We start from the raw sequence: 144179 nt of genomic DNA, 5'->3' as shown, positions 1-144179 counted from the left end.
GCCAGATGATACTCGGATTTCGGCTGGTAAAACAGCATCTTGGCCAAAAGTGAGTTGGTACGGTGAGAATCCTGTGGCTGTATTTCTGGTATTCCTTTGTGCCCATAAAGCCTGAGACAATAACAAATGCCACTTTCTTGGGTTCCCCTCAACCATCTTCTTGATAATCCCAATGATGATCTTATTTGCTGCTTCCGCTTGTCCATTAGCTTGGGGATAATAAGGTGACGAATGATGTAATCGGACACCAAATTCTGCCAAGAAAGTAGAGAACTTTTCCCCTGTGAAAACTAGGCCCTGGTCGGTTGTTATAGACTGAGGAATACCATATCTATAAATGATTTGGTTCAAAACGAAATCTATCACTTCTTTCTGATCCACATTTTTCAAAGCAATTGCTTCTACCCATTTGGTAAAGTAGTCAATCGCGACCAATATGAAACAATGATGTTTCGATGAAGCAGGATGTATTTTACCAATAATATCCATAGCCCATGATTTAAAAGGCCATGGTTTTGCCAAGAATTGCAATTCGGTTACTGGCAAATGGTTTAAATTTCCATGTCTCTGACATTCCTGACACCCTTTGGCAAATTGTATGCAATCTTCGAAAATCTTTGGCCAGAAAAAACCCAAACGATGAATGGCCCATCTCATATTCAGACCTGCCCGATGAGCTCCACATATCCCACCATGTACTTCTGTCATTACCTCTAGAGCTTCTTTAGACCCCAAGCATTTCAAAAGTAAACCTTCAAATGATCTCTTATACAAAATTCCATTTATCAATTGAAAACGTAAAGCCTTCAATCGTGTCGCAATTGAAACACTCGCACCTGGATTCTGTAAATACCTGATAAGCTCTGTTCTCCAATCGGGCACTGTTTCACTGGCATCTCTGTGTCCGACTGTACCTACGCCGTCGGGCTCATGCCCGACAGTAACTACGCAGTCGGGCTCCTGTCCGACAGCAACTATGCAGTCGGGCTCCTGTCCGACAGCAACTACGCAGTCGGGCTCCTGTCCGACAGTCTCCTGCCCGACCATAACTTCGCAATCGGGCTCCTGTCCGACAATCTCCTGCCCGACCGTAACTTCGCATATTGGGTCTGTCTTTCCTTCTATGCCCGACTTGACCTCCGACCACATACCCTCCAGAATTCCTTTACAGGCCCTTTGAGCCAATTCATCAGCACGTTGGTTTTCTTTCCTCGGAACGAACTCAATTATTACTTCTGAGATTCTTGTCAGTAACCGACCCACAATATCCCTGTATCTGCGAAGATGAGGGTAATTGCAAACATATTGATTGTTTACCTGGTTGATTACTAGTTGAGAATCCCCTCTTATGATTACAGACTGGACCTTCCTGGCTATTAAAGCCTCCAAACCCAAAATTAAAGCTTCATACTCTGCCGAATTATGGGTCATGGCTTCCAATCGTAGTTGTAAGTTGATCTTTTGACCGTCAGGTCCTTGCAAAAAGACCCCTGCCCCTGATTTGTTTCCAGAGGTAGAACCATCAAAGAACATCAACCATGTTCTGGTACTTATATAAGGTACACATCCGACCTGTAGATTATTCAAATATGATGAACAACCAAGTGGTCGGACGCTATCACAAAGAGAATACCCGACTTGTGAAAATTCTGCTAAGAAGTCGGCTACTGCTTGTCCCTTGATTGCCCTCAAAGGGGAATGTTGAAGATCAAAAGGAGCCAATTTGATGGCCCACTTCATGAGTCTGCCCTTCATAGTAGGTCTCTGCAAAATCAATTTGATGAGATCCACCTTTGATATAACCTCAATTTTTCTGGGCAGCAAATAATGCTCGAGTTTAGTGCAGGCGAAGACCAATGAATAACACATTTTTTCAGGCATAGTGTAATTCAGTTCTGGTCCTGTAAGGGTTTTACTGAGATAGTAGATTGCCCTTCCTTCCCGTCATCACCATCCTGAGCCAATAAACAGCTAATCACTTCATATGTATTTGCCAAATAAAGTTTGAGCGGCCGACCTTGTTTAGGAGGCATCAAGACTGGAGGGTGAACCAATGCCTGCTTGATAGCATCTAAAGCCGTCTGTTGATCTGGACCCCATTCAAAAGCATTTTTCCCAGCTTTCAACAATTTAGTAATGGGTCTGACCTTGCCAGCAGCATTAGAAATGAAACGCCTTAAATAGTTCACCTTACCCAAAAGACTTTGGATTTCTTTAACCGTCTTGGGTGGCCGACTGTCAAGAATGGCTTTAGCCTTATTGGCATCGATTTCAATCCCTCTCTCATGAACTAAAAATCCTAAAAAACTCCCGGCTGATATTCCAAAAGCACATTTGGTTGGATTCATCTTCAACTTGTACTTCTTCATTCTTTCGAATGCCTCTTCAAGATTTCTCAAATGTTCGTCAAAACTGGAAGATTTAACAATAACATCATCAATATAAACTTCCATAGATTTGCCAATTAAATCATGAAAGATTGAATTCATGGCTCTTTGGTAAGTTGCCCCTGCATTCTTTAACCCGAATGGCATGACTGTCCATTCATAAATACCTAAAGCCCCTGGGCACCTAAATGCTGTCTTAGGAATGTCTTCTTCGGCCAGAAAAATTTGGTTATAACCCGCATAACCATCCATCAAACTAAGGATTTTATGCCCTGCTGCTGCATCTATCAACATGTCGGCCATAGGCATCACATATTCGTCCTTAGGAGTAGCTAGATTCAAATCCCTGAAATCGATGCATATCCTTATCTTACCATTTTTCTTGACCACTGGCACAATGTTAGCCAGCCACTCCGCATAACGGCAAGGCTGAATGAAACCCACTTTGAGAAGTTTTTGGATTTCTTCCTTGATTTGAGGCATCAGATCCGGGCTCATTCGCCTTGGGGGTTGTTTGTAAGGCTTGCAACCTTCCTTAATAGGCAATCGATGCTCTATTAGACTTCTTTTCAACCCAGGCATTTCTGAATAATCCCATGCTAAACAATCAATGTTGTTTCTAATAACTTTGAGCATCATTGTCTGTTGCTCTTTAGACAAATAACCACTTAGCCTGATCACTTTTGAAACCAATTCGGTTCCTAAATTAAACTCCAATAATGGGTCTTGTGATGAAGCTGTTGGTTCTGTTTTCTCCAATAAATCAGGCCAACGAAATTGTTCATCTTCTTGGAGGTGAACCTCAAGAATCTCTTTACTATTTTCTGCTTTATGTAATAACTGCTTTAAATAGAACGTATTAATAAGAGAACTACATACTTCTAAACTTGTATCATCCATAGCAAACAAATTATATGGGAACGGGTGTGGCTTTATTATGAGCCATACAATAAAGGTGTTCTTTTAATAGAACATCGAGTTCTGGCCAGTGACTTTATAACCCTTGTTTGGGTATTCCCTGGCCATATACAACTGAGACATCGGAGCCAAATGACTGGAATAAAACACTGACTCTTCAACTTGTTCTGATACATCGAATGGGTTGTCATTCGCTTCCATTTTGAAGACCTGATTTCCTTCCCAGAACATTAATTGTTGGTGCAGGGTTGATGGCACACATTGAGAGGCGTGAATCCAGTCTCGTCCCAGCAAGAGAGAGTATGTAGTATCTGCGTCCACAATAAAGAAAACAGTGGAGATCTTCTTTGGTCCGACTTCAATTGTGGCAACCATCATGCCTTCAGGCTTAGTCGGCTGCCCTGTAAAACTTGTCATTTCGAATTCCACAGGAGACAGATCATGAATTCCTTTCCCTAGCTTCTTGAGAGTCTTCAATGGCATAACTTTAAAGACTGCCCCATTATCCACAAAAACCTTTGTGATTGGTTTCCCGCAAATGTGAGCATTAACATACAGAGGTTTCAAATGGGAGATCGCACCCTCTGGAATAGGAGGAAACACAATCGAAGGTGCCTCCGGCTGAGGCTCGGAATCTGAAGTCTTTGCCCACTCTGTTTCCTCTAATTCGTCATCTGCCAAGAATGCCCATAAAGGTTCGTCCATATTGTCATCTACCAGACTCGCCCACATCGGTTCATCTTTCATCTGATTAATCTCTGTCATTCGACAGGGGATTCGTGGCCCTAGACGAGATTTAACAGATCTCGAATTTTCCTCTGTAGTTACAACTTCTTCCTTTGTCTTATTCCGAGACTGAACCGTCAAAGATTCTATACGGAATTCTTCAAGAGATGGATTGATGTTGATCCGTTCACAATGTTGGCATCGAAAACCTCTAATTATTTCATCTGCCATTCCTTTACCTTTCCCCTGTCCCGACACACTTCTTTTGGTATAGTCGGAAGCGCCTAATCCATCGTTCGGTTGCTTTCCTGAACAGACCCGACTGGACCGACTTTTTGGAGACTGAATGGCTGCTCCCCGCTCGTTGGTCGTTTGTTCTGTAAAGACTCTAATGGACTGATCTCCTGCCGAGTGGTCGGCTGCTTTTTGTTCGTCGGTTCGTTGTTTTACTGAAGGAACTTGTTTCCCGTACTTTGCAGCATACCTGCGTTTGGCATTGCGAATCTGTGTACGATTCATACCTGGGAAACGAGGATCTATATCAACGGGTAAAGGCTTTTTATTTCGAGCCCAATTGTTCCCGACTGAACCTGTTTTTCTGGTCGGGTGGTCACGCACTAAAACCCTTTCTTTCACCTCCACATTAAAAGAACCGTCTGGACGGTCCCATTTTTCAGCGACTGGCCTTTCAACAACTTTGAGTCGTTCTTCCGGTCGGCCACTGTTTGGCTGACTTCCTTTTTTTGTTCCGGGGCTTGCCTGAGTTCGTTCCCCTGTATGTCCATCTTTGGCCGAACTTTTCCCTGTTTCCGAACTTGGTTGGATGTCAACCATTGCCGTTGTTACTTTCGGAAACGGTTGCTGGTCTACACCTAGAGTGATGTATTTAAACCGACCTGTCTTGATGGCTTTTTGAATTTCCTTCCTGAAATGAGTACACTGACTTGTGTTATGTGTGAAAGAATTATGCCACTTACAATATGGTCTCCCTTTGATTTCTTCTTTAGTGGCCAATCTTTGCCCCTTTGGAATACGGATCTGCCCATCAGCCAGTAGGATATCAAAGATTTCATCAGCTTTCGAACTATCAAACGTCGGTTGCTCCTTTCCTTCAAATCCTGGTACTGGCTTCAATTTAGGGCATACATAAGGTTTTCCAGAAAGGATCTTGGCTGCCATCTCTTCTGACTGATTAAAATCAAAATCACATGTTTCTGTTCCCATACTCGCCATATGTTGGCCTCTATTACGCCTGTTATGCTGATCTTCCTCTCTAAACAAAGACTCTAAACGTCCTGCCTTGGATGCAAGACTTGCCAAATCCTCAACATCCAGGGCAGTGAGCGCCTTTCTTAAGCGAGTATGCATATTCCGGACCACTAAATTGGTCATCTCTTTCTCACTGATTACCGTAGGACATCGTCCCTTCATCAATCGCACCCTTTCTATAAACTGTGAAGCAGTTTCTTCTGGATACTGTTTCAATTCAAGTAAATCAGTTAAAGAAACAGTTGGTAAAGGATTGAAGAATCTGGCATGAAATGCCATCTCCAGTCCTTCCCACGTCTGAATTTGTCCAGGAGGCAGACTTGCAAACCACGAAAACGCTGTTCTAGTAAGAGATAAACCAAACAGCTGCAACTTATAAAAAGGGTTATTGCCAACTTCTCCTAATTGTGCTGTGAACCGACCAACATGTTCTATGGTGGAAGATCCGTCCTCCCCTGAGAATGCATGAAAATCGGGTGGTCGATAATTCCTTGGGAGAGGGTGTTCATTAATGATCCTTTCTGGGAAAGGTCTCTGATATGCAGGGCGGTTAGCCATCTGAGGAGTTAATCCATACTGATCCCTTAATATATGTGCAATCTCATCAGGATCTACATGAAAGCGTTGATGATCAGGAACATGGAACGGATCCTGCACAGGAATATGAATAGGATCATGTATATATCCTTCAGGCCTGTCCTCCCTTGTATTGTTCGGTTGCGGATTGGTAACCCTTGGTCCCAGTGGAACAGTGTTGGGAAAAGTCAGAGGAGATTTTCCCCTATCCATTCGGTTGGGATTTGTGGCACTTGGGAATGTACTATCCACGAATGATGGCCCTGCGAAATTTGCCTGTGGTCTGGACGGTGATACTCCTGGTGGAGTTTGAGTGGGTTGAAGACTAACCCTTGACAGTGCTTGATCTATCATGTTCTGCATCAGACTCTGTTGCTCACGCAACATGTTCGTTTGTTGCTCACGCAACATATTCTGCATAACCAAAGTGTGCTGGTTGTTCATTTGTTGAACATAAGACCACCAATCAGTTGGTGGTTGTGGGATTTCCCCGGCATTTGGCACAATAGGTGGTGGAACGGATTCTCCCACCGGTGCCGAAGATGATTGAGGTTGTGAACCTGCCATATGGACCCTTCCGATGATACGGCCGGATCTTAGACGTATGAAATTATCGCCGGAATTGGAATGAGCAATTTTGTCTTGCTCCCACTGTGGTCGCCAATTTGTTGATGTAATTTTTCAACAAAAATAAAGTAAAGTTCAAAGATATAGAAAATATCCTTAAACTTGATTAATTAGTGCCTGAGATTAGGAATCTCTAAACACTGTATGGTACAGAAAATAAACTGGAAAATAAAAGACTGAAATTTAAAGTGGTGATCCCCAAATCTGACTTTGCTTTGTTGAAGTTGATTGAAGATGCCTTGTCAAATGATGATCCAAATCCTTAAATATTCTCTGGGGAACTGTACTGAAAACCGTCGCCCGAACGGTTACAACGTCTCCTTCCCAACCGTCTTCCAATCCTTCTCCTGCTGACACGTATCCTCAGCAGACCAAAATTATCCCTATATTCCACTCTTTGAGCCGACCATAGACCTTCCGCCCTTTTGGCCCGACTGCCAATCTACAACCGCATTGGTCCGACTGCCAATCCTCCCGACTTGCAAACCATCTGACTTATTTGGAGTAGCTACAGACATCCCGACTAACAAACCATCCGATTTGTTGGTCCTGCCGCAGAGTTCCGACTTGAGAACTTCCCGTCCTGAAGGCCTCCCGACCTACGGATTTCCCGTCCTGAGGGCCTCCCGACCTGCGGACTTCCCGTCCTGATGACTTTTCGTCTTGAGGACCTCCCGACCTGAAGACCTTCCGACCTGAGGTCTTTCCGTCTTGAGGACCTACCGACCTAAAGTCCTTCCGTCCTGATGACTTTCCGTCTTGAGGACCTCCCGACCTGAAGACCTTCCGACCTGAGGTCTTTCCGTCTTGAGGACCTACCGACCTGAGGTCCTTCCGTCCTGATGACTTTCCGTCTTGAGGACCTCCCGACCTGAAGACCTTCCGACCTGAGGTCTTTCCGTCTTGAGGACCTACCGACCTGAGGTCCTTCCGTCCTGATGACTTTCCGTCTTGAGGACCTCCCGACCTGAAGACCTTCCGACCTGAGGTCTTTCCGTCTTGAGGACCTACCGACCTGAAGACCTTCCGACCTGAGGTCTTTCCGTCTTGAGGACCTACCGACCTGAGGTCCTTCCGTCCTGAGGACTTTCCTTAGAAATAAACCTATTTTCCTTGAGCTAGTTCAATCAACTCTATTGCCAGGCCCATTCTTCTTTTTACCTTGGGCTTTTAACCTAATTCTAAATTTCGTACGTAACAATTATATTATATGCTTGTTACTTTTATATTATTTACATAATGCTTAATATTTTATATAAAAACTATTTCCTCTAAAAACAAAATACAAAACAAACAAATCCTATACTTTTGCCATAAATATCATAAAAAATACTTTCTTTTTTCTTGCTTAGTCATATGTATTCATTTAATATACTAATATACTTCATCAAGAAGAAATGATCTTTTGATTTGGACAAATTATTTTAGGTATTTTTTGGTTTTAAAATAATAATTAAAATATATTATTAAAAAATTCTAATATTTATTCAAACATTTTTAAAACTATAAGTTTTTTTAGTTAGTATTTTTAAATGGAAGAATTTTCCACAAATATTATTAAAAAATACAATATACACACATTAACACAATAAATATAATAATATATATTTTTAAAAATTCATTAAACATAAATTATTATTTTTTATATTACAAGCACAATTTTGTTTATATCTAATACAAAAAAATATTTACATCTAAAAATACAAAATAAATATATAATATATTTCAATAAAATATATACAATAGAAATATTATTTTATAAAGAATGAAATTTTATATAACATATAAAATTTTATATAACATAAATAAATAAATAAATATTATTTATCTATTTAAATTAACATAAATTAATTTTATAAATGATAAAAAAATTTTAAATATGAGTAATATTTTTTTTTAGTAATCTTACATGATTAGGGATGTCAACTGGGCAGGTTCGGGATGGATTCTGTAGGCTCCGGGACCCGCTCCACCCCGCTTCCACCCGGTCCCAGGACCCGCCCCGCCCCGCCCCGAATCCAACCCGAGAAACCCGTTTTTTTTTTTTAAAAATATATAATAATAAATATTTTTTAAACAAACGAATACTAAAACAAATAGCATTAAAAGCATAAAAAAATCTAAAAACAATCAAATATTGATCCATAAAAATAAGATAAAAGTACATAAACACAATACAAATATAAGAATTAAAACATCAAATAGTCAATTCTAATATTTTTCAACATCAAAGTCTTCATCTTCATCTAGCATTGCAGGATGACAATTTTTTGATCCAACAATCGATCCACTAGTACCTAATTAGCGGCCGGTGGTGGTCGGCAGAAGACAAGTAGACGAGGATGAAAGACGGCAGCAGTCGCAAAGCTGAAAAAGAAATTAGAAATTTAGGGTTGGGACAGACAAGTAATTGAGTTTTATGTTTAAAATTATTTAAACATATAAATAATATATTTTTATTATATAAATATACATATATTAGGTATAATAATTTTAAAAAATTACTTGGGACAGACGACTAATTGAATTTTATGTTTAAAATTATTTAAATAAATAAATAATATATTTTTATTATATAAATATACATATAGATTAGTTATAATAATTTTAAAAAATATCCGGATTCGGGTCCGGGTCCGAGTCCAGATTGGAGCGAGTTTTTAATAAAACCCGTAACCCGTCCCATTAAAAGCGGGTTCGGGGCGGATCCGGGGCTAACCCGCCCCATTTGACATCCCTATACATGATAGTATAATAGTTATTATAGGTTATTAAGTTAATTAAATTTATTTATAGTATCTCTTTCTCACCCAATTGGTAATATTTTCTTTTTTAATTATTCCACAAAATTAATTCACTTTTCAAATATAAGCAATAATTCGTAACTAATGATTAAAATTAAAAGTTTAACTATATTTTATTATTAATATTTATAGCTTTTATTGTTTATTTGCTTGTAAATTTGAAAGTTAGCCTAAATTTTCAAATAATAAAAATTAGAATAAACATTTAATATAATATAAATAGATATTTATATAATGTTTAAAATTTTAAACGGTTTCTAAGGTAAACTATAGAATTTATGCAGAGTTTAATTGATTTTGTTTATTGATTTATATGAATTTTGATAGATTTGATTGAATTATTTATTAATTTTACTAAACTTCATTAGATTTTATAAATTTATAAATTAAATATTTTTTTATTAATTTATATAATTTCAAATATATGCAATATACTTGTAAGTATATAAAAAATTTCAAATACTCCTTCCGTTCCGCAGCAAGGTTGCCACTTTCTATTTTTATCTGTCCCATTACAATGTTACCGTTTCCTATTTTAGTAACTTTTATACACATCTAAAATAACAAACACCCTCCTCTTTACATTTTTTTACGGAAATGTCGTTCTACATTTTTACACAAATAACAAAATTAAAACACATTTAATACTCACCCCATTAATTTAACTCCTACCTACCCATCATAAATCTATCCATCCACCATCACTCTCTCACCCACCTTTGTCTCGATTAGGGTTTGTAACCCTCGCCATCCTCTACGCCATTGCTGTCGCCCCTTTCTTTTCGACTCATTTTTCCGGTGATGTCGTTCGCCCCACACTCCCCTGCAGCGGCGGAGGGTCGTTCCCCCCTTGAGAGGGATCCTTTACGCTCTGTGGGTGGGTTTTCGGAGTTGTACGATTCCTCCAAATCGGCCGTCGCCGATGCCTTTTCCGTTTCCGATTTCTCTGGATCTACTACCGCAAACACTAATCCCATGGTGCTCCATGGATTCGCCCTTGATTCTGAGCCGGAGGTTGATTCCAGTGTTGCCCTTGTTCGAGCCAGGCGATCGCTGTTTCAGATACCTTCTTCGTCGACCCAGGGTAGGATTGAAGCGGCTCCATTGAGTTGCTCTTCTACCCGTGGAGTTGTCATCGATATGCTTCGTATATACTGTCCTCTCGGCGTCGAGCCACTGGAGTACCGTGTTGGAGGTTGGTAGATTTCATTTTCTTTCAAACTATGAAGATGTTGCCCTAAAAATTTTGTTTAACGTACCATGAATAAGCTTGTTAATTTTCGTTAATAAACTTATTAATCTTCGTTTGTTGTTGTTTGTAGGCGAAATTGAAAATCATTTGGTCAATTATTTGCTATCCTACATGTTGGATGGTATGATCTCTACAGGTGAGGTAAAAATCGATATACTTGTTGCGAAAAATTGTGGCTTACTTGATTGTCCCTAATTATGTGTGTGTGGAAAATTTGTGTGGCAAGTCATTGTTGGTTTTGGGTATGAATAGCTTGAGATGATGAAAATTTTAAGCCACTTGTGATTTGAATCAGTAGGTGGTTCATTGTTGCATAAAAACGAGTTTTTGGAGACTTATACCTAGTATAAAGTCTTCGCTCGTCCAACGCGAGCACGGTCCCTTATTTGATTCAATACATGTCTTAACAATGTATTGAATTCAGGCATTCAATGATCTATACATTGAGAGAATGCTTTAACGTTGTCCCTTATACTCGATGATGATTTTATAATCTGAGAGCGAAAGTCCCGTATCCCTAAATTACCTCATTGATCAGGACCAAAATTCAAACAAAATGGCCTGAAAAAATTTACTGCTATGCACTCGGTGATGATTTTATAATCTGAGAGTGTCAAAGGTTTATGTACAAAACATAACAATATAACACAACTGTAACTGAATTTAAAGAGATTACATTACAACTACAAAGTGTTGTTTCAATATAGCATTTTGTGAGTTGTAATTAAACTCATATACAAAAAGGAAAATAGTTACAAAAACTTTCCTATGGCTACTAATTACAAAAGATATTAATACTTACAAATGAGGAAATACATCTGTCCTTCAAATCAGTTCCTCGATGGCAGTGATTAGTTCTTCGAAACCTTCTGCTTCATTTGCTTCTATTAATGTATCAATGGATGCCTTGATGAACTCCCGGTCAATCTCTAGGTTTGTGGGAAGTGTATTGTTTCTTATCATCGCAGATTTACCAATATGAGGAATCTTGTAGTTGCTGCCCCCATTGCATGCCATTATTTCCTTAAGACAACCTTGCAAGCTTAGGAAACATTGTTTAAAGTTGTGTCGGATAGTTGGTCAAAAGATCTATGCACTGCCTGTAAAAGTTCATCCACGTTTGATGCTATGGTTGAAACTTGTAGTGGTTGTTGTGCTCGAAACCACCCCAAATCATTTATATTTGTGTCGGGACTATTTGATGGTTGAAAAATAAGATGGATATCAAATCCATCGCTTCTTGCAGCATTCCTAAAGTCCGGATCACTGTCATCAATGTGTGGTTTGGTATTGTCTTGTTGTATTAAAATGCTTTTGCTTGCTTTTGCTGGCCATTTCGCTTTAATCATTGAAAGTAACTGCATATATTTGGAAATGCATTAATGTGGAACTCATACTCATGTATATTCATAAAAGTGTTAATACCTTGTTGATTAGTAGTGCCTTGGTGACTTCCTTTGTGATTGAATCCATTGGCTTCGTTTCCAAGGTGCCAGCAGGTCGGTTTTTGATTTATTTCTGGCTGGAACTTGTCTTGTGAAAGGAAAAATACCTATTTTCCCATAAAAAATGCATTGCCCTTCTTTTCCATATAAGGGTTTGCTCACAGCACAGAGGAACATTACCTTTGTAATAAACCTTTTGCTTTGGCAGACCCTATAAGGATCAAACTCGTTAGGGGTGAGATAATATTTTTTAGTGTTACGAGTAATATAAAACTATTTTTCGTCTATGTGTACAACATTAGACATGCTCTTAAACTTGATGACACTCATATCCTGGCCCACTTTGATATGATTCAGACTGAATCTCAGTCTGCTGATTCTGTTGGTTGCTGTCAATGCTGGTTTTATGGCATTACTGTGGTGTCTGATCAGGCCATTTTTGGTCCACCTTCCGACAGTGGACTTGCTAACATACATTTCATGTGCCACACTACGATAACTGCCACGCTTATTGTACGGAATTTTTTGCATGGCTATGTTGTCGAGAATGTGTTTCTTTTCACGCCCTTTACCTATTTTATGGTTGTTTAAATTGATTGGCATACCTGATTCTTACTGTTGCATGGCTCTTTTCCATATTCTACGTACTACATTGCGTGAAATGCCGAATTTGATTGCTGCTTCATTGATCTTTCCATGTGCGGGCCTTCGATTCTTGCTGTTTTCTAACAAAAATTGCACTATATTGTTGAGTTCCTCGCTCGTTAGATTCTTCATTCTCTTCATTTGAGGTAATGAATATTTTATCTAGCTTCAAATTTATTGCTATTAATGATGCATTTATAGATGTAGTTTGAGAGGGAAATGAAATTGTTAAATGGAGGGATGTTAATATTTCGATACGAGGGAAATTGAAAACTATTTATATTATCTTTTGCAAGTGAAAAATTGTGAGATGAATGTAATTGTTTACTGCACTGTCCGTGCCACTGTATGTTTGTGAAAAAATTGTGTATTTGCATCATTTAAGTGTATTATTGTCTATTTATATTAATTATGTATTAAAAAACCATATATTTTAACATTATGCTTTTTTTGAATTGATTATGTATTAAGTAATGTATATTTTAAAATTAGATTACTGTTTGTATTAACTAATATTAGTTTATTTTTTTATTATTTTATCAATGACTTAAGAGCATTTATGTCTTTTCTCATTATTTTGTACTATCAACCAATATAATACTAAATACAAAAAATAACGTGCCAAAAGTAAATGACAATCTTCCTCTGGGACGGAGGAAATATTTAATAAAAATATTAAAAGTACATTAGTTCTAAAAAATATATATTTATTATTATTCTCATTTTTATTTTATTTTAATAATAATAATATTTGTAAATTTATATTTTTTGTTATAGTATTATTTTGATCGGATTTATTATATTATATATATTCAACTTAATAAATTTTTATTTTGTAACAATCTATTTAATAGTTATTATTATTATTTATATAAATTTTTATACAAAAAAATATATTTATAAATAAAATCACATTAAAATTATAATTTTTATTAATTAAATTTTATAATAAAATAATTAAAAAGGAATAAATATAAATTAACAGTTTCAAATATAATCGGTGATTTTTTTAATATTTTTTCAAATATATAAAACTTTAAGATATTTGTAATTTTTATATTAAACATTTAAATTTTCTTATCTTATTGATATTATTATAATAAAATAATAAATACATATAAAATAATAAATAGTTACTAAAGCTATAAATAAAATAATATGTACTTTTTTACTAATTTTGAGAATCCATTAAAATCTAACCTCATAACAAAAGATTCTATAAAGTTTAATTTGTTAACAATTTTATTTAAGAATCCAACAAAATTCATAGATTTTTAAAGTCTATGGATTGTTGAATACACCAAAATTTTAAAAGACTTTTTAAAATCTGAATTGAATACACCCAAATTTTAAAAGAATTTGAAAAGTCGGATTGAATACACCCAAATTTTAAAAGATTTTTTAAAATCTAGATTGAATACACTCAGATTTTAAGACTCCAATGAAATCCAATAAAATCTATATTGAATACGCTTTAAAATTTGGGTGTATTCAATCCAGATTTTTATAAGTCTTTTAAAATCCGGAGGCATTCAATCAAGACTTTTAAAAGTCCTTTTGACCTGTCGCGCAGTCAAACTGTTTTTCTTTTCTTACTCTCTTCAGTTGGTCTTTTCTTACTCCACTTTTCGACAATCTTTTTTCTTTTCTTACTCTCTTCAGTTGGTCTTTTCTCTAACTGTTTTGTCAACACAGTTCTTCGTATATTCTCATTACCAACTTCACAAGTTTCCTGCACCACATAATTAATAACATTAATTGCATATAACGATTCAGATTCAACAGGACATTTGACAGGATTAAAAATATTGAGATGAAATTCTTCTCCATCAAACTCCAGGCTGAGTGTGCCCCTTTTAACATTTATCTTCGCTCCTGCAGTGCACATAAAAGGTCTTCCTAACAAAAGAGGCGGTAGATTAGAGCAGTGCGCATCATGCATATCCAGAATATAAAAATCAACAGGAAAAATCAATTCATTCACTTGAACTAGTACATCTTCTATCATACCATCAGGATAAGCATTGGTTCGATCAGAAAGTTGAATAATAATTCCTGTTTCTTTTAGAGGCCCTAGATTTAAAGAGTCGTATATTGATCGAGGCATGACATTAATAGCAGCTCCTAGATCTAGCATAGCCTTAGTTATCTCAGTTTTTTGAATCTTACAAAGATAGAAAACATACCTGGATCACCTGTTTTAGGTGGTACCTTTCTTTTGAGAACAACAGAAACATTCTCACCCGCTATAATATGCTCGTCCCCTCGCAATTTCCTTTTGTTAGTGCACAGTTCTTTCAAAAACTTCGCGTACTTGGGGATTTTGTTGATAGCCTCCAGGAGCGGGATATTAAGTTCCATCTTCTTGAAGATTTTCATCATCTCTTTTCGTTTGTTCGCCTTTTGTGGTCTTTTCAACCTCTCAGGAAAAGGAGCTGGTTTAACTTCAGTAGGAGGAACAGAGTTAGAAGGTACCTTTTCGTGAAGTTCGGCCTCTTTTTCAATCTCCATCTCAATCTGATCTTCATTCTGTCCCTTCGAGATAGGAGGTGGACCTTCCAATTCCTTTCCGCTACGAAGGGTTATAGCACTCGTATTCTTTGGATTAGGCCGGGAGGAACATTCAATCATCGTATCACTGCAAATAGTGATGGTGCTGAGATTTGCTAGATTTGGCTCAGGCTGAGCATGCCATTTTCCTCTTTCACGTAGCTATTTCACCTCCTCTGACACTTGATTGATCTGACTTTGTAATTTGTCAATTGTCGATCTCATCTATTGTTGGAATTGCAGGGTACTGGTAGCCATAGACTTCACCAAGTCTTCCAAAGATGGACTGGAGTTGCTTGTGGGTGCTTGGGGCGGCTGTTTCTCATACAAACGAGGTTGTTGCATCTGCTGCATAGCTCCGAATGGTTGATGAGCATTACCCTACTGTGCGTTCCCATAACGCAAATTCGATGATCTCTCCAGCCTGGATTGTAGGTGTTGGAGTATGGATTGTACGCCGGAGGTCTATTCATACCGTAGTTTGCAGCGTTCACATCCACTGCACATTCTTCTTGGTTGAACATGCATCTGTAAAGTGTCATGTACCCGTGCATATTCTGCACGCCCTGACCTGGACACTCGGGTTGGATTTTTCCACGACCATCTTGCGAACAAAGCTCGTCAACTCAGAAAGTTGTTGCTGTATCGACTGGATGGTATAGTCGTTATTGTTTCCGCTCATATGTCCAACATCTCTTGAACCAAATTGCTGCGTGTTTTCAGCCATCCTCGCAATAAGATCCCAAGCTTGTGCCGGCATCTTATTTACTAAAGCTCCACCACTTGCAGCGTCGATGACACGGCCCGGCCGCGTATAATTATAACCAACATAATTTTCTTACCCACAAAGTTCAATAGAACAAATGGGTTAAGAATATGTATAAAAGAAAAGAGAAGGAAGAAGAAAGATAGTGCAGAGAATGTGAATTAGTATGGATGATAACCAACCACGAGAATAAGTCTCGGACCTGAAATCAATCCATAGGTAAAACACAAACAATAGGCTAAATCCCACTGCAAAGGATTGGAAGCCACGAACCGATGGAATCACTCCAAAGACCCGATTTGAGATTCTAAATGCGAGGAAATCACTCCCTAACACTAGAAAATATAAAAGTGAAATTCAATTCAAGATGTAAAAAAAGGTTTCGCATTACAATGATAGGCAATGACCTTATATAGAGGTCCTTGATGAAAATAAAAGGTAAGAAATAATAAAGGAAACAAACCAAATGGTAAGTCTAACTATAAGGAAATAAATAATTAGGAAAGTTTTAGATATGGAATTATACTATATGGAAACTTATAATAAAAGGAAATAAGTTATGATTCCCTTGATATACTTCCATGATTAGTGATTCTCTCCATAAGTGATGATTCCCTTGATATACTTCCATGATTAGTGATTCTCTCCATAAGTGAGGATTCCCTTGATATACTTCCATGATTAGTGATTCCCTCAATAAGTGATGATTCCCTTGATAACCTTCCATGATTAGCGATTCTCTTGATCTTTCAATTGGGATTCTTGCGGGTCCCATTGAAGGAGCGTCAGGTGAGGGCTAAGTGATCTCCAAGCATCATCCTTAAATTGATTCTCTATGAAAAATGGTCTGATCAATGTAGTGACGGATTTTTGAAACTTACAAGCTCGGCTTCGAGTGATGGGTCCCACGGGCATTTGAATGCTTAAAGATTTGACGTCCTCGTCAGTCGATGATGTTCCTGTCCATCAATGACAAACCATCATAAAAGTATTGAATCAATAACTGAGGAGGAATTTGATGTTGTGGACATTTAATGATAAGCTTACTGAATCGCTCCCAATATTCATGAAGCGTTTCACCTGATTGTTGCTTGATGCCACATATCCCCTTCCTCAGAATCGCAGCTCTGGAAGCTGGAAAGTACTTCTCCAAAAATTTCTTTTTCATGTCGTTCCACGTGTCGATGCTTCCAGGTGGGAGATAGTAGAGCCAATCGTTTGCAGCATCTTTGAGCGAGAATGGGCAGGCTCTGAGTTTGATCTGTTCATCAGTAACACCTGGTGGTTTCATGCTGGAGCACACCGCGTCGAACTCTTGCAAGTGTTTGTGAGGTTCTTTACCTGCAAGTCCATGAAAAGAAGGCAATAAATGAATTAATCCATATTTCAGTTCAAAAGCAATAGTGTTATTCAGAGTGGGAAAGTTAATGCATAAGGGCTGCTGCGCCAAGTCGGTAGCAGCCAACTCCCTTAAAGTGCGGGTATCCTCAGCCATGACAGTCTCTTGATCATTTTCAGAGTCACTAGAGCTAGAGATTTTGAGGTGGTTTAAAGATTCTGCCAGCTTCACAACCTGAGCAGCTTTTCGTTGCTTGGCTTTCTTTCGTAGCTTTCACTCAACCTTCTCGATCTCAAGATTAAATATCAGTTCACCTGTACGAGAAGAACGGGGCATAAACAAGAGGATAAATTAAAATAATACAAAAGAGTAAAACAAAGCGCCAATCCCCGGCAACGGCGCCAAAAATTGACCTGTCGTGCAGTCAATCAAATATTTCACCTAATCCGTGATCACAATTTAATGTAATACAGGGGAAGGGATCGTCGCCACATGGATTGTGTGATTCACTCTTTCATATTCTAATGCAATAAATAAAGGGGGGATTTTTCTTTTATTACCTAATGAAAATAAAATAACAAAGCAATTAAATTAAGGGGAAACTGACTATCAAGGGGATGCCTGGCTCAAGGGATGATGCAGTTATGACACTTGTGTTTTATCATTAATTCAATAAAGTTAATTCTTATTAAAGTATCAATAAATTGGTTATAGTTATCAACAAGCTCCGACAACCAATTTTTCCTTACAGTGTAGGTAATTAAGGTATGACCGTTAACTACCCCTAATTAAGCAAATAAACCTAGGTGCGCCCATAAGAATATTGCCTAACCGCATTGTAATCTAGAAAAACCCAATTCAAAACAATTACTACATAGGATGAGCAATTAGATTTGATTGTCTAACCCCCGGGAAAGAACTATTCAACCCGGTTGTCACCTATTCAAGTGCGAATACAATTACGAATATTCTACCTGAATTGACTTTAGATTATCAGACTAATTTAAATATCGGTACCAAAATATTCAATCAATCTAACAATCAAAAACGCTATTCTCAGAATTAGACAAATATTGATAATAAAAAAAAACTTTTATAAAGAAAATCAAGAATCTCCAAAACAAAAGAACCAAAACATTATCACCCCTCAAACCAGAAAAGTATCTACTCCATAATCAAATAACAAAGATTAAAAGAGAAAGATAAAGTCATAGTGGGAGGGGGAAATCTTCTCTGGATTTTAATGGACAATTATAAAAAAATTTTACATGATAAAATTTCTCATGATAAAGAGAAATTTGGATGAATTCTTAAAATTATTATTATTATTGCTATTCTTCTTCTTCTTCTCGTTTCGTTGTTGTTCATAATATATAAGTGATAAAAATATGATAATATTTATTACTATTATTTTAAATATTTAATAAAAAGTAATAATTTAAAAATAAATTATATTAATAATTTATTATCAACTTTTTTTGAAAATAAGTATTATTATATTATAAATATAATATTTGAAAATTACTATTATCATAATAAATATGTATTACTGTTTTTTTTAATTATCGAATACATTGTATTGTCGGTAAAGTTAACTAAATATATATATTTTTTCTTCGTTGAACCGTTAGTTATATTTATTTACTTTTTACTTTTTAATTTTATTTCTTATACAAAATATTAAATGCAGTTTTTTATTTTTGGTGTGATTTTTTTGTAAAATATTTTGAATAAATATTTTTTTGAGATATAAGAAATTATGCATATAATATAAAAATAATCAATGTCTGTGATATATTAATTTTTTAATCTATATATTTATATTTTTACAAAATTTATATACATAAGAATAATAATAACTAATATAAAATAAAATAAATTGAATGATAATATAATCAAAATTATAAAATTAAAAATATAATATTCAAAATACTAGTATTATATATGTTACAATATTTCTATATCATTAATAATTATATATTATTTATTAATATTACCTATATTTTATAAAATATAATAAGATATAATAAATATATTATATTTGTAAAATTTGTGTTTACATAAGTTTATATAATTATATAAATTAATAAAAAAATATTTTACAATTCTACAAAATTTATATAAATCAATAAATAAATCCAATCAAATCTATAAGAATACATCTAAATCAATTAATAAAATCTATCCAACTCTGCGTTGACTATGTAGACTTTCTAAATCCACGTAAATTCATAAATTTTTTAAAATTAAAAAAAATCAATGAAATCCCAAATAAATAGACCCCTAAAAAAAATTATGTTTGATTTGATATTTTATATTTAAAAAATTAGTAAGGCATTTATTTTTTCTATATTAAAAAAAAAATCAAAAATTAATCAAAAATCAAAACTCATATACTAAGCTAAATTGTAAAATTATTTTTCAGTATTTCGGCGTAAAATATTACTCCCCCTCTCTTGGGTAATTTATCATATTTAGATTAGACACATAGTTTTAGGTATTGTGTAATTAATAATTAAAAAGTGTATTAGTAAAAATAATTATGAATTAGTAAAAATAATTATGATTTAATAAAAATAATTTACACAATTCCAGTCTCATATTAAATTTTTACGTTCGGATAATGGTGCCAAATTTAATCTTGCACCCTTTTATATTGAAACTGGCATCATTCATCAACAATCATGTGTTGCAACTTCTAAAAAAATGTTGTTGTTGAACGCAAACATGACAATCTTCTTGTTGTAGCACGTGCCTTGCTTTTCCACAGTTCAGTTCCCCTTAACTTTTGGGGATAGGCTGTTCTCACCGCCACACATCTTATCAACCATTTGCCTAGTCGAGTTGTCAACTATGCCACCCCATATTCTCTTCTCCATCGTGCTCCACCAATATATACCCACATTCGAACATTTAGTTGTCTAGCATATGCTTCCACCATTCCAAGCTATCGAAATAAATTCGACAGCCGTACTTGTGCTTCCGCTTGTGTTTTTGTGGGATAGCCAATAGAAATAAAAGGGTACAAATTATATAACATTGAGGCTAGGTGTTTTTATGTGTCTAGAGATGTCATTTTTCATGAGGATATATTTCATTTTCACAAGCTAATCAGACCTGCCAGTCACACACCGCTCTCTCAGCCTGTCCTCTAAATAATGACACCTTAGATTCACTTCTTCCTATCCATCCAAAAAGCTCTATGGTTCCTAGTCCAGAAATTTCTCTGTTAATCCTTTCCACTACCTCAGTGTCAAACGATCCTTTTCCCTTCGATCCAGACCAAGTGGTGCAGGTTGATCCATTACTTAAACAACAGAATGCGACACATAGTTCTGCTTCCGAATATCCTTTGCATAATTGTGCATCTCCACAAGTTGCTTGCAATACCAGGCCTTCTAGAAATAAACAACTGTTTTCCCATCTCTCAGACTATATTCTTGACCTCCCAACTGCACCATCATCCTTATATAAAGCCACCATTTCCTGTCCCTTGCTCCTACCTGAGCCTAATTCTTTTACGACTGTTGTGGCACATCCGGAATGGATTAAGGCAATGCATTCTAAGTTGAAGGCCCTACATGAGGATCACACTTGGGAGGTAGTTCCATTTCCATATGGTCAATCAACCATCAGGTGCAAATGGGTTTTCAAAACAAAGGTACGGGCTGATGGTTCCCTAGAACGATACAAGGCGCGATTGATGGCGAAATGTTACAATCAACGTGAAGTTTTTGATTATCACGAAACATTCAGTCCTATGGTATGTCATACTACTGCTCGTCTTGTTTTTGCACTTGCTGCGTCTTAGAATTGGTGGCGGGAACAACTGGATGTTCACAACGTCTTTCTCAATGGCGACTTGGATAAAGAAGTGTATATGGAATTGCCCGAGGGGTATCAAATGCTGATTGGAAATACTATAAATTCCCAATATGTTTTCGATTAACTAAAGCATTATATGGACTGAAATAATCTTCACATCAATAGAATGCCAATTCTATTGAGGCATTGATTCGTATTGGGTTCAAGCAGGAGAAGACAGATGCTTCATGCTTCTTGCGTATCTTGGAGGGTGAAATTTTTTGATTATTTTAGTTTATGTTGATGATCTAATTCTTGGTGGTAATTGCAGAAGGAGCATCGATGATACCATCTTCATCATTCAGAAATAATTCAAGTTAAAGCTGCTTGGAAAACCTCGATTGTTTATGGGTGTCGAACTGACCTAGAGTTCAAATGATGTAACCTTATGCCAACAGAAGTATCTCTCCAGCTTACTCAATGGTCATGGATGCATGCAAGGGAATCCTATTCCACTCCTATGGAAGTGCAACATCATCTCAGCAACGACGACTCACTAGAGCTTCCATATGCTGCAACATATCGCAAACTTATTAGAAAGTTGCTCTATCTCACTTTAACAAGAGTTGATGTTACATATGCCGTGCATGTATTATCACAGTTCATGCACAAACTGCGATATGCACATATGATACTTGAAGTGCAACCCGAGTAAAGGATTGTTCTTTCCCACTGAATCTTCTTTGGAGATAGTAGGGTATTCAGATAGTGATCGGGGAGCTTATCGTGAGCCACGCCGATCAGTGACTAGATTTTGCATCTTCTTGGGTCGATACTTAATTAGTTGGAGATCAAAGAAACAATCTGTGGTGGCAAGAAGCTCGACTGAAACAAAGTATCGCGCTTCAGTGACATGTGTATGTGAGGTCGTGTGGATTTAAAAAATATTGTCGTAACTGGGGGTGAAAGGTTCTAGCACACCTCGAATTCTCAGTGATAATCGTGGTGTGATTCAAATCAGTTGGAACCCCACTCATCATGATCGAACTAAGAATTTTGATCTTAATTTGCATTTCGTTCGTGAAAAGGTGCAGGCCAACCTATTTCAAATTAAGTTTTTATTGACAAAGGATCAATTGACTGATGTTCTGACCAAAGGATTATTGAACCATTCTTCCATAATTTGATGTCCAAAATGTGTGTTGAGGATCCCACGTACATTTTGCAGGGGGTGTTAAACACGTGACCAACTCATTACTGGAGGAAAACATCTATTAACAACCTAACCAACTCTGTGTTCCACTACTAATTTGTTATAACTGATTTATTCTTCTGCATCTTACAGTAGCTTCCTGTTCTGTATATAAGTTTTGTATTCTCCATTTGTAGAAATTGAGATCGTTGAACATTATATCCAAAATTCTCTGAAATCCCTCATTCTACACTATTGTTCTGCGCTTGTTCCATTCTTTTATTTTCTGTTTTGGGTGTGTTTATCAACAAAAGTACGCCCCATATTCAAAATTTAAAAAGAACCCATATTCAAAATTTAAAAAAAACAAAGAACAATAAAACATCAGCGTGGCTAAAAGGAATCCAAGCAAAGCATTTATGCAATCTTATCATTTACAAGGTGATATCTACAATAGAAACTACAATTGTAGAACATCTACAACAACATCATAACCCAATCTACACTAAGTAAAATGCAAACATTCCAACTACACTGAATAAAATGCAAAACATTCCAACTACAAATTGTAAGTATGTTGTGTAATTGATTTGTGTACCTTTTTGAATAAATAGCCAAAATAAGGTAGAAGAAAATGAGTTTCAATTAGCCTAAATCGTTTGTGAAAAAACTAACAGAATATCGTACAAAAATAAGGTAAAGATAATGACCTCCAATTAGTTTAAATTGTTCCAATTAGGCTAAATTGTTTCTCATTTTTCCATAATACAGGTGTTACATCCGGTGTTGGTGCAGGTGTTGATGGGAGGGAGTGATTAGATGGCGCAACTCAATCCGTGGAGTGTGGTGGTGCGACAGAAATTTTCTAGTCTGAAAAAATTTATGGTCAAAAATCATAATTGAGAAATTGAACGATGCAACGGCGGTTATTTAAGAAATCCGAGTGGTGATCGTAGAAGTATTGGATGGTGCAGCTGTAGTCTAGAAAATCGAGTTGATTGGTGAGTGAAGGAAAGAAGGTAATAAAAATTGATTAAGAATGATAAATTTATAAATTCACGTGTATATATATATATTAAATTAATGAACTAAATTAATGAATGAATGAAAATAGATCCCACATTCAAAACTATATATATATATATATTAAAACATAGCGTGATTGAACGAAATCTAAGTGTAAATATATATATATATATACATATAATAAATACTATTAACTAATAAAATAATAAAAAAAAAAATCTTTATGGTAAAATTTTTAGTTTAATTTTAATTAATTGATTGAAGGAAATCTAAGTGTAAATATATATATATATATACATATAATAAATATTAACTAATAAAATAATAAAAAAAATAAAAAATACCTTTATGGTGTCCTAATATTATTATAGGATTAGCTAATAAAAATATTAATTATTTTTACCACTAACCACTATTTTATATATTGTATATAATATGTATATAATAGATAATATATATATGTATATATATCAATATGTATATTGTGTGGGTGCGTGTATATTAAATCTATGAATATAAATATATATATATATGGTATATATATGTATGTATGTATGATATGTATATTCATGCGTCTAGAAATGTGATGGTGATTTAGACATTTAATGCTTTTAATGAGATAAAAAGTAAATACGAGATACAATGAGAGAGGGAAATAAATAGAATTTTATGTGTGTCTTATTTCATTCATTCATACTCATATTTATAGTGAATTTAAGATTCAATGAGTGGTAATTAACTTGCCACAATGAATACATATATCACCTGCGTGGATAGTAATAAAATGGATTCACCTAGTGTACACGTAACAATAATGTGTATAACAATCCCCTTTGGATGCTTTTGTAAAAAGAATATGCCTCGTTAAAACCCTCTTAGGAAAAAACATTGTGGGAAAAACCCTAATGAAGGAACAAGAGTGTACCATTCTTGCATTGATTCTCCCTCTGATTTTAGCATTATTTGAGATCCCTGAACCGACGCATTCTAATTTTCTTTACCAATTTTTCAAATATTGCAGCCGGCAGTGCGTTGGTTAATATATATGTCAAATTATTATTTTATCGAATCTGTTGCACATTAATTTCACCATTATGTTGAAGATCATCAGTAAAAAAGAATTTTGGTGAAATATGTTTTGTTCTATCTCATTTGATGTAACCCCCTTTCAATTGGGTTATACAAGCCGTATTATCTTCATTCAATGTAGTTGGAGAAATTTTATCATCAGACATTAACCCGCAATTTTTTAGAATATGTTGAGTCATTGACCTCTACCAAACACATTCTCGACTAGCTTCAAGTATTGCCAATATTTCAACATGATTTGAAGAAGTGACAGTTAAAGTTTGTTTCATCGATCTCCAAGAGATTACAGTTTTCCCACAAGTAAATATATAGCCAGTTTGAGACTTGACTTTATGAGGATCAGATAAATATCCTGCATCGGCAAAACCAATCAATTCATGTCGAAAATCTTTCGAGTAACATACCCCGAGATCAATTGTTCCTTGGAGATTGCGAAAAATGTGCTTAATCTCATTCCAATATCGTCGAGTATGCGATGAGATGATTCTTGCCAATAAATTTTCAGCAAATGATATGTCAGGTCGGGTGCTGTTAGCAAGATACATCAATGCGCCTATAGCACTCATATATGACACTTCTGGGCCAAGTGTTTCTTCATTTTTCTCTTTTGGTCTAAATGGATCCTTTATTAGATCAAGTGCTCTGACGATCATTGGGGTACTTAGCGGATGTGATTTATCCATCAGAAACTGTTTCAGTACCCTTTTGGTATAATTTGATTGTGGATAAAGATTCCACTTTTCAAATGCTCAATTTGCAAACCAAGGAAAAATTTGATTTTCCCAAAATCTTTGATCTCAAACTTTTTTTTTTTTTTTTTCAGATATTCAACAGCTTTCCTAATTTCATTAGGAGTTCCAATTAATTTGAGATTATCGACATATACAACAATGACTACAAATTCTGACCCATTTTTCTTTATGAATACACATGGACATATAGGGTTATTTATGTAACCTTTTTTTGTTAGACTTTCGCTGAGACAATTGTACCACATTCGGCCCAATTGCTTAAGCTCATACAAAGATTTTTGCAATTTGATAAAATATGATTCTTTTGGCTTTGATTTGAATGATTCAGGTATGTTGAACCCTTTTGGGATTTTCATATAGACATCATTGTCCAAGAAACCATAAAGATAGGCAATAACCACATTCATTAATCGCATATCAAGATTTTCGCGTACTGCCAGGCTCACCAAATACCTGAATGTTATTACATTCATGACCGGTGAATATGTTTCTTCAAAATCAATGTCCGATCTCTGGGAAAAACCTTGGGCTACATGTTTTGCTTTATATCTTGTGATGCCATTATTTTCATTTTTGTTTTCTCACAAACACCTACATGTGGCCAACAGGTTTTACATTTATAGGTGTTTGGACTATTGGGCCGAATACTTGTCGTTTATTCAATGAGTCCAATTCAGACTGAATTGCGTCTTTCCATTTTGCCCAATAATCTCTTTGCCGACATTCATCAACTGATTTTGGTTCATAATCCTCGTCAATTTTTATTATATCGAGTGTTAAAGAATATACAAATGCATTATCAACATTTGTTTTCTTTTTGTTCCAATATTTTTAATTAGTGGTATAGTTAATAGAAGTTTCAATAACTTCATCCTCACTTTCATCAGGATTTTTAGTATCAACCTCTTCAGGGGTTGTACTTATTTTTTCAGGTATGCGATCATTTTTGATATCTTCACCAGTATTTACAATTTTCTTCTTTCGTGGATTCTTATCCTTGGAACTCAACGGTCTGCCACGTTTTACACGTGGTAGTATGCTCATTAGCACTCGGAACCTTTCCTTCTGGGATATTTTTATTAGCTGGTGTATTTTCTGCTGTAATATATGATTTCATAACTCTGGCAGGATCATTAAAAGTACCAGGCAATTGATTTACAGTTTTTTGCAAATGCACAATTCTTTGAACTTCAAGTTCATTATATTTCGTACGAGGATCAAATTCAAGTGGTATTTTCCACGAAATTTCTTTTTTCAGTTGATTACTGTCTCCCCTTAATGTCGGGAAATGAGATTCATCAAAGTGACAGTCTGCAAACCTTGCAATAAATAAATCACCAATTGTTGGTTCAAGATATTTTACAATCGAGGGTGATTCATACCTGACATATATACCTAAAATTTTTTTAGGTCCCATTTTTGTGTGTTGGGGTGGTGCAATTGACACATAAATAGTACACCAAAAAATTCGTCGATGAGATTTATTTGGTACTTTTTTAGATACCAATTGTGAGGGGTAATAACATTGATAACTTGTCAGCCTTATTTTTACGAGGGTTGCTGCATGCAATATGGTGTGTCCCAAAGCTGATACGGAAAGCTTAGACCTCATTAACAATGGTCTAGCAATTAATTGAAATCTTTTGATAAGGAATTCAACGAGGCCATTTTGCGTATGTACATGGGGAACATGATGTTCCATAGTAATCCCAATTGACATGCAGTAATCATCAAATGTATGTGATGAATACTCACAGGATTATCTAAACGTATTTTCTTTATAGGGTGATCTAGAAATTATGCTCGCAATTTAATTATTTGTGCAAGTAGTCTAGCAAAAGCTATATTGCGAGTACATAACAAACATACGTGTGACCATCGCGTTGACGCGTCAATTAGTACCATAAAATACTTGAAGGGTCCACACAGTTGATCTATAGGTCCACAAATATCACTCTGAATTCTTTCCAGAAAAGTTGGGGATTCAAATCCTACCTTCGTTGGAGATGACCTGATTATTAACTTCCATTGGGAATAGACAACACAAGCAAATTCATTTGGACTCAAAATATTTTTCTTTTTCAATGAGTGGCCATTTGAATTTTCAACAATTCGCCTTAACATTGCATTGCTAGGATGCCCAAGTCAATCATACCAAGTTTTAAATTCTCTAGTAGCCATTTGGTCTACTAGTTGATATGTTTCAATGACACTGACTTTTGAATAACACAGGCCAGAAGAAAATGATGACAACTTTTCTTTCACAATTCTTTTGCCATTCACAATCTGAGTTATCAAGAGATATTCATTTTCTGTCTCATTCAATGTTTCAATATGATACCTATTTTTTTGAAAATTACTGAAGCTAAGTAAATTCCTTCGAGCTTTGCTCGAGAACAAGACATTTTCAATTGCAAATTTTATCCCTTTAGGGAGAAATACAATAGCTTTCCCTGAGCCTTCGATCATTTTTTATGCACCACTGATAGTAACAGTAGTGGTCTTTCCCATATTGGGAGAAATAACTTTTATTTTTCATAATGTTGTGAGTCGTAGCACTGTCTATAAATCATGTATTATCATCGGCTCCAAAATATTTGGCATCCGTATATTTGCAATAAGGTAAAAAATAGAAAAAGACATATATTAGTAACATAATCAAAATAGATTTATATTATAAGGGGTAATACAAAAAGGGAGGGACAGAAAGCATCAAAATAACAGAAGAGATACAACAATATTTTATCATTTAACATCATCAGCTATGTCAAGCAGATCATCCACATCTAGGTGCGTGATATTTTCATTCATCGCATCATTAAATGTGACATCGGACAACGTGGTTTGTTTCGGCAACAACTTTTCTTTGCCTTTCTTTTGAGGCCTGATACAATTCAGCCAAGTAACTGGTTGTGCGACAAATATAGACCCAATGGCCTTTGATTCCACACCGGGTGCATTCTTCGTCATTGTTTCTGTTTCTACCGGTGTTGAACCTCTGATGAGGTCTGAACGGCCTTTTGTCAATATAACGCCAATTTCGCACATATCGGAGCTTGTTTTGATAATTATTGTGACCGTATGCGTTTGTTCAGCCTCAACTACGATTCTAATTTCGATCACGATTAATTCGTTGATTTCTGACCTGCAGACGACCACGCACCGGATTTTCCGGTTGTATTGCATTTGCCTCTGAAAATGAATTTGTACCTGTCGGCCGAGATTCATAATTTTTTAACCACAATTCATTATTTTGTTCGACCAACAGAAGACGGGTGATCAACTCATAATATTTCTGGAAGCCTCTTTCGCAATATTGCTGCTGCAAAACCATGTTAAAGGCATGCAAACTGAAAAATATTTTCTCCATCATATCAGATTCAAATATATTTTCGTCACAGTGGCGCAACTATGATGTTATTTTAACATGTCAGAATTATATTATTGGATTGTTTTAAAGTCCTGAAGTCGTAGGCTTTGCCATTTGCTTCGTGCCCTTGGCAACGTAGTGAGCCTCATATAATCGTATCTTTCTTTCAATCCCTCCCACAATTCCAATGGAAATTCCAACGTTGCATATATTTTCAATGTCTCATCAATGTAATGACACAAAAAAATTATGGCCTTTGCACGATCTTGGCTCGCGAAATTTTTTTCCCAGATAATGGTATTTTTCGAACCCACTAATGCCAAATGCATTTTAACATCACTGAACCCAGACTATATAATTTTGGCCAGAAATAAGAAGAGAGAAATTCCGGTTGGCAATGCTAAATATAATAAACAGATAAAATATAAAATATTACTTTGTGAAAATTAAAATATATAATCGTGCTGATAACATATTGTAATATTATTATAAAATTAATCAATATAAATATTAATTATTTTTACCGCTACTAGTATTTTATAGTTTGTATATTATTTTTACTGCTACTAGTATTTTATAATTTGTATATAATATATATAATAGATAAAATAGATATTTTATAGTTTGTATATTATTTTTACTGCTACTAGTATTTTATAATTTGTATATAATATATATAATAGATAAAATAGATATATGTATATATCAATATGTATGTTGGGTGGATGCGTCTCTATTAAATAAATGAATATAAGTATATATATGGTATATATATGCATGTATATATGAAAATATGTGTCTAAATATGTGATGGTTATTGAGACACGGGAGGAAATATATATAATTTGATGTGTCTCATTTCATTCATTGGTACCCATATTTATAGTAAATTTGAGATTTAATGAGTGGTAATTAACTTGCCACAATGACTCAGATAGTAATAAAATGCATCCAATGCATCCTATCTAGTATACAAGTAACAATCATGTGTAACATACGGTAAAATTCTTAGTTTAGTTTTAATTAATTGGTGGTGGGTTCTATTCCTTCTACTATCGGCATAAAACCGGACCGGCGGCCAAATTGCAACACCTAGTTGGAGCAAAGAACTTGGACCAATTTTTTTTTTTACTGCAAGAAATCATGTACCCCACCCCTGCCCTCAGCAACTCTGCTCCCTTATTTATTACTCTGGGTAATAGTGAAAAAGTAGACAGATAAGTCACCCTTACTGCCGCTTAATAACCCTCTCCTTCTCCCTCTCGATTATTATATATATAGACATATCAAGGATAGATACAATTATAACATTTTACTAGTAAGTACTAAGCCTCTGCACAAGCCAACCTGAGCTACCTCATTCATATGATAATGTGCGGCGTCTCTCATTGCATACTGCAAAATTGTATTAGTATAATAGTAATAGTGACTTGAGTGAGATGCAGCAGGTTAATTATTCTCCAAGGAGATGATGCATCGGAGGCCCTCCCCTCGCAGCATGTACTCAAACGCCTTGTTAATGTCCGAGAATGAAATTCTGTGTGTGATGAACTTCTCTAGCTCCATCTCCTGAGGACGACATGAGATGATGATGATGATGATCACCATCCAATCAATCCACACAACACAACGTCGTATATAATTAAATTGAGAAGGTTTAAATGGCATATGTTCTGTTCTACGTACCTTGTTCATGTACTTCTCCACAACCCTGGGGATGTCGCTGCGTGGCTTGAAGTTTCCGAAGAAGGTCCCCTTGAGTGTCCTCTCGTTCAGGAGGTTTGTCGGGTGAGTTTTGAAGGCATCGTCTTTGCTTGGAACGCCCACCAGGACTGCCACGCCCCACCCCTGCACACACATTCATACATTCATTATCATTACATTTATTTGGTAAGACAAACTGAAAATTAGTTAACGGAGGATTGATGATGATACATCATGAACACACTCGAAGGCAGATATCATCGCATTTACGTTCCCTGTGCACTCGATGCTACGGTCTGCTCCACCATCCGTCATCTCGGCTATCACCTGAAGATAAAGACAAGAGGAGAATAAAAGAGAAAGAAAGAGAGCACCACATGTCTATATTCAATCATGAATAAACCTCTTGGACAGGCTTGTCGTGATCCTTTGGGTTCACAAATTCAGTCACACCAAATTTCTTCGCTGTTGGAAATTACAGCAACCAATCAACATTTACTAATATGATAATTGCATCCATACTAGTTTATTTATTGAATAGGACGTAATGGTATAGGAAGAACCTTCATTGAAACGATTTGTGTTTAAATCGACACCAATGATCCTTGAAGCCCCTGAAACTCGAGCTCCTTCAGCGGCCTGATCAAAAACACAATGTTACTCAACTGTTTGAGAATATTCAACAATGTGAACTATATATATATATATATATATGTATGTTATGATGAACTCACGGCAAGACCAACAGCGCCCAAACCGAAAACGACGACTGTGGAACCCTTGGTTGGCTTTGCAACATTCACAGTTGCACCAAATCCTTCAGCCAGCAGGGAAAAGCATAGACAGACAAACTCTATGAATAACTAGCAGATCATTAACATACAAGTTCAAAAAATGCAGGGAGGAGCGTACCTGTGGATATTCCACAGCTGAGTACACAAACTATGTCCATCGGCGCCGCGGGATTGATCTTGGCAAGACAACCAACGTGGACGACGGTGTACTCACTGAAGGTTGATGTTCCCAAGAAATGGTGTATCGGTTTTCCATCCTTGGAGAACCTTGTTTGGCCATCACTAAGCATGGATCCTCTCTCGGTGTTGATTCTCAAAAGGTCACACATGTTGCTCTCCTCTGATTTGCAGTGGCGGCACTCCTTGCATTCCCCGGTGAATATGGGAAGAACATGGTCTCCAGGTTGGAGATCAGTCACGCCTTCGCCCACGCTCTCCACGATCCTGAAGAACAGAACAAGCGAACGCAATTGGATATGATTTTCAATTCTTTTCTCAGAGTGAGAGGCAGCAAATTAATGATGATGTTAGCATGAGGATTTTTGTATCAATACCCTGCAGCTTCGTGCCCAAATATGCGAGGAAACAGAGGAGTTTGTCCCTGCATTCCAAATTAGGATCAAACAAATAATTTAGGGTAGAAATCAAATGAATGAACCTCAGAAGTGCAAATTTATGATCATTAGGCTGCAATTTTACACATCTGTACAGTTTCGTAGTTAGGTTTTTGGGAGGGAGCATCTCGATTGGTATACTATATTGTATTATACCTTGGCTTCCCAGAAGTAAACATCGGTGTGGCAAAGGGAGGTGAAGTGAATCTTCACGCGAGCTTCCATTTTCTGCGGCGGCGCCACCTCCACTTCCTCGATAGACAGTGGCTTCCCCGCTTCCCACGCCACCGCGGCTAGAATACAGATATTCAAATAATTCATACATTACTGGAAACAATCTTTATCCCCCAAAACAAAAAATTCTTCAACAAGCAAATAAAACCGCAACTCATATCTATATCGCTTGCAAATATTCACACTTCGGAGTACAATTTTCATAATAAATTTAGAATCAACGATCAAGGAACTCTAACCTTTGCAGCGGATGACCTGACCTTGAGTGCTTGACATTTTTCACTCGATCTTCTCGGTATCAAACAGCCAATCGAAAGTACGCAATTTTCTGTGTCCGGGCAGGCCCCCGTGGAACCACTTTATAGAGTTAGGGTGCGGTGGAAGGACGTAGAAGGTGGATCATGTCGTCAACCGCATGGAAAAGTACGGATAAGCAAAGGACAACGCGAGCTGATGCGCTTACTATAAATGCAAAGGCTGCACGTGTTCGGTTCTTAGCACGTGTGCTTCCACGCGTCGCTAGATAAACGCACTCCACCGACAAATAGCTTCTCGTATTTCTTTTTCTACTTATATACATATATTTTTTTATTTAAAAATAAGGATAACATCCAATAAAATTTATATTTTTTTTAATCATGTTTACAATGTTATATACATAGATATTACAAACTCATTATAATATATATAATAGTAGTGTGGATGTTTTATTGTCATGATTACTAATTATACATTTATTTTATTTTTTTACTATAAATTACATGTACCAATTGAAAAAATTAACAATCAATTCACAATTTTTTTCTTTATCCGCTTGCACTTATTGCATACTTCCACCTTCTATTCAGTTATTTCTCTCTCTATATATATATAATACATTAATATTACATTAATATATATATATATCTATATTTACTAATATATTAGATTATTATATAATACGTTATCAAAAGACTCTTGCATATTTTATTTTATTTTTGATAAGTTTTATTTTTATATTATTTATTTTTGAAACTATAAAAAATTTTGCAAAATTTCTTTTTAAGCCTCTGTCTCTCACTGACAATAATTTTCTGACTTGGTCAATGGATATAGAAATGCATCTGACTTCTATGGGTCTTGTTTATACAATGAGAGTTGTTAACGATCTGAGCCGAGTCGAGCTTAGCCAAATTTTAAGTGTTCGTTAACGTTCGCGAACAAGCCTCGTGTTCATTCGTTAAGCTTTCGAGCTCGTTCGTAGTGTTCGAGCTCGGTTCGTTAAGAATTTTTGTTGTTTGAGCTCGTATTCGTGTTCGGCTCGTTTAGGATCAATTTAGCTCATTCGAGTTTGTTCGAGCTCGTGTGTCTTATTTTTTTTAAATTTATATATAAATTATATAAAAATATTAAAATTATTTTATTTATATATTTTAAATTAATATTTTATTTATTTATAAATTATAATTTTATATGTATATATAATATCTATAATAAATATATTATTTAAACGAACGTTCTTGAACAAAGTTCGGACTCGTTCGTTAACTAAGCGAGTCTGTTTATGTTGTTCGGTTCGACTCGTTAATATTTGCGAACGAGCTTTAACCAAACCGAATCGAGTCGAACTGAGCCGAGTTCACGAACGGCTCGGTTCGTTTAACAGCTTTACATACAATTGGCAGCGAAAATACGGCTACAAGCCAAGATCAGACTAAGGCTATTATTTTCATTCGTCACCATCTGGACATTCCTTTACCGTCCGAATATTTGACGGTGAAAGATCCACTTGATTTGTGGAATGAATTGAGGGAGAGATTTGAGCACTTGAAATATATCACTCTCCCCAAAGCCCGACATGATTGGCTTAACCTGCGATTGCAGGATTTTAAAAGTGTTACAGAGTACAACTCTGCTATCCATGATATTACATCTCAGTTGAAACTCTGCGGAGAAATTGTTACTGAGAATGATAAATTGGAAAAGATTCTCTTTACCTTCCATACTTCTAATGTTGTGTTGCAACAGCAGTATCGTGAGAAAAATTTTCAAAAGTACTCACAACTCATAATATGTCTTTTATTAGTTGAGCAAAATAACGAGTTACTGATGAAAAATCATCAGTCCCGGCCCGCTGGTTCAGTCCGTCCCTGAAGCGAATGTGACATTTTCTGAACGAGGCCGAGGACGTGATAGAGGCCGTGGATGTGGTCGCGGTCGTGAGAGTCAACACGGTCGATATACCCCTTACAATAACCGCAGTTTTGACATTAACAAGAAACAAAGTTAACCCCAATATGGGGATATAGCTGAAAAGGTTAAACAGGGAAAGAGACAAATCGATATTTGTAATCGGTGTGGTATTGAAGGCCATTGGGCCAATACCTACATAACAGTCAAACACGTAGCCGATCTTTATTAAGCCTCACTGCAGAAAAAAAGGGAAGGATGTCGAGATTAATCACATTGATAATGATGACGACCCTGATGATGATCTTTTAGATTATTACACAACGCATCTTGATATAGCAGATTTTTTTCGTAGATTCAACAAACCCCCAATGACAAACATACTATGTCATTTTGCATTATGCCATTTTATATTTTGTAATATTTAAATTATCACATATTACCTTTTTGTAATTTATTTTGTAATATTTATTAATACTACATTTATTTATATTTGAAGGTTAAATGAATGTCAATCAAAAGGATGCAAATATTTGTTTCATTGACAGTGCAACGACAAATACTATATTGAAACACGAAAAAGATTTCTCCCATTTGAAAAGGGAAAAAATGAATGTCAATACAACAAGTGGCAGTGCAAAATTAATTAAACGCTTTGGAGAGGCCAATATATTTTTCTCCACGCGGGGACGAAAATTGTGATACAATATGCATTGTTGGCCACTAAAGCTCGAAGAAATTTACTGAGCTTTCAAGACATTAGGAAAAATGGTTATCACATTGAAACTATGAGTAATACCGATGGTGAATTTTTACTGATCACCAATATCATTGATAAAAAGAATGCATCATTGAGAGATTACCCTCACTCTCTACTGGTTTATATTATGCCAGATTAGGTGTTGTTGAAACACACCTCACGGTAGATCAAAAGACTACCGATTTTCAAATATGGCATGATCACCTTAGGTATCCTGGCAGTATAATGATGAGGCGAATAATTGAGAATTCGTATGGTCATTCATTAAAAGGTCAAAAAGTGTTAAACTCAAATGAGTTAACCTGTGTTGCCTGCACTCAGGGAAAATTGATAATCAAGCCATCGCCAACTAAAGCAGGTATTGAATCACCTACATTTTTGGAAAGAATACACGGGGATATATGTGGATCAATAGACCCACCATGTGGGCCATTTAAATATCTTATGGTGTCTATTGATGTATCTACCAGATGGTCACATGTCTGTTTATTGTCTACTCGCAATATGGCATTTGCGAGATTGCTTGCCCAAATTATTAAATTACGAGCACAATTCCACGATAATCTCATTAAGACTATACGTCTAGATAATGTTGGTGAATATACATCGAATGGATTTGATAATTATTGCATGTCGATTGGAATTAATGTAGAGCACCCAGTTGCTCATGTTCATACACAAAATGGTCTGTCATAATCACTTATTAAAAGATTGCAATTGATTTCTAAATCATTACAGATGAGGTCTATGTTGCCCGCTTCAGCTTAGGGGCATGCAATCTTGCATGCATGAACACTTATAAGAATGAGGCCGACAAGCTGTCATATTTTTCCCCCTATGAAATTAGTATTTGGTCACGAACCAAATATATCTCATCTACGTATGTTTGGTGTGTTGTTTATGTTCCTATTCCACCCCCCAAATGTACAAAAATGGGTCCTCAACATAGATTGAGCATTTATGTCGGAGATGAATTGCCGTAAATTATAAAATATCTTGAACCTATGACGGGTGATTTATTCACTGCAAGATTTGCAGATTCTCATTTTTACGAATCATATTTTTCGACATTAAGGGGAGACATAAGTGAACCAAAAAGGGTTATTAATTGGAAAATCCCACTGAATTTTTGTGATCCTCGTACAAAGCAGTGTGAACTAGAAGTTAAACGCATTATACATTTGTAAAATATTGCAAATCAGTTATCAGATACTTTCAATGACTCGAGCAAAGTCACTCGATCATATATCCAAGTTGCTAATGCTCCGGCTAAATTAATTGTCCCTGATGGACAAATTACATGTACTAATAAATCAGCGACACGCTTGAAGCGTGGTAAACCACTTGGTTCAAAAGACAAACATTCTCGAAAGAAAAGAGGAATTAATGATGATAATCATGAAAATATTAGGAATGACATTGATAAACTTCAATCTAATGAGGAAGTCAACCCTGAAATAATTGCTCCAGAAGAGCACGATCTTGAAGAACATGATGAGATTATTGAAAACTCAATTAACTATGTTACTTCAAGAAAATGTTGAAATCGTAAAGAGGCAATTATCGATAATGCCTTCACATACAATTTAGAACTTGATATAATGGAAGAAAATGAGGATCCAGAGCCAAAATCGGTTCATGAATGTCGGCAAAGAAATGATTGGCCAAAATGGAAAAATGCGATTCAATCAGAGCTTGAATCATTAAATAAAAGAGAGGTCTTCGGACCAATTGTTTAAACACCAGATGGTATAAGACCAATTGGATACAAATGGGTGTTTCTACGAAAAAGAAATGAACATAATGAAATTGTGAGATATAAAGCCCGTCTTGTAGCTCAGGGATTCTCACAAAGACCTGAAGTAGATTTTGATGAAACATACTCTCCATTTGTTGATGGAATAACATTTCGATACCTTGTGAGCCTAGTAGTGCGAGAGAAGCTTGATATGCGTCTTTTAAACGTAGTTACTGCATATCTTTATGGCTCATTGGATACTGATATTTATATGAAAGTTCCTGAGGGATTTAATATGCCTGAAGCATACAAATTAAACCCAAGGGAACTATATTCCATCAAATTTAAAAAGTCATTGTATAAACATAAACAATCAGGGCGAATGTGGTATAACTGTCTTAGCGAATGTTTAATAAAAGAATGTTATATTAATGATCCAATATGCCCATGCGTCTTTATCAAGAAAAATGGATCAAATTTTGTCATTATTGCAATTTATGTTGATGATCTCAATTTAATTGGAACTCCTGAAGAGATCCAAATTGCAGTTGAATATCTAAATAAATAATTTGAGATCAAAGATTTTGTAAAGACAAAATATTGTCTGAGATTACAAGTGGATCATGTTAATAATGAAATATTTATCCATCAATCGACATATACCCAAAGGTATTAAAACAATTTTATATGGATAAATCTCACTCTCTGAGTACACCAATGGTGGTTAGATCTCTTGATCCAGTAAAGATCCATTTAGGCCAATAGAAGAAAGTGAAGAAATACTTGGCCCCGAGGTACCATATCTCAGCCCTATTGGTGCATTAATGTACCTTGCAAATTGTACCATGTCAGATATATCTTTTTCAGTAAATCTACTGGTCAGGTTTAGCGCATCCCCCACAAAGTGTCATTGGAATGGTATCAAGCACATTTTTCGTTACCTTCAGGGGACTCATGACCTCGGTTTATTTTATTCGAGTGAATCTTGAAATGAATTAATTGGTTATGCTTATGCTGGTTATCTGTCTCATCCACACAAGACAAAATTCAAACTGGCTATTTATTTATTTGTGGTGGAATTACAATCTCTTAGAGATCTGCTAAACAGACAATAATAACCACTTCTTCAAACCATGCTGAGGTTTTAGCAATTCACGAAGCCAGTCGTGAATGCGTTTGGTTGAGGTCTATGACTTACCATATTCAGAAAAATTGTGGCTTGATTACCGATAATATATTACCTTCTACAATATTATTTGAAGATAATGCAGCTTGTATAGCTCAATTAAAAAGATGATATATTAAAGGCGATCAGACAAAGCACATATCTCCGAAGTTCTTTATCACTCACGATCTTCAGAAAAGTGGTGAAATTAATGTGCAACAAATTCGATCATCTGAAAATTTTACAGATTTATTTACAAAGGCGCTACCAACTGCAACATTCAACAAATTAGTACAAGGAATTAGAATGCGTCGGATGAAAGACATCAAATAAATTCCAAAACAGGGGGAGCGTATTAATACAATAATGTTTTACTATTTTCCTTCACTATGATTTTTTCCCACAGGGTTTTTTCATAGTAAGGTTTTAACGAGGCACATTCCCTGTACAAAGGCATCCAAGGGGGAGTGTTATACACGTAGCTATTACAAACTCATTATATAATGTATATGTAGTAGTAGTGTGGATGCCTTGTTGGCATGATTACTAACCATACATTCATTCTCATTCTTTTGCCTATAAATACATGTACGAATTGAGAAAATGAACAATCAATTCACAATCATTCCCTCCCCTATCTGTTTGCATGCATTGCATACTTCCATCCTCCATTCAATTTTTCCTTTATATATAATACATAAATATTACACTAATATATATATATACATACGTATATCTATATTTACCAATAAATTATATTATTATATAACATACAAAGTACATATACAAATGTTTTCATTTTTATAATTTTATTCATTTTCACTTTCTACCTATCATAATACATCTATTATTTTCATTAACTTTTTTCATCATGCAATTTCATAAAATTCTATTTTTAATTTTATTTTGAATTTCTTACCGCAAATAAAATAAAAAAATTAATAAAAAAATCAATCACCATAAACTAAAAATGCCACCACTAACAAAAACAACTAGGATCACAATACCTGGTAATGAAAATTTCCATCAACCTAAAATATGAAATCTCAAAATTATACAAATATATTTATTTATAAATTTCATTGTTAAGGTTTTTTAACTTAATTTTAGTTTTTTTTTTTTATGTAGTAAATAACTAAATTTTATAAAAATGTAACTATTGTTTCTTAATTTAATGGGTGTGTTTTATTTATTTATTAACAATATTTGTAATATTTAATTCGTTATGTTTTAATTGGAAAAGTATGAATTTCTTTTTGGAATATTTTTTTCTCATATGAAAATACAAACTACATCATAACCTCATTTCGACTAAATAAAATTCACCATTGTGGTCGTATTTTTTTAGACAGAGCTCTTATAATTTTATGTGTGTTTATTATCGATATAAATTTTAACAAATTTTAATTCATCTATTAAATTTAGGGGACATTAGTAAAAAATAAGAATCAAGTGATCAATAATATATTTGAAGTAAAAAATGTGTGATGCTCAATCTTGAAAGCATTACCCATAATAAATCATTTGATTCAATTCAAATATGAAAATAAATCTTTATAAAATAACTGATACACTTAAATCGGAATGTAATATTTATAAAAATATTGATCTCAACTGAATAAAATTTGTGTACTAAAAAAGTATATTTCTGCCTTAACTATTTGAACTCCGACCCAAATAGATCCTAACCGACTCAACCCAATTGTGACCCAAGTCTGACCCCTATGATTCCTAACCCGATAAAGTGCGATGGATTCTCCAATTTCACCCAGAAATCCTACAAACCTATTCTTTCTCTCTTCTCTCATTCTATTCCAAAACCGATGGGATAAATATAGTGAGTTTTTCCTCTTCTTCGGCTCAAATTCGAAATATGGCAGTTCCTACTCCATCGCCTTTGCATCAGGTAATTTTGGCTTCCCTATCCTGGAATAGTTTGTCCAATTTCCTCTCACTTATAAATATAGGGTTACTCGGTGTGTTTGTGGGGCGTGAAAAATAGAAAGAAACTTGAGATTGGGAGAAGGATTTACTGTAATACTTTGATGATATTGTTCATGGATCCTTTCCACAATCATTTTATGGTTTTTTCCCTATGTAGAGTTTTGCCTTAACGATCGACTTTGCATACCAATAATCGATCCTATGTGAAGTCGGAAACATTGGATGACTTGGGGTGATGAAGGGAGTGGCTGTGAATCTGAGCCTACCTGATCGATTATCTAATTTTTTTATTTATCTTCCTTACCTTCTGTGTGAGCTTTCTTGTGTTTACAGCTTACCCCCGAAGTCCAATTCTATCAAAAGAAACTCAACATTGGTATCAGAGCACAGATTGAGATTGAACACGGGTTCAACATTGTAAAATCAAATTTGGTAACGAAAGGCTATCCCTAAATCTTTGTGATTTATGTGTGATAAATCTTGGTGATTGATACTTGATTTTCTTGCCTTATCCTATTTGATGTGTATGACACTACTATAATGTAATTGGCTGCTTCAAGAGCGAGTAAGTAGCTGACCACTGATAGTTAGTGAATTCTTGCTTGACATACTTGGTTGTATATGTGACTTGGCTATTACGTACCAAGTTTCTCCCAAAAGGACTAGGTAGTTGACCACTAATAGCCATTCTATGTGACTGTGTGAAATATTTTTCAATATGACGTCTGTGTTTTCCTTCAATATTGCACCATTCGATGAAAAATTTGATTTTTTAATTTGGAAACAAAAAATGGAAGGACTTTTAGTAACTCAAAAAGTTTCCAAAGCAATTGATGGTGATTATAATGCGTTAATGACTGATGAAAGAAAGGTTGAAATAGATGAATGTGTTTATTCTCTGATTATCTTAAACTTATCTGATTTTGTGATTAGAAAAGTAGGAAAATTTAATTCTACAAAAGAATTGTGGGAAAGATTAGAAGAGCTATACATGAAAAAAAATCTTTGCAAAACAAACTGTTTTTAATCGAAAATTTTTTCTGATTTAAACAAACTCAACGGTCTGCCACGTTTTACACGTGGTAGTATGCTCATTAGCACTCGGAACCTTTCCTTCTGGGATATTTTTATTAGCTGGTGTATTTTCTGCTGTAATATATGATTTCATAACTCTGGCAGGATCATTAAAAGTACCAGGCAATTGATTTACAGTTTTTTGCAAATGCACAATTCTTTGAACTTCAAGTTCATTATATTTCGTACGAGGATCAAATTCAAGTGGTATTTTCCACGAAATTTCTTTTTTCAGTTGATTACTGTCTCCCCTTAATGTCGGGAAATGAGATTCATCAAAGTGACAGTCTGCAAACCTTGCAATAAATAAATCACCAATTGTTGGTTCAAGATATTTTACAATCGAGGGTGATTCATACCTGACATATATACCTAAAATTTTTTTAGGTCCCATTTTTGTGTGTTGGGGTGGTGCAATTGACACATAAATAGTACACCAAAAAATTCGTCGATGAGATTTATTTGGTACTTTTTTAGATACCAATTGTGAGGGGTAATAACATTGATAACTTGTCAGCCTTATTTTTACGAGGGTTGCTGCATGCAATATGGTGTGTCCCAAAGCTGATACGGAAAGCTTAGACCTCATTAACAATGGTCTAGCAATTAATTGAAATCTTTTGATAAGGAATTCAACGAGGCCATTTTGCGTATGTACATGGGGAACATGATGTTCCATAGTAATCCCAATTGACATGCAGTAATCATCAAATGTATGTGATGAATACTCACAGGATTATCTAAACGTATTTTCTTTATAGGGTGATCTAGAAATTATGCTCGCAATTTAATTATTTGTGCAAGTAGTCTAGCAAAAGCTATATTGCGAGTACATAACAAACATACGTGTGACCATCGCGTTGACGCGTCAATTAGTACCATAAAATACTTGAAGGGTCCACACAGTTGATCTATAGGTCCACAAATATCACTCTGAATTCTTTCCAGAAAAGTTGGGGATTCAAATCCTACCTTCGTTGGAGATGACCTGATTATTAACTTCCATTGGGAATAGACAACACAAGCAAATTCATTTGGACTCAAAATATTTTTCTTTTTCAATGAGTGGCCATTTGAATTTTCAACAATTCGCCTTAACATTGCATTGCTAGGATGCCCAAGTCAATCATACCAAGTTTTAAATTCTCTAGTAGCCATTTGGTCTACTAGTTGATATGTTTCAATGACACTGACTTTTGAATAACACAGGCCAGAAGAAAATGATGACAACTTTTCTTTCACAATTCTTTTGCCATTCACAATCTGAGTTATCAAGAGATATTCATTTTCTGTCTCATTCAATGTTTCAATATGATACCTATTTTTTTGAAAATTACTGAAGCTAAGTAAATTCCTTCGAGCTTTGCTCGAGAACAAGACATTTTCAATTGCAAATTTTATCCCTTTAGGGAGAAATACAATAGCTTTCCCTGAGCCTTCGATCATTTTTTATGCACCACTGATAGTAACAGTAGTGGTCTTTCCCATATTGGGAGAAATAACTTTTATTTTTCATAATGTTGTGAGTCGTAGCACTGTCTATAAATCATGTATTATCATCGGCTCCAAAATATTTGGCATCCGTATATTTGCAATAAGGTAAAAAATAGAAAAAGACATATATTAGTAACATAATCAAAATAGATTTATATTATAAGGGGTAATACAAAAAGGGAGGGACAGAAAGCATCAAAATAACAGAAGAGATACAACAATATTTTATCATTTAACATCATCAGCTATGTCAAGCAGATCATCCACATCTAGGTGCGTGATATTTTCATTCATCGCATCATTAAATGTGACATCGGACAACGTGGTTTGTTTCGGCAACAACTTTTCTTTGCCTTTCTTTTGAGGCCTGATACAATTCAGCCAAGTAACTGGTTGTGCGACAAATATAGACCCAATGGCCTTTGATTCCACACCGGGTGCATTCTTCGTCATTGTTTCTGTTTCTACCGGTGTTGAACCTCTGATGAGGTCTGAACGGCCTTTTGTCAATATAACGCCAATTTCGCACATATCGGAGCTTGTTTTGATAATTATTGTGACCGTATGCGTTTGTTCAGCCTCAACTACGATTCTAATTTCGATCACGATTAATTCGTTGATTTCTGACCTGCAGACGACCACGCACCGGATTTTCCGGTTGTATTGCATTTGCCTCTGAAAATGAATTTGTACCTGTCGGCCGAGATTCATAATTTTTTAACCACAATTCATTATTTTGTTCGACCAACAGAAGACGGGTGATCAACTCATAATATTTCTGGAAGCCTCTTTCGCAATATTGCTGCTGCAAAACCATGTTAAAGGCATGCAAACTGAAAAATATTTTCTCCATCATATCAGATTCAAATATATTTTCGTCACAGTGGCGCAACTATGATGTTATTTTAACATGTCAGAATTATATTATTGGATTGTTTTAAAGTCCTGAAGTCGTAGGCTTTGCCATTTGCTTCGTGCCCTTGGCAACGTAGTGAGCCTCATATAATCGTATCTTTCTTTCAATCCCTCCCACAATTCCAATGGAAATTCCAACGTTGCATATATTTTCAATGTCTCATCAATGTAATGACACAAAAAAATTATGGCCTTTGCACGATCTTGGCTCGCGAAATTTTTTTCCCAGATAATGGTATTTTTCGAACCCACTAATGCCAAATGCATTTTAACATCACTGAACCCAGACTATATAATTTTGGCCAGAAATAAGAAGAGAGAAATTCCGGTTGGCAATGCTAAATATAATAAACAGATAAAATATAAAATATTACTTTGTGAAAATTAAAATATATAATCGTGCTGATAACATATTGTAATATTATTATAAAATTAATCAATATAAATATTAATTATTTTTACCGCTACTAGTATTTTATAGTTTGTATATTATTTTTACTGCTACTAGTATTTTATAATTTGTATATAATATATATAATAGATAAAATAGATATTTTATAGTTTGTATATTATTTTTACTGCTACTAGTATTTTATAATTTGTATATAATATATATAATAGATAAAATAGATATATGTATATATCAATATGTATGTTGGGTGGATGCGTCTCTATTAAATAAATGAATATAAGTATATATATGGTATATATATGCATGTATATATGAAAATATGTGTCTAAATATGTGATGGTTATTGAGACACGGGAGGAAATATATATAATTTGATGTGTCTCATTTCATTCATTGGTACCCATATTTATAGTAAATTTGAGATTTAATGAGTGGTAATTAACTTGCCACAATGACTCAGATAGTAATAAAATGCATCCAATGCATCCTATCTAGTATACAAGTAACAATCATGTGTAACATACGGTAAAATTCTTAGTTTAGTTTTAATTAATTGGTGGTGGGTTCTATTCCTTCTACTATCGGCATAAAACCGGACCGGCGGCCAAATTGCAACACCTAGTTGGAGCAAAGAACTTGGACCAATTTTTTTTTTTACTGCAAGAAATCATGTACCCCACCCCTGCCCTCAGCAACTCTGCTCCCTTATTTATTACTCTGGGTAATAGTGAAAAAGTAGACAGATAAGTCACCCTTACTGCCGCTTAATAACCCTCTCCTTCTCCCTCTCGATTATTATATATATAGACATATCAAGGATAGATACAATTATAACATTTTACTAGTAAGTACTAAGCCTCTGCACAAGCCAACCTGAGCTACCTCATTCATATGATAATGTGCGGCGTCTCTCATTGCATACTGCAAAATTGTATTAGTATAATAGTAATAGTGACTTGAGTGAGATGCAGCAGGTTAATTATTCTCCAAGGAGATGATGCATCGGAGGCCCTCCCCTCGCAGCATGTACTCAAACGCCTTGTTAATGTCCGAGAATGAAATTCTGTGTGTGATGAACTTCTCTAGCTCCATCTCCTGAGGACGACATGAGATGATGATGATGATGATCACCATCCAATCAATCCACACAACACAACGTCGTATATAATTAAATTGAGAAGGTTTAAATGGCATATGTTCTGTTCTACGTACCTTGTTCATGTACTTCTCCACAACCCTGGGGATGTCGCTGCGTGGCTTGAAGTTTCCGAAGAAGGTCCCCTTGAGTGTCCTCTCGTTCAGGAGGTTTGTCGGGTGAGTTTTGAAGGCATCGTCTTTGCTTGGAACGCCCACCAGGACTGCCACGCCCCACCCCTGCACACACATTCATACATTCATTATCATTACATTTATTTGGTAAGACAAACTGAAAATTAGTTAACGGAGGATTGATGATGATACATCATGAACACACTCGAAGGCAGATATCATCGCATTTACGTTCCCTGTGCACTCGATGCTACGGTCTGCTCCACCATCCGTCATCTCGGCTATCACCTGAAGATAAAGACAAGAGGAGAATAAAAGAGAAAGAAAGAGAGCACCACATGTCTATATTCAATCATGAATAAACCTCTTGGACAGGCTTGTCGTGATCCTTTGGGTTCACAAATTCAGTCACACCAAATTTCTTCGCTGTTGGAAATTACAGCAACCAATCAACATTTACTAATATGATAATTGCATCCATACTAGTTTATTTATTGAATAGGACGTAATGGTATAGGAAGAACCTTCATTGAAACGATTTGTGTTTAAATCGACACCAATGATCCTTGAAGCCCCTGAAACTCGAGCTCCTTCAGCGGCCTGATCAAAAACACAATGTTACTCAACTGTTTGAGAATATTCAACAATGTGAACTATATATATATATATATATATGTATGTTATGATGAACTCACGGCAAGACCAACAGCGCCCAAACCGAAAACGACGACTGTGGAACCCTTGGTTGGCTTTGCAACATTCACAGTTGCACCAAATCCTTCAGCCAGCAGGGAAAAGCATAGACAGACAAACTCTATGAATAACTAGCAGATCATTAACATACAAGTTCAAAAAATGCAGGGAGGAGCGTACCTGTGGATATTCCACAGCTGAGTACACAAACTATGTCCATCGGCGCCGCGGGATTGATCTTGGCAAGACAACCAACGTGGACGACGGTGTACTCACTGAAGGTTGATGTTCCCAAGAAATGGTGTATCGGTTTTCCATCCTTGGAGAACCTTGTTTGGCCATCACTAAGCATGGATCCTCTCTCGGTGTTGATTCTCAAAAGGTCACACATGTTGCTCTCCTCTGATTTGCAGTGGCGGCACTCCTTGCATTCCCCGGTGAATATGGGAAGAACATGGTCTCCAGGTTGGAGATCAGTCACGCCTTCGCCCACGCTCTCCACGATCCTGAAGAACAGAACAAGCGAACGCAATTGGATATGATTTTCAATTCTTTTCTCAGAGTGAGAGGCAGCAAATTAATGATGATGTTAGCATGAGGATTTTTGTATCAATACCCTGCAGCTTCGTGCCCAAATATGCGAGGAAACAGAGGAGTTTGTCCCTGCATTCCAAATTAGGATCAAACAAATAATTTAGGGTAGAAATCAAATGAATGAACCTCAGAAGTGCAAATTTATGATCATTAGGCTGCAATTTTACACATCTGTACAGTTTCGTAGTTAGGTTTTTGGGAGGGAGCATCTCGATTGGTATACTATATTGTATTATACCTTGGCTTCCCAGAAGTAAACATCGGTGTGGCAAAGGGAGGTGAAGTGAATCTTCACGCGAGCTTCCATTTTCTGCGGCGGCGCCACCTCCACTTCCTCGATAGACAGTGGCTTCCCCGCTTCCCACGCCACCGCGGCTAGAATACAGATATTCAAATAATTCATACATTACTGGAAACAATCTTTATCCCCCAAAACAAAAAATTCTTCAACAAGCAAATAAAACCGCAACTCATATCTATATCGCTTGCAAATATTCACACTTCGGAGTACAATTTTCATAATAAATTTAGAATCAACGATCAAGGAACTCTAACCTTTGCAGCGGATGACCTGACCTTGAGTGCTTGACATTTTTCACTCGATCTTCTCGGTATCAAACAGCCAATCGAAAGTACGCAATTTTCTGTGTCCGGGCAGGCCCCCGTGGAACCACTTTATAGAGTTAGGGTGCGGTGGAAGGACGTAGAAGGTGGATCATGTCGTCAACCGCATGGAAAAGTACGGATAAGCAAAGGACAACGCGAGCTGATGCGCTTACTATAAATGCAAAGGCTGCACGTGTTCGGTTCTTAGCACGTGTGCTTCCACGCGTCGCTAGATAAACGCACTCCACCGACAAATAGCTTCTCGTATTTCTTTTTCTACTTATATACATATATTTTTTTATTTAAAAATAAGGATAACATCCAATAAAATTTATATTTTTTTTAATCATGTTTACAATGTTATATACATAGATATTACAAACTCATTATAATATATATAATAGTAGTGTGGATGTTTTATTGTCATGATTACTAATTATACATTTATTTTATTTTTTTACTATAAATTACATGTACCAATTGAAAAAATTAACAATCAATTCACAATTTTTTTCTTTATCCGCTTGCACTTATTGCATACTTCCACCTTCTATTCAGTTATTTCTCTCTCTATATATATATAATACATTAATATTACATTAATATATATATATATCTATATTTACTAATATATTAGATTATTATATAATACGTTATCAAAAGACTCTTGCATATTTTATTTTATTTTTGATAAGTTTTATTTTTATATTATTTATTTTTGAAACTATAAAAAATTTTGCAAAATTTCTTTTTAAGCCTCTGTCTCTCACTGACAATAATTTTCTGACTTGGTCAATGGATATAGAAATGCATCTGACTTCTATGGGTCTTGTTTATACAATGAGAGTTGTTAACGATCTGAGCCGAGTCGAGCTTAGCCAAATTTTAAGTGTTCGTTAACGTTCGCGAACAAGCCTCGTGTTCATTCGTTAAGCTTTCGAGCTCGTTCGTAGTGTTCGAGCTCGGTTCGTTAAGAATTTTTGTTGTTTGAGCTCGTATTCGTGTTCGGCTCGTTTAGGATCAATTTAGCTCATTCGAGTTTGTTCGAGCTCGTGTGTCTTATTTTTTTTAAATTTATATATAAATTATATAAAAATATTAAAATTATTTTATTTATATATTTTAAATTAATATTTTATTTATTTATAAATTATAATTTTATATGTATATATAATATCTATAATAAATATATTATTTAAACGAACGTTCTTGAACAAAGTTCGGACTCGTTCGTTAACTAAGCGAGTCTGTTTATGTTGTTCGGTTCGACTCGTTAATATTTGCGAACGAGCTTTAACCAAACCGAATCGAGTCGAACTGAGCCGAGTTCACGAACGGCTCGGTTCGTTTAACAGCTTTACATACAATTGGCAGCGAAAATACGGCTACAAGCCAAGATCAGACTAAGGCTATTATTTTCATTCGTCACCATCTGGACATTCCTTTACCGTCCGAATATTTGACGGTGAAAGATCCACTTGATTTGTGGAATGAATTGAGGGAGAGATTTGAGCACTTGAAATATATCACTCTCCCCAAAGCCCGACATGATTGGCTTAACCTGCGATTGCAGGATTTTAAAAGTGTTACAGAGTACAACTCTGCTATCCATGATATTACATCTCAGTTGAAACTCTGCGGAGAAATTGTTACTGAGAATGATAAATTGGAAAAGATTCTCTTTACCTTCCATACTTCTAATGTTGTGTTGCAACAGCAGTATCGTGAGAAAAATTTTCAAAAGTACTCACAACTCATAATATGTCTTTTATTAGTTGAGCAAAATAACGAGTTACTGATGAAAAATCATCAGTCCCGGCCCGCTGGTTCAGTCCGTCCCTGAAGCGAATGTGACATTTTCTGAACGAGGCCGAGGACGTGATAGAGGCCGTGGATGTGGTCGCGGTCGTGAGAGTCAACACGGTCGATATACCCCTTACAATAACCGCAGTTTTGACATTAACAAGAAACAAAGTTAACCCCAATATGGGGATATAGCTGAAAAGGTTAAACAGGGAAAGAGACAAATCGATATTTGTAATCGGTGTGGTATTGAAGGCCATTGGGCCAATACCTACATAACAGTCAAACACGTAGCCGATCTTTATTAAGCCTCACTGCAGAAAAAAAGGGAAGGATGTCGAGATTAATCACATTGATAATGATGACGACCCTGATGATGATCTTTTAGATTATTACACAACGCATCTTGATATAGCAGATTTTTTTCGTAGATTCAACAAACCCCCAATGACAAACATACTATGTCATTTTGCATTATGCCATTTTATATTTTGTAATATTTAAATTATCACATATTACCTTTTTGTAATTTATTTTGTAATATTTATTAATACTACATTTATTTATATTTGAAGGTTAAATGAATGTCAATCAAAAGGATGCAAATATTTGTTTCATTGACAGTGCAACGACAAATACTATATTGAAACACGAAAAAGATTTCTCCCATTTGAAAAGGGAAAAAATGAATGTCAATACAACAAGTGGCAGTGCAAAATTAATTAAACGCTTTGGAGAGGCCAATATATTTTTCTCCACGCGGGGACGAAAATTGTGATACAATATGCATTGTTGGCCACTAAAGCTCGAAGAAATTTACTGAGCTTTCAAGACATTAGGAAAAATGGTTATCACATTGAAACTATGAGTAATACCGATGGTGAATTTTTACTGATCACCAATATCATTGATAAAAAGAATGCATCATTGAGAGATTACCCTCACTCTCTACTGGTTTATATTATGCCAGATTAGGTGTTGTTGAAACACACCTCACGGTAGATCAAAAGACTACCGATTTTCAAATATGGCATGATCACCTTAGGTATCCTGGCAGTATAATGATGAGGCGAATAATTGAGAATTCGTATGGTCATTCATTAAAAGGTCAAAAAGTGTTAAACTCAAATGAGTTAACCTGTGTTGCCTGCACTCAGGGAAAATTGATAATCAAGCCATCGCCAACTAAAGCAGGTATTGAATCACCTACATTTTTGGAAAGAATACACGGGGATATATGTGGATCAATAGACCCACCATGTGGGCCATTTAAATATCTTATGGTGTCTATTGATGTATCTACCAGATGGTCACATGTCTGTTTATTGTCTACTCGCAATATGGCATTTGCGAGATTGCTTGCCCAAATTATTAAATTACGAGCACAATTCCACGATAATCTCATTAAGACTATACGTCTAGATAATGTTGGTGAATATACATCGAATGGATTTGATAATTATTGCATGTCGATTGGAATTAATGTAGAGCACCCAGTTGCTCATGTTCATACACAAAATGGTCTGTCATAATCACTTATTAAAAGATTGCAATTGATTTCTAAATCATTACAGATGAGGTCTATGTTGCCCGCTTCAGCTTAGGGGCATGCAATCTTGCATGCATGAACACTTATAAGAATGAGGCCGACAAGCTGTCATATTTTTCCCCCTATGAAATTAGTATTTGGTCACGAACCAAATATATCTCATCTACGTATGTTTGGTGTGTTGTTTATGTTCCTATTCCACCCCCCAAATGTACAAAAATGGGTCCTCAACATAGATTGAGCATTTATGTCGGAGATGAATTGCCGTAAATTATAAAATATCTTGAACCTATGACGGGTGATTTATTCACTGCAAGATTTGCAGATTCTCATTTTTACGAATCATATTTTTCGACATTAAGGGGAGACATAAGTGAACCAAAAAGGGTTATTAATTGGAAAATCCCACTGAATTTTTGTGATCCTCGTACAAAGCAGTGTGAACTAGAAGTTAAACGCATTATACATTTGTAAAATATTGCAAATCAGTTATCAGATACTTTCAATGACTCGAGCAAAGTCACTCGATCATATATCCAAGTTGCTAATGCTCCGGCTAAATTAATTGTCCCTGATGGACAAATTACATGTACTAATAAATCAGCGACACGCTTGAAGCGTGGTAAACCACTTGGTTCAAAAGACAAACATTCTCGAAAGAAAAGAGGAATTAATGATGATAATCATGAAAATATTAGGAATGACATTGATAAACTTCAATCTAATGAGGAAGTCAACCCTGAAATAATTGCTCCAGAAGAGCACGATCTTGAAGAACATGATGAGATTATTGAAAACTCAATTAACTATGTTACTTCAAGAAAATGTTGAAATCGTAAAGAGGCAATTATCGATAATGCCTTCACATACAATTTAGAACTTGATATAATGGAAGAAAATGAGGATCCAGAGCCAAAATCGGTTCATGAATGTCGGCAAAGAAATGATTGGCCAAAATGGAAAAATGCGATTCAATCAGAGCTTGAATCATTAAATAAAAGAGAGGTCTTCGGACCAATTGTTTAAACACCAGATGGTATAAGACCAATTGGATACAAATGGGTGTTTCTACGAAAAAGAAATGAACATAATGAAATTGTGAGATATAAAGCCCGTCTTGTAGCTCAGGGATTCTCACAAAGACCTGAAGTAGATTTTGATGAAACATACTCTCCATTTGTTGATGGAATAACATTTCGATACCTTGTGAGCCTAGTAGTGCGAGAGAAGCTTGATATGCGTCTTTTAAACGTAGTTACTGCATATCTTTATGGCTCATTGGATACTGATATTTATATGAAAGTTCCTGAGGGATTTAATATGCCTGAAGCATACAAATTAAACCCAAGGGAACTATATTCCATCAAATTTAAAAAGTCATTGTATAAACATAAACAATCAGGGCGAATGTGGTATAACTGTCTTAGCGAATGTTTAATAAAAGAATGTTATATTAATGATCCAATATGCCCATGCGTCTTTATCAAGAAAAATGGATCAAATTTTGTCATTATTGCAATTTATGTTGATGATCTCAATTTAATTGGAACTCCTGAAGAGATCCAAATTGCAGTTGAATATCTAAATAAATAATTTGAGATCAAAGATTTTGTAAAGACAAAATATTGTCTGAGATTACAAGTGGATCATGTTAATAATGAAATATTTATCCATCAATCGACATATACCCAAAGGTATTAAAACAATTTTATATGGATAAATCTCACTCTCTGAGTACACCAATGGTGGTTAGATCTCTTGATCCAGTAAAGATCCATTTAGGCCAATAGAAGAAAGTGAAGAAATACTTGGCCCCGAGGTACCATATCTCAGCCCTATTGGTGCATTAATGTACCTTGCAAATTGTACCATGTCAGATATATCTTTTTCAGTAAATCTACTGGTCAGGTTTAGCGCATCCCCCACAAAGTGTCATTGGAATGGTATCAAGCACATTTTTCGTTACCTTCAGGGGACTCATGACCTCGGTTTATTTTATTCGAGTGAATCTTGAAATGAATTAATTGGTTATGCTTATGCTGGTTATCTGTCTCATCCACACAAGACAAAATTCAAACTGGCTATTTATTTATTTGTGGTGGAATTACAATCTCTTAGAGATCTGCTAAACAGACAATAATAACCACTTCTTCAAACCATGCTGAGGTTTTAGCAATTCACGAAGCCAGTCGTGAATGCGTTTGGTTGAGGTCTATGACTTACCATATTCAGAAAAATTGTGGCTTGATTACCGATAATATATTACCTTCTACAATATTATTTGAAGATAATGCAGCTTGTATAGCTCAATTAAAAAGATGATATATTAAAGGCGATCAGACAAAGCACATATCTCCGAAGTTCTTTATCACTCACGATCTTCAGAAAAGTGGTGAAATTAATGTGCAACAAATTCGATCATCTGAAAATTTTACAGATTTATTTACAAAGGCGCTACCAACTGCAACATTCAACAAATTAGTACAAGGAATTAGAATGCGTCGGATGAAAGACATCAAATAAATTCCAAAACAGGGGGAGCGTATTAATACAATAATGTTTTACTATTTTCCTTCACTATGATTTTTTCCCACAGGGTTTTTTCATAGTAAGGTTTTAACGAGGCACATTCCCTGTACAAAGGCATCCAAGGGGGAGTGTTATACACGTAGCTATTACAAACTCATTATATAATGTATATGTAGTAGTAGTGTGGATGCCTTGTTGGCATGATTACTAACCATACATTCATTCTCATTCTTTTGCCTATAAATACATGTACGAATTGAGAAAATGAACAATCAATTCACAATCATTCCCTCCCCTATCTGTTTGCATGCATTGCATACTTCCATCCTCCATTCAATTTTTCCTTTATATATAATACATAAATATTACACTAATATATATATATACATACGTATATCTATATTTACCAATAAATTATATTATTATATAACATACAAAGTACATATACAAATGTTTTCATTTTTATAATTTTATTCATTTTCACTTTCTACCTATCATAATACATCTATTATTTTCATTAACTTTTTTCATCATGCAATTTCATAAAATTCTATTTTTAATTTTATTTTGAATTTCTTACCGCAAATAAAATAAAAAAATTAATAAAAAAATCAATCACCATAAACTAAAAATGCCACCACTAACAAAAACAACTAGGATCACAATACCTGGTAATGAAAATTTCCATCAACCTAAAATATGAAATCTCAAAATTATACAAATATATTTATTTATAAATTTCATTGTTAAGGTTTTTTAACTTAATTTTAGTTTTTTTTTTTTATGTAGTAAATAACTAAATTTTATAAAAATGTAACTATTGTTTCTTAATTTAATGGGTGTGTTTTATTTATTTATTAACAATATTTGTAATATTTAATTCGTTATGTTTTAATTGGAAAAGTATGAATTTCTTTTTGGAATATTTTTTTCTCATATGAAAATACAAACTACATCATAACCTCATTTCGACTAAATAAAATTCACCATTGTGGTCGTATTTTTTTAGACAGAGCTCTTATAATTTTATGTGTGTTTATTATCGATATAAATTTTAACAAATTTTAATTCATCTATTAAATTTAGGGGACATTAGTAAAAAATAAGAATCAAGTGATCAATAATATATTTGAAGTAAAAAATGTGTGATGCTCAATCTTGAAAGCATTACCCATAATAAATCATTTGATTCAATTCAAATATGAAAATAAATCTTTATAAAATAACTGATACACTTAAATCGGAATGTAATATTTATAAAAATATTGATCTCAACTGAATAAAATTTGTGTACTAAAAAAGTATATTTCTGCCTTAACTATTTGAACTCCGACCCAAATAGATCCTAACCGACTCAACCCAATTGTGACCCAAGTCTGACCCCTATGATTCCTAACCCGATAAAGTGCGATGGATTCTCCAATTTCACCCAGAAATCCTACAAACCTATTCTTTCTCTCTTCTCTCATTCTATTCCAAAACCGATGGGATAAATATAGTGAGTTTTTCCTCTTCTTCGGCTCAAATTCGAAATATGGCAGTTCCTACTCCATCGCCTTTGCATCAGGTAATTTTGGCTTCCCTATCCTGGAATAGTTTGTCCAATTTCCTCTCACTTATAAATATAGGGTTACTCGGTGTGTTTGTGGGGCGTGAAAAATAGAAAGAAACTTGAGATTGGGAGAAGGATTTACTGTAATACTTTGATGATATTGTTCATGGATCCTTTCCACAATCATTTTATGGTTTTTTCCCTATGTAGAGTTTTGCCTTAACGATCGACTTTGCATACCAATAATCGATCCTATGTGAAGTCGGAAACATTGGATGACTTGGGGTGATGAAGGGAGTGGCTGTGAATCTGAGCCTACCTGATCGATTATCTAATTTTTTTATTTATCTTCCTTACCTTCTGTGTGAGCTTTCTTGTGTTTACAGCTTACCCCCGAAGTCCAATTCTATCAAAAGAAACTCAACATTGGTATCAGAGCACAGATTGAGATTGAACACGGGTTCAACATTGTAAAATCAAATTTGGTAACGAAAGGCTATCCCTAAATCTTTGTGATTTATGTGTGATAAATCTTGGTGATTGATACTTGATTTTCTTGCCTTATCCTATTTGATGTGTATGACACTACTATAATGTAATTGGCTGCTTCAAGAGCGAGTAAGTAGCTGACCACTGATAGTTAGTGAATTCTTGCTTGACATACTTGGTTGTATATGTGACTTGGCTATTACGTACCAAGTTTCTCCCAAAAGGACTAGGTAGTTGACCACTAATAGCCATTCTATGTGACTGTGTGAAATATTTTTCAATATGACGTCTGTGTTTTCCTTCAATATTGCACCATTCGATGAAAAATTTGATTTTTTAATTTGGAAACAAAAAATGGAAGGACTTTTAGTAACTCAAAAAGTTTCCAAAGCAATTGATGGTGATTATAATGCGTTAATGACTGATGAAAGAAAGGTTGAAATAGATGAATGTGTTTATTCTCTGATTATCTTAAACTTATCTGATTTTGTGATTAGAAAAGTAGGAAAATTTAATTCTACAAAAGAATTGTGGGAAAGATTAGAAGAGCTATACATGAAAAAAAATCTTTGCAAAACAAACTGTTTTTAATCGAAAATTTTTTCTGATTTAAACAAACTCAACGGTCTGCCACGTTTTACACGTGGTAGTATGCTCATTAGCACTCGGAACCTTTCCTTCTGGGATATTTTTATTAGCTGGTGTATTTTCTGCTGTAATATATGATTTCATAACTCTGGCAGGATCATTAAAAGTACCAGGCAATTGATTTACAGTTTTTTGCAAATGCACAATTCTTTGAACTTCAAGTTCATTATATTTCGTACGAGGATCAAATTCAAGTGGTATTTTCCACGAAATTTCTTTTTTCAGTTGATTACTGTCTCCCCTTAATGTCGGGAAATGAGATTCATCAAAGTGACAGTCTGCAAACCTTGCAATAAATAAATCACCAATTGTTGGTTCAAGATATTTTACAATCGAGGGTGATTCATACCTGACATATATACCTAAAATTTTTTTAGGTCCCATTTTTGTGTGTTGGGGTGGTGCAATTGACACATAAATAGTACACCAAAAAATTCGTCGATGAGATTTATTTGGTACTTTTTTAGATACCAATTGTGAGGGGTAATAACATTGATAACTTGTCAGCCTTATTTTTACGAGGGTTGCTGCATGCAATATGGTGTGTCCCAAAGCTGATACGGAAAGCTTAGACCTCATTAACAATGGTCTAGCAATTAATTGAAATCTTTTGATAAGGAATTCAACGAGGCCATTTTGCGTATGTACATGGGGAACATGATGTTCCATAGTAATCCCAATTGACATGCAGTAATCATCAAATGTATGTGATGAATACTCACAGGATTATCTAAACGTATTTTCTTTATAGGGTGATCTAGAAATTATGCTCGCAATTTAATTATTTGTGCAAGTAGTCTAGCAAAAGCTATATTGCGAGTACATAACAAACATACGTGTGACCATCGCGTTGACGCGTCAATTAGTACCATAAAATACTTGAAGGGTCCACACAGTTGATCTATAGGTCCACAAATATCACTCTGAATTCTTTCCAGAAAAGTTGGGGATTCAAATCCTACCTTCGTTGGAGATGACCTGATTATTAACTTCCATTGGGAATAGACAACACAAGCAAATTCATTTGGACTCAAAATATTTTTCTTTTTCAATGAGTGGCCATTTGAATTTTCAACAATTCGCCTTAACATTGCATTGCTAGGATGCCCAAGTCAATCATACCAAGTTTTAAATTCTCTAGTAGCCATTTGGTCTACTAGTTGATATGTTTCAATGACACTGACTTTTGAATAACACAGGCCAGAAGAAAATGATGACAACTTTTCTTTCACAATTCTTTTGCCATTCACAATCTGAGTTATCAAGAGATATTCATTTTCTGTCTCATTCAATGTCGATAATTGATGAATTTTCACAAAAAGTTTGAATTTTTCTATTAGAACAAAAATCAGATATTTCTGAAAATTTTCGAGTATGGAAAAAGTTAATAGAAAACCAAACAGGTAAGCGCAATAAATTTTTAGAACAAATAATGGTCTGAGTTTTGCCATAAGTGGCTTGATTCATTATGTGATATAACTAGACATAAGACAGTTTCCTATACACCTCAGCAAAATGGGGTGGCAGAACGAATGAATCGAACTCTTATTGAAAGGATAAGGAGCATGTTAAACTCTTCGGGTCTTTTAAAGAGTTTTTGGGGAAAAACTATGATTACAGTTGCATATTTAATTAATAGGTTTCTTTTTGTGCCATTTAAGGGTAAGTGTCTTGAATCTGTATAGCCGTGTAAGAAACTTGATCTTTCCAATTTGAAAGTATTTGGTTGTGCTGCATATATTTTCTATAAATGTGATAAACTTGAACCTAGAGCTATGAAATGCGTTTTCTTAGGTTATCCTTTAGGAGTAAAATGATATAGGTTGTGGTTAAAAGTTGAACTAGGTTTCAAAGTACTAATTAATAGTGATGTCACCTTTAATGAAAATGAGATGTCTTGTTTGAATGTGCCAAATACTGAAATAAATTTGACTTCTAATGAGGTTGAGCCAAATAAGGTAGAGCCAAATAAATTGGAAAGTTCTGCAATGCTTCATGACAAATCTGATTCTCATGATAAGTTGTCTGAAAATGCCTTACCTAATGTTGAAAATTCTTAATCAGAATATGAGAACATAGAAAACTACCAACAGACGAGAGATAGGACTAAGAGAACCACTAAACAACCCTCTATATTTGATTAATATGACTTGACTTCCTACGCTTTTAGTGTGTTCGAGACGTTAGATGGAAATGAACCTAAGTCCTATGATGAAGCCTTTAATGCTAAACATGTTGAAAAAGGGCTAAATGCAATGCATGATGAAATGAATTCCTTGCATATTAACAATACGTGGATTCTTGTTCCTAAGCCTATTAATTGCTCTATTGTTGACTCCAAATGGAGTTTCAAAGTCAAAAATGAAAATGATAATGTTAGATTTAAAGTTAGGTTGGTAGAAAAAGGGTTCACTCAAAAAGAAGGGATTGATTACACTGAAATTTTCTCATATGTGGTTAAATATAGTACTATTAGGATCATGCTTGCCTTAGTTGCTCACTTTAATTGGGAATTAAAACAAATTGATGTTAAAACTGCTTTCCTATATGGTGATCTAAGTGAAAAAATTTACTTGAAACAACCTAATGGTTTTGTAGATAAAAGTAAGCCTGATCATGTATGCCTACTGAAGAAATCTTTGTATAGCTTGAAAAAATCACCTAGACAGTGGAAAATTAAGTTTGATAAGTGCACGAGATCTTTAAAATTCACAAGAAGTAATTTTGATCATTGCTTGTATTTTATGAGATCAAATGATGTTCCTGTTTTCTTACTTATCTATGTGATGGCATGTTATTGATCAGTCCTTGTGTAAATACTATCAAGCATGTTAATGATTGTTTGAGCAAGAAGTTTGACATAAAATATTTAGGTGATGCAAAGAACATTCATGGTATGAACATTATTATAGATAGGGTTGATTTTACTCTTTTGTTGAATCAATCTGCATACCTTGAGAAAGTCCTGAAACAATTTTGTATGCCTAATGCAAAGCCAACTAATGTTCCTTTAGCTTCTCATTTTGTGCTAACCAAAGATCAATGTCCTAAGTCTGAATCTGATATGAATTACATGAAAGATGTGCCAAATTCGAATGTTATAGGCTCTGTGATGTATTTGATGATTTGCACTAGACCTGTTATTGCATATTCTATGAATTGTTTGAGTCGTTTCATGTCTAATCTTGGAACCGAGCATTGGAATGCAGTCAAATGGTTACTTAGATATGTATGTGGGGTCAAATGGTTACTTAGATATGTATGTGGTTCTAGTAACCTAAGGCTAAAATTTGGAAAATGTGTTGAATGAGTAAAATTGAGAGATTATGTGGATTATAACTATGCAGATGATAGAGACAGTAGGAAATCTACAACATCTTATGTATTTACTTTGTGTGGCTCATATATAAGTTGAAAATCCCAACGCCAACATATTGTTGCTCTAATTACTACTGAATCAAAATATGTTGCAATAACTGAGGCTTTAAAGGAAGCGCTATGGCTAAAAGGTTTGCTTTCTGAAATTGAAATATTGCGTGACAATGTGACAGTCTACTCTGATAGTCAGTCTGGAATCCAATTATGCAAAAATCATGTTTTTCATGATAGAACCAAACACATAGATGTTATGTTTCACTTTATACATGACATAGTTGCAAAAGGGTTAGTTAAGCTTGAAAAGATACATTCTCAATTTAGTCCTGCTGATATGGAAACCAAATACTTACCTGTTTATAAGTTTCACTCATGTTTAAATGTGTTAAATTTTGATACGTTTGATTAGAACCATGTTTGTTCTTCTTTGATAGCATGTATTATTTCTCTGTGATTAATATATGTTCTACTGGATTGACTTCGTTTTAAGATTGCAAGAATAATGGCGATGATGATAACATGTTCCCACTCCAGATTGCCCCCCAATGTAACCATGATGGTCGACCAGAAACAATGTGGATATTGTTGGTATGTTTCTGCCCTACCTATTTTAACTCCGACTCGAACAAATCCTAACCGACCCAACCCATTTGTGACCCGAGTCTGACCCGTATGATTCCTAACCCGATAAAGTGCGATCTGATTCTCAAATCTTACCCAGAAATCATACGCACCTATTCTTTCTCTCTTCTCTCGTTCTGTTCCAAAACCGAAGGGATAAAGATAGTGAGTTTTTCCTCTTCTTCGGCTCAAATTTGAAATATGATAGTTCCTCTCCATCGCCTTTGCATCAGGTATTTGGCTTCCCTAGCCTGGAGTAGTTTATTCAACTCTCTCTCACCTATAAATATAGGGTTACTCGGTGTGTTTGTGGGGCATGAAAAATAGAGAGAAACTTGAGATTAGAAGAAGGATTTATTATAGTACTTTGATGATACTATTTTTGGGTTCTTTCCACAATCCTTTTATGTTTCTATCCCTGTGTAGAGTTATGCCTCGACGATTGACTTTGCGTACCAACAATCGATCATGTGTGAAGTCGGCAACATTGGTCGACTTGGGGTGGTGAAGGGAGTGGCTGTGAATCTGAGCCTACCTGATTGATTATCTAATTTTCTTATTTATCTTCCTTACCTTCTGATGTTGCTTAATATGTACGGTTATCCGCTAATCAAGTTTTTGTGTGAGCTTTCTTGTGTTTACAGGTTACCCCCAAAGTCCAATTCGATCAAGAGAAACTCAACACGTTCTATAAGTATTTGTTGTTTTACAATAAAAATATTAAAAATAAATTCGAAAAGTATAGAACTTTACTTTTTAAAAGTATGTTTTCTAATATGAAAAGTACAAACAACACAATAATCTTCTTTCGACTCGATACAATTTATCGTTGCAATGGTATTTATTTAACACAATTCTTATAATTTTATGGGTAAATTATATAACATCCCCTCATGTTTTGGTGAAAATGCACAAAACACCCTGTGTTTTATTTATTACATAGAACCCTTTTATGTTAATGTAAAATTTGCACATAACCAAAACTAATATTTAGTTGTAAATATGAACATAATTATGCAAGCTTTATACAAATAAAGAGATAACTATATTCAATAGTCATTTATGAATATAATAAATAAATAAATAATCGATTAATCATTAATTTTATAGTTTTTTGGAGATAAATTGTTATATGATTTTTACAAAAACTATAAAAATGAAAGATTGATCAATTATTTATTTATTTATTTTATTAAAAAAACCATTTAAGATATTTTACCCTTTTTATTGTATAAAATTTGCATAATTTAGGTTTGTATTTACAACTAAATATTAGTTTTGGACGAAGATGATATTATGTGCAAACTTTACATTAACACAAGGAGGTTTCACGTAATAAATAAAATACAAGGTATTTTGTGCATTTTCACTACAAAGTGTTATATAATTTACCCCAATTTATTTGTATTTATTGTCGATGTAAGCTTACAATTTTTAATTCATTAATTGAGATTACAAGTTGATTGGGTACTCCAACAATAATTGATGTATTGACATCAATGATCGAAAGAGTACTGAGGAAGATTGTTTGTTCTTTATGAAAAATACCGTATTTACTTGGCTCTAAAAAAAACAAATCAATTATAATACTTTTGACATGTGAAGCTGAATATCTGGAAGCACCTTGGTGTGTATATGGGTTAAGGAATCTTTTGAGTAAGATGGAATTCGAATTAATAACATAGTGTTGTTTCCATTGTCTCCAAACACAATTGATTTTGTAAAGAATTTTAATATGAAAGAAGTTAACCCGGGGCCACATTATTTTATCCAGGTAGGCGGCGAGACAGTGGCTTTCCGGTATTTATATGCTTAAACCATACTTCCTACGTCTCAACTCAAAGTACCATTTTTATCATTTTCGTCTTTTCTACTCCAAAGTATCTATTTCCTATTTTAGTAAAAATAATCATACACCAATACTAAAATATCCTTAATTTTTACCTAAATTACAAACATACCATCACACATATAATTACTTTTTACATAAAATCAAAGGGCAAAAATGTCAAAACCTCTTACACACTCCCACTGACTAATGAAATATTATTATTTTTTAATTTACTACAAAACCCCAAAGGTCCCTTTAGACCGGGACGGAGTATATTTTAATCATTATACAGTCCACATGCATTTCAACTCATCAAATAATCGGTTTCGAAAATTATGAATTTAATTTATAAATTAAATTTTATCAAATAAATAAATAATCGATTAACCGAGTATCCGTCATATCTTACATGCAGAGGGTTGGTTGTCTCTTTGGGGAATATCTTAATTGATCGTATATAATTTTCAGTAAATATTTGTTTATATCCAATTTAGAACAGGATGGGAAGATTATGGCATATTGAAATTGGATCACAGGGTAGTTTGGTTAAGTTTGTTCTTTAGGTATTTGCTAGGATTATATTAGCTCCTTATACGATTAGACGCATACCATTATTAGGCGGCTAATTGATTTTGCTCCATAATTTTCATATATATATATATATATTACTGATCTTATTATTTATTTTTTTAATAAAGTTGAATTTTTGTTCAATTTTATATTGTAAAATATAATTTTTATTTTTTTCGATGGCATGAATCAATGCTTTGTCTAAAAGATATAATTTTTTTTAAATATAAAAAATAATAATACCTTCTCCGTCTCATATCTATTTATCCATTTACTTTGTACACTGAGTTTTAAAAATATTAGTATTATATTGGAATATAGCAGAAATAAAATTAAAAAGACTAAACTAACCTTATTAGTATATGATATAAAGGTAATTACATTTGTGTAATATATTATAAATTGGAATGATATTTGAAATACTAGGTAAATAATACATTTACTGAAAAAAAAAAATACAGATATTTTGTTATGGAATAGACCAATATGAAAAAATGAATAAATTGTTAAGGGACGGATATAATGAAATAAAAGGTACAAAATCTCAAATTACATTATTAAAGTGCTCAAAATATAAACAATGGGCTTCTTAAAATATGCTAATGCATACAAAAGTTAAGACACATGTGTGTTATTAGTAAAATCTCATCTCATCTCATCATCACTACTAGCAGTATTTTTACATGAGTTTATTTCTTTGAATTTGGCATAACGAGGTGTTCTTCTTATTTTTATTTTTTTTTCATGTAATAGTCGGTTGAAGAGTTTGAACTTGGCTAGTTAGTCATAATTGTATTAAAAGATAATCAAATAATTATATCAAAATTTTGGCTAAGGTTTATGGGCAGTGGTATCTTGGGACAAGATGAAAATATTTTTAGAACAAAATATTTGCAATCTTTTGGGTAATTCTAAAAATATAAAGAATAATATCTTTATATATATTAGCACATTATTACACGAGAATTTAAGAGAACCAAAAGACTAAATTTTATTAATAACCAAGGAAGAACTATTTTTCTCAACCAAGCCAAAGCCGTGAAACTGAAGAAAATCATAATACTAATAATGTCTCAAAATAATACTTAAATACTATGACAAAACTACTATGGGCCTAGGCCCAACCCAACCTAACAATTTATTAAAATAATCAAATAAGAAAATAATAAACTAAGGTACTTAATAATAAACTTAGGCTTCAGGCCATTGCCACAATTAGCTCAAAGCGCACTTGTACTTTCTTCCCTCATCGTGAATCAACTTTTGACTGCGCCCACCTCGTATCAACTGCATCTCCCTTAAGAACTGCCTTGTCTTCCAGCCAAGAGGTTGGGAACTGAGCACAGAACTATTCCTCGTCGATCCAAGTCGCATTATTTGGATGAAGACCACGCCACTGAATCAAGACTTGAGGAACCATAATTCCGGTACATTTGATCAATCATCTGTCCAGAACAACTTCAGGATCATAAACAGGCAGCTGCTCGACCTCTAGGTTGTCGGGTAAATGAGGCTTGACTGGATGATTGCCCAACACTCGACAAAGTTGAGATCCATGAAACACAAGATGGATACGGCTAGTAGCTGGAAAATCCAGCTTATATGCGACCTTTCCCACGTAGTGAAGGGCGCGGAATGGTCCATAAAATTTGGGCATGACCTTGTGATGGGTGCCTTGGCGCAAGCTGCCTTGGTGATAGAGTCTAACCTTCAAGAATACCAAGTCACCAACCTGGAAGGTGAGCACACGGCGATGGGCGTAGGCTGCCCGCACCATGTGATGTTGAGCACGTTCCAAGTGGTGTTTCAACTGTCACAGAACTATCTCGCGGCCGCCAAGTAACTCTGAAGCTGCAACAACTCGGCATTTCTCTGGCAAGAAACTATGCAGTGTGGGTGGCGGTCGGCCATAGACGGTCAAGAAGGGAGTAGTGGCAGCGGAAATGTGGGAGGTGTTGTACCATAACTCAGCCCATGGTAGGCACGCTGCTGATTTTTGGGGCTGTTACGAGCAAATACAACGAAGGTATGTCTCTAGTGTGCGGTTCAAAACGTCAGTTTGGCCGTCAATTTCCAGGTGGTACGCCGAGCTGCGCAAGGTCACCTGCTGTCCCGCCAAATAGTACTACATCTCCAAGGCTTCCCAATCCATCTGAATTTTTCCTAATGTCCTAAGCCATGCGACACCCAATATTATATCCACCCCACCAAGAGGAAATACGTGACAGTCTGCCTGCACTCTTGCTCCATTGATCTGTATACTCAATTTCGAGTAGACTCTCGTAGTTTCCACCTTGCGACCATCGCCTAGTACCACGTTGAATTCCTGTGTGGCGTCTACGTTTAATTTTGCATGTAGAATAAATTTTTGGGAAATAAAATTATGGCTTGCACCGTTGTCGATTAGTATCATTACCCTAAATCCAAAAAGACTACCACGGAGACGCATGGTTCGGGGTCGTAAAAATCCAGCCAAGGTGTATAAAGGAAGGGCCCCCTGTGTTGTTTCCTCATTGGGCGGTTGGTCACTTTCCAAGGTAAGTCCCGCCTCCTCAGTAAATTCGCCCTCTCTCATCTCCCTTAACTCCGCAACCCAGTTGCCTAAATCATCCTTCACCACAACATTAAAATATTTACTTTCGCATTTGTGGACTGGACTATAAGGTTGTTTGCACTTGTAACAAAGCCGTTTCTCTTGACACTCGCGATACTCGTCTCGACTTAATTTTCTTGTGCTTTCTTTTGAAGAAGGGGTTAAAGTGACTGATCATTGCCCCCCCCCCTCCCACAATATTGCTGCTAGTTGAATGGCGGTTCTCTAGCCCTCCAGCTATGTTTGAGAAGATACTGCTTTCAGCTCGCCCAACCAGTGTCGAAGAGGTTTTTCGCAGGTAAAATTTTGCCGCAGATCCATCTTTCAACTCCCATTCAATGTTTCTGCTTACGCGGATTGTAGATTCGAGATCCGGGGGCTCCACTAACCTTAACTTATTTCTGATAATTTATTTCAAGCCCCCTAAATAATACCTAAGGCCTGCACTTCTGTCAGTGGTTGAGCATGAGTAGCAAGTTGAGTGAATAAATTGACATATTCATCAACGGAACCTATTTGCCTTAACGTTACCATTCTCTCATACGGATTCCCCATGAATTGATGGCCAAACCTTGTAACCAATGTCTGTGAGAATTCGATCCATGAGGCAGAAGCATACTTCATCATATGTCAACGGGACCAATGGAGCGCCACATCTTCCATCGCCACTCGCGCAAGACTCACCTTAATCTCCTTAGGGACTCCGTGTAATACAAAGTGTTGTTCGGCCCTAGCAACCCATCCCAATGGGTCGTGGCCATCAAAGCTAGGGAGTTGCGCATCCTTAAGCTTAAAATCAGTTGTCGGAGTAGTCCACGTTCCTCCAACATCCTTAAACAGACGTGCTTCCCCGCTGATGCCGGCAGCCCTCGTCAACAAATCCGTTGCCTCACCTCCTCCCGCTATAGCTCCCTGTGCCGCCGAGCCCCTAATAGGTGTATTTCGGCGGCCCATGTGGCAACAGCCTAAGAATCGTATTTTGCATGGCTGCTGAAACTTATGTCTTCAGGGTATCCACTTGTCGATCCACCTTTGATTCGAGGCGCGACAATCCTTCTTGTTGTGCTTTCATGCATGTTTGAAGTTCCTCCAAGGCTTCCTCCAAAGCTTCAAAGCGCTGCGTATTTGTTAGCATCATCCTCCTCCGCTAAGATCCGACAGGTCGGACCAATTTGATAACATGAGAACTTAAGAGAATCAAAAGACTAAACTTTATTAATAACCAAAGAAGACCTACTCTTCCCGACCAAGCCGAAGCCGTGAAACTGAAGGAAATCGGAATGATAATAATGTCTCAAAATAATACTTAAATACTAAGGCAAAACTACTATGAGCCTAGGCCCAACCAATCTAACAATTTACTCAAAATAATCAAATAAGAAAATAAAGAACTAAGGTACTTAATAATAGACTTAGGCTTCAGGTCATTGCCACAATTAGCCTAAAGCTCTTTTTTCCCTCGTCGTGAATCAACTTTTGGCTGCGGGCATCGCGCATGAGCACATCTCCCAAAAAAAAAACCTCATGTTCATTCTATACTACGGGTGTGTTTGTTTGGGGGATTGGATTTTAAATACACTATTCATCCCATTTTTTTCTCCCAAAAAACATCAAATCAAACACCTATTTTTTATTTTTTATATTATACTAAAAATCAATTTTACATTCAAAATATTTATATCATATCATACAACTATTCAAATTCAAAACTTTTACTATTCAAATCCAAACCCAAAATCCAAACCCCCGAACAAACACACACGTCGACTTGAATTTCATCTTGCCTCAAAGTGTACATGCTGCCATGAGGGGAGGAGACAATCGAACACCTGTTTTTATTGTCGGCCCCAGCTAGGGACGTTAAGTAATTTTTGGTTTTCTTTTTCAGTTTTTCTGCTCATTTTATAAAGAAGTGCAGAATTATGCATGACTTTATCCCACTCAGTTTGATTTTTCAAACCTAGAATGTATTATGTAATAATATATACGAGACAATGAAATATTAAAATATAACGTAAGTATAGTATTTAAGTAATATGCATTATATATATACGTGTGTATGTATAGCCGAAAGAAGTGCTTATATAAGTATTTGAAGTGTCACAACAGAGTAAAATAAATTCATCGTCCAAGTAACACTTGTTGATTAGGATGACCAATTCACATTTATTGGACAATGGGACTGGACGATCATGAATTGCTTGGCACTTAATCATCATCATCATCGTATATAGTCAAGCATTGCTTTCAAATTTGGAACCAAAAATAAAACTGCATCAGCATATGCTTTACATGTATACTACTCACTGTTTTTTGGTATGTAAAAATGAGTTAATAATAAACCTATTAGACAGAGTAAGCCTGGTTAGGGTAAACAAGGAAGGATCAGGGTGGGTGTCTCTCTCTCAATCAAGTTAGCTGTTGTTATGCATCTGTGAAGAAGATGACACTGATGCTTTCAATTTCGAATTCCAATGAGATGATCTCTTCTTATGGTTGGATAGGCCAAGGCCTCTGACTAGGTCGCTGTCGCTGGCGCTCCCTTCGATCAGCTTATCGCCAGTGTCTGAGAATTCTTTCGTCCACGATCTCAATGGGACGAGATGGCTGTCATCCTTAGACTTCTTCTGTTTTTCATACCGTTTCACATTTTCGGATATCTGATGGAAAGTTTGGTTGATTCTTGCAATGCCTCTCTCCACCGGTTCTACGACGTGTGACACTGTGAACTTCATGTCGTCCACCATCTGCGAGTGATTGATTCATTATTAGAGAAAGAATCAGGAAGACAGTACCTACGTAGGTATGTATGTATGTATGTACAATTGTACATATATACAGAGTAGAGTAGAATTATGAATCTCACAATTCCACCGCTTCCAACAACAACATCACGGACACTCTGGTGGAGTCTTGGGCGCTGCCGTCTCTCTTCATCGTGCTGGGAAAACCGACCTTTGGTGAATCTTTGACAGTCACGAACCTCTTCAGGATCAGGTGGGGATCCTAAAGATGCATAGTCTGCCATCACAGCAACGTTTCTTACGCATCGCTCCCCTCGTTTGTATGGCACAGCCGGAAACACATAAAGATGTACCACTGAAGCAACACCCATCTGAACCAACATCAATATTCAGAAATTTGTTAATTAAAGAATGATAGCAAGTTCAAAGTCAACCGATGTATATCACTTATCTTCTCCGAAACAGCAAAGAGGCAGGCAGTCTATCAAATAACTCAATTGCAAAACCACAAGTTGGTAGGATCCAATTTACATTGATATAGTACTGTAAAACACTCTTGTCCGAAGAAAAAGAACCTTATGGATGAATTTTGATTATTGCTTTGACACTATATAATTCCATCTCTCAGAAGAAATGACAAGGTAGGAAAAATTATTGACCAGTTAATGATTCCATTGCTTTTATATACAACTTGATACTGATTAGCACATGTCCATGCATAACAAAAGCAGAATTGATTTTCCACAAACCTCAATGCAGATGATATAGTCCTGTATGCGTGTTTTCAAAACCTTAGCCAGAGGCCCTTGCAAGGCTCCAAAAGAGAAGAGAAAGGCCACAGCAACTCCTTGCCACCATGTCAAGAAAACAATTGACTTAAATGTTAAGAACTTGGCCAGAGGTTTAATTGGTGCCAATTTATTCTTCGTCACAGCATAGAATTGCACGAGGCAGTACAGCGCCCAGGTCTGGCTGAAATTCAGAACCACTGCCAAATATGGATAACTGCAGGCAGATTACAAATTTAAGATTATATAAAGATACTTAAAACTCTTCTTGTGAAAACTACATGGAAAGATTTCAACTGGTTTCAATAAATATATAGGCCAGTACAATCAAATGTAAATAGAAAGGCAAAGTCAAAGTCAAATGACATTGGCTAAATTGCCAAGCTGAAGAAACAGGTATGAAGTAAGCAACTTACGCATATCCCCACTCAAACTTTCCTTCCCCATAAACACCCAAATGCTGAAAAAGTACTGCCAGTAGGGCACAGATCATCTTCAATATCATCTGTGGATGTAAAGCTTTAGGTCAGCTTAGAACACAGAAATGATCATACAAGGTAAGTCTTTGATAATGGAGGGCATACATATTGAACAATGCCAATTTTCACAGCTTGATAAAAATCAGAGCCAAGCTTCCAAACCCTTATGCAGCAATTCAACGGAAATGGATGTTCAACAACTCCATAAGCATAAGCATCATCTAAAAGAGGTACGCCAGAAGTTGAAAAGCCGTGACTTTCAAAAAATTCAATGGTACTCGCTTCTCCACCTGCACAGCGCAAAATGTATTTTCCCTTTAAGATGCTTATGCCATGTTTACATACACATTTCTTTAACCTTTGACACTATTCATCAATAGTAAATTTTTTCAAAAATACATCACCTCAAATATTTATTCTCTCACAAAACAGCACATTGAACGCTCAACCTTTTACTACTTCCAAAACTCCAGAAACCACAAAGCTGATGCGGTTCTTTCGGAAGACTTCACAAGATTTCTACTATTCACAAAAAAAAATTTCTCCAAAAACATCATTTCAAATACTTATTTTTTATTTTTTATATTACATTTAAAATAAATTATATATTCAAAATATCAAATCAACTCCTATTTATATCACGTCAAATAACTAATCAAATTTAAAATTCTACTATTCAAAATTAAAACTCAAAATACAAACCCAAAACAAATATGTTTCAAACAAAAAATATAAATTTGTGTAAGATTAATAAACACGAATTTTTTAGTCATTTTTATCTCATTGATATGACATTATTGTAAGGTACCCTGTACTTTCACAGACATAATTGTAACAAGGGAAAACTCTATTACACATTGCCACATACTTGGATCATCTAATTTACAAATATGATTAAAATATTACACGCAATGGTATCATCAAATCAGGTATCATCAAATCAACAGCTATGAGAAGCTTAATTCTTTTAGCCATGAATTTCGAAGGAATATTTTTCTAGATTGATCCTTAGAAAATCACTAATTGAAGCACCATTTCTCATCATGCACAAGAATTTATTCTGCATAAATTCAGTAAAATGAGATATATACGTATATTTATGGATATATCTTTTATCAGAATATGTTCAAGATAAACACCTTCCAGAAAATTATAATGTTAGAGAGCAAATTATTATCAGAAGACATACCTAAACAAGCTATGAGGTACCTCTCGAAGCAGTATAAGGCAAAAGCTTCATAACAATCTCGAATAATTTCACAGTTGAAGGCTTCATCCGAATTTACTAGTGACAAAAACTGTCGAAAAAACATAACAACATCAACAAGAAACCTAACCACAACCACTTCAAAGTTATCACATAACAACAAATCTTTCATGATGCTTTATGAATGAATGGATGATGCAAATACAAGTCCTCAGCCAGGTATTATTACCGATTCCACCGCATAAACAGGGACCATCAGAATGAGACCAATCAAGAACTTCTGCTCCTGAATCGAACAAAATAAAACTCATAATAAAATGAATGATGAACTAACTAAGAAAGACAGAGAAACAACAAAAGCAGCTTTCTGAGATTTCAAACCAAAAACAAATCAAATGCACAAGTAATAGTGCTAATCAAATTACACAAAGAAAGATATATGTTGCCAAATTAGAAACATGATTTAAAATATCAAGTCAAGACTAACCTCTGGCTGATTGTAAGCAGCCAAATGCTCAAAGATGAGATACATGGAGAGAATTAGGGCAACCACTGCAAATACAGCAGCGCTAGTAACTGCCAAGCTATAGAGTGAAGAGGTCCCAGCATTGACATTGACAGGCCAAGATTTTGCCAATCTATCCGTTGATTCACCCAAGTTAGCAAGACATAGAATTGCAAGTAAAATTCCCTTCCAACTCATGGCAAATTAATGCAAGTTTCTGAACACATCAATGGTTATACGGTTCCATGAACTCCTTCAAACAAGACCCACAAAAAATTCCCACCTAGCTTAAACAACACAGGACACTAATCCCTCTGAAAACCTGACCAAATTGAGAGAAACAAGCCGAGAACGAATTAATAACCGACGGCAACAGCTAACCATCGATAAACCTGCAATGAAAATTAATAACGTCAAAACATTTTGATGGTTTGCCCTAACGTATCATATTCATCAAACAACACAGCGGCTCAACAAATATACCTTCCCACAAAAAAAAAAAAAAAAAAAAAAAAAAACACCCAATTCGAGAGAAAATAACAGTGCAAAATACGCATAAAGCCTTATATGACTTCCGCCACATTGATTATTCATTACTAAAAGTAGGTCAGAATCGAACCTGTTCCAGGCCAATTTTTTCCCCAAATCACCGACAATAATAATAATAATAATGATGATGATGATGATAATAGAGTCCCAAAAACTACGAATTCGCTTCTCGTGATCCAGAGTGTGGATAGATGTGCAGTCCTCTCAGCTCACTGTCCCGATAATGAACAATCTTCAAAATCCAATGTTTTCGAAAAAATCGAAAGATAGTTCTCTGCTCGGATTGAGGAGCTTGGAAACCCAGGCTCACGTTACTGCGAAAGCACGTAATGGCAATGAATCGGGTATGCCACGCCCTACCGAAATCCGACCCGGAGTTTTTAATAGCCATTGCTTCGACCCGACCCTATCCGAGAGATACATTTGGACCAAATTTCCCTATTTTTGCAGCTATGTACATGTTATATTTCTGCTCCATTTTCGGGGCCGAGTTTTTGCGGTGTTTTATGTATTTTGACTCTATCCGAGAAATACACGTAGACCAAATCTCCTTATTTTTTGCAGCTGTGTATATGTTATATTTCAATAATTAAATTTTACGAGATATTAACAACACATTTTTTTCATGACTATAACCACCCCTCGGATGGACATTTTGAGATAAATATTTAATAAACTCTTGTTATATTAGAATGATAAGTGAGTTGTTGTGGTGCAATAACTCAAATGTTGGAAAGATATATTTATAGACAAATTTTGAATAGATATCAAATCTTATCCATTAAAAAAATTTAATCTCAAACGTTTATTTAGATTTCAAAACACTCTAGTTATTGAATCAAAACAGTTTTTTTTTTTTTACCAATCTCAATTATCTATTTTGTATTTGAATGTAATCTACTTATCCAAATCAAAGCAATCGGAACCGTTCCTTTGGATTTCATCTTCATTTCATATGTTGGATGGATATCTATGTTATCCAAATAATTATTATACGTTATAAATTATAAAAATCTACTTATCGTCTAAGTAATCTTGATCATTCGTTTGGATTTCGTCTTCATTTCATTTTGTTGGATGGATATTTATATTATTCAAATAATTATTATATATTATAAATTATAAAAATTTACTTATCAATGTCCTCATTCGATAAGATTTCATTTTCATATTCGTTGGATGAATATCTATATTATCTAAATAATTATTATATATTAAAAATTATAAAAATCTACTTATCCATGTTAGAGCAATCCTGATCGTTCGATTAATTTCATCTTCATTTCATCCATTAGATGAATATCTATATTATCCAAACAATTATCATATATTTATATTTTATCTAAATTTTTTATTATATAAATTAGTGGGCATTCAACGAAGGTTTATTTATCAAACATATATTCATCCATCAAAACAATATTATTTATTCAATATAAGTAACTTTTCATCGTTAGATGATGAAAATGTGAGTAGAATTTTTCATGGAGTTCATTCAAGATGATGAAGCAACAATCTTCATATTGATCCAAAATAATGTTTATCTAGAACAGTTACTTAATCTCTCTCAATTAATCCATCGAGGTTTTATCTCAGGTCATCAACTAATTAATTGTGATCATGGAAGTTCATATCGTAATTTATATAATAATTATTTTTCAAATAATCTTTTATATAATGAACAAATGTTTCCTCGACGATTTTGAATGTCTCAAAGCCTGTTTCTTCGTATTGTTGATGCGGTTAAAGATCATGATCCTTATTTTCAACAACGAATAGATGGTCTTGGCAAACTTGGCTTGTCAACCTTACAAAAGGTAATTGGTATTTTTTTTTGGGTGTTAACATATGGTGTACATGCAGATTCAATTGACGAGTACATTAAAATTGGTGAATCAACGACAATTGAAAGTGTTAAGAGATTTTTTCGTGCCATCGTTGAAATTTTTTCAATTGAATATCTTCGACATCCTAATGCTAATGATATTGCAATGTTGCTTCATATTGGAGAATCTCGTGGTTTTTTCAAGTTGTTGGACAGTTTAGATTGTATGCATTGGAAATAAAAAAAATAAATTGTACTACTGCTTTCACAGGTCAATATGTAGGTTGTAGTGAATCACCAACTATTATTCTCGAAGTTGTGGTTAATTATGATCTTTGGATTTGACATGCATATTTTGGTATTCCAGGTTCTAATAATGACATTAATGTTTAGAATCCTCGCACTTGTTTTCAAATCTTGCTCTAGGTATTACTCCTCCTGTACATTATAACCTTCAAGGGAAAGAATACAATATGGGGTATTATTTAGCTAATGGTATTTATCTTAAGTGAGCTACTCTTGTGCAAACTATTTATGATACATGAGGTCCGAAAAAAATACTTTTTGCACAGAAACAAGAGTCTTGTAGAAAAGATGTTGAGTGTGCTTTCGGAATTCTACAATCACGTTGGCATATAATTGTTGGAATTTTTCGATTTTGGCAAAAAAAAAATTCTGCATGATATTATCACTACTTGCATTATTATATGTAATATGATAATAGAAAATGAACGAAATTTCAGTGCACCTATCAGAGAAGCTTTAGAAGCAGCACCTCATTAGTGGAAATGACAACCGATGAAACCATCCAACTTCAACAGTTTCTTGTCCGATATAGATAAATTAGAGATAAAGATGTTCATTTCGCACTCCATAATGATTTAATAAAGCATATATGAGAGCAATATACACTACAAAAAAAAATAGTATATTTGTAACGGAATTTCGTTCCTAAAGTTCACGTAGCTAACGTAATTTCATCTCTAATTCCGTCTCTAATATCATTAGTAACGAAAAAAATGAATTTAGGAACGAAAAAAACCTTGTTACAAAATTGATAATTTTTTGTAGTATGTCATATTTTATTTGAACTATGAATGCAATGCATGTTTAATATTATGTTATCTTTGTTTAATTATTATATCATATTTGTCTTGATAGCATTTAATTATTTATTTAAAAATATTTTATTTGTAATAGTTATTAATTATAAATGTTAATTTTCATATGTAATTTTTAAATAAAATATAAATTATAGTTTTGGTTATAATGTAAAAATAAATTAAAGTTATGGTGTAATTTATAAATATAAAAATTATAATATAAAAGATAATATACTTTTTAAAGTGAAAATTATAATATACTTTTTAAAGTGAAAATTGAAATTTATGATTGAAATAAAATTACTGCAGATCAAGTGCATTTTTATTGTAGCTACTGCAAAAATATATTGAGAGGTTGTAGATGGCCTAAATAAGCGGAGATAAATAAAAATAAGATGCCCGTTTCATGTTGGTTAAAAAAATTCAGAAATGCTAAGATTAATCTAAGTTATTAATTGTATGTAATCTCTAATGGTGGAGATTTAATTGAAAAATAAGTATGTAATTTTATAATAAATTATATATAATATTAAAAAATTATAATATCGATTGAAAATTAACTCACACACTCCCTTACACGTAGATTCGAAATACTGAAATATTTGATTCAATTATGCAATTCACGGTTATATTTGATTTATCTAAGCTTCAACTATCATCTTCACTCTAAAATATCGACTGAATTATGCAACTCAAGGTTATATCAGATCTAAAATGTTCAATTAATAAAATAAGTTAAACTTGAATATTGATTTCTAGCTAATAGTTCTTCTATCTAAATTTTACGTATCTGTGCACTATATGTAATGCTCCGATTTTGGAGTGTATAAAATAATATTATTATAGCAAATAAATTTTTTTATAATATTTTGAAATCAAAAAATTAATATTTTGAAATAAATTTTATTTTTATTTTATATATTGATTATGATTGAAAAGAATTTTAAAAGAATAAATATCGATAAAAATAAATATATAATATAATATTTACATATAATATAATTGTTAAGCACAAAAAAAAATAAATAATAAATAATGGCAGTGGGATTCTGGACGGGTCTGGATATAAGTTAAATGACCCAGAAGTCGGGTGCAATCGGACAGATGCAAGGATCGGGAAGGAAGAAAGGTCGGGCGGAGTCTAAAAAAAAAGGTGTACCCAAGTCGGGTAAACCGTAGATCGGGTGAAAGACGAAGTCGGGCAGACGCGAAGGTTTGTCAAGAGAAAGGTCGGGCAAGGAAGAGGTACGGACAGATGCGGAGGTCTGTCCAGAGGACAGTCTGTCCTTCTAAAGAGATAAGGCAAATAGAGCCGGTCGGTTGGTCCGTGGTAGGGACCACATTTGGTTGGTCCATGGTCGGACCAATTAAAGTCGGTCAAAGACGGAGGGCGGCTGATGCGGAGGTCGGCCCAAATGATGTCGGGCGAAGAAGCAGGTTGGGCATTGAGGTCAGGACGTGATACGAAGTTCGGACCAAGTGAAGTAGCATGTGCATGTCGGGTGAAAGAGCAGTTCTGGGGCGGTTAGAGGAAGTTGCAACTGGCGAACGGTTTTTTTTTTAAGGTCGGACGTAGTAGAACGGTTGACACACGTGTCAATAGAAGAGAAATTTTGGGGCGGTTAACAACGGTTATGGTAACTGACCAGACGACGGTTCTGAACGTTTTCTTCAAAGAATATTTAAGGATTTGGATCATCATTTGGCAAGGTATCTTCAATCAACTTCAACAAAGCAAAGTCAGAGTTGGGGATCACCACTTTAAATTTCAGTCTTTTATTTTCCAGTTTATTTTCTGTACCATACAGTGTTTAGAAATTCCTAATCTCAGGCACTAATTAATCAAGTTTAAGGATATTTTCTATATCTTTGAATTTTACTTTATTTTTGTTGAAAAATTACATCAACAAATTGACGACCACAGTGGGAGAAAGGCAAGATTGCTGATCCTACATCAACAAAAAATGTCATACAACTGAGGTCTGGCCGAATCATCAGAAAAATCAATATGGCAGGCACACAACCTCAATCATCATCAGCACCGGTGGGAGAGAATGTTTCACCACCAGTCATGCCAAATCCAGGGGAGATTCCCCCACCACCTACCGATTGGTTGTCTTATGTTCAACAAATGAACAACCAGCAAACTTTGGTTATGCAGAACATGTTGCGTGAGCAACAAACGAACATGTTGCGTGAACAACAAAATCTAATACAGAACATGGTGGATCAGGCATTCTCCAGATTCACCCTGTATCCAAACATGCTTCCAGCCGTGTCACCTGCTCGTTTTCAGGCGATTTTTCCAAGATCAACGTTTGCAGGGCCAACGTACGTTGACAGTACGTTTCCAAGCGTCACAACTTTCAACCGAACAGATATGGGGAAGATTCCTCTAACTTTCCCAGATAATGTTCCTTTGGGACCGAGGGTTGATAATACCCAGCCGAATGAGAGATTAGGAGGACAGACTCATAATCCCATTCCAACCGAACCAGCCTTCTCTAGGGAAGAGAGGTTGGGGGAACAGACTCATAATCCCATTCCAACCGAACCAGCCTTCTCTAGAGAAGAAAGGTTGGAGGGACAGACTCATAATCCCATCCCAGCCGAACCAGCCTTCTCCAGAGAAGAAAGATTGGGAGGTCAGACTCACGATCACATTCCAGTGTTCGACCATATTCCACCCAGAGTAGATCCGGAGGATATTGCTCAAGTTCTGCGGGTGCATTTCGGAATGAATCCGCAAACGGTGAACAGGCCGGTTTACCAGAGGCCATTTCCAGAAAGGATCATTAACGATCATCCTCTCCCGAGAAATTATAGGCCACCAGACTTCTATTCTTTTTCGGGAGAAGACGGAGCTTCTACCATTGAGCATGTGGGTCGCTTCACGGCTCAATTGGGAGAAGTAGGCAACAATCCGTTTCACAAGTTACAATTGTTTGGGTTGTCGCTCACAAGAACAGCTTTTTCTTGGTATGCCAGTCTGCCGCCTGGACAGTTGCAAACTTGGGAAGATTTAGAGGCAGATTTTCATGCAAGGTTCTTTAATCCTCTGCCGACAGTCTCACTGATAGACCTTCTGGAGATCACGCAGATGCCGGAAGAGACCGGCTACCAATTCATAGAGAGGATGCGATTGATGAAGGGACGATGTCCTACGATGATCAATGAAAGCGAAATGACCAATTTGGTGGTCAGGAACATGCATACCAGACTTCGCGAGGCCCTGACAGCCCACGACTTTCAAGATCTGGCCAGTTTAGCATCCACGGCAAGAAGGTTAGAATCCTTTTTTACAGAAAATAATCATGACTTCCGTCAGGGGGGAGATGCTGAAGAGATGGTAGTGCAAGATCGATCAATGTGCAGACCACCACCAGTCCGCAATAAATGGAGGTCGGGTCCAACGTAGCCTCAGAAGATGGAGGTCGGATCTGAGGCTGATGTAGCCTCAGATGCTGACCTGCAAACTCCTAAAACATCACTGAAAGTGATGTTTAGGAGTCTTGAGGAGGAGGCTTATTGTTAAGCACAAAAAAAAAAAATAATAATAAATAATGGCAGTGGGATTCTGGACGGGTCTGGATATAAGTTAAATGACCCAGAAGTCGGGTGCAATCGGACAGATGCAAGGATCGGGAAGGAAGAAAGGCCGGGCGGAGTCTAAAAAAAAAAGTGTACCCAAGTCGGGTAAACCGTAGATCGGGTGAAAGACGAAGTCGGGCAGACGCGAAGGTTTGTCAAGAGAAAGGTCGGGCAAGGAAGAGGTACGGACAGATGCGGAGGTCTGTCCAGAGGACAGTCTGTCCTTCTAAAGAGATAAGGCAAATAGAGCCGATCGGTTGGTCCGTGGTAGGGACCACATTTGGTTGGTCCATGGTCGGACCAATTAAAGTCGGTCAAAGACGGAGGGCGGCTGATGCGGAGGTCGGCCCAAATGATGTCGGGCGAAGAAGCAGGTCGGGCATTGAGGTCAGGACGTGATACGAAGTTCGGACCAAGTGAAGTAGCATGTGCAGGTCGGGTGAAAGAGCAGTTCTGGGGCGGTTAGAGGAAGTTGCAACTGGCGAACGGTTTTTTTTGAAGGTCGGACGTAGTAGAACGGTTGACACACGTGTCAATAGAAGAGAAATTTTGGGGCGGTTAACAACGGTTATGGTAACTGACCAGACGACGGTTCTGAACGTTTTCTTCAAAGAATATTTAAGGATTTGGATCATCATTTGGCAAGGTATCTTCAATCAACTTCAACAAAGCAAAGTCAGAGTTGGGGATCACCACTTTAAATTTCAGTCTTTTATTTTCCAGTTTATTTTCTGTACCATACAGTGTTTAGAGATTCCTAATCTCAGACACTAATTAATCAAGTTTAAGGATATTTTCTATATCTTTGAATTTTACTTTATTTTTGTTGAAAAATTACATCAACAATAATATTTATATATATAAAGATAATGGTAATAATGGTGGCGGATGAGAATGTTAATATTATAATAATAATGATAATAATAATAACAATAATAAGTAAATGTAATAAAAAGAAAAGAAAGTAAACCTTACCAGCAGAAGAAGATGTCAAGAGGAAAGAAAATGAGAAGAAGAAATGTGGAAGAAAAAAAAAATTAGCCGTGGATTTCAATTTCGACTTTGGTATTATATGTTTGTTATACGTAGAGTTTAATTATAGATTTTAACATGAATTTGGATATTGGAATATTAAATTAGAAATTTTTTGAAAATTCATAACTAGCTATTTGTCTATTTAATCGACGAATTTCTTTAGTTAATAGTCTATTCGTAGTCTTAGCGTTATATTTTGATAATTTCATATCGATTCAAACCAAATTGACAACGAGAATGTATTGCATCTGCCTATTTTGTTCATATATTTAAGAAGTTTTAATTTAATAATTGGATATAAATATTAGGAGATATGAGTGTTTTATTGCTAGAATATTTTATTCTACTAAATATAAAAGCTTGAAGCTCGACGAGCTAATTATAAAAATTGACTTTTGAATAAGCAGATAGCTCCTATGAATATATAACTCATCTTATTTGAGTAAATAATGGGGTAGGTATACGTTGGGGGAGATTTGGGTGAGATTGCAAACGTCAGAGAATGTCGATAAAAGTTAAGCAGTAGAGAATTAAATCTAATTTTTAAAAATTAGGTATGCATGTTGCATGCGATTACGATTATAATGTTAATGTCCTATTATGTGGATTATTTTATCAGTGCATGCATATATTTATATATATGTGTGTGTATGCATGTGTGAGACTTCACATTTTATGATATTTGATATACGCATTTGATCGCGTTGGTGAATTTCTGAAAATGAGGATAGGTGAGCTATCTCACCAGTCATTTTCGATAAATTCACTTATTTAAAATGTTGCACATATATTGCACGGTTTATCATATATGTTTTATGAATCTATCGTTTAGTAGTTGTGCGCGGTAGTGTTAGGCAAGGGCATCATTTGAGGTTAGGATATTCGACCAAGATGTACGGTAACACTTTGGCGATAATGGACGATAGTAGTCGGACAAACGGGTACTTAGTCGCACGGTCATTGTAGTTGAGACGTATTTGGTCTAATCACTCGTGTTAGGTGTTGTTCCACCCATTGGATTGGCTACTGGTGAGGTCTACCGGTAGTTTAGGATCATATGCCAAAATCCAAACATGATCCCGTTAGAGTGTGCGAGAAGGAGTAGAGTTTCCGAGTTTTCCTTAGGTTATTCTAGGTTGCACGGATTCTACTACATTACACGGGGTAGGGCTAGATAGGAAGGTTCTATCTTCGCTATCACAGACTATGGGGTGTCTTTTGGTTAATGGCGACAACGTTCGGCTATCTATATATTGATTTTGGGAGTCGTATGGTGGGTATATATGGAAGTGACCAGATGGCCGTTATATTATTATCGGTTTATCAAGTCCTTCCTTGAACATTTTTCGGCTATTTATTGATGATGATCTAGTGAGCTTGTTATTATCGAGTCGAGGTTATTCCGGCTACTCACTTAGACAGATGCAGTGTGTATGTGCATGGTTGTCGATTTTGATATCTTTGTTGCATCATTTCACTATTTGTATGGCATAACATGACACGTATTTTGTGATTGATTGAGATTAGACTTTATTTTAAAAAATATGACATGACATATATAATGTTAGTTCTTAAAATGGATTTAATTCTAAACTGCTTTTAAGAAAAATAATTGACTCAGGTATGCATAGCACCTCCGGGACATTGGACGTCTCAGAATATAAAAATACGGGCTGAGTGAGTGAACTTGTCTCTGTTGTATTATATGTAAATTTTTAACCGGAAAAACATCTTGCTTAGAAGCGTAGTTTTGTAAATATTCATAAATCAGATTGTGTTATATAATAATGTGCTTTATAGTTAATTTTATCCTTAACATTGTATTGTGGGGCCCGAAGTAGGAGGTGACGACCTCATAATGCAGTGTGATGGTAGCATTTCTAGTATGAGCCAACTGGGGGTCTTACACTGTTAGAAAATTTTAATTTCAATGTTTGTGACGCGTGTTAACAAGCAAAGATAAAATTGATTCATATGGATGAGTTTTAATGTAAGGACGGACTTCCAATGTATTATATGGATGAATTTCAATTGAATTAATAAATAAAACACGGATTATATATCTCAAACATCAATGATGGTACTATCTATCTAAATATTTCTATGTTCCACTCCACTATTTTATTTCGGTTTCTCTCACATAATTTGTCATTTTTTTAGAATATGATTATATACTTTAATCATATTTTAAATTTCATCATTTGTAATTTTCTTAATATTAATTAAAATATTTGTTTATATTAATCTTAATTTATAAACATTTTTATTAATACAAATTCTAATTACTTACTAATTACACTTTACCAAAATTCTTGTATCTACAATAACATTGACAAAAAAGTTGTGATAGATAGAACACATATTTTTGTAATTTATTGCTTTGACTTTGTTACACAGTACTTCAAAATATCTTATATTGTTACTCATAGTTTGTTATCATTATTTCAAAATATGTTATATGGTCATAAAGATTCATAATTTCTGGCTTCTATTTATTATGTGGCATTTAAAAGTTGTTATCTATATACATTATATTTTGTTATTTGACGTACAATGTTTGCTGGTTGTTTTTTACATTTATATATATAAATGTTACTGCATGCAAAATTATCAATTTTAATATTACTAATCTTTTCTATGTAAGTACGATTAAAGAGAGAATATTTGAAACATTAAATGATGCTTTCGTGTTCTACACCAATTGGGCACATTTGAAAGGATTTTCGGTGGAAATAAACTATTAGAAAAAAGGAAGGGTGATCAAATTATTTATATATAGTACAATTGCAATAAGGCAGGGTTTAAGTTTTCATCAACAAAACAACCATCTAGGCAAAAAAATGCGTTGCTCGAATTGGATGTCTCTCAAAGATAAAATTGCAATACAATAAAAAAAAAATGACAGATATGTAGGGGTGGTTCAGCCTATGAAACAGTCATACCGTATACCGTACCGAACTATTCGGTATGTTAAACAAGATACCAATACCATACCGAAGTTTTTGATATACCGAACGGTACCGATATTTACCGATTATACCGAAAATTTTGACCGAGATTTTCGGTACAATATCGGTATATATCGTTTATAGAAAAATTTATCATTAAAAGATTGAAATTCTTTCCTAAAAAATACATAAACAATATTAAAATACAATTAATCAATACAATCAAATAACTAAAATATATATCTTCCAAATATCATAAATCAATCAATCGCCACAATCTCATTCAGCCATTCGAAAAGCAATCCACAATCCCATTCCAAACAACACAAATCAATCTCATTTGTCCATTCCATATAAAATCAACATTCGACCATAATCAACTATTTGGAAAAATAAAAAACTTCGAAACTTCAGAAATTTCAGAAATTTCAGCATTCGAGTATTTGACCATAATCCCTTTCGATCGCTTCAAAATTCTTCACAAAATTGAACTCCAAAAAAAAAATGTCCAAATAAAAATTCCAATTAAAAATACAACTTGAGCATCCAATTCAAAATCGAAAAACACAACTCCAATGCCTGACTATCCAATGCTAAATATACTGAATCTATTTCTTTACAACTCAACTCCAATGCTTATAACATTTGAATAAATTAAAAATAGGGTAAACTATTTTTTAGTCCCGTAACTGGACCCCCTTATCATTTTAGTCCTATAAGTGAAGCCTGTCGCAAACTAGTCTCATAAGTGAAAAATTTTCGCTGTTTTAATCCTCCGGCGCCGGAGATGCCCGCGTGGCTCGCCAGAGGTGACGTGTCCGCTAGGTGTCGCTGACCTGGCGGACACGTGGATTTTTATTTTTTTTCCATTTTTTTAAAAACTTATTTTTAATTTATTTTAAATTTTATTTGTATTTTTTTATTTTTTTTATTTGGTCTGATTAAAAAAATTAAAAAAATTAAAAAAATGAAAAAAAATAAATAAATCCACGTGTCCGCCAGGTGTCGCTGACCTGGCGGGACACCTGGCGGACACGTCACCTCCGGCGAGCCACGCGGGCGTCTCCGGTGCTGGAGGACTAAAACAACGAAAATTTTTCACTTATGGGACTAGTTTGCGACAGGCTCCACTTACAGGACTAAAATGATAAAGGGGTCCAGTTACGGGACTAAAAAAACAATTTACCCTTAAAAATAACATCCGAAAGAATTAAAAATATATTAACAATAATAGTTCAATCAAACTTTATATAATAGCAATGAATTAAAAATAAATCACTTATTTTGCAAATAAGAGAATCATTTACTTTGAAAAAACAACACTTAAAAACATCAACTTGCTATCATGGTCATCACCAACACCTAACAATAATATATGGAATTTTTCATCACAAAACATTAAAATATTTTAATAGACTTAATAAATAAAAATTATAAAATTTACAAGTTTATTAGACATACGAACTTTCTTTAACTGAAATCGAAGTTAGGGAATGATCTTGAATATCTTTTGTACCTATAAAAGAGACATAAAAATTTATTAATACATTGTACAAACATAAATAATTTTAAATGAAAATTACTTAAACATTTTATTATTAATTAAATCTCTTACCCATTTCGATTTCTTCAATTTTTTTGTATAATTCTAGATCATAATTGGTTGGATCCTTATAGAAGTTCATCACATCGGTTTTCAAAAATATCCACAACTCGTTTTTCCAAACTAAAAGCAAACTAAAAGAATATTTTACTTGGAATTGCAAAACTATCCTTAGCAATAATTGAAAAAATAGGATAATTAGTTTCACTCTCATTCCACCACTTCAATAAATTGAAACATGGATTAGATCGTTTCTCAATATCATCCGTCAAATATTTGTCTACTTCATTAAATATCTCTTCAAGATGATCTTCTTTAGTTTTTGCATTCACATATTCAAATAATTTATCACAAAGGCCACCACTACCGCTAAAAAAACCATATCTACTACTGCACTCTATCTCCATATTATGTCCCCCTAGTTAAAGTTTCATTTATTCCTTTTTATTTATCCACAAAATTACCAAATTATTCTTAACAGTATCAATAACTTCTTAAATATTTTAAGAACTTCCTTTCAATATCTTGATACTCGCTTTAATCACATGGAATTTGTTTCTTGGATCCAAAACATTGGCATTAAAAATTAAAAGATTCATGTTATCCCAACTCCCCCAAACTTATCAAATTTCAACTTCATTGGACTTGAAACTTTTTTAAGTGTCGGATCTGAAAGATCTTTGCATATTTTTTCAATTTTAACATGGAGAACAATCAATGATTGATAGATCAATTGAGAAGTAAAAGTTTTGGATGCACTTGATTCCAATGTGGCATCATAGAACTTCTTTAAAAAGTGTGTAAAGGCCTTGGCATTCTTCCAATACTGTTTATTTTGTGGCCCTCTATTTATTTGCCTTTATCATTCTTTTAAGAAAAATTATTCATAAAAGGCATCAATTCTTCCGTCATCCTATCAAACATCATCTGATACTTCAAGACAACATCAAGCATCTTATAAGTAGCATTCCACCGATTTTTCACATCCATCGGCATCAATTAGAACTGCAAACTCCCTAAATTTACTCAATCTCGAATGTGAAGAATGAATAAAATTAACTTCATTCCTGATGGATTTAATCGATACATCAAGTTCTTTCAAGCCATTCTTAACAATTAAGTTAAAAATATGATACGAACACCTCAAATACAAATATTTTTCATCAAACATCAACATACTTTCTATTTTCAGTCTCCTTTTTAAATAATCAATAGTAGAGTCATTAGAAGATGCATTAGCAACTACATTGAAAAAAAAAATTCTATTCTCCAATCTTTCAAACAGACTTAAACCATTTTTCTAATTCTCTTCCAGAATTACAAGTAATTTTGGTGAATATAAAAAATAATATTTTATATTGAATATTTGACTTTTGTGATAAGATAATATATATTGGAAATCATGTCCTAAAAAATATTGGGGGGAAACCAAGTATAATTTAGTTAAAAGCACTTCTATTAAACAATAAAAACATTAAATATAATAATAAAATAAGAGTATCAAACACACTAGTAAAATAAGAACATCGAATACACTAATAAAAAATACTACAATGTTATGTTTATAGACCGATGTGGCGATGTTGTACTATTTTGTAGTAGCGTATTTGCTATCACTCTATTGTTTTTTTTTTTTTTTCTGTTATAGATCAATAACTCCCTTAAGAGTATATAATAAAATTATAAAATTAACTTTATTTGATATTGATCATTAAATATTAAATTAAATAGATCAAATGGTGAATATTTAATCAGCACCGTATCGATGCTTTACTCATCAACACAGTAACCAAAACCTATTAAACTTACCAATTATTTTTGTTTTTTCATGGCATGATGCATTTATTTGCAATTTTAATTACAAGTGTTTCTTATGTTATACTCCCTCCGCCCCGGATAAATTATCCACCTTACTATAAATACGAGAATTTAGATAAATATAATTAGTAAATAATTAATAATTGTATTAGTAAAAATAATTATAGTATAATAAAAATAATTATAAATTAAAATTAAGATAAGTAAATAATTTAATCAAAATTAAAAAAATTATAAATTATAAAAATTTAAAATATAATTAAAATATACAATTATATTTCCTAAAAAGAAAATAAAAAATTATATTAAACAAATAAAAATAAAAATATGAACAACTTATGTTCTGACATGGGAGTACATAAGAAGATAATTTAGTAATATAAATAATTATACAATTTTTTAATTGAATTATTGAATATTGATAAATAGATAACATAGATATTATATATTTTAGGTTACTATATATATTTATTATACTGACTTCGTCTATTTTATAAGTTTATATTTATTTTTGGCATAAAATTTAAAAAATAATAATATTTTAACTATAGTTTGATAATTAAACATATATTTTACAAGTCTGTTAATGTGCAGAATTTAATTAATAATAATATTTTAATTATAGTTAATAGTTAAAAGTAGTGTAAAATATATATTTTTTTATTTTTTATTTTTGTTTTCTTGGTATAAGAGTAATAATACAATGGTAAAGTAAAACTATTTGTAAAGAAAAAATATTTACTTTGAAAAAGTAAAATAAACATATATATATTTTATGAGTAAACGAAAAATATATTTGTTTAATAATATTACTCGAAAATTTATAGTAATGTGTGTTTGTTTGAGGGTTTGGATTTTGAGTTGGGATTTAAATAGTAAAAATTTTGAATTTGAATAGTTGTATGATGTGATATAAATAAGTGTTGATGTGATGTTTTGAATGTAAAATTGATTTTTAGTATAATATAAAAAATAAAAAATAAGTGTTTAATTTGATATTTTTTTGGAAAAAAATTGGATAAATAGTATATTTAAAATCTAATTCCCAAACAAACACACCTTCATGAACATCCTGTATATTTTATAGAACATTAATTATGTATTTTTGTAAAAAAAAAAATATAAAGTATATATTGATAAATATATATTAAAAATTATTAAAATTGTAAACTACCATAATAAAAATATATTGTTTTTTCGAATTTTTTTACCGTTTATTTTTATTATTTATTCATAATAACGTAAGTATATCAACGTAGTGTATTCCTTCGACAATGTTTTTACCGATACGATTTTTAATTAATATTACAAAAAAATATGATATATATATACACAATAATGCATATAATATATATATACTTTATTTATACACATAAATTAATAATTTAATAAAAATATATTTTTTTAATTGCATATATATCATATTGAAAATATTTCAAACTAAAATATTGAACAAACATATCTAAAAATATAATCAACTAAACACTATAATGTAACATAAATATATAATATAATAACAATAAAACGGTGGGGCGCATAAAAAATAATTTTTTTAAAAACAAAACATTACAGAAAGTTAAGCTTCATCCATCATCTAATATTAGTAAATAATTAAGATGTATTATGTTATAATATAAATAATAATATTTTTAGATTAAAACTACTAATTACTTTTTAAAATTTTTTAAAAAATATAAAATTTAAAATAAAATTAAAGTGTGCAATCTTTATCAAAAAAGAAAAATGCAATGAATTATGGAACGAACCGAAACACTAATATAGATACGATGAATAAAGAGAGTATTATATAATAATAATATTATTATATACTGTCTTCGTCTCATAACCGTTGACGTATTTTTTTATTTATATTTATTTAACATATTTGATTAAGTAAATTATATTAGATGTGCGTTTGACAATTAGCTGGTACCTATTAGTTGTTAGCTTATTCAATTAGATGTTTCACTAGCCGATTCAATTGTTTGAAGAGGGTGTTTGGTAAACAACTTTTTCAAGAGTTTTTAGTTTATCGAAGAGCTTTAGTTGTTTGACCAGTAAACCAACTAATTTTGGTGTTTGATAAATTAGTTTATTCGGTCCAAAAAGCTAATTTTGAAAAAACTGTATATCAAAGTGTTTCGGATTAACTTTTTCATATTAATTTTTCTTATACATTATTTGCCTTTAAAATTTATTAATTTTTTCACATATATTAATATTTTTTTATTACACTATTTATGAAATATTTGGATATATTTTTTTCTAATAATTTTATAATTCATGTTTATAAATTTAAAATAATTGTTTTTTATATTTCAATATAATTATCTTATTTAAAACTTTATTGAATTTTTTGGAATAAAAATAATATAAAAATATTAATGTTATTGATTCGTTTATATAAGTATTATTTTATCACATAATAATTTTACTAAAAATAAATATATTTATTTAAAATTATAAAATTAATGTAAATATGTATTAAATAATAATTAATTTAATGTTTTTTTATATTTATACTATTTCTAAAGAAAATATATATATATATTTTTCAATAAATTTGTATTAATTTTTACAAAAATATTTTAAAAATAATTAAAATAAATATCTTCATAAATTTATTTTAATTTTAAAAATTAATAATAAAATTTTAAAAAAGTCTATTCACCGAAAAAAATCCAACTAAATATTTTGAAAATAAAATATAAAATGTTCTTAATTGTCATTTTACGTATAAACAGCTAATATCAAACAGTTATTTTACCAAACTGTTGATGTAATTTTTCAACAAAAATAAAATAAAATTCAAAGATATAGAAAATATCCTTAAACTTGATTAATTAATGCCTGAGATTAGGAATCTTTAAACACTGTATGGTACAGAAAATAAACTGGAAAATAAAAGACTGAAATTTAAAGTGGTGATCCCCAAATCTGACTTTGCTTTGTTGAAGTTGATTGAAGATGCCTTGTCAAATGATGATCCAAATCCTTAAATATTCTCTGGGGAACTGTACTGAAAACCGTCGCCCGAACGGTTACAACGTCTCCTTCCCAACCGTCTTCCAATCCTTCTCCTGCTGACACGTGTCCTCAGCAGACCAAAATTATCCCTATATTCCACTCTTTGAGCCGACCATAGACCTTCCGCCCTTTTGGCCCGACTGCCAATCTACAACCGCATTGGTCCGACTGCCAATCCTCCCGACTTGCAAACCATCTGACTTATTTGGAATAGCTACAGACATCCCGACTAACAAACCATCCGATTTGTTGGTCCTGCCGCAGAGTTCCGACTTGAGAACTTCCCGTCCTGAAGGCCTCCCGACCTGCGGATTTCCCGTCCTGAGGGCCTCCCGACCTGCGGACTTCCCGTCCTGATGACTTTTCGTCTTGAGGACCTCCCGACCTGAAGACCTTCCGACCTGAGGTCTTTCCGTCTTGAGGACCTACCGACCTAAAGTCCTTCCGTCCTGATGACTTTCCGTCTTGAGGACCTCCCAACCTGAAGACCTTCCCGACCTGAGGTCTTTCCGTCTTGAGGACCTACCGACCTAAGGTCCTTCCGTCCTGATGACTTTCCGTCTTGAGGACCTCCCGACCTAAAGACCTTCCGACCTGAGGTCTTTCCGCCTTGAGGACCTACCGACCTGAGGTCCTTCCGTCCTGATGACTTTCCGTCTTGAGGACCTCCCGACCTGAAGACCTTCCGACCTGAGGTCTTTCCGTCTTGAGGACCTACCGACCTGAAGACCTTCCGACCTGAGGTCTTTCCGTCTTGAGGACCTACCGACCTGAGGTCCTTCCGTCCTGAGGTCTTTCCGTCTTGAGGACCTACCGACCTGAGGTCCTTCCGTCCTGAGGACTTTCCTTAGAAATAAACCTATTTTCCTTGAGCTAGTTCAATCAACTCTATTGCCAGGCCCATTCTTCTTTTTACCTTGGGCTTTTAACCTAATTCTAAATTTCGTACGTAACAACTTGCCCGCCGCCAAGGGACTTTCAAACGCCATTTAACAATCAATGTTTGGAAGTTCATAAATCACTACCCTCTTGAAAAATTCCCTTAGCAACTGCACCAGTTACTGCAACACTCCTGATTAACTTCCTTCTCCGCAATACGAGCTTTTGTGAATCACAATCCCAAAACACTCTAACCATGGCGAATCAATACATTCCTGCCCTTCCTTTCGACGGAACCCTCCCAGAGGGCCCATTTTCAGCCTCGAAAGTACTAACTCCGACGATCCGCCCATATTGCACTACTCCTGAAGACTCAAATCGGATAAGGGAAGTTTTGGAATCTCGAAATTCCTTGGCTATCAACAACCCTAACTACCAAGCAGTTCGCATTCGAGACAGCATCAAAACCCATCTCACAGACCCAAAAGATCCTTACCGCTCTTGGTATCGACGAGTAGCAGAACACTTCCAGACCCAATGGCGATCTCAAAAAATCGACCAAGCAATACTATTGTCCACCATGCCGATCAATCTGCATGAGAAGGTGCTCTTGGCCATGTCTGCCTTCTGGAATGCGGAAAATGGGACGTTTCTCTTACCATCAGGCCCCTTTGGTCCAACTCTTATGGATGTGGCAATGATCGCGCATCTCCCAGTCGTGGGTGAAGACCCTGTGATGGGAGCCCTAGATGGGCAGGAGCCATCAGAAGACCATCCAGGGTGGTCTTTACAAGGTGTGAAGGAATGGGGTTGGACAAAGTTCGCAACCGACCAGCAAGGGGCTCCAGGGACCCCCGTGACCGACCGGGAGCATACTGCCTTTATCCTTTTTTGGCTTTGTAGGTATGTCATTGTTTCCCCTTCTAAATGCGTTCTTCCTTCTCATCTCGACCTAGCCATTCATATCGCGTCTGGTCGGTTCTTTTCCCTTGGCACTCTATTTTTAGCCAATCTGTTTGAAGGACTTACTAGAGTTAGCCTTCGTTTAACAGATAATGATAATAGAAAATTAGACACTGCCGCATCGGGTCCTTTTTGGTTTTTAGAACTTTGGTTCCGTTTTTACTTCCCCAACGCGTTCAACTTAGGATCTCCGCCCACTATGCCAAAATCCGAAAAACATTTGGGATTAGCCCTCAACCGACTTTGCTCAGGATGTAATAAACTCCAATCTTCCGATCCAATAATAACCGCAATTGTAACGGATACCCGCAGTAACTCTCGATTTTCTATGTATAAAAAATATGCGGGTTATGCTCCCGACCATTTTTGGCCCTTTCCAGCACCAAATCCTCTTCCGACTCCTGAGCCTTGTCCTCATCCCACCTATCCTTTTGCCTGAGACGTTGCCCTCAAACCCAGGTCTCTTTTTAGCAGCAAAAAACTTGATAAAAAAGGGCAGAAAACTTTTTACACCTTTAATTATGAACCTCAATTCATGGCGCGCCAGTTCGGCTGTTGCCAAGGTATCCCTGGACCCGTCGCTTGTCCGCATGTAATTTTTCAAAGTCCTGACCGACGAGTCCTACCTAATTCAATCCCTTCTTATATCTCCCAGCTCACCACGTATATAATTTCCAATTCTTATATTCCTTTCCGCTCCAACCCTGAGACTGTAGATACATTCAATGAATGGTGGTCGGTTGTATGGCCCCTGATTTCCCCTAATGAGGATCGGTTGCTGAACATACTCCTTCCCCCCCAAGGATTAGTTCTAGGGGCGGCTAGACACACTAGCACTCAACAACAAACAGCCGCCCCGGGAATCGGATCTAGTGTTCCAATGCGAAAAAGGAAAGCTTCCCAGCTGCGAACACCCCCGACCTCTGGGGCCGACCAGCAAGCACCAGCGGACCTTGGAACTACTAGGACGTCAGCAAGGACCCGACCCCGAATAGGTAATTTTTCTTAAAACCGTGAACCAATTCACTATATCGTAACTTTAATTTCACTCATTTCATTCACCAAAACCGACCTTGGTAGCGCCGACCATACAAACGACGCCAGCCCCAGCCGACCATTCAATCGTACCTATGGTCCAGACCAATTTGCCAATGAGCAGTCGGGCGGAGGACCCGACGAGGAGGCAAACTCTTCCTCCCGTACCGAGGAGTGGTCGGGCCAGGCACCCGACCAGGAGGCAGTCTTCACCAGCAGTGCCTATAGAACCAGTAAGCTCTCTCATCAGCAATACTTAGGATTCTAATGATCAACCTTGATATATTTAACAACAACATTTCCATGATTTTCCACAGACACCTTCACCAATCGCATCAGCAGCAGGGGTCTCTTCAGACAGCGAGGGGACTACTTCCCAGATGGGTCGACCGCCATATATGGCATCCGACTCATCCATTTCGAAGGAAGAACCAGCTGCCCCTGCCGAAGCTGACCCTCAAGACGACATCCCTGTTGCTGCTGATCCCGAAAACGTCCAATCGGATGCATTCGCGCTGGAAACCGAAAATGCCACAGCCGCGGCTATCCGAGTTGTTCCTGAGATATCAGCTGCAGTGGCTTTAGACGCAGCTGCCCAACCTGCAGCCGCCCAGCCAGCAGCGGCGCTCCCTCCAGCAATCGAGTGGCAGGCAGAAGAACCACCTGTGGCAGCCCAACCTCCAGAAATGGAAGAGGTTTCTTCATTCAATTCGGAGACTTCTGTGAATCTGGTAAGATTAAACCAATTCATACCCCAATGTTTCTTTCGGAAAACACTAACTGTTTTATATACTACTTTCCATAGGGACCCAGGTCGGCACCTCAACGACCATTCGCAGCAGCCGACGAGTCGGCTGCTGTTATACCAGCTGTCCGCCCTACTCGACCGACCTCATTGTTGCCCCCTTCACTGACAGCAGTTCGCCCAGAGGTGACACATATCTTATCTGAATAATTTTACACCTCTCTTGGAATACTTATTGAAACTGTAAGACTTGCAGGGGCCTTCGGACTTAGCTATCCTATCGACTGTTCCAGTTCCAGCGGAGGCCCAAACTATATTCACTGAGGCCATCAACCATCCCCTTTCAGAATTAAGATCCGACTTATTGGACAAACTCATTCAGACGGTTGGTGGCCTTCTTTTTTACACTCCGACGGAATCACCAGCCGTCCCCATTCTGCATCGGCTGATGGAGAGACTTACGGAGCTCAAGACTGAAGTGTTAGTTATTGGACTCCTGTCAGCCGAAACCCCCCAGCCTGACTTCGATCAAACAACACTGGAGAATTCTTTGGCCAAGACCCGAGAATCCCTTCAGCAAACTACTGGACGGTTGGGCGATCTCCTTAGCACGAAGGCTCAAGTTGATGAGTCTATCCAGAAAAAGGAGGCAGAATTGCGGGAGCTAAGGAAGGAACAGTCTATCCTGGATAATCAAATTATCAATGAGCAGCGTCTGCTTGAGAAGTATACAAAGAACGAGGCCGAATTGGATCAAGAACTAAAAACCCAAGCTCGATCCCAATTCATCCGAAGATATCAGACGGCTGCTAATACCAGAAGGCTATCCAGGGATGAAGTCAAATGGACAAATATAAAAACTGCTTTAGGGGCACTTTTGTAATACCTTCCCCTCTGTAACAACAATTGACTTAGTAATCCATTTTTTCTTTCTTCTCCCAAAACAAGGATCACCTTTCAATTTCCAACTTTGTAGGAATCGAAACAAACTCCTTCTTTAAAAGAACACTGTTTCTCACATTTTAAGAAACACATTCCAAGGCATATTTTGAAAATCAAAACACTTGAAGTGTTAACAAACATGGCGAATGACCGACCTCATGTTCCATCAAGCAACTGGGAGGGTGTTCTTCAACCCTTCTTTGTAGGTAATCACCCTATTGGAGGCCATGCAGAAGACTTGTTACATATACTCAAGCAACTAGACTTCAAATTCCGATTCTCCCAACGAGGTAGAAGAACCATTCATCGCGTCATCCGCCTAATGGAAAAAATCATTGAGGGGTATGAACCTCTTCGTGACATCCTTGGTCGCATTCCTGACCTCCATCATCACATGGAAATGATTGAAAATCACGCAGCAACCATACTTCCAGATCTTGGTTGGGATAATATCTTTTCCAATCAACGAAAAGTCTTTTCAAGATTGCGCACCATTGTTGACCGTGAATATCAAGCCATAACAGACATGCAAGCACGTACCAATCAAGATTTAGACGAAATGCAAAGCCAATGGGAGAAGTACCGACCAGATTTGGAAGATCTTATTGAAGAAGAACCAGAGCTAATATCCACTCACTGGGATGAAAAGTCTGATTCAGAGGCAGAAAATTTCTCACAAATACATGATGACTAACAGAAATGAACCTTTAAATAGGTTCGAACCCCGAACCCCACAAATGGGTTCTGAATAATATTTTGCTTCAGGCAGTTTTGTTATCTGAAAAGGCAGGATAATACCTCTTCAGATATTTAGCATTAATACAATCATGTACTCTCTTACCTTCATGATTTACAATAATGAAAGCACCATTCCCAATATCTTTTTGAATAATGTATGGTCCCTCCCAATTCGGTGACCATTTTCCCAATTGGTCAGTTTTCTTATATGTAGGAAGAATGGTCTTCCAGACTAGGTCTCCTTTTTGGAATGTCCTGTGAAGAACTTTCTTTCCATAACTCCTTGCTCTGATTTCACTCTGTTTCACACTTCGCCCTATTGCATGAAGTCGGTTAACATCCAAATCCTCCAACTGTTGCATCATAAGTTGTTGGTATTCTTTTGTAAGATCACCATCAGTAAATTCTGTTCGGCCAGATGATACTCGGATTTCGGCTGGTAAAACAGCATCTTGGCCAAACGTGAGTTGGTAAGGTGAGAACCCTGTGGCCGTATTTCTGGTATTCCTATGTGCCCATAAAGCCTGAGACAATAACAAATGCCACTTTCTTGGGTTCCCTTCAACCATCTTCTTTATAATCCCAATAATAATCTTATTTGCTGCTTCCGCTTGTCCATTGGCTTGGGGATAATAAGGTGACGAATGATGTAAACGAACACCGAATTCTGCCAAGAAACTAGAGAACTTTTCCCCTGTGAAAACCAGGCCTTGGTCGGTTGTTATAGACTGAGGAATGCCATATCTGTAAATAATTTGATTCAAAACGAAGTCTATCACTTCTTTCTGATCCACATTTTTCAAAGCAACTGCTTCTACCCATTTGGTAAAGTAGTCAGTCGCGACCAATATGAAACAATGATGTTTCGATGAAGCAGGATGTATTTTACCAATAATATCCATAGCCCATGATTTAAAAGGCCATGGTTTTGCCAAGAATTGCAATTCGGTTACTGGCAAATGGTTTAAATTTCCATGTCTCTGACATTCCTGACACCCTTTGGCAAATTGTATGCAATCTTCGAAAATCTTTGGCCAGAAAAAACCCAAACGATGAATGGCCCATCTCATATTCAGACCTGCCCGATGAGCTCCACATATCCCACCATGTACTTCTGTCATTACCTCTAGAGCTTCTTTAGACCCCAAACATTTCAAAAGTAAACCTTCAAATGATCTCTTATACAAAATTCCATTTATCAATTGAAAACGTAAAGCCTTCAAACGTGTCGCAATCGAAACACTCGCACCTGGATTCTGTAAATACATGATAAGCTCTGTTCTCCAATCGGGCACTGTTTCGCTGGTATCTTTGTGTCCGACTATAACCACGCCGTCGGGCTCCTGCCCGACAATAACTTCGCAGTCGGGCTCCTGTCCGACAGTTTCCTGCCCGACAACTTCGCAGTCGGGCTCCTGTCCGACAGTCTCTTGCCCGACCGTAACTTCGCAGTCGGGCTTTTGTCCGACAGTCTCTTCGCAGTCGGGCTCCTGTCCGACAGTTTCCTGCCCGACAACTTCGCAGTCGGGCTCCTGTCCGACAATCTCCTGCCCGACCGTAACTTCGCAGTTGGGCTCCTGTCCGACAGTCTCTTGCCTGACCGTTCGATCACATATTGAGTCTGTCTTTCCTTCTATGCCCGACTTGACCTCCGACCACATATCCTCCGAAATTCCTTTACAGGCCCTCTGAGCCAACTCATCAGCACGTTGGTTTTCTTTCCTCGGAATGAACTCAATTATTACTTCTGAGATTTTTGTCAGTAACCGACCCACAATGTCCCTGTATCTGCGAAGATGAGGGTAATTGCAAACATATTGATTGTTTACCTGGTTGATCACTAATTGAGAATCCCCCCTTATGATTACAGACTGGACCTTCCTGGCTATTAAAGCCTCCAAACCCAAAATTAAAGCTTCATATTCTGCCGAATTATGGGTCATGGCTTCCAATCGTAGTTGTAAGTTGATCTTTTGACCATCAGGTCCTTGCAAAAAGACCCCTGCCCCTGATTTGTTTCCAGAGGTAGAACCATCAAAGAACATCAACCATGTTCTGGTACTTATATAAGGCACACATCCGACCTGTAGATTATCCAGATATGATGAACAACTAAATGGTCGGATATTATCACAAAGAGAATACCCGACTTGTGAGAATTCCGCTAAGAAGTCGGCTACTGCTTGTCCCTTGATTGCCCTCAAAGGGGAATGTTGAAGATCAAAAGGAGCCAATTTGATGGCCCACTTCATGAGTCTGCCCTTCATAGTAGGTCTCTGTAAAATCAATTTGATGAGATCCACCTTTGATATGACCTCAATTCTGCTGGGCAGCAAATAATGCTCGAGTTTAGTACAAGCGAAGACCAATGAATAACACATTTTTTCTGGCATAGTGTAATTCAGTTCTGGTCCTGTAAGGGTTTTACTGAGATAGTAAATTGCCCTTTCCTTCCCGTCATCACCATCCTGGGCCAATAAACAACTAACCACTTCATATGTATTTGCCAAATAAAGTTTGAGTGGCCGACCTTGTTTAGGAGGCATCAAGACTGGAGGGTGAACCAATGCCTGCTTGATAGCATCTAAAGCCATCTGTTGATCGGGACCCCATTCAAAAGCATGTCTTCCAGCTTTCAACAATTTAGTAATGGGTCTGACCTTGCCAGCAGCATTAGAAATGAAACGCCTCAAATAGTTCACCTTACCCAAAAGACCTTGGATTTCTTTAACCGTCTTGGGTGGCCGACTGTCAAGAATGGCTTTAGCCTTATTGGCATCGATTTCAATTCCTCTCTCATGAACTAAAAATCCTAAAAAGCTCCCGGCTGATATTCCAAAAGCACATTTGGTTGGATTCATCTTCAACTTGTACTTCTTCATTCTTTCGAATGCCTCTTCAAGATTTCTCAAATGTTCGTCAAAACTGGCAGATTTAACAATAACATCATCAATATAAACTTCCATAGATTTGCCAATTAAATCATGAAAGATTGAATTCATGGCTCTTTGGTAAGTTGCCCCTGCATTCTTTAACCCGAATGGCATGACTGTCCATTCATAAATACCTAAAGCCCCTGGGCATCTGAATGCTGTCTTAGGAATGTCTTCTTCTGCCAGAAATATTTGGTTATAACCTGCATAACCATCCATCAGACTAAGGATTTTATGCCCTGCTGCTGCATCTATCAACATGTCGGCCATAGGCATCACATATTCGTCCTTAGGGGTAGCTAGATTCAAATCCCTGAAATCGATGCATATCCTAATCTTACCATTTTTCTTGACCACTGGCACAATGTTAGCCAGCCACTCCGCATAACGGCAAGGCTGAATGAAACCCACTTTGAGAAGTTTTTGGATTTCTTCCTTGATTTGAGGCATCAGATCCGGGCTCATTCGCCTTGGAGGTTGTTTGTAAGGTTTACAACCTTCCTTGATAGGCAATCGATGCTCTATTAGACTTCTTGTCAAACCAGGCATCTCTGAATAATCCCATGCTAAACAATCAATGTTGTTTCTAATAACTTTGAGCATCATTGTCTGTTGCTCTTTAGACAAATAACCACTTAGCCTGATCACTTTTGGAACCAATTCGGTTCCTAAATTAAACTCCAATAATGGATCTTGTGATGAAGCTGTTGGTTCTGTTTTCTCCAATAAATCAGGCCAACGAAATTGTTCATCTTCTTGGAGGTGAACATCAAGAATCTCTTTACTATTTTCTGCTTTATGTAATAACTGCTTTAAATAGAACTTATTAATAAGAGAACTACATACTTCTAAACTTGTATCATCCATAGCAAACAAATTATATGGGAACGGGTGTGGCTTTATCATGAGCCATACAATAAAGGTGTTCTTTTAATAGAACATCGAGTTCTGGCCAGTGACTTTATAACCCTTGTTTGGGTATTCCCTGGCCATATACAACTGAGACATCGAAGCCAAATGACTGGAATAAAACACTGACTCTTCAACTTGTTCTGTTACATCGAATGGGTTGTCATTCGCTTCCATTTTGAAGACCTGATTTCCTTCCCAGAACATTAATTGTTGGTGCAGGGTTGATGGCACACATTGAGAGGCGTGAATCCAGTCTCGTCCCAGCAAGAGAGAGTATGTAGTATCTGCGTCCACAATAAAGAAAACAGTGGAGATCTTCTTTGGTCCGACTTCAATTGTGGCAACCATCATGCCTTCAGGCTTAGTCGGCTACCCTGTAAAACTTGTCATTTCGAATTCCACAGGAGACAGATCATGAATTCCTTTCCCTAGCTTCTTGAGAGTCTTCAATGGCATAACATTAAAGACTGCCCCATTATCCACAAAAACTTTTGTGATTGGTTTCCCGCATATGTGAGCATTAACATACAGAGGTTTCAAATGGGAGATCGCACCCTCTGGAATAGGAGGAAACACAATCGAAGGTGCCTCCGGCTGAGGCTCAGAAGCTGAAGTCTTCGCCCACTCTGTTTCCTCTAATTCGTCATCTGCCAAGAATGCCCATAAAGGTTCGTCCATAGTGTCATCTACCAGACTCGCCCACATCGGTTCATCTTTCATCTGATTAATCTCTGTCATTCGACAAGGGATTCGTGGTCCCAGACGAGATTTAACAGATCTTGAACTTTCCTCTGTAGTTACAACTTCTTCCTTTGTCTTATCCCGAGATTGAACCGTCAAAGATTCTATACGGAATTCCTCAGGAGATGGATTGATGTTGATCCGTTCACAATGCTGGCATCGAAAACCTCTAATTATTTCATCTGCCATTCCTTTACCTTTCCCCTGTCCCGACACACTTCTTTTGGTATAGTCGGAAGCGCCTAATCCATCGTTCGGTTGCTTTCCTGAACAGACCCGACTGGACCAACTTTTTGGAGACTGAATGGCTGCTCCCCGCTCGTTGGTCGTTTGTTCTGTAAAGACTCTAATGGACTGATCTCCTGCCGAGTGGTCGGCTGCTTTTTGTTCGTCGGTTCGTTGTTTTACTGAAGGGACTTGTTTCCCATACTTTGCAGCATACCTGCGTTTGGCATTGCGAATCTGTGTACGATTCATACCTGGGAAACGAGGATCTATATCAACGGGTAAAGGCTTTTTATTTCGAGCCCAATTGTTCCCGACTGATCCTGTTTTTCTGGTCGGGTGGTCACGTACTAAAACCTTTTCTTTCACCTCCACATTAAACGAACCGTCTGGTCGGTCCCATTTTTCAGCGACTGGCCTTTCAACAACTTTGAGTCGTTCTTCCGGTCGGCCACTGTTTTGCTGACTTCCTTTTTTTGTTCCGGGGCTTGCCTGAGTTCGTTCCCCTGTTTGTCCATCATTGGCCGAACTTTTCCCTGTTTCCGAACTTGGTTGGAGGTCAACCATTGCCGTTGTTACTTTCGGAAACGGTTGCTGGTCTACACCTAGAGTGATGTATTTGAGCCGACCTGTCTTGATGGCTTTTTGAATTTCCTTCCTGAAATGAGTACACTGACTTGTATTGTGTGTGAAAGAATTATGCCACTTGCAGTATGGTCTCCCTTTGATTTCTTCTTTAGTGGCCAGTCTTTGCCCCTTTGGAATACGGATCTGCCCATCAGTCAGCAAGATATCAAAAATTTCATCAGCTTTTGAACTATCAAACGTCGGTTGCTCCTTTCCTTCAGATCCTGGTACTGGCTTCAATTTGGGGCATACATAAGGTTTTCCAGAAAGGATTTCGGCTGCCATCTCTTCTGACTGATTAAAATCAAAATCACATGTTTCTGTTCCCATACTCGCCATATGTTGGCCTCTATTACGCCTGTTATGCTGATCTTCCTCTCTGAACAAAGACTCTAAACGTCCTGCCTTGGATGCAAGACTTGCCAAATCCTCAACATCCAGGGCAGTGAGTGCCTTTCTTAAGCGAGTATGCATATACCGGACCACTAAATTGGTCATCTCTTTCTCACTGATTACCGTAGGACATCGTCCCTTCATCAATCGCACCCTTTCTATAAACTGTGAAGCAGATTCTTCTGGATACTGTCTCAATTCTAGTAGATCAGTTAAAGAAACAGTTGGTAAAGGATTGAAGAATCTAGCATGAAATGCCATCTCCAGTCCTTCCCATGTCTGAATTTGTCCAGGAGGCAGACTTGCAAACCACGAAAATGCTGTTCTAGTAAGAGATAAACCAAACAGCTGCAACTTATAAAAAGGGTTATTGCCAACTTTTCCTAATTGTGCTGTGAACCGACCAACATGTTCTATGGTGGAAGATCCGTCCTCCCCTGAGAATGCATGAAAATCGGGTGGTCGATAATTCCTTGGGAGGGGGTGTTCATTAATGATCCTTTCTGGGAAAGGTCTCTGATATGCAGGGCGGTTAGCCATCTGAGGAGTTAATCCATACTGATCCCTTAATATATGTGCAATCTCATCAGGATCTACATGAAAGCGTTGATGATCAGGAACATGGAACGGATCCTGCACAGGAATATGAATAGGATCATGTATATATCCTTCAGGCCTGTCCTCCCTTGTATTGTTCGGCTGCGGATTGGTAACCCTTGGTCCCAGTGGAACAGTGTTGGGAAAAGTCAGAGGAGATTTTCCCCTATCCATTTGGTTGGGATTTGTGGCACTTGGGAATGTACTATCCACGAATGATGGCCCTGCGAAATTTGCCTGTGGTCTGGACGGTGATACTCCTGGTGGAGTCTGAGTGGATTGAAGACTAACCCTTGACAGTGCTTGATCTATCATGTTCTGCATCAGACTCTGTTGCTCACGCAACATGTTCGTTTGTTGCTCACGCAACATATTCTGCATAACCAAAGTGTGCTGGTTGTTCATTTGTTGAACATAAGACCACCAATCCGTTGGTGGTTGTGGGATTTCCCCGGCATTTGGCACAATAGGTGGTGGAACGGATTCTCCCACCGGTGCCGAAGATGATTGAGGTTGTGAACTTGCCATATGGACCCTTCCGATGATACGGCCGGATCTTAGACGTATGAAATTATCGCCGGAATTGGAATGAGCAATTTTGTCTTGCTCCCACTGTGGTCGCCAATTTGTTGATGTAATTTTTCAACAAAAATAAAGTAAAATTCAAAGATATAGAAAATATCCTTAAACTTGATTAATTAGTGCCTGAGATTAGGAATCTCTAAACACTGTATGGTACAGAAAATAAACTGGAAAATAAAAGACTGAAATTTAAAGTGGTGATCCCCAAATCTGACTTTGCTTTGTTGAAGTTGATTGAAGATGCCTTGTCAAATGATGATCCAAATCCTTAAATATTCTCTGGGGAACTGTACTGAAAACCGTCGCCCGAACGGTTACAACGTCTCCTTCCCAACCGTCTTCCAATCCTTCTCCTGCTGACACGTGTCCTCAGCAGACCAAAATTATCCCTATATTCCACTCTTTGAGCCGACCATAGACCTTCCGCCCTTTTGGCCCGACTGCCAATCTACAACCGCATTGGTCCGACTGCCAATCCTCCCGACTTGCAAACCATCTGACTTATTTGGAATAGCTACAGACATCCCGACTAACAAACCATCCGATTTGTTGGTCCTGCCGCAGAGTTCCGACTTGAGAACTTCCCGTCCTGAAGGCCTCCCGACCTGCGGATTTCCCGTCCTGAGGGCCTCCCGACCTGCGGACTTCCCGTCCTGATGACTTTTCGTCTTGAAGGACCTCCCGACCTGAAGACCTTCCGACCTGAGGTCTTTCCGTCTTGAGGACCTACCGACCTAAAGTCCTTCCGTCCTGATGACTTTCCGTCTTGAGGACCTCCCGACCTGAAGACCTTCCGACCTGAGGTCTTTCCGTCTTGAGGACCTACCGACCTGAGGTCCTTCCGTCCTGATGACTTTCCGTCTTGAGGACCTCCCGACCTAAAGACCTTCCGACCTGAGGTCTTTCCGCCTTGAGGACCTACCGACCTGAGGTCCTTCCGTCCTGATGACTTTCCGTCTTGAGGACCTCCCGACCTGAAGACCTTCCGACCTGAGGTCTTTCCGTCTTGAGGACCTACCGACCTGAAGACCTTCCGACCTGAGGTCTTTCCGTCTTGAGGACCTACCGACCTGAGGTCCTTCCGTCCTGAGGTCTTTCCGTCTTGAGGACCTACCGACCTGAGGTCCTTCCGTCCTGAGGACTTTCCTTAGAAATAAACCTATTTTTCTTGAGCTAGTTCAATCAACTCTATTGCCAGGCCCATTCTTCTTTTTACCTTGGGCTTTTAACCTAATTCTAAATTTCGTACGTAACACAAACACTTTAATACAAACAGCTAATCGAATCAGCTAGTCAAACCAACTAATAGAATCAGCTAACAGCTAATCGAATCAACTAACAGCTAACAACTATTAGCTAATTGTCAAGCATACCCAAAGTATTTGGTAAAACAATAGTTTGACATTAGTTGTTTATACGTAAAATAACAATTAAGGACATTTATATAATATTTTTTAAAATATTTAATTTTGTTTATTTTAGCTTAAAATATTTGAATTTTTTTTTAATTAATTATTAAAAATTATAAAAATATAAAATATATTTTTTTTATTTTTTAGATTTGAGAAATTATTTTAATTAAAAACTTATTAAAATTATGTGAAATATAAAATAATAAATTTTTCATAATATATATTTTTATTACGTAAATTATTATTCATTAATTTTTAATGTAAGATTTATATAATAAATATATAAAAATTAATTAATAATATTTGTGTTTTTTATTTGATTTAATTTTAATATATTTTTATATTTTACAAATAAAATAATTTATGTGTAATAATTAATTATAGTAATTATTTTAATTTTAAAAAATAAAATTATAATTTAATAATATATTTAAAATAGCTTTTTTAGTTAAAGAGGGTGTTTGACAACGAGCTTTTTGAAGACTTTTTAACTTATTGAACAGTTTTTAGTTGTTTGATCAGTCAAATAGCTAATTTAAGTGTTTGGTAAATTAGCTTTTTGTAATAGCTTTTTGGACCCAAAAAGTTAATTTTTGAAAAGCTAACTTACTCAGCGTTTTAAAATAGTTTTTTCAGTTTAAATTTGTTTATTCCTTATATGCTCTTAAAAATTTATTATGCATTTTACACAAATAAATATATTTTGATTATTTATTACTTATATTAGAATATTTTATTATATTATAGTTTTACTTTTATAAATTTAAAATAATTAATTTTATATATAAATTATTTTAATTTGTAAAAAATATAAATTTATTAAAATCAACATAAAATAGAAAATATAAATATTAATAATTTATTTTTATATTAAAATTATACTATATAAATTTTATACTAAAAATAAATTAAATTAATTAAATTAATTTATTGAAAATTATAAATATAATGAACTAATTGATAATTAACATAATAAATATATACACGAAAAATTTATTATTTTATATTTTACATCATTTTGAATAGAAAAAATTATTTATATTTTTCAATAAAATATATTATTTTTTAAACCTAACTATAATAAAAATAAATACTATTTTATAAGTTATAATTACAATTTCAATAACTAATAACAAAAAATTTCAAACATTCTAAATTCAAAAGAACACAATTGAATATATTAAAAAAAATAAAATAAAATATAAATGTCCTCAATTGTCATTTTACGTATAAATAACTAATATCAAACAGTTATTTTACAAATATTTTAATACAAACAGCTAATTGAATCAGCTAGTCAAACCAGCTAATTGAATCAGCTAATAACTATCAGCTAATTGAATCAGCTACCGGCTAACAGCTATCAGCTAATTGAATCAGCTACAGGCTAACAGCTATCAGCTAATTGCCAAACATGCCCTAACTTTTTTTATTCCTTATATGTCCTTAAAAATTTATTATGCATTTTACACAATAAATATATTTAAATATTTTATTATATTATAGTTTTATTTTTATAAATTTAAAATAATTAATTTTATATATAAATTATTTTAATTATAAAATATATAAATTTATTAAAATTAATATAAAATAAATATTAATATTAATAATTTATTTTTATATTAAAATTACATTATATAAATTTTATATTAATTATAAATTAAATAAATTAAATTTATTGAAAATTATAAATATAATGAATTAATCAATAATTAACAATAATAAATATATATACGAAAAATTTATTATTTTATATTTTACATTATTTTCAATAGACAAAACTATTTATATATTTGAATAAAAATAGTATTATTTTTTAAATATAACTATAATAAAAATAAATACTATTTTATAACATTTTTACAATTTTCAATAACTAATAACAAAAAATTTCAAAGATTATAAACTCAAAAGAACACAATTGAATATATTAGAAAAAAAAATAGAAATGTCTTCAATTATCATTTACGTATAAACAACTAATATCAAACAGTTATTTTACCAAACATTTTAATACAAACAACTAATTGAATCAGCTAGTCAAATCAGCTAATTGAATCAGCTAACAACTATTAGCTAATTTTCAAACGCACTCTAATTCAAAATTTATTTTATAAAAATAAATCAGTTTAATTAATTTGATAACAAATACTTCATTGGTCATATAAATTTGTACTCACTCTTTTTGCCTGTCACTTAAAAATATTCTTTTTTTTTTCTTACTTTCCCAATCTCAGCTCAATGTATTATTTTTACTGTTTTTGTCTATTCGACTCAAAATTATCTATTTTTTATAATGATAAAAATAATTAATATACAAATATTAAAGTACTCTTAATTTTTACAAAAATATTTTATCTTTTGTGCTTGGAAAAACAAAAATATCAAAATTATTTTATATTTTTCAATAATTAATAATATACGGTTGTTATTAAAATAAAATTATTGTGTAATCTACTTTAAAAAAACAAAGATATTTTTTAGGGTTTTTTTCTTTACAAAAAAATTTTCTAATATATTTCTATAAAAAAAAAACTAATATACTATATACATTCATTATTTTTATATAATAAAATATTATTTTTTTAATTTACTAGGAACTTTAAAAGGGCCTATTTAGATTGGGATGGAAATAGTAATAAATATTACTCTCTCTGTCCCACTTACCTGTCCATGGTGCCGTTTCTGTCTGTCACACATTTCATGTCACTTTCTTTTTTTTAAAAATAATTACTCATCTTAATATTATTTTAAATTTTCAAATTTAATTTTTTTAAAATTATAATTAAACTAATTAGTTATCTTAATCTTAATCTATAATGATTTATATTATAGGTTAATTATTTTCACTAATACATTCTTAATTATCTACTAATTATATTTATCTTAAATTCTCGTGTCTACAGTGACCAAGACATCCAATGTGGGACGGAGGTAGTACTACATTATAATGTGTTGGGCCCATATCCAAAACTTCTTTTAGAACGGGAAAGCAAAACCAATAATTTATTACTCCTTCCGTCCCGAACACTCTGCAATATTAGAGGTGATAAAAATAAATACGGCCCGAAAGCCCGGTCCGAACACGGCACAAAAAAATCGTGCTTGAGCCTAAAAAGTAGACCCGAAAATTTTTGGGCCATGCTTGGCTCAACATGCTAAACAACTGGACCGTGCCCGGGCTCATGAAGGTCGAATATTGTCTGACCGGGTGTGATTTTTAAAATTAATATTCAAATTTAATAAATTTATATATATATATATATATTAATTTTTAAGATAAAATAAAAATTACAATATAGGGGTTTTTTTTTTAATATAGGTTGACAGTGAAGGTCTTAGTTTATATATGTTTGGTTGCGAGTTTAACTTTTTACTTCTAATATAAAATGTTTTTTCTATATAAAAACCCGAATTAATATATAAAATAAAATTTTTATTTTATATCATCACATAACTCAAATGAGCTCTCTAACGAAAATTTCTTAATATGATAAAAGTAATTAATATACAATTTTCAAAATACTTTTAATTTTTACAAAAAAATCTTATCATTTATACTTGCAAAATTTACAAAAATCAAAATTATTTTATATATTTTCACTAAGGCTATCTCCAACCCTCCACTCCATTATTGCAGTTGGTACTGCAGTTGATCTACAATAATTTTATTTCAACCATAAACTTCAATTTTTACTCTAAAAAAGTATATTCCCTATATATTCCTCTTTTATATTATTTTATATAATTTTTCATATTTATAAATTACACTCCAACTTTAATTTATTTTTACATTAGATCCATACACATATAATTTATATTTTATTTAAAAATTACATATATGAAAATTAACATTTATAATTAATAGTTATTACAAATAAAATAATTTTTTAAATAAATAATTAAATGCTATCAAGACAAATATGATATAATAATTAAACATAGATAATGTAATATTATTATTTCATAACAATTTATTACAAAAATATACATTACAATAATAGTTCAAATAAAATACGACATACTTATTCAATGGAGTTACTGTATCGCTCCCATATATGCTCTATTAAATCATTACGGAGTGCAAAATGAGCATCTTTGTCTCTAATTTGTCTATGTTGGGCAAGAAATTGTTGAAGTTAGATGGTTTCATCGGTTGTCATCTCCACGGATGGGGGTGGTGTTTCTAAAACTTCTCTGATAAGTGCATTGAGATATCGTTCATCTTCTATTATCATATTATACATAATAATGCAAGCAGTGATAATATCATGCAGAACATTTTTTTGCCAAAATCGAACAGCTCCAGCAATTATATGCCAACATGATTGTAGAACTCCAAAAGCACGCTCAATATCTTTTCAACAAGACTCTTGTTTCTATGCAAAAAGTCTTCTTTTTTACCTCGTGGATCACGAATAGTTTGCACAAGAGTAGCCCATTTAGAATAAATACCATCAGCTAGATAATACCCCATATTGTATTCTTTCCCTTGAAGGGTATAATGTGCGGGATGAACAATACCTACAGCAAGATTTGAAAACGTGCCAGGATTCTAAAACATTAATGTCATTATTGGCATCTGGCATACCAAAATATGCATGCCAAATCCAAAAATCGTAATCAGCCACAACTTCGAGAATAATAGTTGGTGATCTACTACGACCTGCATATTGACCTGCGAAAGCCGTAAGACAATTTTTCAATTTCCAATGCATAAAATCTAAATTGCCCAACATACCTGGAAAACCACGAGATTCTCCAATATAAAGCAACCTTGCAATATCATTAACATTAGGATGTCGAAGATATTCAGTTGAAAAACTTTCAACGACGGCACAACAAAATCTCTTAACACTTTCAATTGTTGTTGATTCACCAATTTTAATGTATTCATCAGTTGCATATGCAGGTACACCATATGCTAACACCCAAAAAAATCAGTTACCTTTTGTAAGGTTGATAAGTCAAGTCTATCAAGACCATCTCTCCGTGTTTGAAAATAAGGATCATGATCTTTAACCGCATCAACAATACAGAGAAACAGACTTCGAGACATTCGAAATCGTCAACGAAACATTTGTTTATTATATAAAGGATTATTTGAAAAATAATCATTATATAAATTACAATATGAACTTTCACAATCACGATTAATTACTCGATGACCTGGGAAAGAGCCTCGATGGGTTGATTGAGAGGAATTGGGTAACTGTTCCAAATAAGCATTGTTTTGCATAAATATGGAGATTGTTGTTTCATCCTCTTAAAAGGACTCCATGAAAATTCTACTAACTTCTTCATCATCTGACGATGAAGAGTTACTCATGCTGAAGAAATAATATTGTTTTGATAAGTGAATATAAGTTTGATGAATAAACCTTCGTTGAATGCCCAATAATTTATAGAATGAAAATTTTAGATAAAATATAAATATATGAGAAATATTTGGATAATATAGATATCCATCCAACGGATGAAATGAAGATGAAATCCAAATAAACGATCATGATTGCTCGGATATAGATAATTGGATTTTTATAATTTATAATATATAATAATTGATTGGATAATATAGATATTCAATCCAACTGATGAAATGAAGATGAAATCCAAACGAATGCTCATGATTTCCTCTATATGGATAAATGGATTTTTATAATTTATAATATATAATAATTGATTGGATAATATGGATATCCAATCTGATTGATGAAATGAGGATGAAATCCAAATGGATGCTCATGATTGCTCTGACATGGATAAATGAATTTTTATAATTTATAATATATAATAATTGATTGGATAATATAAATATCCAATCCAACGGATGAAATGAAGATAAAATTCAAACGAATGTTTATGATTGCTCTGACATAGATAAATGAATTTTTATAATTTATAATATATAATAATTGATTGGATAATATAGATATCCAATCCAACGGATAAAATATAAATGAAATCCAAACGAACGGTTCGGATTGCTTTTGATATAGATAAGTAGATTGTTATAATATGTATACATATAGTCAAATATAATATAAATAATTGAGATTGGTCAAAAAAGGGTTATGATCTAAGGGCTAGGGTGTTGTGAAATCTAAATGAACGTTTGAGATTAAGTTTCACAATGGATAAGATTTGATATCTATCCAAAATTTGTCTATAAATATATATTTCTATTCTTTGAATTATTGCACCAAATTCACTCACTTCTCATTCTAATATAACAAAAGTTTATCAAAATTTCTTCTCAAAATGTCCATCCGAAGTGGTGGTTATAGTCATGATGAAGATGTGTTGCTATGCCAACATTATTTAGATATCTCGCAAGATTCAATTACCGGAATGTAGTAATCCAGGGATCAATTTTGGAATCGACTCACTGATGCATACAACCAAACTAAAAATCCTGATTGAGAGATACGTAGTGCAAGATCTGTACAAAATCGGATCCAAGCCATGAAGAAATTAAAGCTGTTCGAAAGTTACTTGCTTGTATCAAGAAAGTAGAAACTTTAAAACACAGCGGAGCTTCAGAGATGGATTATTGTAAGTTATTTCTTAAATTTATTGTTAATATATATAGCTTTAAAGTTCTATTTGTAACTTTAAAATATTGTTTGCACTTAAATCAAGCAAATGAGATACTAATGAAGGGAAATGCAAGTTTAAAAAATGTTTTAAATTTGATCATGTTTGGAATTTGTTAAAATATTTTGAAAAATTTAATGATCACAATGAAGCTAGAAACCCAAAAAAATACCTCAAAAAAAAATTCCACTTATGTATCATCATCGTCGGATAACACTGTTGTTGTGTTTTTATATACGTAATCTGTCAAGCAACAAAGAAAACATCAACTAGAATGTGTCCAACAAAATTGATAGTAAAAGAGGCAATAAATCAAATTTACAGAACACAAACAAACAGAATCTAAGATTAGGCAAAAGATATGAAGGCAGAACTCGAACTTCCTTCTTTCGACCTTCCGGCGAACACACCCAGTCACGCGCCGCAGCTCCGGCGACTTCTTCTTCCGGCGGTTTGACAAACGATAGGGGAATCTATTTTTACAGCTCAGTCTACAACCTAATGACTCACACTTAGGGACTAACCCAACCGCCTCCAAACAAAACCCCAAACCAACGGACTCGATCAACCCTAAACAATAATCGACCGATTTCCCCCGAAACCTCACAAAGAACGCCAAGATGAACAACTTACCGAAGGAATCGAACTAGAGCGACTGCAATTTCGGCAAAGAAGAAAACCCCCGAACTTACCGAGAAGAACGCGAAGAAGATGAACCAGAGAAGAGGAAAACCCAGACTCCCAATCACGCAATACACTGTCACGAATGAGAATGGGGTGGAAGGAGGAGTTATAAGGTGCGGGTCGGGTCGAGTCGGGTCGGGTTAAAGGGTTTTGGGTTGCGGGTTGCGGGTTGGGCTTGGTATTGGGTTGGGCCAAAATATATCTAACATTCTCCACCTTTTTGGCCAAGTTATTTACCGATGGTTGCTCTAGGGATGCATCACAGCCTAGTGACCCTTTTTGCCTAATCAAGTCGCATGGAAATTTCCAGAGAAGATTCACCCATACACAATGAACCTGCACTCACAATAAACGTTAAGTAACCCTATACTCACAAGCAAACATTAGTCCTGCAGAAACTAATAGCTCATTCAAAAAAGGGACAACTCAACGCAAAAAACCGTAACATGCGAACTCCACCTTAAAACTAATCACAAAGTATATATATATCATGACACCACAAAGAAAGACATAGCGAACGCTTATACTAAAGGATCCTTTTAATATGCTTGAACACATAGAAACACAAAGACAAGCATATATCACACCAAGAAATTCGATGTCGATCACAAAGTAGCTAAGAATATAGGTTTGCTCACATTATCACAAAGAGAAACAAAATATATCATAAAGTCTAAGCAAACTCTATCACAAAGCTTAGCAAACTAACATGCAGTTAGACATACACTCAGATATTCCCGGAAAATTAACAATCTAGATTGTTCACTTAGTCTAGAACACACAACTCACAAAGTACAAAACACAAAGACAACCAACAAAAACAAATCACAATAGCAAGAGTTGATTTACTCCACCTAGAAAACAAAAATCCGTGTTATTCACAATTGATATACAAGAAAACAAAACACATACATTTAGACAAGGAACAACGGAACTCAGGAATGATTCTTTTTTTTTTACACCAAAGAAAGAAAACAGCAATACTGTTTTATATATATATAAAAAAAATTCTGCACAGAATTATTTAACAGCAAAAAAATCTGCACATGTTTTATTTATTTATTTTTTTTCTAAAAAAAACTGCTATGAATCTTACTTGTTACAAAACTTCCAACACCTGTTTTCACACACACAAAAAAAAAAAAAAAACCGAAATGTCAATTTTCCAAAGAGTTATCATTTCACAAATATTCACATACTAAAGGCAAGAAAAGAACAATTAAAACTCAATCAATATACATCACCTAAAGGTTCACTACACAAAGTCATATTTGATTGATCATTGGATTCAATTATTTGATTTTGTGTTATTTACTTGACCTTTATTAGCAACATTAGGACACTCTTTAATATAATGACCTACTCTACCACAACCATAACATTTCCTAGGCAATGATTTATAATTCTTTTCTCTATATTTCTTTTTATTGTTATTCGATGACTGATTATCTCTATTGTTGTTGTTTTGATTATTCCTATTGAAAACTCTATCTTTACATGCAAAACTTCACCACTTGAATTTCCAATTGATTTATTAGCTACTAAATCTAATTCATTGCTTTTTAAACCATTTATTACTATATCTAAAGTAATGTTATCTCTATCATATTTAATTGCAGATTTAACATCACTATAGGAATCGGGAATGGCATTTAAAAGCACAATCGGAGAATATTCATCAATATATTGATCTCCACTCAACTTTATATCTTGAATTAGTTTAGTAAAAACATCTATATTCTCATCAACACTCTTCTTGGTGTCAAGTTTGAATTGGAAAAATTTTTCAAGCAAAAACAACTTATTTGACAAAGTTACTTCCGTGTACAAACATCCAACCTCTCCAACAATTGTTTTGCACTAAAAAACATACCTACTTTCCTAAGCACATTGTCAGTTAAATGCAACACAATACACGCACATGCACATTCATCCATTTCAACACGTTTTTCCATAGGTGTATCATCATCAAACATACCATCAATTGCTCGAGAAAGTTTTTAAGTAATTAAAACACTTTTCATTCTTTGTTTCCAAATAGTAAAATCTATTTTCCCGTCAAATGGCTGCATATTATAAAAAGTACTCATATGAGCAGTCATTTAAAGAAAAAATTTGTCCACAAATTATATCACTAAAAAATCACAATCCAAGCAATTAATTACCAATCAATCACAAGATTTGCAACAACAACAATCTAGAGCATCAAAGAAAACAAGATTTCCAAGATTAACCAATTAATCTCTGCAATCAGCAGATTCACCAAAATCCTAATCTAATCTGCAATCAGCAGATTTACCGAGAATTTAAAAAAGGAAGAGTTTAGCCTTTTACCAAAATCGATCTATTACCAATGATCGATTTACCCGAAGATTCTGCCGAACTTAATGGTTTGACAGATTTGGCTCTGATACCATTGTTGTGTTTTTATATACGTAATTTGTCAAGCAACAAAGAAAACATCAATTAGAATGTGTCCAACAAAATTGATAGTAAAAGAGGCAATAAATCAAATTTACAGAACACAAACAAACAGAATCTAAGATTAGGCAAAAGATATGAAGGCAGAACTCGAACTTCCCTCTTTCGACCTTCCGGCGAACACACCCAGTCACGCGCCGCAGCTCCGGCGACTTCTTCTTCCAGCGATTTGACAAACGATAGGGGAATCTATTTTTACGGCTCAATCTACAACCTAATGACTCACACTTATGGACTAACCCAACCGCCTCCAAACAAAACCCCAAACCAACGGACTCGATCAACCCTAAACAATAATCGACCGATTTCCCCCAAAACCTCACAAAGAACACCAAGATGAACAACTTATCGAAGGAATCAAACTAGAGCGACTACAATTTCGGCAAAGAAGAAAACCCCCGAACTTACCGAGAAGAACACGAAGAAGATGAACCAGAGGAGAGGAAAACCCAGACTCCCAAATCACGCAATACACTGTCAAAAATGAGAATGGGGTGGAAGGAGGAGTTATAAGGTGCGGGTCGGGTCGAGTCGGGTCAAGTTAAAGGGTTTTGGGTTGCGGGTTGCGGGTTGAGCTTAGTATTGGGTTGGGCCAAAATATATCTGACAATTGCTTTTGAATCTCCTAAAAATTCATTATTTTCTGTTAACTTAGACGATGATGAAAATAGATTAAATTTAAATTATAATGTTGGTGGGTCTTCATATGAGCGCCCCATGGAGGGTGAAAAAAGCAAAACAACAGAAAAAAAATAAAGATCAAGAAGATGCTCATGTTAATGAAGTTAAAGAGCGAAATTTAATGGTTCTGGAAATACTACAAAAATCAAATTTGCATAGACAAAAATTTTTGCAACTGGAACAAGAGAAATTAGCATTTAAGAAAATGGCACGCGAGAAAAAAATTATGAATATGGACTTGAATGCTATTTCTAATCTTGCTCAGCGTGCTTATTACTGGCTCAAGAAAGATGAAAGTTTATATAAAAGAACAATGAAATTTCAGAGATCAAATCCATAGTCTTTTTCGAATATACTTTTTTCAATATTTTAGTGACATTGGTGGAGATGAAAATGCTGATATTCCTCCGCATTTAATCAATGTATTTTAATATTTTATGCAATTGTATTTTATCAATGTAGTTTTTTTTATTTTTTTTTTATGCAATTTGTTTTATGTAATTTGAATTCTATCAATGTAATATTTTATGTAATTTGCATCCTATGCAACGTGCTTTTGTATTTTAATTTTATTTGCTAAATAATTTTATAACATATATTATTTTCAAGTTTAAATAAATTTAAATTTAAATACAAATGTATCGTTTTTTAATAATTATACATACATATTATACATTTTTTTGTGGAAAATATATAAAATAATTAATTTTAAAATAAAAAATTAAACATAAATCTTTACAAAGTAAAATTGCAAGTTAATTTAAAAAATAAAATTACATATCACTTTCGAAAAAATATAATTATACATCACTTTTAAAAAATAAAATTACATTTCACTTTTAAAAAATAAAATAAAATATTATTTTAAAAAAAAAATAAAAATTATATCACTTTTCAAAAAGTAAAATTATATATTGATTTAAAAAATAAAATTATAAATTATTTTTTAAAAAAACAAAATTATATATTATTTTCCAAAAACTAAAATTATACTCTCACTAAAAAAAATAAAAATATACATTATTTTTCAAAAAAAATAAAATTACATACAATTTTTTAAAATATAAAATTATATATCATGAAAAATTAAAATTACACACGTATTTTCAACTCATCCCCAAATCCCCTTTTTTTTAGTACAATAGAGTGGGTTGGAGAAACTCTAATAAATAAAATATAATTATTAATCTTCGAAAATAAAGATATCTTTTACTGTTCTAAAATAAATATATTATATTATAATAACAGCTAACCTCAATTTTAATCAATAATCTAAACGTAAAATGATTTATAATAATTATTATTATTATTAATTTTTTGGGCCACATCCAAAGTCTTGTTTAAAAAATGGAAAGCAAAACTATACGATAATTTATTATAATTACTATTAATTAATGTGGTCAAACACGTGGCAAGACAGTTTCGTCACCAAATTTACGTAGTATTACCGATCGATGCGAAACGGTACACAACAGTGGTTGGTATTAATGTTGAATTATTTTTACATTTTATATTTTGAACGAAAACAGGCAAAGAAACCCTTCCAATAAAACCCTTGACGGCTGCGCAGCATCGCATCGCCTCTTCCTTCCTGTCCCAGAGATAGTCACAACGGTCGCTGATCATCGACGCTCCTCATCCCCTTAGTATCACATTCAGACGTTCTCTGGGGGTTCTTTTGTTTTGGGAGTGCAGTTTTTGGGAGAACTGTTCGAAATCAGCTCCGGTGCGAGGTGTTTTTCGATTCGGTTACACTGCCTGTCTTCTGGACGCCTGGTACGGTTTGTTCTTTTCGCTTTTCCGTGTGTGAAAACATTTTTTTGTTGTTGAAAGTGGTGGATTGCTGTCCACGGTATCAACGCGCGTTTGTTTTTTTGGTAGGAAATTTAAGGAAAGAGAGCCGGAATGAGTCACACTTTGTATCACTGCAGTAATGCATTATGTAAGTTTGTTCAAACGAATCAATATTTGCCTAAAGTGAGGCCTTTTCCGAGCTATTTCGCGCAACGAAAATTAGTTTCAAAAAGGAATTTGAACAACGTCCGCTTGCCGGTGATATTGAATTGTGTGAAAGCTGGAAATGAGCGAGGAAATGTTCAGAAAAGTGGTGATTTGGCTGATGGAGGGGGTTTTAGTTTTATATCATCCGAAGTTGGGAAAAGAACTGATATAAAGAAGATCTTGATATTGGGAGCTGGACCTATTGTTATAGGGCAGGCTTGTGAGTTTGACTATTCGGGCACTCAGGCTTGCAAAGCCCTTAGAGAGGAGGGGTATGAGGTGATTCTGATTAACTCTAATCCAGCTACTATAATGACTGATCCTGAGATGGCAGACAGGACTTATATTGAGCCGATGACTCCGGAGTTAGTTGAGCAAGTTATTGAGAAAGAGAGGCCCGATGCTTTGTTGCCTACAATGGGTGGGCAGACCGCACTAAATCTTGCTGTAGCACTGGCAGAGAGTGGTGCGCTTGAGAAGTATGGAGTAGAGTTGATTGGAGCAAAGCTTGATGCTATAAAAAAGGCCGAGGATAGGGATTTGTTCAAGCAGGCAATGAGGAACATTGGGCTCAAGACGCCTCCTTCTGGGATTGGGACAACGTTGGACGAGTGTTTTGATATTGCCAATTCTATTGGGGAGTTCCCGTTGATTATCAGGCCAGCATTCACGTTGGGAGGGACCGGAGGTGGGATTGCTTACAACAGGGAGGAGTTTGAAGCCATTTGTAAGTCAGGACTTGCGGCTAGTGTTACGACTCAGGTTTTGGTGGAGAAGTCTTTGCTAGGATGGAAAGAGTATGAGCTTGAGGTTATGAGGGACTTGGCTGACAATGTGGTTATTATCTGCTCGATTGAGAATATAGATCCTATGGGAATCCACACTGGGGACTCTATCACAGTTGCTCCAGCCCAGACATTGACAGATAAGGAGTACCAACGGCTCAGAGATTACTCTATTGCAATTATCAGGGAAATTGGAGTTGAATGTGGTGGTTCTAATGTTCAATTTGCTGTTAATCCTGAAGATGGAGAAGTGATGGTGATAGAGATGAATCCCCGAGTTTCGAGATCATCTGCTTTGGCCTCCAAAGCAACTGGTTTCCCAATTGCCAAGATGGCTGCTAAGTTATCAGTGGGTTATTCATTGGATCAGATTCCTAATGATATTACAAAGAAGACTCCAGCAAGTTTTGAGCCTTCCATAGATTATGTTGTGACAAAGGTTATATTCATTTTTCCATATTGTTAGTGTCCTGTTCATTTCCTAGTTTATCTTCTTCTATTTTCTTATGATATCATATGTTCTGTCTGTGTACAGATACCCAGGTTTGCCTTTGAGAAGTTTCCGGGCTCGGAACCAATTCTGACTACCCAGATGAAATCTGTTGGTGAAGCTATGGCTGTTGGCAGAACGTTTCAAGAATCATTCCAAAAAGCAGTGCGGTCATTGGAATCTGGATACTCTGGATGGGGTTGTGCACAGATCAAGGAACTTGACTGGGACTGGGAACAGTTGAAATACAACCTCCGGGTACCAAGTCCAGATCGTATCCATTCTATATATGCTGCACTGAAGCGTGGGATGAAGGTAGATGATATACACGAATTGAGTTTTGTGGATAAGTGGTTCCTCACTCAGCTTAAAGAACTTGTGGACGTGGAACAATATCTCTTGGCGCAGAATTTGTCCCAGCTGACAAAGGATGACTTATGGGAAGTCAAGAGGAGAGGATTCAGTGATAAGCAGATAGCGTTTGCTACAAAATCCTCTGAGGAAGAAGTTCGATTGAAGCGCTTGTCTTTGGGAATAAAACCATCCTATAAAAGAGTTGACACATGTGCAGCCGAATTTGAAGCCAACACCCCATACATGTATTCATCGTATGAGTTTGAGTGTGAATCTGCTCCGACTAACAGGAAAAAAGTGTTGATTTTGGGAGGAGGGCCAAATCGAATTGGGCAGGGTATTGAGTTTGATTATTGCTGCTGCCACACATCTTTTGCCCTTCAGGTTTGTGTTTTATTTATTGTATTGGCAGGTTACCATCACTACTTACGCCTGTAACAAAATTAGTTAGTCCTTTCATTTTCCATTGATTGTTATAGTTCTGAAGTTCTTAAGTTTTTGCAGGATGCAGGCTATGAAACGATAATGATGAATTCCAATCCTGAAACAGTATCGACTGATTATGACACTAGTGATCGCCTCTACTTTGAACCTCTCACGGTGGAGGATGTCCTGAACGTCATTGACTTGGAAGCACCCGATGGAATTATTGTGCAGTTTGGAGGGCAGACTCCCCTAAAGTTATCTCTCCCTATTCAGCAGTATTTGGATGAGCAGAAGCCCAAGAGTGCCAGTGGTTCTGGATATGTTCGAATCTGGGGCACATCCCCGGATTCCATTGATGCTGCTGAGGATAGGGAGCGGTTCAATGCCATCTTGACAGAGTTACAGATTGAGCAGCCAAAAGGAGGAATTGCAAAGAGTGAAGAAGATGCTCTTGCTATTGCAGCTGAAATAGGGTACCCTGTTGTTGTTCGGCCTTCCTATGTTTTAGGTGGCCGGGCAATGGAGATTGTTTACAGCGACGAGAAGCTTGTGACTTACCTTGAAACTGCAGTAGAAGTGGATCCAGATCGCCCTGTTTTAGTCGACAAATACTTATCTGATGCCATCGAGATCGACATTGACGCACTTGCTGATCCACACGGCAATGTAGTGATTGGCGGAATAATGGAACACATCGAACAAGCTGGTGTCCATTCTGGTGATTCGGCATGCATGCTACCCACCAAAACAGTATCATCTACAAGCCTGGAAACCATCAGGTCATGGACAACAAAATTGGCTAAGAGGCTGAATGTTTGTGGTTTGATGAATTGCCAATACGCAATCACAGCTTCCGGCGATGTGTTCTTACTAGAGGCCAACCCACGCGCCTCCCGGACAGTCCCATTTGTGTCCAAGGCGATCGGTCATCCCCTAGCGAAATACGCAGCGCTCGTCATGTCCGGAAAGTCCCTTCATGATCTCAACTTCACCAAAGAAGTCATCCCAAGACATGTATCTGTGAAAGAAGCCGTTCTCCCATTCGAGAAATTCCAAGGGGCCGATGTTCTCCTAGGACCCGAAATGCGCAGTACAGGTGAAGTCATGGGGATATACTACGAGTCCTCAATTGCATTTGCGAAAGCCCAAATCGCCGCGGGACAAAAGCCGCCTATGACAGGAACTGTCTTCCTCAGCTTAAACGACCTGACGAAGCCCCAGCTCCCTCCCATTGCCCGAGCCTTCCTCAGCCTCGGATTCAACCTTGTGGCGACATCCGGGACAGCCCATGTTCTTGAATCAGAAGGTATCCCCGTTGAGCGGGTGCTGAAGATGCACGAAGGGCGGCCCCATGCTGGTGACATGATTGCCAATAGGCAGATTCAGATGATGGTGGTTACAAGCTCCGGCGACCAGCTCGACCAGATCGACGGACGGAAGCTCCGGAGAATGGCTCTTGCTTACAAAATACCTGTTATTACTACAGTTGCAGGGGCTCTGGCCACAGCTGATGCGATAAAGAGCCTGAAGTGCAACAAGATTGAGATGTCGGCTCTTCAGGATTACTTCAGTTCGGAGACGGCAGCTGAAAGCAGCAAACCTCTGCAATCAGTTGTCTAGTTGCAGTAAGTTCTTACGGTGGTTTTGTTTTTTTCACTTCTCTTTTTTGATGGATTTTCATGTTATGTTTGGCATTTCCTGTTGCCTGCGACCTAATAAGTGATTTTGTTTTCATTTAAAAAATGGGCTTCTTTTGGTTGTTGACCATTTTATTTATTTTTTGGTGATTTAAATATTTTGTTTTTATATACTATTGTTTTTTTCGGTCAAATTTATTCCTTCTTATTTACTATTACAATTTTAAAATAAATAAAATCAATTCCAGTCTTAATATGATCAAAATGTATTAATTTGACTTCAATATAATATTTTTTTTTCTATCAATTTTAGTCATTTTATGAATAATTTTGGTTTCAGTTGAAAAAATCAATAAAAAGTGCACAGTATGGCTGACAAAAAGAAATGATAAGTGGGCACGCTAGAAATATTGTAATATATATAATCTATTATTTTGTATATTAATATTTTTAATTTTATAATTTTTGTTATATTATTTTTCAATATATCCATTTATTTTTATATTTATTTATTACTTATTATTATTATGATTATTATTATTCTTATTTATATAATTTTGTTAAGTATATTTATTATGATAATAGTATTTTTTAAAATATTATATGTATAATATAAAAATACATATTTTTTTAAAAAAAAATAATAATTTGTTAATATATTTTAGTTTTAAAAAATAAATTTATTAAATATTTATTTCCTTCGTCCCATAACAAAGTATCCATTTTTCCATTTTAGTTCGTCGCATAACAAAGTATCCATTTCCTTTTTTCTAGTAATATATTACACAAATGTCATTACCTTTATAACAAAGGTTATTTTAGTCATTTTCACATTATTCCTACTTATATTCCAATATAATATTAATATTTTTAAAATTACGTGCAAAAAACAAATGAATATTTGTTTATGGGAAGGAGGGAGTATAATATTATTAGTAAATATTATCATATTATTTATAATTTATAAATCATCATCAACAACAACAATAATAATAATAATAATAATAATAATCCATCATAATCTTTTTTTTTTATCATGAGAGATTTTGTAGGGTATAAATTTTTGATAATTGTCTATTAAAATCCAACAAAATTCATAAACTTTAAAGGTTAAAAGTTTATGGAGTGTTGAATACTACAATTTTAAAACACTTTTAAAAATTTAGATTGAATACATCCAAATTTTAAAAATTCAACAAAATCATACAAAATTGTGATTTAATACACTCCATTAGTTTTGAATTAGATTCAATTAATATTACATAATTCTAAAATAGCCTCTAAAATATTATGCAGAGAATTACTCCTATTGAATCAATTTACATCATCTTATAAAGATATCAACTAGTATAAATAAGAAGTGACTTATTGTAAAATTAAAGTATTAGTGTCTCATTGTAAAATTAAATTATTTACACATATTGCTTTTTTGCATTAAGTATATTTTAAAAATAATTGTTGTATCAAGCATCGGAAGACTTAAAAATGGTCGAAAATTCCTAAATAAAAAAAAATATATATATATTTTTATTAATTTTTTCTTAACATTTTAGGAAAAGTGAATTTTTTATTATTAGTTATTAAAAATTATAAAAATATTTTTAATTATTTTTAAAAAAATTAATATATTTTTATTATTTAATAAAAACATTATTGGAAATTTCAATGTATATATATAACAAATAGAATTATATATTGAGATTTGAGACCGGTATTGATTTTTTCCTGTAAAAATATATTATAATTATATTATTATTATTATTATTATTATTATTACTATGGTTTAATCTCTATAATTAACTGTCTGATAAAGTATTATTATCTATTTATTTCAAGAAAATGAATTCTCTTATTAGTTTGGATTTAATAAAAAATGGCTGTAAATGCGACCAGAAAGAAAACTTATGAGTGGTTTGGTTTCACTCTTTCATCATTAACCAAATCTTTCATATGCAATCAATATAGCTAAAGATCCAAGTGATCTACGACTTCAATTGAGTCATTTCCCACCTGAATTCGACCTAGGAGGTCTTTTTTGGAGTCATCTGCCGTCTCGCGTCGGTGGTTTATTGATCCAAAGGTATTTTTTCTTCGTTCTTTTGCTTAATTAATTAGGGTTTCTTGAAATTCTGTACATAGGTTGCTGAATTGGGTTCTAATTTGTAATTGTGTTTTCTGTTGATGAGTGTAGGAAATTTTAGATTATGGAGTGCTCTAGGATTTCAAGCCAGATGCGGAATTGAATTAAGTGTTGTTTCCTGTTAGTGCTTCATCAAACTTGTGTATAAAGACTGCCTGATAGATGGTTTGAACGGGTCGAGCATCAACAATTTCGTTGAATCTAATAATGAAGTGATGCTTGCTCGTAACTGCTGCGCTCTTTTGATCGATTTTTTCTTTTATATTCTAGGTGTTTAGGTGGCGGGTTCCTCCAACTTGTGACTATCTTCAAGTCTTGCTATATTATCTGCAGTTTGGTTCTAGCCATATTGGTTGATAATGGAAGTAAGATGCTAATTTTGCTGATTTTCTCAATCTGAACTTATTTCTTGGATTTAGGTCAGATACCAGGGTGCATTTACATATATATTTTTAAAGTATATTAGAGTATTATATTGGTTTGGAAATGCTAAGAGTTAAAAGGTGCTTGATGTGAAATATGTATAGGTCTTTGATGTGATGTTTCAAATAGAAAAAAAGGATTTTGACGTAATATTTTGAATGAAACTTTGGTTTTAAATGTGTGTTCTCTTTCTAGGGAGAATTTTTTTCTTATAAATATATATATTTATAAGTACTGCAAGAACAAACTAAAAAGTCCAAGTAAACAGAGCCCAAGCTTTTCACCGATTGCTAGATACTGAAGTGTACAACGGTGAGTGAATGTTACAACAAGATAGAAGTGGATGGGTTGTTCTTTAATTCTCTCATCACTTCAATGTGCCGTTCATTTTTTTCACCATTCTCCTAATACTTTGGGGATGTTATAGGCATACATGTTTTTTGAATTTTCTGTTTTTTTATAGATAAAAATTGTGTAATTAATTTAGGGTGTGTTTGTTTGGGGGTTTGGATTGGATTTACACTATTCATCCAATTTTTTTTTCCCAAAAAACATCAAATCAAACACCTATTTTTTATTTTTTATATTATACTAAAAATTAATTTTACATTCAAAACATCACATCAACACCTATTTATATCACATCATACAACTTTTCAAATTCAAAATTTTTACTATTCAAATCCCAACTCAAAATCCAAACCCCCAAACAAACACACCCTAAAATGACTTGACTCATGTCATGATTCTTGTAAAAATTTGTATAGAAGTTGTGCTCTAACTAGACTGAGGAAGGTGTGCTATGACAATAGATGCATGTTGGAGTATGGGTGATAGTTGATTCGCTGCCTTTCGTGGTAAGTTCTGTTGAGGCAAACCTATTATCAATATTGGCATCTCACAAAATATTCCTTAGGTATCAGACTTTAAAAGTTACCATGTCTCATGAAGTATATAAAACCTATCATAAGGGAAGACTACATGACTGCAATTTTATGTATGTTTTAACATTGCTGCAAATTGTTGCATTATATATTAGTATGTGAAGTACATACATGTTGGTTAAAAGAATTTCTGTTAAATGGAAGAGTTGTCATTTATTTATTATTGGGTAAATTTCATAACATCCCCTTGTGTTCTAGTATAAATGGACAAAGCACTTTATATTTTATTTATTGCGTTAAACTCCTTGTGTTATATTAAAGTATAAACAAAACAAGCTCTTTGTCCAAAACTGATGTTTTGAGTGTAAACACGTACCTAATTATATAAGTTTTATATAAATAACAGAGGTTATATTTTAAATAGACTTATTTGAATAAAATAAATAAATAAATGATCAATTTTTCATTGTATAATTTTTGTAAGAATTAGATAATAGTTCATCTAAGAAAACTATTAAATGAATGGTTGATAAATAATTTAGTTATTCATTTTATTTAAAAATATTATTTAAGATATCTTACCTTTCTTATTTGTATAAAAATTCATAATTAGGTGTGATTTTACAACAAAACATCAGTTTTGGATGAAGATGGTATTTTGTGTATATCTTAATTTCACACAAAGGGATTTTATGCAATAAATGAAATTCGAGATATTTTGTACATTTTTACTAAAACACAAAGGGTATTATATAATTTACCTTTTATTATTTTTTATCGCTTCTTTCTTAGCTTGGTTGTGCTCTATGTGGTGATAATATGAATTTGTTTCATTTTTCTGAAAGAATACTGGCATTACTTGTCTGTACCTGATTCCATCTGAGAGTCATCAACTTTCTTAAAAAAGGATTTGCTATGTGCAGCTTGTGCTTTATAATGTTCTTTGCTGAATATTTCTTACACTTTGGGCTGAACAAAGGTCTGTTGCTACAATGGAAATATCTTAATTCAGTTTTGTGGTGGTATTTGTGTGGCAATTGACTTTCTCCTAATCCTATTGAACCAACAAATAATGAATCCAACTGTAAGTTACATGTATATTGCCCTTATTTTCATTATTTCAACCACATTTTGTTTGTCTGGGTATTATGATACTGTAGTACTGTATTAAATTTATGGTCAAATTATATTGAAAAAAATAAAAGAAGGATGGTTGGAGAGGTTAGCACAGGGCTGCAGGGCGGTTAAGACCTGTTCAAGAATGTCCTGCAATTGCCCTCTATCGTTGCATCTTGTCTAAGTCTCTGATTAATATGTATTAATCAATAATAACATCATCTAATTTTCAGCCTTTAGCAGTGGGTGGCTTATGCTCTAAGATCTTTGTCACCGAAAATCTGCAATTAGTGCTAATTTACCTATTGCTGCTTTGTGCAGATTCCATTGCACGAGCAAATTTAAGTGCTGAAGATCTGTTCTAATAAGGTTATTGATGGGTGAAAGGAGAAAACGTAAATCACTTTGGGATCAGGAAGATGCAACCAAACAATTTTCTGGCGTGAGTGAACGTAATTCTTGGACAGGAAAGGACCATCATTCTTGTCATGAGAGTGGCTCGTATCACGAATATTCTTCATCTGGAACCATTGCATCTGTGGAATCTAGAGATCAGCTTGGACAGCTTTCTGGTAAAGCAACTGAAGAAATCCCAGTTGCTCCAACACATGGAAACTTTGCCAACAGTAGACAAGATACTCACGGAGGAGAGGAATTTGGAGGGCAAAACACGAATGACCAGGACATGTCTCCTGGATTTGATGTTATTGAGCAGCATATATCCAATCAGGATCTTGGAAATGGTCGAAGCCATTCTCAAAGGTCTGATTATTAATTGTTTATTATTTTATTTCATTTTATTTTAATAGCATTACAAATCTGGAAAAATGAATGCCATTACAGCAAAAGAAAATACAACTACAGATGCTGAAGGTTTTTTCTGCAATGGAGTTCAGGGTTCTCTTTTGTAACTTCCCATTCAAGTTGCTAATGCACAAATGCTAGGATTCCACTCTGATAATGTTTGTTATTTCATCTTCTAGCTTTATCTGAGGTTAAGAAAATCCTGCATTATTTGTAGGGGGTTTTTGTATGTGGTGTTGCTAATTTTGTTGTTTGATGCTTTATTATAGATACATGGGAGGAGGTGGGAGCAGGAGTCCGAGCAGAAGCAGAAGCAGGACTAGAGGCAGAAGTCGGAGTAGGAGCTTGAGCAAGGACAGGGGAAGGGATGATAGGAGCAGGAGTGTTGGCAGAAGTGATGGCAATACAAGGGTTAAATATAGAAGTCGTAGTCCGATAGGAGATTATAGGCGTCAATCTCATGGATGGAGTGACAATAGGAGTGTGACTGATAAGTCATCTCAGATTTGTAGAGATTTTGCTGCTGGAAAGTGCAGGAGGGGCAGTGACTGCAGATTTGGCCATTCTGAAATTGTTAGTTGTGGTGATGATGGCCTTTTAGGAGACGCCACAGGAGAAGCTTGGCGGCAGACAGCAAACAATAATCAAAGTTTTAAAGACCCTTTAAACGAAGTTTTTCAGTCCGCTTTGCGGGATGATTCCTCTGATCCTTATCATGGGCAGAATGAGCAGTCCCAGATCAAAACTAGAACTGGTGTTCCTTGCAAGGACTTCATTAAGGGTAAGTGTAGGTGGGGAGACACTTGCAGGTTTTCTCATCATTCAGTTTATGCTGGAGAGTTCAAAAAAAGTACAAGATTTAACAAGGACATTGAATTTAAACCTGGAAAAAATGGTATAGCAATTTGTCAGTATTTTGCTGCAGGAAAGTGTGATCGGCATAATTGCAAGTTCTCTCATGAGCATCCCGAATATAGCAGCCTAGAAGACGGCGTGCTGGGTAAAGTGGTTAGAGCCTTTGGTTCACATGAGAAGATCAATACAAATAATGCAACCAAAATCTCTGACGGTGTCCATGGTTCTGGAAACAAGAACAGAAGTCAGGGAATACCGGAGTGGACTGATCATGGTCGAAACATAGGGACTGCTGAATCTATTGATAAGGAACATGTGGATGACAAGCAGGGATGTCTCATATTGCATGCTTCACATTTGCAAAATCAGGAAGCAAATGCAAAGGTTCAAGGACAAAGTATAGTGCAGGATGACTTTTCTATGATTGCTCAGCAACAGCAACAGAATATTTATTCAGCTGTCTCAATTCAGCAGCAACTTGAAAGTGTGGTAGGAAATGATTTGTTGACTTCGCTTGCATCGAATGTTCTTGGGGAGGTGGGGAACTTGATGAATACTAGTGCTCAGGCAAGTCTACTCTCAGCACAGAGTAGTATCGATATGAAGAGTGGAAATGTGTTTCCGGGGGAGTTTTCAATTTTGAATAAAACCGAGAGTGGGGAGGACCATCTAAAAGCTGTTGATAAAATTCCACCACATGTCCTCAATCCAGTAACAAATGAATCCTCTTCTCTGTTGGCAAACTCCGCTATTGCTGCAACTCTGAATGAACAACAGCCCTGGAAGAATGCATTTGCAGAAGGCTCCAATTCTTGGGGCATCACTCCAACTCCCGATCCCTTGGGTAATGCTCCCCTTGCTAGTCTGCAGCAGTTCAATCAAACTGGAGTTTCTCATGATCCAATTGGTCTTAGAGAGATCGGCAGAGGCATTAATGAGATGAAGAAGATGGGGCAATCGTCTAAGGAACTCGGTGAGAGCAATGATAATGAAAGCAAGGGAATCGAAAAGGACATGGAGTCGGATAGACATGGGAGGGTTGGAGAGAAGAGTGCAGCAGCAGGCAAGGATGACAAAATCATGCGCCCATTTAAAAATTCTCTTATAGAATTTGTGAAGGAGTTACTGAAGCCGACGTGGAAGGAAGGCAAAATGAGTAGAGAAGTTCACAAAACTATTGTGAAGAAAGTGGTTGAAAAAATAACAAGCACGATTCAAGCTGATCACATCCCCAGGACACAGGATAAAGTCGACCACTATCTATCCTATTCCAAACCCAAAATCGACAAACTTGTACAGGTAGGTAATCAATCCAAATCCAAATCCAAATCCCAATCCATTCATTCATTTATCGAACTAATCGAGTCTAATGTAATCTAATCATGGTTTGCTATTTAGCTGGTTGCATTCCTTGTTTGTGGTGTGCAGGCATATGTAGCGCGATGTGTAAAGGCCGATCCCAAGTCATGATAGATTCATTCCTCGTGCACCTTCTTGCTTGCATTTGTAAATGCGACTCGACTCCAACTCTTATCTATTCATGTAAGTCGTCATCATAAGGGAAAGGAAACTAACTATACACTACTTATGGGAATTGTTACTGTGAAGGAAAGTTGGTAATAATATGATGGTTTGAATATTTCCCTAAATCCTCAAATCACGTATAACATCCATTACACACAAATTGTTTTTTTTTTTCTTTTCCCCCAACCACGGATTTGTTCATTTAGTTATATTTGTATATACTTAATTATACCATTCACTTTTCTTGAATATATCAATTTTTTTTCATTTTTATTATTATTTAACATTCACCATTAAAATTCTTTGGGTAAATGGATTGGCTTCTGCATTCATTTGAATGGTCTGATATTTTTTGTAGCTACCCAAATCTATGTGATAGGGAATGAGGTTCGCCGATTTTGAGGCTTTAAAGCACCGGCTAGGGATGTCAACAGGGCGGGTTCAGGACGGGTTTTGCAGGCCATGGGATTCGCCTCGCTAAAAAATATTAGGACCCAAGACCGGCCCGTCCCACTTTAACCCGATCCATGACCCGTCCTGCTCCGAACCTTTCGGGTTCGGGGCCAATCCAACAAATCCGCTTTATTTTTTAAGAAAATAATAAAATAAAATTTTTAAAAAATAATTTAATATTAAAAAAAGTATGCGTCAAAGTACTAAAAAATTATAATTCTAAAAATAAGAACAATCAAATATTGACGATAGTCCGTAGTTCCGATTATAAAGAGAATTGTAGGAGAAACAAATGAGAAGATAAATTTGATTTAAAATTGAGGTTCTATTTTATATTTAATTTTTTTAAAACAAATAAATAATATAATTTATATTGTATAAAAATATAAATAAATTATAATAATTATTAAAATATCCGAGTTTGGAGTGTGGCGGATTTATAGTAAAATTTGTAATCTGCCCCGAACCCGGCCGAGTCTAAAACTCAAAACTCAAAATTCACAACCTGTCCCGAACCAAATATTTTAAACCCAAACCCGTCCCACGAAGACCGGGTCCGGGGCAGGTCGGGGGTAACCCACCCCATTCTACATGGCAAGTGCAGCCCTTAATTGCAACACACTGCCGAAAATTTATTAATCCCAAAGAAGTTATTTGAGGAAAGGTTTAAAAATTTTTTTGACTGTAAGATATTAGTCATAGTCATTAAATGACCAAATATTGGGGTGAGTTAGGGTAGGGGTGGGCAAATATCGAACTGAAATTTCGGTTGGTCGATCAAATTTGGTTCGTGGTTAGAATATAAATATTGTATATTTGATATTTATTCGGTTCGACTCGATTTTAATTTTTGATATTTTTTGGTTCGGTTAATTGAATCGAATATATATTTATATTATTATATCTTAAGTTTTATATTAATAATTATATACGGTTTGGTTTTGGTTCGGAATATTCGCAAATATTTTATTTAATTAAAATTTTAATGTATTTTTTTTAATTTTAATTCGATTCGAATTATTTACAAATATTTTCGATTAATCGAAATTCGATTAATCAAAACTTTTAGTTCGAATACGGTTGGCGATTTTGGTATTTGCTTAATTCGATTCGAATATCAAATAGCTATATATATGTGTAAATATCCTAAACGGACCTCTCTGAAATTAGAGTAATGCCCTGAAAATAATTATGTATAATTATATTCTTTAATTATATAAATTAGAATTATTAAGTTTTGAAGGCATAAGCATGGTGCATCCTAACTAAACCCCCAAAGATTATATGTTTTAAATTATTTTGAATACATTAAAATTAATAAGAAGTTGCCTTGAGGATTATCGATTATTTTACTAAGATTTTATTGTACTGATTTTAATTATTTGGAATACATTATGATATAAATTTTGGGGGAAAATAATGAGATTATCTTATTAATCATCAAAATAAGGACCTTACATATAGGCAATACAAAACAGACTCGATAGACTTAAATCTAAGTAATCTAATCTATGAATAAGATCAAATCTAGATATAAATCTACTAAATCTAAAACTGAATATTTAAAATATCTCAACATCCCCTCAAACTCAAGTGGTATAACAGAAACCAACTTGAGTTTGATAAGAAATTTAAATATAAACGCAAAAAGAAAATATAAATAAAATTAGCAGTTGACTCTCCACCCACCGGAGCAAAACACGAGATGACTTTCCACCAGAGTTGAAAACAAGATACTCTCCACCGGAGCAAAAAACGAGATGACTCCACCGGAGCTGAAAACAATATGACTCCACCGGAGCCGAAAGCAATATGACTCTACTTGATCCGAAAACCACATGACTCCACCGGAGCCAAAAACCACATAACTCCACCGGAGGCGAAAACGAGATGACTCCACCGGAGCCGAAAACGAGATGACTCCACTGGAGCCGAAAACGATATGACTCCACTGGAGCAAAAAACGACAGAACTCCACCGGAGCTGAAAATGAGCCGTAAACAAGATGACTCCACCGGAGCCGAAAAACGACATGACTCCACAGGGGCAGAAAACGACATAGATAGGAAACACCAAACAGATCGCACGCATGCAATAGACAAGCACAGACAGAAAGAAGATCGCAGACAGGTTTCAGATCGCACGCAAACAACAAACAGATAGCAGATCGCAGACAGGTTTCATATCGGACGCAGACATCAGACAAGCAGTGGACATATGGCAGATGGATATATGGCAGATCGCAAACAGGTTTCTGATTGTACGACAGACAAGCAGCAGACAGGTTTCTGATTGTACGACAGACAAGTAACGAATGACAAGCAGCGGATGACAGAAAGATCTCAAAATCACAAAACCTCCGGGTACAATGTAGGTTGAATGTACCCGGAGAAACACGGGTTCGTAGGCTATATCTACGGCATGAGAAAAGTAGGCTCTGATACCATGTTATAAACTTTGGGGGAAAATAATGAGATTATCTTATTGATCATCAAAATAAGGAGCCAGTATATAGGCAATACAAAACAGTCTCGATAGACTTAAATCTAAGTAATCTAATCTATGAATAAGATCAAATCTAGATATAAATCTACTAAATCTAAAACTGAATATTTAAAATATCTCAACACATTAAAATTATTAAGAAGTCGCCTTGAGGATTATCGATTATTTTACTAAGATTTTATTGTACTTTATATTAGAGCAATTTTTGGTCCCATTCAATATCACAATTATCAATTTTGGTCTCATTCAAAAAAAATTATCAATTTTGGTCTCATTCAGATGAAAATTTATCAATTTTAGTCCCAAATCGGTTGATTGGGCGTGAACACGGCCATGTTGGCTTGAACATGGCCTTGTTGAATGACTCAGAATATGACTGGACGTCCCAGACAGCCAACACGGCCGTGTTGGTCTCAATATGACCGTGTTGATTACCCTGCAATTCGGAACACGGCCGTGTTCCTGTTTATGTTCTGAAACACAGCCAAGTTCCTGCCAATGTTCTCAACACAGCCATGTTCTAGGTCATATTTCTGCCCAGGTTTTCAACACAACCATGTTCTAGCCATGTTCACGACCATGTTTTTAATATAGTTATATTATAGGTCATATTTATTATTATTTTCACTTTTTGGTTAAAATTATTTGATATAAATATATATATTTATAATTCAACAAAAATATTTTTTATAATTATTTCATAATATAAATAAATAATCGATTTTTAATATTTAAAAAAATATAAAAACAATAATATATTAATATATATTTTTAATAAATACTCCCTCCGTCCCACTTACTATGTCCACATTGCCGTTTCTGTCCATCTTACATCTCATATCACTTTTATTTTTTGAAAAATAATTACACACTATTTTTTAATTTAATTTTTTTTAAATTTTAATTAGTTATTTTAATCTTAATCTATAATTATTTATATTATATGATAATTATTTTCACTAATATATTTTTAATTATCTACTAATTATACTATTTCATAAAATATTTTTGTTGAATTATAAATATATATATTTATATCAAATAATTTTAACCAAAAAGTAAAAATAATAATAAATATGACCTAAAATATGATTATATTGAAAATATGGTCGTGAACATGGCCTATAACGTGACTGTGTTGAGAACATGGGCATGAACATAGCTGTGTTGAAAACATGGCAGGAACATGGTTGTGTTCAGAACATGGGCAGAAACACGGGCAGGAACACGGCCGTGTTCAGAAGTGCAGGGTAATCAACACGGCCGTGTTGACTGCCTGGAACGCCCCGTCACCTTCTGATTCATTTAACACGGCTGTGTTCAAGCCAATACGACCGTGTTCAGTCCCAATCAATCGATTTGGGACTAAAATTGATAAATTTTCATTTGAATGAAACCAAAATTAATAATTTTTTTTAAATAGGACCAAAATTGATAATTGTAATATTGAATGAAACTAAAAATGATTTTTACTCTTTATTTTACTGCAACAGATTCTACTTCAAGTTTAAAAAATCAAACTTAATCTTAACTTGAATTTTACTTTTTGTTAATTTTTTAGAATTTAGAGTACGTATATACTTACCTTAATGTACATAAGGGAGTCTAAAGCTATTTTGCTTTTTATTCACTTACATTTTATCTCCTAAATATTTTATTATAATAATAATAATAATAATAATAATAATAAGTGTATAAACAATAAGAGAGTGCTATTTGTATTTTTTAAAAAATATATATATTTTTAAAAATATTAATATACTATACATATTTATTATTTTTATATTATTTAAATAATTTTTCATATTGCATATAAAAAAAATATCTCTGGATTGAAGTAACAAATAAAGTATACATTAATTAAGTTTAAAGCTTTGTTAACTATGAATTATCATTATTTTTTTAAGTATACAATACCTATATTTTTTTTTTCATAAATATTTATTTGATTTTGGTTTGAATTTAATTTTGATTAAATATTATTTTAATTTGATATTTAAAAGAAAAAACAATTGGAACAATCGTAATTGTATAGATTGAATAAGGATAAATTTAATTTAAACAAACAAATTATATATTACTTTTATAAAATAGTAATATATTTAATTAATATTAAAATAAAAAATAAAATAAAATCAAAATAAATATGAATAATTATTTAGAAGAAAAAATAATTGGAACAATCGAAATTGTAGACTGAATAAAGATAGACTTAATTTAAACAAACAAATTATATATATTTTTATAAAAAATAGTACCCTATCTGTCCAAGCTAATTGGTCTCATTTAGCTTAAGCACGATTGTGTAATTAACGAGTAATTAAAAAATATATTAATAAAAATAATTATAATTTAATAAAAATAATTATAAATTAAAATTAAAATGATTAAATAATGTAGTTAAAAAAAAAGGTTCTCATGTTATAAAAAAAGTAATAAATTATAATTTATGAATTTTAAAATATGATCAAAGTATATAATTATATTTAAAAAAAAAAAAAGACAAATTATGTGAAACAGACAAATAGAAAGAATGAACAAGTGAGAGGAAGATAGTAATATATTTAATTACTACTCCATCCGTCCTACCACACAATTGACACTATTTCTATTTTTGTATGTCATATAAAATTTGAGTAAAACTTATTAAATCAAAATATATTTAACAAATATACATATTTTGGGTAAAAATTATTAAATCAAAACATATTTAACAAATATAAATCAACTTAATTAAATACATAACATATAATATCACATATTTACATCTCTTTCTTAAAAAAATATTTTTATATCTCTTTTTTTAAAAAAAATATTTTTATCTATATTTAAAACTATACATCTTTTATAAAATTAATTTATATTAATTATAAATAAATAAAAATATTATAAAAAATTTTATTTCTTACAAAATAACATCAATATTGCATATATTTTTTAAATATTTTAATATATATAAATTAATTTTTGAATAATATATATATTAAATATACTTTAAAATTAGAAATATTATTAATTATATAAAAAATAAAAAATAATATTATAATTCATTATTATTAATTTATCAAATATTTTTATTTAAAATATAGTGTCTCTAATCAACAGTTCAACTAGAACAAAACTAAAATAAAAAATATAACAAAATCAAAATAAAAAATAAGTTATTCTTACTGTTCTCGACCCTAATTCCTCCGTTCAACCAAACGCACCTAAATTTAAAATTGTAAAATACAAACCTTTAAACAAATCTTCCCTCCTTTTTAAATATTAATTATTATATAAGACTGTAGTACAAATAAAAAAAAAAAATTTTATTTTTAAAGTAAATTATTTAAATATAAAAATATTTTTCAAATAAACGAAAAAAATCAAAATGACAACCTCGGGACAGAAGGAGGATTTATTCTGAAAGAATAATAAGATAAACAAATATCCATTTTAATAAATATAATAATTGGAATATAAATTCCAATCGGATTCATTTGTGGCTGTGTGCATTGCACTTGCACATGGATGATCAGATCGAGGGCATTTCTGGAAATTAAAAATTGGAGTTCTTCTTCTTCCCCTTCCGCAGCCCAAAAAACAAACATATAAATATCGTGGATCCCCATAAGAATAAGATATTATTTTGTTGCACAAGGAATTGCTGAGCTGCCTCCCTTCCCTTTCACTGTAGGTACGTACGTGCACCCATTTGTTTAACGAGCTGGGTGAGCATCGCTACAGTGAACCTGCCATCCCCATACGCCAATTCCTCATTTCGAATTATCATTTTTATTCACCATTCTCGATTCGCTCACTCTCACAAGAAACTAAATTCAATTTTGGATATAATTTCAGAGATTTATGCTTCACGCTGCATTGGAGACTCATTCTTCATGTATTTGTGGTGGGAAGTTTCGTTCATTTACAGTATGTTTGGTTTTTGACTTTGTTCTTAGTTGGTGTGTGATCGGGAAAGGCTGTAGAGATGGGTATTATTGATTGCCTGAGAAATTAAATGGAATTTGTGCTTTTGAGATAAATTTCAGAACTTACACTGCTTCTGTTTGAGTTTTACTTGTGCAATGGAGAAGTTTGTTCCGAGGCTTATCTTATTACTTTCTGTTGCATTCGAGAATGTGGAAGGAATCAAGTGAACTCTTTTTGCTGTTGTTTTCAAAGTTTCTTATGAGTATATAGCAATATTAGTGCTGGAATTTGACTCCCTATTGCCAAGATCCTTTTAGACAGTGGGTTTTGGAGACTTTTGTAATTTTGGAAGTTTCGAAAAAGTAGAAAGTTTAGTATCTGTTTTGTTAGGAAAATATTTATTTGATATGTTGGTTTCAAAAAAGGAGCCAAATGAATGAAAGTTGCTATGTAAACTGAGTTTCCATGTCTTTTGTGTGGAGACTACCATTTTCAGGGCAGATAATAATGCTTACTTAAGATGTTCGCATTTTGTGATTTTCTAATACTCTGCAAGGAAATTTTTTTGCCATTTAAATCTTAAAATGTACTGAAGTTTGGAAATCATGAATTTTCTGCTTATGTCAGATCCTCAAGTTTGAATGACAGTAGGTGAAGACTTGTAATTTCTTCACTTTCTTAGTGCTCCAATGGGGGGTTCTTTGTGGCTCTTGGGTGGGTTTCCACTGAACACTTATCAAGTATCAGACAGGTTCTCTTTTTGCTCTAGTCAGAAGAGGTTAGAGTCGGTATCCTGTTCTCAGATAAATTTGAGACGAAGTTTCACTGATAAACATCACTTGAAGGCGTCGCACTTCTCTGGCCAGTCTGTCTGCTTTCATAGGCTGAAAACAGTTTCTTGTCTAAGCTCAGAAGATGCAAATCCTATTAGTCAGGTAACATTGCTTGAGATTCAACTTAATAGTTTCAATTCATAATTGTTTACACCATTGCTAATGACAAATAATAAAATACGATGAAGGAACCCGCACATTCTCAAAGAGGTGAAAGTTTTGAGCAATGGGATTCAATGACAGCAAAGTTTGCTGGAGCTGCAAATGTACCATTTCTGTTGTTGCAGCTGCCTCAGATCATATTGAATACTCGGAATCTTCTGGCTGGGAACAAATCTGCACTTCTAGCTGTTCCTTGGCTGGTAGTGGAGTTCAGTCATCTTTTATTATCTCTTTACGGTTTGTATTCGCTAGACATAGCATGAGTGGTGTTATTTGAACATAGGGTATGCTCACTGGATTGCTAGGGAATCTTTCTTTGTCATTGTACTTTCTCAAAAAGATGGAGATAGAGGCCATGGTGGTGCAGACTGTAGGAGTCATATCTACATATATTGTTTTGCTGCAGCTGGCGATGGGTGAAGCTATGCCCCTCCCTCAGTTTATTGTTGTTTCTATAGTGGTTGCCTTCGGGCTCATTCTAAATTTTATGAAATATTTTCGTTTGCTTAATGAGGAGATTTGGCACATTTGGGAAGATGTTATTACAGTAGTCGGACTCTCCACACTTCCTCAAGTAAAATTTCAATTCAAGAAGTGTGATTTTTAAATAGCACAATTCTTTTGATGGCTTTAATGAACTGCTTTTGTTCAGGTCATGTGGTCGACCTTCCTCCCCTTCGTCCCGAACACTATCTTACCCGGGACAATTTCCTTTGCTACTGCTCTTCTTGCTGTTGTTATGGTGAGCACTGCATACCTGATTACTAGTTTGCCGGAGATAATTGGAACTTTCTCAACTTCACAGAATATGTGAAGAAAAATCCTGTAATTGACATATTTCTAAATATGCATGTTAACTTCTTCAGGCTCGCATGGGCAAGCTCTCCGAAAAAGCTGTAAAATTTCTTGGAATGGTATCGGGATGGACTGCAACTCTTCTTTTCATGTGGATGGCTGTTGCTCAAATGGTTATGTGTCTCATCTTTGAAGATATACTACTTTCATCATGGTTTGTCCACGGTTTCTTACTATTGGGGCTGATTCTCTCTTTTCAGTGGACAAATCTTCTGAATCCTGACAACGTAAAAGGTTTATCAGCTGTCTCGATGTTACTTGCCATGACTGGAAACGGACTCTTTATCCCTCGTTCTCTGTTCATTCGCGATTTTATGTGGTTAGTTAGTTTCCTTCTACAATTCGTAAGAAATTTCTTGAAAGCAATTAACTATGATCCCTTGCAGGTTCACTGGATCAAGCTGGGGATCCATCTTCTATGGATGGGGGAATCTTGTATGCTTGTACTGGTAAATTACACATAGGTGTACACTCTGTCTAAGTTTTTGTCAGTTTCTCTGTCTCACATTTAGTCTGTTGTGCTCCAGTTTCAACTGTATCACAAAAGAGTTCTTCTGGGCTTCAACCCTCGGCTTTCTCGCATGGATAGGTACATATAATGTTTTGTGCCTCTCATTTAGGCATATAGAATGGAATTTGTTTAATTCAACATCTTTCTTTCGCGGAATTCTTTGCACAATTGCACTTTGCTGATTCATGTTGTCTCAGGACTGGCGTTTTGGAAAGATAAGCAAGCTCATGGACTCAGTTCCCCGGTTGCTTCATTGAAGGAGCTTGTTTTCGGTCCTTGACTGCCCTGCTTCATGAGTTGCATTAATGGTAGCTGTATCTCGGTGGAGCTGCTGCACACGGATAGCACTGAACAGATTTTCTACCTTGCGAAGCTACAAATTGTGCCGAGGCTGAAGATTCAAGACAGTGATGAGGTACTTTCAGAGCAATGCACTTAAAGACCATCATGTGTAATGTATAGTAAGCGTGAGTTCTTTCTATCGACTAGTTGAAATACCATGTTTCAGAGAAGGGAATGCTTAAGAAGCTTCTAGATCCATCTAAAGCTGTAGAAATCCTGCTTGGTTTACTAAACTCCCACAAGTTACTGTTAATTGCTTCCTGACTCAAGTAGCCTGGATAAGATGATTTCATTGATTTGTCATGCAATCTCAAGTAGCTTGATGGAAATCGTGTGCTGAGGTTTATGAGTCGGTTCTGTGATTCTTGTGAATAATTTGTCGGATATTTTCATTTATACTTTTCAAATTGCTTTACTCTAAGGTCGTGATGTGTATTGTGATCAGAAATGTGTTCTTTAAGCTTTTGGACTTGTGCGCTATGGCGTACAAAATTATATATACCTCAAATCTTACATGATCTGCTGCTTTACGACACAATACAATATCTATCATCTTTAGATTACACGAAATGAGTCTTGTATCTTCTTCAAGTCCTTGTAGTGTTTCTTCCATTGAAGACCGCTCCCTGTAACGTTGAACAAGTAGAGTCGATTTCCGGCAGCGGTTGCTGTGATAAGAACATGGGGCGGCTCTATTTCATACTTGTAATATTTCCTCCCAGAGTGGTCGGCAGCTACTGCGGTGCTCAGCACCTTCCCTTCGACGCTCTCCCCGATCACCTCGGGGCCGAATGCATTGATCACTTTCTCGGGAGTCCCTATCTGTTCGATTCTTGCATCCTCACCTAGATCTGTTTGCATTCATTACCAAGCCGATCAACTCGATCAGTAAGTAAGTTGGTTAGTATGTTAGTTAGTGTCTTAGTAGTATGTAAGACGTTAATGGAAACTACATAACATGACTAGACTGGTCTATCGATCCTCACTGTCTGCGAATCTTAAAACAGGGGCGACGATGACAAAGAGCCTCCCCTCCTTAGGGCTAGCGAACCTCAGATCGATCTCTGTGCCTCCAAGGTCAGCAATCGACACAGGAAGCTGTGAAAGAAAGAATGGTGACGTGACGTGACGTGAGCAACCGGGGATAGTGAAAATTGATTCTGACCTCATCCCATTCGTCAGGGACGGAGAATTGATAGGGTATGATGGGACTCCATCCGACGCCGTGACCTCCGGACTTATCGTCGGGCCTCCTGTAGGTTCTCCAGCCTTGTTCATCAGGTTCGGACAAGCCTGGTATCCTCCCTGCCAGAAGGCCCTGTTTGACCACTGCCAATGCCATGCCCATTCCCTCTCCGAGTCCGACAGAAGCAATAATCCCCCCAGTCCCAGATGCCAAAATTGCCCTCCTGTTTAATCTCCATCTTTCCTCAGCAGCAGTTTCTTGATGGGGAGCTCTGTGCTTCTGCTTCTGCTGCTGCTGATTGTTGCTCATCAATGGAAGGCGGCAGGAGATGCACTGAACCACTGTTCCCATCTCTCTCCCTTCCTCCAATCAATTACTTGATTTCAGCCCTAGACTTTCTTTTCTTTGAGGGGTTGAATGAAGAATGATGGATCGATCAAGCTTCCTGTGTGTGTTTTCTGTGGATGTAGTTGTTATCTTCTTCTTCCTTTCTCTCTCCCTCTATTTCTGTGGTCTTTTTTTATATGCACCACATGTTGTTTCATGTATGTATATGAATGCAGAATGCGTATCGTATCAGTATCACACCAGAAAAGAAATAGAAAGGTTATTATCTGCATTGCTTCACACACTTGTCCGTCCCTCCATCGCTCCGTCCAATATTTATTTATCATTTATTTTTTATTAAATTTTTGAAATATTAGTATTATATTGAAATACAAGAGATTAAATTAATCCTATTAATATTGAATGATATAAATGAATTATAAAAGTAATGAAAGACTATTTGTAATATTAGTATTGTAATATATTGTAAATTGAAACACAAGTAGATAATACAATTATAAAAAAAATGAATATATTGTAAATAGATGAATCAAAATAGAAAATAAATATATTATTAAAAGACGGAGGGAGTATTATTTGGATTGAAACAATTGATCTGACGATCTGTATTATTTTAGGAATACGAATATAATTTAATTAGTTTTCTTTTATATAACTATTTTTCTTTTTTTTAATCAATGCACAACAGAGATATCAAAGTGATTGAAATTTAAGATATTTCACTTCCTTCGTACCGAATGACGAAGTCGAAATCACCCAACTATGTAATTAAAGTCGGGATAATATATTGGATTTTATGAAATTATGTAAACCTGTATATTAATCAATGTTAGAAAAGTAGAGAGAATTATTGAATGCCTAAAAAGATTTGAAAAATAATATGTGAAATTGTGTGAATCTGATTGTTTTTATAATTTTTCAAGATTTGGATATTGATCAAAGTATTAGAAACTTGTTTTCATATGTTAAGAATTTAGATAATATATATTAGCAATCGTTTTTGTATTAAAATAAATTAATATTCCGTTCAATTTAGTTAAACAGTTACATGTTCATGGAGACATTTCATATTATATTATATCACTTAATGAAATTAAATACAAAACTCAAGTACAAAAGATGCTTGGTGGTGTGGAAATGGACTCATGACCGTGAGGGCATAGATTCAAACTTAGATGTGACTTGCCTTGTTGCGCCAAATTTGCAATTATTAGGTTCGGTCGGGGTGGGTTCCCACGTTATAAAAAAAATAATAATACAAAACTCAGTAGTATTTACTAGTTTGTGTGAAAATATTTTAAATTCAATAGGCAACAAATACATATATTGAACAAAATATTTCATTACCTACAAACAATAGTACTTATTGTTATCTTCAACAACTTCAACAACAATATGTGTTATTCTAAAAGTAAAAAAGAAAAAAAATTATTGTGTTATCATTAGCATATTGTTAGACTGATAATAACATATCCACTTTTTATAATAATCATTTAAAAAGAATATCCAAATATAATTTTACACAATTTAATTCGTCATTATGTTTAATACAATTCACAATAAAATTTTACAAAAAAGACATTCTAAACTTGTTGTAGGCAAAAAATTGCGTTATTTTTAATAAACACAAGATTTGTACAAATTATATTTGATTTGAATTTAATGTGAATCATATTATCTAAATAGGTCTTTTCATTCTCTTTTTCGGGTCGATTTGTTTTTCAGCTTGGTTTTTGATGGCTTCTTTGATTCGAAGAGATTTGGTCTTCGGTTTGACTTTGCCGGACTTTGGTCTCCGTGTAGGCAATTTGATCGTCAGCTTTGGATTTGATGTCCTCTTTGGACGATCCGAGTCTTTGATCTTTGATTTGGCTTTGCCGCTTTTTGGAGAGCTTTGGTCTCCGTGTAGGCAATTTTATCATTTGATTTGGATTTGATGTCTTCTTTGGACGATCTGCGGCTTTGATCTTTGGTTTTTCTTTGCCGCTTTTGGAGGACTTTGGTCTCCGTGTAGGCGATTTGATCATCACCTTTGGATTTGATGTCTTCTTTAGACGATCCGAGGCTTTGATCTTTGGTTTGTCTTTGCCGCATTTGGAGGACTTTGGTCTCTGTGTGGACGATTTGATCATTAGCTTTGGATTTGATGTCTTCTTTGGACGATCCGAGGTTTTGATCTTTGATATAGCTTTGCCGTTTTTTGGAGAGCTTTGATCTCCATGTGGGCGATTCGATCGTCGGCTTTAGACTTGCTGTCTTCTTTAGACGATCGGAGGCTTTGATCTTTGGATTGTCTTTGCTGTATTTGGAGGACTTTGGTCTCCGTGTGGGCGATTTGATCATCAGCTTTGGATTTGACGTCTTCTTTAGACGATCCGTGACTTTGATCTTTGATTTGGCTTTGCCGCTTTTGGAGGACTTTGGTCTCCGTTTGGGCGATTCGATCATCGGCTTTGGATTTGATGTCTCATTTGGATGATCCGCGGCTTTGATCTTTGAGGAGATGAATTTGGTGCTTCATAACACTTTTGGTGGCGTGTTCCTTTGACTTTTGGATCGAAGAGGGCCGAGGTGATGCTTTGGTGAAGAACGCGATGAACACCTCGAAGCTTTGGGATGAACTTTGGATGCTCTTCCTTGACTTTGATGGATTCTTCAATGGTTGTTGGAGTTTTGATCCTCGAAAGAGGTGGATTTGGTACTCTATAACACTTTTGGCGGCGTGTCTCTTTGACTTTTGGATCGAAGAGGGCCTAGTTGATGCTTTCTTGAAGAACACGATGAACACCTTGAAGCTTTGGGGTGAACTTTGGATATTCTTCGTTGGCTTTGATGGATTCTTCAACGACTTTTGGAGCTTTGATCCTTGAAGAGGTGGATTTGGTGCTCCATAACACTTTTGGCAATGTGTCCCTTTGACTTTTGGATCAAAGAAGGCCTAGTTGATGCTTTGTTGAAGGACGCGATGAACATCTTGAAGTTTTGAGAGGAACTTTGGAGACCATCCCTTGGCTTTGATGAATTCCTCAACAACTTTGGGAGCTTTGATCCTTTCTCCGGCTTGGACATACGACGAAGAACGTTAACTCTATCGATTCATCAACCAATATTAGATCATTTGTTCAAATCAGTGACTTTCGACAAAGAATGATTCGAAGGACACGAAAAAATATGAAGAACAATACAGAGAGAGTCTAGAGACTTACCCCTTTGCTTGAATCCTCGATATAACTTCGGTGTGTCAAATGAATTGACCATGACTCCTATTTATAGGGGATGGGTGACCTCGGCTTCATTTAAGAATGATGCCACATGGCGCGTTCTGATTGACCAATAGGAAGATTTTATAATCTTTCCTTTTCCATCATATGCTGTTTTCCATTTTTGAAGGATTTGATTTTCCGCCTTCCTATCTTGTCAAGATCTTTATATCATTTTCTTTTTTGGAAGATATTAATTTATATATTTTTTATTGACAAGATTAATTTATTTTGCTGCCAAATTTATTATGACTCTATTTATGCACGTAATATTTGTACGATATCTTCCATTCTAAACAGATTTTTGCATTAATGGTTGATATTTATTGTACAAAATTTAACATATGTGCATATAAATACCATATATTTATTTTATTGGAATTTTATTTTCTTCCAAAATACATGATATTTAATTTAATTTAGACATTTAATTTTTAATGCCTACGCTTGCTTTCCACAAACTTATCAAAATAATGAAGGAAAAATTTTCTCATAACTTCCTACGGTTTCGAAATTCAGTGTAAATCCTCTTTATATCTTAAAAATTGCATAACACCCCCTTATACTTTCAAAAATATTGCATAAAACCCCGACATGCAAAAAATATAGATAGAAAATCATCTTATCATCACAGAAAAATGTAAAAAGGTGTTTCATGCAACATTTTTTTAAAAGTATAAGAGAACATCATGCAATCTTCAAAGTATAAAGAAGATTTACGCTGAGTTTCAAAATCACAAAAGAGTTATGAGCAATTTTGTCAAACGATGAATAAAAGTATCTAAATTTCATGTCTATCCATCTATCCAATCCATTACATTCAACAATTCATTCACATTCAATCAATATATTCAATCCATCATATTCATCAATTTATTCACATTCAATCCATATATTTAATCTATCACATGCAACAATAGATTCAATCTATATCATGCAACAATTCAGTCAATTCATCACATATATCACAATCAATTTTTTCTTAACCAATCAACACGTTTTCTTGCACACATCTAAAACACGTTGTTTCTTTGGTTTAACATCAACAATTTTTTCAAATGAATTTTTATCACCCGTAGCAAGCTTCGACTTCCCTCTCACATACTCAACCCTTTGATTCTTCTCATGCAATAAAATTTGCACATAAAATTTCTTCCTCATTTTATCCAAAATCTCACGTTTGCCAAGTTGTTCACATATACTCCTACTCAATGAAGGAGCTAATTTTCCATGTAAAATATCGAGAAGATTCCACAACTATGGATGTCTGGTTGTCTCACTTGTGGAGGCGCTTCGTATAAATATTTAGCATTTCAGAATGTACTAATTCATCATCTTAAATATATAAACTCTTCATTCTTTATACACATTAAAAGCACACTTACATTAGGGACTCACTCCAATCATCTCCAATATAGTCTGCTTTAAATTTCCGTTCTCAATCATTAATCTACTCATTCTCACTTCTACAAGAAAAATTATTTTGAATCTTAATACCAACTATATACTACATGCAACAAGTATATTTTTACTTAATTTCTACCATAAGTGTTCTGGATTCCATATGTTAGCATATAAAAAATAAGCAATAAGCATTTTCACTTAAAATATTAAGCAAACATAATTATACACTGACACCCATATTAGACGACAAAAAAAATTTGGACATTGATACACACTCCTTCTTTTCAACTCAGATCTATTCAAGTAAGTACCAAAAACATCAACAATATTGTTTGAGACATCAGATCCAGGGCGTAAAGTTTGGACATCAAACTTGAGAACGCTAGAGTAAATAAATGGAAAAAATTATCATCGGAACAATGGAATAGGAACTCATTCAATTGCATGCTTTTCCTTGAAACATATGAAAACTGAATAATAGGTTCTTTCAAACGTGAAGGCTTCTCTAATTTTGATTTCTTAATAGCAGGTTTGAGACAAAGTTGTTCATTTCTCTGACTTGCGAATTGAACAAGTATGGAATTTTTTATTTTCAGTCACAACTGGCACGAGATGAAGTTTTTTCCCTAAACTTACGACTTGAACACGATTGAATTCTGATCACGAAGGCTTCGAGATGACGAACTTCCTCTTTTTTTAATTTTATTTTTTTTTATGACGACGAACTTCCTCTCTTGTTTGGCCGAGTTGAAGACAATGAAATATAGAAAAATTTACTCTAGGATAAAATATCATATATGATAAAGACAATCATATCCTTGCACAATGTAGACCATTATTTTTTAATTAGTCAAGATGAACAACTGTAAATTGATCAACATGCTGCTCAGATCCAAAACTTTTTTTAAAGTAATATTAATTAATAAATAATAATTTAAATGATATTTTATTAAATTACTAAACTTGAAATGATTACCTTTTTTTTAAGTTAACATTTTTTTAATAATTTATTTAAATGATATTTTATTCAATTACTAAACTTTAATAATTTAACCTTTTTTTAATAATTTATTTAATTAAAATGATTAAACTTGAAATTAGGGTGTGTTTGTTTGGGGGATTGGATTGAATTTACATTATTCATTCAATTTTTTTTCCAAAAACATCAAATCAAACGCCTATTTTTTATTTTTTATATTATACTAAAAATCAATTTTACATTCAAAACATCACATCAACACCTATTTATATCACATCATATAACTATTCAAATTCAAAATTTTTACTATTCAAATCCCAACTCAAAATCCAAACCCCAAAAAGTGAAAATTGAGTTCAGTGTGTGCTGAATTTATTTACAAATCAGTATGTGATCTGATTCCTTTATCTTCCTTATTTTCTTTGGAGTACGGATAAAGTTAGTAAAATACTGTTAGGGGAACTTATTTATTAGATAATTTTATGTAAAATATTATTTATATTAAAAATTTTATGGTTACTATCCAATGTAAGAAAAAAAAATATTATTCAAAAATTATTTCACTTTTATTTCAATATTATAAAAATTATTAAAATAATAATCAATCGTAAGAATTACATAAGTTAAATTAAATTAATTATCTAACTTACACTCTCTAAACCAGAAGACCACACATCCGATGAGAAAAAAATTCAAATCGGATGAGAGGAATAATGAGAAAAGTGGAAAAGTTTGAGAAAGTGGAGAGAGTGGATAAATATAATGGTTGAGTGGAGAGAAGTAGATAATTAGAAACTTTGGGAGCAAGAAAACATAAATATATAAATAGGAGAAGGAGAATCACCATTCAGACGTCCTGTGCTATCCACTTCAAAATTTATTTCTTGTTTTTTTTTTTTTTTTATTTCTTTTTATATATTTTATTGCATTCCTGCATTCTTTCTCTTCTCCACATTTAATTATTTTCCCTTTCTTGTTTCTGTTTTTTTGTTGAAACCTTTTTTTTTACAATTTAATTTAATTTCTTCTTTGAGTGCATGGTCCTTTTTCCTAATTTCAGCAAATTAATCGCATCATATTCATATAAATTTATTCTTATTGCGAGATTTAACTCGGATACTTTTTTGAGTACATCGGGGAACCCGATTATTGTCGATTTCGACTGGCCTAAATTCATTGGGCCGCGATCGACGAATTTCAGTGACAACAGATTGGCACGCCTGGTGAGACTCCGACGAGTCGCACTTTTCATGCAACTGAGGAGTCGAAAATTACCATCGCCAAAGAAAGTTATGATGTCAAAGGAAAAGGAAATCGCCGGTGAAACTTCAGCCCCACACACCTCCGGAGAGTCCACACGTGATGTCATGGACCGAAATTGATCAACTACACAAGACACGGAATAAACTAACTAAGCGGAACTAACTAAGAAAGAAAAGAACAAATTAACTAAGCGGAAACGAATAAAGCGAGAAAAAGGATAATCGAAAGAGAAGCAAACCTAAGTAAGTACTAACGTAAGCACGACCCGATACCCTTCTAGCATCGAACCATCCTCCACGAAGGCACCACCTCGGTCGACACTTTGGAGAGCTCTTCCACCTTCCCCAATTGCCACGAACTTGAGGCTTTATACTCAAACCCGAATTTTTGAACTAAACCCCATGGAGCATGCAATGGAATTGCATTCCATGAAATATTAGACTAAAAGAGAAAGTATTGCTATCAAGCATAACCTTCCATAAAAAGGAAATGATCATAATAGATCAAATATTCACAAAAAATATTCTTGCTTGGTGTGTTTTACAAAGCACCTTAAGAGTCCTATTTATAGGAGTGGGGGAAGGGGCAAGTGGAGTGATTTTCCAATGTGGGATAAGTTTAGTATAACTAAGTAACCTCTCATTGATTGACACCTAGCTAATGGTCCCCTCTTGCATGTGAGAGGCATGTGAGAGAGCTTATTATATATGTATATGTATAAGTGGTCCCAATAGATGGTCCCCCCCCACTTAAGCATGTGCAACCTAGGTTTATATAATTACCTATTAAACCCTCTATTTTTGCAAACTCCTAGGTTTGCACAACTTTTCCGTTAGTTTTCCGGTTGAGGCGCTGCAAGCTCCAATGTAACCTTTACAACCACGGCACTCGCCCTAGGCTTTCCATCAAGTCCTCACATGTTGTAACATAGTCCGTTGGTTGGGCTTCAATTCTCTAATTTCTTTATTAGGCCTTGCAATTTTTCAATGCACGCTTTCGCTCGAGCTCTCGAGACTGGTCCGATTGGAATATGTGGAATTGCAAGTCCCGATCTTT

General features: G+C 34.7%; 8 protein-coding genes, 1 non-coding gene and 2 pseudogenes across 19 annotated transcripts; 6 read left to right on the top strand and 5 right to left on the bottom strand.

The window, feature by feature from the left end:
• Positions 1–10054: 10054 nt before the first annotated feature.
• On the top strand, positions 10055–23218 carry LOC127250640 (uncharacterized). The gene is made up of 3 exons (XM_051274022.1): positions 10055–10502; positions 10630–10695; positions 23096–23218. The coding sequence occupies exons 1-3, from the start codon at positions 10109–10111 to the stop codon at positions 23113–23115; spliced, it is 480 nt and encodes a 159-aa protein (XP_051129979.1). The 5' UTR covers positions 10055–10108; the 3' UTR covers positions 23116–23218.
• Positions 16979–17085, top strand: LOC127250749 (small nucleolar RNA R71). Its single transcript, XR_007838771.1, has one exon. It is a non-coding gene; the product is annotated as a small nucleolar RNA R71 (small nucleolar RNA).
• Positions 23219–29598: 6380 nt separating the features above from the next.
• On the bottom strand, positions 29599–32292 carry LOC127250358 (alcohol dehydrogenase 1). The gene is made up of 10 exons (XM_051273601.1): positions 32123–32292; positions 31806–31942; positions 31590–31636; positions 31154–31479; positions 30976–31058; positions 30805–30880; positions 30645–30706; positions 30473–30568; positions 30224–30385; positions 29599–30106 (listed from the first exon to the last, which is right to left on the bottom strand). Exons 1-10 carry the CDS (start codon positions 32157–32159, stop codon positions 29987–29989), a joined length of 1146 nt encoding a protein of 381 aa, XP_051129558.1. The 5' UTR covers positions 32160–32292; the 3' UTR covers positions 29599–29986.
• Positions 32293–44141: 11849 nt separating this feature from the next.
• On the bottom strand, positions 44142–46850 carry LOC127250359 (alcohol dehydrogenase 1). The gene is made up of 10 exons (XM_051273602.1): positions 46666–46850; positions 46349–46485; positions 46133–46179; positions 45697–46022; positions 45519–45601; positions 45348–45423; positions 45188–45249; positions 45016–45111; positions 44767–44928; positions 44142–44649 (listed from the first exon to the last, which is right to left on the bottom strand). Exons 1-10 carry the CDS (start codon positions 46700–46702, stop codon positions 44530–44532), a joined length of 1146 nt encoding a protein of 381 aa, XP_051129559.1. The 5' UTR covers positions 46703–46850; the 3' UTR covers positions 44142–44529.
• A 19678-nt stretch (positions 46851–66528) lies between these two features.
• On the bottom strand, positions 66529–70906 carry LOC127250661 (protein LAZ1 homolog 1). The gene is made up of 9 exons (XM_051274043.1): positions 70619–70906; positions 69982–70391; positions 69724–69780; positions 69477–69585; positions 68393–68577; positions 68225–68313; positions 67770–68025; positions 67143–67391; positions 66529–67023 (listed from the first exon to the last, which is right to left on the bottom strand). The coding sequence occupies exons 2-9, from the start codon at positions 70195–70197 to the stop codon at positions 66691–66693; spliced, it is 1494 nt and encodes a 497-aa protein (XP_051130000.1). The 5' UTR covers positions 70198–70391; positions 70619–70906; the 3' UTR covers positions 66529–66690.
• On the top strand, positions 70772–73215 carry LOC127250164 (uncharacterized; annotated as a pseudogene).
• Positions 73216–105250: 32035 nt separating this feature from the next.
• Positions 105251–106464, bottom strand: LOC127250163 (uncharacterized; annotated as a pseudogene).
• A 6711-nt stretch (positions 106465–113175) lies between these two features.
• Positions 113176–117496, top strand: LOC127250314 (carbamoyl-phosphate synthase large chain, chloroplastic). The gene is made up of 4 exons (XM_051273518.1): positions 113176–113444; positions 113550–114893; positions 114990–115682; positions 115803–117496. Exons 2-4 carry the CDS (start codon positions 113574–113576, stop codon positions 117342–117344), a joined length of 3555 nt encoding a protein of 1184 aa, XP_051129475.1. The 5' UTR covers positions 113176–113444; positions 113550–113573; the 3' UTR covers positions 117345–117496.
• Positions 117497–119244: 1748 nt separating this feature from the next.
• LOC127250333 (zinc finger CCCH domain-containing protein 55-like) lies at positions 119245–125222 on the top strand. 8 transcript variants are annotated; one of them, XM_051273559.1, is made up of 7 exons: positions 119245–119441; positions 119553–119621; positions 119772–119866; positions 121732–121892; positions 122246–122686; positions 122998–124882; positions 125012–125222. In XM_051273559.1, exons 5-7 carry the CDS (start codon positions 122301–122303, stop codon positions 125051–125053), a joined length of 2313 nt encoding a protein of 770 aa, XP_051129516.1. In that variant the 5' UTR covers positions 119245–119441; positions 119553–119621; positions 119772–119866; positions 121732–121892; positions 122246–122300; the 3' UTR covers positions 125054–125222. The 8 variants fall into 8 exon arrangements, with proteins under 8 accessions (XP_051129516.1, XP_051129511.1, XP_051129512.1 ...); XM_051273554.1 differs by lacking the exon at positions 121732–121892; XM_051273555.1 differs by lacking the exon at positions 121732–121892 and having other exon boundaries at positions 119553–119666.
• A 6372-nt stretch (positions 125223–131594) lies between these two features.
• Positions 131595–134771, top strand: LOC127250374 (maltose excess protein 1-like, chloroplastic). 4 transcript variants are annotated; one of them, XM_051273632.1, is made up of 11 exons: positions 131610–131744; positions 131909–131957; positions 132608–132915; positions 133002–133175; positions 133259–133549; positions 133628–133717; positions 133842–133943; positions 134031–134149; positions 134217–134279; positions 134358–134419; positions 134539–134771. In XM_051273632.1, exons 3-11 carry the CDS (start codon positions 132670–132672, stop codon positions 134619–134621), a joined length of 1230 nt encoding a protein of 409 aa, XP_051129589.1. In that variant the 5' UTR covers positions 131610–131744; positions 131909–131957; positions 132608–132669; the 3' UTR covers positions 134622–134771. The 4 variants fall into 4 exon arrangements, with proteins under 4 accessions (XP_051129592.1, XP_051129589.1, XP_051129591.1 ...); XM_051273634.1 differs by having other exon boundaries at positions 131909–131980; XM_051273635.1 differs by lacking the exon at positions 131909–131957 and having other exon boundaries at positions 131595–131744.
• A 338-nt stretch (positions 134772–135109) lies between these two features.
• LOC127250376 (psbP domain-containing protein 4, chloroplastic) lies at positions 135110–136437 on the bottom strand. The gene is made up of 3 exons (XM_051273636.1): positions 135849–136437; positions 135670–135781; positions 135110–135534 (listed from the first exon to the last, which is right to left on the bottom strand). The coding sequence occupies exons 1-3, from the start codon at positions 136218–136220 to the stop codon at positions 135239–135241; spliced, it is 780 nt and encodes a 259-aa protein (XP_051129593.1). The 5' UTR covers positions 136221–136437; the 3' UTR covers positions 135110–135238.
• Positions 136438–144179: the final 7742 nt, after the last annotated feature.

This window comes from Andrographis paniculata, unplaced genomic scaffold (genome assembly GCF_009805555.1).
Source record: "Andrographis paniculata isolate CXL003 unplaced genomic scaffold, ASM980555v1 Contig37END, whole genome shotgun sequence".
Taxonomy (NCBI): domain Eukaryota; kingdom Viridiplantae; phylum Streptophyta; class Magnoliopsida; order Lamiales; family Acanthaceae; genus Andrographis; species Andrographis paniculata.
The sequence above is the reverse complement of the archived record's forward strand: the minus strand, read 5'-3'. Positions and strand labels throughout refer to the sequence as shown.

What these genes read in the sequence shown, in the direction of transcription:
- LOC127250640 (XM_051274022.1), top strand. Translation starts at nt 10,109, where the DNA reads ATGTCGTTCGCCCCACACTCCCCTGCAGCGGCGGAGGGTCGTTCCCCC. An exon ending in ACTGGAGTACCGTGTTGGAG is followed by an intron (nt 10,503 to 10,629) that starts GTTGGTAGATTT and finishes TGTTGTTTGTAG; the next exon opens with GCGAAATTGAAAATCATTTG. An exon ending in GGATGGTATGATCTCTACAG is followed by an intron (nt 10,696 to 23,095) that starts GTGAGGTAAAAA and finishes GTGTTGGTGCAG; the next exon opens with GTGTTGATGGGAGGGAGTGA.
- LOC127250358 (XM_051273601.1), bottom strand. Translation starts at nt 32,159, where the DNA reads ATGTCAAGCACTCAAGGTCAGGTCATCCGCTGCAAAG. An exon ending in TTTGGGCACGAAGCTGCAGG is followed by an intron (nt 31,480 to 31,589) that starts GTATTGATACAA and finishes TCTGTTCTTCAG; the next exon opens with GATCGTGGAGAGCGTGGGCG. An exon ending in CACAAATCGTTTCAATGAAG is followed by an intron (nt 30,707 to 30,804) that starts GTTCTTCCTATA and finishes AATTTCCAACAG; the next exon opens with CGAAGAAATTTGGTGTGACT.
- LOC127250359 (XM_051273602.1), bottom strand. Translation starts at nt 46,702, where the DNA reads ATGTCAAGCACTCAAGGTCAGGTCATCCGCTGCAAAG. An exon ending in TTTACTTCTGGGAAGCCAAG is followed by an intron (nt 46,180 to 46,348) that starts GTATAATACAAT and finishes TTTGGAATGCAG; the next exon opens with GGACAAACTCCTCTGTTTCC. An exon ending in TGGAGAAGTACATGAACAAG is followed by an intron (nt 44,650 to 44,766) that starts GTACGTAGAACA and finishes TGTCGTCCTCAG; the next exon opens with GAGATGGAGCTAGAGAAGTT.
- LOC127250661 (XM_051274043.1), bottom strand. Translation starts at nt 70,197, where the DNA reads ATGAGTTGGAAGGGAATTTTACTTGCAATTCTATGTCTTGCTAACTTG. An exon ending in CTGTTTATGCGGTGGAATCG is followed by an intron (nt 69,586 to 69,723) that starts GTAATAATACCT and finishes TTTTTTCGACAG; the next exon opens with TTTTTGTCACTAGTAAATTC. An exon ending in AAATTGGCATTGTTCAATAT is followed by an intron (nt 68,314 to 68,392) that starts GTATGCCCTCCA and finishes TTACATCCACAG; the next exon opens with ATGATATTGAAGATGATCTG.
- LOC127250314 (XM_051273518.1), top strand. Translation starts at nt 113,574, where the DNA reads ATGAGTCACACTTTGTATCACTGCAGTAATGCATTATGTAAGTTTGTT. An exon ending in TAGATTATGTTGTGACAAAG is followed by an intron (nt 114,894 to 114,989) that starts GTTATATTCATT and finishes GTCTGTGTACAG; the next exon opens with ATACCCAGGTTTGCCTTTGA. An exon ending in ACACATCTTTTGCCCTTCAG is followed by an intron (nt 115,683 to 115,802) that starts GTTTGTGTTTTA and finishes AAGTTTTTGCAG; the next exon opens with GATGCAGGCTATGAAACGAT.
- LOC127250333 (XM_051273561.1), top strand. Translation starts at nt 122,301, where the DNA reads ATGGGTGAAAGGAGAAAACGTAAATCACTTTGGGATCAGGAAGATGCA. An exon ending in GGTCGAAGCCATTCTCAAAG is followed by an intron (nt 122,687 to 122,997) that starts GTCTGATTATTA and finishes GCTTTATTATAG; the next exon opens with ATACATGGGAGGAGGTGGGA. An exon ending in AAATCGACAAACTTGTACAG is followed by an intron (nt 124,883 to 125,011) that starts GTAGGTAATCAA and finishes TGTGGTGTGCAG; the next exon opens with GCATATGTAGCGCGATGTGT.
- LOC127250374 (XM_051273635.1), top strand. Translation starts at nt 132,670, where the DNA reads ATGGGGGGTTCTTTGTGGCTCTTGGGTGGGTTTCCACTGAACACTTAT. An exon ending in GACTCTCCACACTTCCTCAA is followed by an intron (nt 133,550 to 133,627) that starts GTAAAATTTCAA and finishes GCTTTTGTTCAG; the next exon opens with GTCATGTGGTCGACCTTCCT. An exon ending in AATCTTGTATGCTTGTACTG is followed by an intron (nt 134,280 to 134,357) that starts GTAAATTACACA and finishes GTTGTGCTCCAG; the next exon opens with TTTCAACTGTATCACAAAAG.
- LOC127250376 (XM_051273636.1), bottom strand. Translation starts at nt 136,220, where the DNA reads ATGGGAACAGTGGTTCAGTGCATCTCCTGCCGCCTTCCATTGATGAGC. An exon ending in TCCCTGACGAATGGGATGAG is followed by an intron (nt 135,782 to 135,848) that starts GTCAGAATCAAT and finishes TTTCTTTCACAG; the next exon opens with CTTCCTGTGTCGATTGCTGA. An exon ending in TGTTTTAAGATTCGCAGACA is followed by an intron (nt 135,535 to 135,669) that starts GTGAGGATCGAT and finishes GAATGCAAACAG; the next exon opens with ATCTAGGTGAGGATGCAAGA.